Source organism: Schistocerca piceifrons, chromosome 6 (assembly GCF_021461385.2).
Source record: "Schistocerca piceifrons isolate TAMUIC-IGC-003096 chromosome 6, iqSchPice1.1, whole genome shotgun sequence".
In the NCBI taxonomy this organism is placed as follows: Eukaryota; Metazoa; Arthropoda; class Insecta; order Orthoptera; family Acrididae; genus Schistocerca; species Schistocerca piceifrons.
Window position 1 is genome coordinate 8,373,971 of NC_060143.1, and position 144,179 is coordinate 8,518,149.

Here is a 144,179-nt window from a genome sequence, read left to right on the forward strand (position 1 = left end):
CAGCGGTGTATGACAATACGGCTGTAAATCGTTTGTCTAGCAGTTTTGTCTCATTTTGCTCCACTCACATTGAGTAAGAGCCGTACGTTGAAATTTATAGATATTCAGGGACCACAGACCACTCTGAGAAATGAAGCTGAGCCTGTAGTCGCATTTCATATTAAAAAATAATACAAAATACATTCTCCGATTTTGCAATGTTGAGCATTTAGATGCTTATGATGTAGCAGTTGGCTCGGTGGGAAGCTGACAGTAGTACATCTACATCTACATCTACATCTATACTCCGCGAGCCACCTTACGGTGTGTGGCGGAGGGTACTTATTGTACCACTATCTGATCCCCCCCTTCTCTGTTCCATTCACGAATTGTGCGTGGGAAGAACGACTGCTTGTAAGTCTCCGTATTTGCTCTAATTTCTCGGATCTTTTCGTTGTGATCATTACGCGAGATATATGTGGGCGGTAGTAATATGTTGCCCATCTCTTCCCGGAATGTGCTCTCTCGTAATTTCGATAATAAACGTCTCCGTATTGCGTAACGCCTTTCTTGAAGTGTCCGCCACTGGAGCTTGTTCAGCATCTCCATAACGCTCTCGCGCTGACTAAATGCCCCCATGACGAATCGCACTGCTTTTCGCTGGATCATGTCTATCTCTTCTATTAATCCAACCTGGTAAGGGTCCCATACTGATGAGCAATACTCAAGAATCGGACGAACAAGCGTTTTGTAAGCTACTTCTTTCGTCGATGAGTCACATTTTCTTAGAATTCTTCCTATGAATCTCAACCTGGCGCCTGCTTTTCCCACTATTTGTTTTATGTGATCATTCCATTTCAGATCGCTCCGGATAGTAACTCCTAAGTATTTTACGGTCGTTACCGCTTCCAATGATTTACCACCGATGGCATAATCGTACTGGAATGGATTTCTGCCCCTATGTATGCGCATTATATTACATTTATCTACGTTTAGGGAAAGCTGCCAGCTGTCGCACCATGCATTAATCCTCTGCAGGTCCTCCTGGAGTACGTACGAGTCTTCTGATGTTGCTACTTTCTTGTAGACAACCGTGTCATCTGCAAATAGCCTCACGGAGCTACCGATGTTGTCAACTAAGTCATTTATGTATATTGTAAACAATAAAGGTCCTATCACGCTTCCCTGTGGTACTCCCGAAATTACCTCTACATCTGCAGATTTTGAACCGTTAAGAATGACATGTTGTGTTCTTTCTTCTAGGAAATCCTGAATCCAATCACAAACCTGGTCCGATATTCCGTAAGCTCGTATTTTTTTCACTAAACGTAAGTGCGGAACCGTATCAAATGCCTTCCTGAAGTCCAGGAATACGGCATCAATCTGCTCGCCAGTGTCTACGGCACTGTGAAATTCTTGGGCAAATAGGGCGAGCTGAGTTTCACATGATCTGTGCTTGCGGAATCCATGTTGGTTATGATGAAGGAGATTTGTATTATCTAAGAACGTCATAATACGAGAACACAAAACATGTTCCATTATTCTACAACAGATTGACGTAAGCGAAATAGGCCTATAATTATTCGCATCTGATTTATGACCCTTCTTGAAAATGGGAACGACCTGCGCTTTCTTCCAGTCGCTAGGTACTTTACGTTCTTCCAGCGATCTACGATAAATTGCTGATAGAAAGGGGGCAAGTTCTTTAGCATAATCACTGTAGAATCTTAAGGGTATCTCGTCTGGTCCGGATGCTTTTCCGCTACTAAGTGATAGCAGTTGTTTTTCAATTCCGATATCGTTTATTTCAATATTTTCCATTTTGGCGTCCGTGCGACGGCTGAAGTCAGGGACCGTGTTACGATTTTCCGCAGTGAAACAGTTTCGGAACACTGAATTCAGTATTTCTGCCTTTCTTCGGTCGTCCTCTGTTTCGGTGCCATCGTGGTCAAGTACAGTACACTGCGCTCCATCCCATGATTTTGAGTTATTTATGAAACAGTTACAGTTTTTAACTTCTAAAAAATTATTAAATGGGCATTTTAATTTAGGTGTTCAGGGAAAAACTAACACAGGTATATTCCAGTCCCTTGTCATTTCATATAATCTAACTCTCTCCCCCATACAATTTATAATAAGAGTTATGCTAATCAGCAGAGCTGCTACTGACGAAATTTCTAGTCACATCGACATTGCAAAGAAATTGTGTAAATGCTATGAGACTGATGAACGAATGAAAAGGGAACTGAGGATTAAGAAACGAAAGACGAATAGTGGTAATACAGTGTAGAGACATATACACACCACTTGGCATCAGTGAAAAACTAATGAATGAAAAAGGAATTGAGGATTAATAAACGAAAGACGAACTGTATTGGCATACTGACAAATTTAAACAACACACTTGGTGTCAGCGAAACATGTAGCATATTCTGTGAAGTAACCTACAGTGTTTTAAAACAAATGTAATAAATTACAGTCCCCGTTTTTGAAATTTAGATTAACTGCTTCCTAAACATAGCAATTAGTTTTCCATAGCAAAGGTTTTCAACACAGTGGTGTTCATAATATTGGTTGAAGTTGCTTGACAAATCGCTTGTGAGTGGGGTCTTTAAGACGAATGAAGTGTTACTGATAGTGCCCTATGATCTTATTCCATAGATTATAGAAGGACTTGCAATTTAATCAGAGACATGGCATTCTTCTTTTTCTTTGCTGACATATCTGTTTTCTGAATAGAGATATGGCGAAATTATTTGGCGAGTTCGATGACTGCATATGTGTACCGAACTTTTAAGTTCACAAGTCAGTTCTCCTGGGACAGAAAAAATGAAACCTTTGAGTGGCACTGGTGGAACTTAATTCTCTGACAATGAAATTTTCTGCCATTGTGAGGAAGATTTTAGTTTCATCTTTGAAATATGCGTTCAGTCTCATTTCACTCCACCACAGTCTTGTAACCATGTGTCTTCGCCAAAATTACTCAGCATACTGGAAGATAGCAATGAAAACAATGGAAATATAACCACCTTGTCAACACTGCAGGCATGGTTTTCAGAGACCACTGCAGTTGCACCTGAAGTAAATGTATTGTGATTGGCAAAGTATCACTTCAAAACAAGAATACATTTAATAACGACATTTTTCTCCTTTATACCAAGTTTCCATTCGTACAGAAAGGTGTTCAATATGAACCAACAAAAAAAAATTGTTCAAATGGCTCTGAGCACTATGTGACTTAACTTCTGAGGTTATCAGTCGCCTAGAACTTAGAACTAATTAAACCTAACTAACCTAAGAACATCACACACATCCATGCCCGAGGCAGGACTCGAACCTGCGACCATAGCGGTCGCTCAGTGCCAGACTGTAGCGCCTAGAACCGCATGGCCACTCCGGCCGACAACCAACAAAAACTTTTGATAATTTGCCCAATAATGTAAAATGTCTGAAGGTAGCAAAGCAAGTTTTAATTTCTGCTGGACAATTCCTTCTGTTCCATGGACAAATTTCTATTTAAAAATGGCAGCAAGTGGTTTTCAAGTGCAGATGCATTGCATGAGTAGAACTAAAAAAATAATGTGTTCATTGATGTTGACACTAATGACGTTTATACATTGTTTACATGGACTCATTCCACATATTTTCGATAAAAGAATCATTCAAATTAGCTACCGAACATGTAACTAACTGACTAACTAAGAGGAACGACAACATTAGATTTGCAAGTTCATCAACTGATGTGTTTTTGGAAGCGACTGATTGAATGTGAGTGAATGAGTTTAGTTTTTTTTTCAGTTTCTCTTTTTGGTCAGAAATCAGCACTCTTATCTGCATAACCTACAGCTATTATGTGTGCTCAATTGAAAGTCAAATGTTGTTAATAGGGCTTAGTATTGTATACAATTTTGGATCATTTAAATTTCATATGGTGGGAGAATTCTGAACTTTATTCATTCTGTCATGAACTATTCTGTGATTTCACATGGACGTGACCTGACCTGTCTAGTCTGATTGTCTTCTATAATATGAATGAGATCCACTATCATCGATCATATTGCTCTAGCATATGATGCCAGAAAACATTATCTGCACAGGTAGTGTTCATATAAAGGGTGACCCTGTAGTCCAATGTAGAAATTTGAATTATTTTAGAATTTTAGAGCGGATTGGCATCCCACTACACACCCGTTCTGTGGAGATTCTTTTCCAGTCACTATGTCAGGTATCAGTTTTAATTTTATTGTTACCTGTTAAAACTTCCTATGTTCATTTCTTTCCCCTTCTATTTTGGCTGACTAGGGACCATGTGTCAATATCAATTTCTGCTTTTTTGCTCTTTTCTCTTCCTTCAAAATCCTTTCATCTTTTCACTACGTTTATTTTTTAATTTAATGACTATTTATGTTATGCATCATATAATAACTTCCACTATGCTGACAACTTTCGTTCCATAACAAAATTCAGAAGATCTTTACAAAGCAGAGGCTGTCGCACTCTCAGTTCGAAAGAGAACACACAAATGATGACAAGCAAAGGTTAGTAGAGACTCATACATCTGTGAAATGATCAGTGTGTGAAGCACACAACAACTACCACCATCACACCTTAACAAAAGATCTGGCAGAGAACCTGAGAACACTCTGATCCTATGTAAAAGAGCGAAGCAGGTGTAAAGTTTGCATTCAGTCCCTTGTTTACCAGTCTTGTGTGGCAGTTGTAGATACCAAAACGAAAGTTTTAAATTTCACATTCAAGAAATCGTTCCCATAGGAGAATCGTACAAACACACTGACAATTTATGGATGTCCATCTCAATGCGTGGATAAGGCACTTCAGCTGATGATATACATGAAAAATGTACCAGTTGTGTACCACCACATCTGTATCTTGCCTAGTTTCAGAGGCATGTTACCGCCACCCTCAGGCCCCACTTCTGCCAAAAGAGTATTTGATTTCTTTGGCAGATTTACTCTGGGACAATTATTACTAGCACCAATGGGCTGGCTTTCATCAGGAGTCTGTACTTGACTCGGTGTTGTGTCCAGTATAGACTGATGAAGCCTACCACTTGTGTGCTAGTAATAAGGATCCCACAGTAAATGTGTCAAGGAAATCAAATACTCTTTTGGCAGAAGTGGGGCCTGAGGATGGCGAAAATGTGCTGCCGATACTAGTCGTGTGATGGAATAAAGACATTCTCAAGATACTGCTGTGGTAGTACTTTTTCTCATAAACATACTGTCATTTGATCATCGGACAGACTTCCATTTGGGCAACATCATAATAAGCTACCCTGGCTTAGAGGAACAACTTAAAGATTTGAAAGCAACTAAATCACTGGTCCCGATGGAATCCCAATTCAGTTTTACAAAGACTACTCTACGGCATTGGCCCCTTACCTAGCTTGCATTTATCATGAATCTTTCGCCTAGAACAGAGTCCCAAGCGACTGGGAAAAAGCATGGGTGACCCACAAAATTATAGACCAATATCCCTAACTTCGGTTTGCTGCAAAATCCTTGAATATATTCTCAGTCTGGATGTAATAAACTTCCTTGAGACTGAAAAGCTTACATCCATGAATCAGTATGGTTTTAGAAAGCATCGCTCGTGCAAAACTCAGATTGCTCTTTTCTCACATGATATACTGCAAACTATAGATGAAGGGCAATAGGCAGATTCCATATTTCTAGATGTCTGGAAAGCATTTGAAATAGTGCCCCTTTGCAGGCTGTTAATGAACTTACAGTTCACAGATATGTGAGTGGCTCAATGACTTCTTAAGTAACAGGACCCAGTAGTCATCTTGGAGTTGAAGCTCTTTTGTCCATGTTTGCATTAACAATACATATGTTTCTGGATGGAGTCCACCGGTAGCAGAACACAATTCTTTTTATCACAAACGTGTTTCACTGCAGTTGCAGCATCCACAGTGGGCTTTTTATTTTATGGCTGTTAAATATAAAGAATGTTCTTTACTGTTTGTGTACATGTAAATATTAGTTTTTAAACCGTAATTACAGATTTTCGAAGAAACACATAAAATTATTGTTGCATTCAGACCAGTTACTGTTCAGTTCAAATTACATTCTCTTTAGTCAGTAGTTACCATACAAGTTTAAGTTGGATAAAAGGTTGTGGGTACATAGTCTTGGTAATATGTAGATTGTGTATAGAGTGGGAGGTAAAGTTGGGCTAAATTTCAGATAGTAACAAAATGAAGTGGGGAGGTTACATATGGAAACCCTGCCAGGATAGTTAGTTGGTTCTCTTAGTAATAGTAAGACTGTGGTGGATTTCTTGAAAGCATTAATACCACTGCACTAGTTTTACTAATGTTGTACTTCTCTTTCAGGCAATTCATTTACAATTTTGTATTTAATTTGTGAAATTGTGTGCTGTGTGACGATTATCGATCGCTTTATTGCATAACAGTTGCCATAACAGCACAGGTTTTGTGTGGATTCATTTCATTGTTGAGTATTTGCGTTCATGATTGTATAGTTTTTATTTTTGTTCATTTGCTGATTATAGCAATTTTGTATTTCAAAGAAATAGTATTTCATCATATTTGGTACAACAGGAAATGACATGAAAGTTCATTGTAGCACAAGACAGCAGAGGGTGTTACAAAATAACGATTCAGTACAGGATGAGGTAAACCACCTTGAGGTATTTACACGAAATTACGGGAAACTGCAAAATCCACAATTATACAATTATTAAACAATATAGTGAACAATAATCAAACAGAAGAAATGATGGGTAATGAATGTGCAAATTCTGAAGTTGAGTCAGTCAGCGATAAATCACCAGAGTTCAGTGGAAGCTTACAAAAGCCACTGCAGTCATGCAAAATTTTACAACTGGTATAGCCACATCAGAACCAGGTTTTGTATCAATGCATTTTAAATGAACACAACACTCATCACCTTTTGTGAACAATTATAAATATCAACACTACCCAAATCTGACAAATTTTCCAGAATCACTTCGTCAGATGCTTTAAAAGGACGTGATGAAATGAGGAAGGAAATGGACGAAACACAGGGAAGAGAATAGAGAAATGCAAGATGAAATCAACAAATTACAGAAAGAAAATAGTAAATCACTTAGGGAAGAAATATGAAAATACAGGAAGAGAATAGAAAATCACAGAAAGAAAATAAATTGAAAATACAAAATTTATCAGTTGAGATTAGGGAAGAAATTAAAAATAATTAGCAGTTTTGCAACTAGATTACTTGACCTTGAAACAGACCACAATAACGCGGAAACAAACCAGCGTAATGACAAGGACGAATTAGCTAAAGTAAACACTGTAGTTCTGAGTGCAATAGTGACACATGTAAAAGAACAAAACTAACTACTTAACACAAGGGTTAAAGAAATTGGCGAACAAATGGAAACTTTGAAATTAAATTCTGAAGAAGAAAAAGAATAGTTAAGCACTATTAAAGAAAAAGTTGATGATTTGACAACGAAAATGGCAAATCTGTCAACAGTAGAATACCACTCTTTAATAAATTTTAAAGACAACCAGGAGAAAATTAATTCGAAAAACAAGTGTTGTAGGAAAACTATAAATAAGAAAACTGAGCATCTTGAAAGAAAGCTTAACTATGACAATGAAAAGCACGAATTTGATCATTTACGTCCATACTAAGAAAACTTTGGTTACCATACACATTTATGGCAGTTAGATGTTTCTCCACGAGAACACTACACATATCTAAATACGACAATGAATCGCCAATGTGGTGCAATAGAGAACAATCTGTTTCGCACAGGAATGGTAACTTCGATTACAAACACTTTTTGACAATCCATAAATTCCAAGTTTTCAGGAATTACGGTAAGGAAATTCACCCCCAAGCTTGGACTGATCAGGTCCTATACCCTTCAGCACCAAATTTGCCACTTGAACACAAATTAGATTTTCTCTGCGGTTATTTGGAAAATGAACTTGCAGCAAGAATGCTCTCGATTGTGAGACATTGCCGAAGTATAAATAATTTCTACCGAGCATTTTTCCAGCCTGCTGGTTGCAGGTGACACAAGATCTGGTAAAATATAACATTGTAATGCTACAAAGCTTTGAACAGTCTGACTTCTGTAGCCTAGTAAAATATTTTGAAGACACAGTATGCAGAAATCAGTACTTACCAAATCCACACAGTCCATCAGAGCTAATTTGCATTTGTTTGTCAAAGTTACCTACACATTCACATTTGAGACATGTAATTTTGGCCAGCAGACTTAAAGATGATTTAGAAGCATTCCAAGTATTTGTTCTGTAATTGGTGTTGGACAGTGACAACGGTTTAACGAAAAAACACAATAACAGTCACTAGAGAAAGTATGACAGGCATGATGGTTTTGTACTGTGTGAAAACAAAAACTATGGGAACCTGCATAAAAACCATAAACACACAAACAATTACAGATGGGATAACCGACATCACCCATATGATGTACAATTCTTGCAGCTGAGTAATGATTATTGTAATAGAAGTAATTTATGGAGTTCCGACTATCAACACACAATAATAATAACAGACAACACAGAAATTGTGGTAATCAGAACAGGCATAATCACGTTTATCATAACAGTCAAAAGAATCACAGACTATACTCTAACTCAAATGGAAATCTGCACATTTTCATGGGCACAATTCAGGTAGATCACATCTTCGAAATGCATGGCGCAACAACAACTACGCAAATAGCAACCAAAGCAGTCAAAACCAAAACAGTTGCGGTAATCAGCATCATAATTCACTGTGGAAAAATTGTGGAAAGGCAAGCCCAGACAGAGAAGTAATTGAAGTCTGATCAAATCCATGAGATACTCAACAATGAGGGAGCAATATAGGACGAAATTGAAACTATTCACACAAGAGCTAGGGACTTCACCATATTTTGATATCGAAACATAAATAGAATAAGTCTATTAACAAAAGTTGTATTCAGATGGTACAACTACATGTCACCTGTTTCTACAATATTTCTTGCACTACAGCGCACAGCAAGTTAGCTATAAACAACGCTTTTGCACTGCACGCCAGAGCCACTCCCATCACACGGCAGGCAACTTATGACAAGAATCAGGTGACTATCATCGTGCAACAAACTTTATTTATCACAAAACAAATGGAGCTATTTGCTGCCACAATGTGTATGCTAAACAAACTGCTACAAACTTCGACATTTTATCTATAATCCGAATACGAATAAATAATTTGTAATAAAGCAAACATTGAAAGTATATTTAAACCAAGTCTGAGTAGATACACAGCAACATGTTCTTCACTTGAGAAATATTGTTGGCTATATACAATGATGATAATACAGACTCATATATTACATTTCGTACTATTTTTAATTATATATACAGGCTGTTAAGATGGTAATTGTGTTGTCTGCAAGGAAGAGTAATAGGTATTTTCATGTAAGAAGTTTTTCAGGATCTATTGTGAGGTAGTGAAGTTGCATTTACTAAAGTGAAATAGTTACAATTATAGCTATTAGGTGTTGTTTACATGGAAATAAGTGGATGAAAACAGAGCAGGGAATTGTTATATAAAGTGTATATTGAGATGAAGACACCGAATATGATTACTGTTGTAACAGCATACCATAATGAGATTTAGGCGCATGAGATGATAATTGTGAGATTTATGATGCATTCTTTAATAGAATGAGGCAATGATTATGATGATTAATGTAAAGAGAGTGTAAATGAGTAATAGTTAGGGCATGGGGACCTTTTTCTTGTTATAGTCAACTTTTAGGCCAGGTGGTTGCATTTCGCATTTATAAGTGTAAAAGGTAAGCTCTGGAAAAGATGTGGGTGGATAACAATAGTGACTGAACATAATGTCACTTGAGACAATATAGTTATTTCTTTGATGTGGAGTTTATAATCATCTGTTGCAAATTATTCAACCTTTTATTGAAATAGAGTGTCAATTTTTTTATCAGAACAACACAGCATGTAACAGTTTTGGAAACTAGAATAATTTGAAAAGTGTATGTTTTTGTGTGCATTTCTGCATGAAAAATATTTTGCAAGGACTTGGCTCAGCATTGATTGCTTTACACTGTCACTCATTCTTTTAGCATATGGTACCTTTTAGAACTTTTGGTGACTCGTCTTCATGGCAATGACTATTTTCACGTTTATATTTGATGAATCACATATTTTCTGATTTTTATGTACCACCATGCATGCAATATTTAACATCTACTGAATTTGTTAGAACTAATCTGCCTTTTCTTTGTCTAACAGATGAACTTTACATATTTATGAAACAATGTCATAACAATATTGTCCAGCAGTCTACTTGTTTGGTAAATTTTAAATTTTTGGAAGTGAAATTGAAATTCATCACTCACGAGATGTGTCATGGACAGACAATAAGCGGAATGTATAAGAAGTATTAATGATGATTTTTGTTTTGTTTTCAGCCTTAGTCTTTTGGAATGTCATGGGATGAAATTCTTTTACATAAATATTTTTCTACTAACATATTTGACATTGCAGACTAATTGTCTTCTTATATTTACATTGCTTTACTTTAAGGAGTTTTCAGGTTGAATTTGCCTCTTACACTTATGTCATTTGTTGAGTTGCTCTATAAAGCGCATTCCCTGCATATATTGCTATTACAGGATGTGGCCTCACTATATAATAATTATATTAAATGTATTATTGTAGTGAGCTCTCATAAGCCATGAAAGACGTATAAGGAGATATGAAATATGTGTAAGGAGGAAACAAAGAGAAAAAGGTAAAAAAGGAAGTTGTGCAACACATGCATGCGCAAATAAATGGTTACAAAGATCGATTTGGGATGAAAAATGGTTAGGTATGGCAAATATGACAAATTGTTAAGTAGAGCAAAGATGACAAATGGTTAGGTGGGGCAATTGAGCTAAATAATATGAAATTATGAGAACATATGAAATATATGAAAGAAACAAGAAAAGAGATAAAGAAATAGTTGTTATTTATTGGAAGTTTGATGCAATTACGGACAAAACGATTAAAATGAGCATGAACTAAAGGATCAAATGTAACAAGATAGCATGCTAATTACTGACCATATTAGGTATAATAACAAACTGTCGTTTGACTGACTGCATAAAGTGTCCTTTGATGTGAACCTCGGTTACTCCCTGATCCATGTTTTCTCTAATTATTTATAGGGTGATTTTTTCCAATGTGTGCAAATTCTAGGGATTGATCACTGAGAGCATGTGGAACAAAAAAGCTCTAATGAACTTATGACTGAAAACGCATGGTTTCCATGCTAGAGACCATTTATTCAATCATTCTTTGTTACTGAGACTGCAGTCTGATACACGCTGAACCATACAGCCACAGTTACACTATGCATGGTTTCCTCCTAGAGGGTGGTACTGTTCCTCATACATCATGCCATAGCACTCTCTCCTGCCATAGTAATTAGTGATCTTGTGTCTGATTTACTTCTCTTGCTGACTCACCTTGTAGTGGAAGTGGTGCAGCATTGTGCACAATGGTTCCATTTTCAAACCGAGAGCTTGACAACATGGTGTCTACTTATGGAAAAGTAAATGGGAATGGATGGTGGACAACAAGGTTATATCAGGAGACCTGTCCCTCCTGACAACAACCACAGCATTCAATGTCTGCAACAGTGTTCTGATTTTTGTCTGAGACAGGCTCGTTTTAGAAAGTAGGAAAGCATGAAGGACATACCCGAAATGTTTGGACATCAGACTTGGAGGAAAATGTGATTAACATTGTGGAAGGCAACCGCCATGTCTGTACCAGGCAGCTGGGTCCACCAGGGCAGGATAAGCCAGCCAGCCATTTTGAATTCTATGATGGTTGTCATTAACCTTATTATTTACAGCGTGTGCAGGGCTTACTAGTGATGGACTTCCCACATTGGGAGCAGTTTCCTCACTGGCTTCTTCACCAGCTAACCACGAGTCCAGGAATGTGTCATACAACCTATTCACATTTGAGGCCACATTTACGAGAGTTGGATCTTCAACTTTCTTAACATTCATCTATGGGACAGTATGCAGAACCCCCATGGTATGGTGACAGTGAATCATCAGCATCAGTGAAGCCAGAATGTGTGGGCTGGAATAATTGGCGACTGTATTTTGGGATCAGATTTCCTTCCATGTCTCCTAACAGGCCAGAACTGTCAGTGTTTCTTGCCAGTGACTTTGCCTCCCTTTCTGGAAGAAGTGCCATTGATGATTCGAAGGGTTATGTGGCTGCTCCATGATGGTGCTGCAGCCCACTTCACCGTTACTGTCTGAACACATCTCAGTCGTGTCTTTCTTGGTTGATGGATCAGTTGAGGGCATCCTGTTGCATGACCTGCTCATTTATTGGATCTCAACCTGTGCGATTTCCCATTGTGGGGCCATCTCAAAAGTATTGTGTATGCAGAGCCAATTCCAGTAGTGGAGACACTGGAGTAGCACATTCATGCTGCCTTTGACACTGTTCGGATGCAGCCTGACTGATGTGAACGTGTGAGATAGAATATACTATGATTTTTTGCTTATTGTTCTGTTACTCATATTCTTGTAAGGCTATGTTTCTCTTTGTATTTGTAACATGTTTTGTATGTTCCTATCCTTAACATACAGAATTTCGTCCTCATCCCACTCCTATCTGAAATGACCCTGATACAAAATTCTACTCGGGGAAGGTAGAGGATATGTAAGGCAGATATGACTTTTTGATTTTTGTGTACTATCAATGTGCATGTCAGAGAGACTGGAAGTTACGATTACTTTAAAACAATATTTGCCTCTGTGCAGTCTGATACATTCTTTGTAGAAGCTTGGTAGGTGGTGGATATATTTCAGTGGTGCTGTGTTGACTTGTTATGGTATATGTTAGATGAACAAAGATTTATGGCAAAGGACAGCAAGGATGAATATGATTTATATATTGAAAGGTATATAGGTTTTCAATAATGTTATTTCTTGAAGAGAAGAAATTTGAGGTAAGACTGCAGCACTGCGCACTTAATTTGCTGAAATTATTATTGGCAGTTAGTTAACTCTGTTCACTTGCTCAGAGCTGAGAGAAAGAACACCCCACTTCCCTGAATCATACATTAAGATGTCAACTGAGAAAGATATTTGGTTTTTATAGAAATTCTCTGTTAACTTTGTGCCCTTTGAAAATCATTGTTCACTTTGTTAAGCATGTTAACCTAATTTATTAGGTTGCCTTTTCTTCAGGATCTACTGTAGAGTTCTGTAGCACATGTCATAGTCCATTTGTCTTAGTAGTGAAGTTTTCCACGGTCTTTAGTAAGGATACAGACTGTGATTATTGTTAGTGGATGATAGCCGAGTTAGTGACACTTCGCTCTCAGCTCCAGGCTGTGATGGCTTCGGTTATATGGCTTGACACTGCAGTGGATGGACATCACTGCTGTTGGCTGGCCGTGGGGATCCAATGGATGTTCAGCACGTCCGAGTCCTCCAATCAGTCCTCACCAATGGCCAGTCCAGTTACTGCTCCCACTGACCTTGACCCCTCACCCATGGTCAAGTGGAAGGTCGCCTCGGGGCGTGGCAGGCGGCGAAAGTCTTCCCAGGGGCCACATATAAGGCCTCCCTGGTTAGTCTGACAAGCAGGTTTCAGGTGCTGTCTGTGGCTGACATAGTTGCTCAGCCAGATGCAGTCGCCTGTCCTGTTTCAGAAGCAACCTCTCAGCCTGCAATATCCAGGCAATCACAGGGATGCGATTGTTGGTAGTTGGGAGCTCCAATGTTAGGCACGTTATGGGGCCCCTTGCGGACAAGGCTGCCAAGAAGGAAAAGAAAGCCAATGTGTGTGCCATGTAGAGTCATTCCAGACATGGAACGGGTCATTCCGGATGCCATGAAGAGCATAGGATGCAGCCAACTATAGGCGGTAGCTCACATCAGTGTCACTAACGTGTGTCGCTTTGGATCAGAAGAGATTCTCTCTGGTTTCGAGTGACTAACAGAAGTGGAAAGGGCTGCCAGTCTTGCTTGCAAGATGAAAGCAGAGCTCACATTTGCAACATTGTCGACAGGACCGATTGCGGACGTCTGGTATAGAGCAGAGTGGAGGGTCTGAATCAGAGGCTCAAACGGTTCTGCAACCGTGTAGGCTGCAGATTCCTCGACTTGTGCCATAGGATGGCTGTGTTTCGGGTTCGCCAAATAGGTCAGGAGTCCGCTGCATGCAGGAGGCGGCTAAAGGGGGGCTGTGCGGCGTGGACTGGGTGGCTTTTTTAGGTTAGAGCGTCTCGGGAAAACACAAAAAGGGCTTCATTCTCAAAGGATGCAGGCCGAACACAGGAAGAATGTAGATACAGGAACTATTGGTATAAAAGTTGTAAATAGTCGTAGCTGTGTTGGGAAAGTACCAGAGCTCCAAGCGCTAATAGAAAGCACTGATGCTCAAATCGTTACAGGCATGGAAAGCTGGCTAAAGCCGGAGATTAGTTCAACCGAAATTTTTGCGAAAAACCTATCAGCGGTCCGAAAGAATAGGCTAAACACAGTTGGTAGTGGCGTGTTTGTTGCAGTTAGAAGCAGTTTATCTTGTCGCAAAATTGTAGTAGATAGTTCCTGTGAGTTAGTATGAGCAAAGGTCATTCTTGCTAACCGGAATAAAATAATAATTGGATCCTTTTACTCACCTCCCAGTTCAGATGATACAATTGCTGAAAGCTTGAGTTTAATCTCAAATATGTACCCAACTCATACAATTAATTTACCACCAAATATGTTGGCGAAAATGCATGTTTAGTCTGGAGATACGCATAGAACATCGTCCGAAATTGTGCTAAATGCATTCTCTGATAATTGTTTCGATCAGTTAGTTTATGAGCCCACACGAATAGTACAAGATTGTGGAAACACACTTGAACTCTTAGCAACAAACAATCCTGAGCAAATAACAAGCATCAAAACGGGTACAGGGATTAGTGAACACGGGGTTGTCGTAGCGAGATTGAATATTGTGACGGCCAAATCTTCCAAAAAAAAAAAAAAAAAAAAAAAAAAAACGAAAAATATACGTATTCAAAAAAGCAGATAAAAGTTCACTTGACGCCTTCCTGAGAAACAATCTTCACTCCTTCCAAATTAACAACATAAGTGTAGACCAGATGTGGCTTGAATTCAAAGAAATAGTATTGGCAGCAACTGAGAGATTTATACCCAATAAACTAACAATCGTCGGAGCTGATTCTCATGGTACACAAAAAGGATCAGAACACAGTTGCAGAAACAACGAAAAAGCATGCCAAATTTAAAAGGACGCAAAATCTCCTGGCGATCTTTTACAGAAGCTCGAAATTAAGCGCGGATTTCAGTGCGAAATGGTTGTAACACTTTCCGCAACGAAACTTTGTCTTGAAACCTGGCAGAAAATCCAAAGATATTCTGGTCGTATGTGAAGTATGCTAGCAGCAAGACAATTCATGCCTTCTGTGCGCGACAGCAATGGAAATACAATTGATGACAGTGGTTCCAAAGCAGAGTTATTAAACACAGCCATCCAAAATTCCTTCACCAGTATTCGAATCAAGAACAGCTGCAAACGTAACGTAGAAACAGATATCCTCGGAGTAGTGGAGCAACTCAAAACACAACAAAAGCAGGTCTTCCGGTCCGGACTGAATACCAGTTATGTTCCTTTCAGAGTATGCTGATACAATAGCTCCATACATAACAGTCATATACAACCGTTCGCTTGACGATGGATCCGTTGTCAAAGACCAGAATGTTGCACAGTTCACACCAATATTAGAGAAAGGTATAGGAGTAATCCACTAAATTACAGGCCCACATCATTAACGTCGATATTCAGCAAGTTCTGGAACGCATATGGTATTCGCACATTATACGTTATCTAGAAAAGAGCGTTCTATTGGCACACAGTCTTTTGACATGTCGTTCTTGAGATACACAACTAGCTCTTCACTGACACGAATTGTTGAGTAATATTGACACGGGATTTCAAATTGATACCGTATTTCTAGATTTCCAGAAGGCTTTTGCCACTGTACCACACAAGCGGTTTCGATTTAGTTCACTTACGTCACGAAGACGTAGCGTTACGTCACTTACACGGGGTTCTCCTCACCTAGCGTGAGATGAATGCTACCCATAGAATATCGTCTCAGTTATGTGACTGGATTCGTTATTTCCTGTCAGCGAAGTTCGTAGTAACTCACGGAATGTCATTGAGTAAAACAAGTGATTTCTGGCATTCCCCGAGATAATGTTACAGGCCTTTTGCTGCTCCTTATCTACACTGCTGGCCATTAAAATTGCTACATCACGAAGATGACGTGCTACAGACGCGAAATTTAACCGTCAGGAAGAAGATGCTGTGATATGCAAATGATTAGCTTTCCAGAGCATTCACACACGGTTGGCGCCGGTGGCGACACCTACAACGTGCTGACATGAGGAAAGTTTCCAACCGATTTCTCACACACGAACAGCAGTTGACCGGCGTCATCTGGTGAAACGTTGTTGTGATGCCTCGTGTAAGGAGGATAAATGCGTACCATCACGTTTCCGTCTTTGATAATGGTTGGATTGTAGCCTATCGCGATTGCGGTTTATCGTATCGTGACATTGCTGCTCGCGTTGGTCGAGATCCAATGACTGTTAGAAGAATATGGAATCGGTGGGTTCAGGAGGGTAATAGGGAACCCCGTGCTGGATCCCATCGGCCTCGTATCACTAGCAGTGGAAATAACAGGCATCTTATCCGCATGGCTGTAACGGAACGTGCAGCCACGTCTCGATCCCTGAGTCAACAGATGGGGACTTTTGCAAGACAACAACCATCTGCACGAACAGTTCGAAGACGTTTGCACCAGCATGGACTATCAGCTCGGAGAGCATGGCTGCGGTTACGCTTGACGCTGCATCGCAGACAGGAGCACCTGCGATGGTGTACTCAACGACGAACCTGTGTGCACGAATGGCAAAACGTAATTTTTTTCGGATGAATTCAGGTTCTGCTTACAGCATCATGATGGTCGCATCCGTGTTTGGCGACATTGTGGTGAACGCACACTGGAAGCGCGTATTCGTCATCGCCATACTGGCGTATCACCCAGCCTGATGGTATGGGGTGCCATTGGTTACACGTCTCGGTCACCTCTTGTTTGCATTGACGGCACTTTGAACAGTGGACGTTACATTTCAGATGTGTTATGACCCATGGCTCTATCCTTCAAAAAAATGTGTGATATCTTATGGGACTTAACTGCTAAGGTCTTCAGTCACCAATCTTACACACTGCATAACCTAAATTATCCTAAGGACAAACACACACACCCATGCCCGAGGGTGGACTCGAACCTCCGCTGGGACCAGCCGCACAGTCCATGACTGCAGCGCCCCAGACCGCTCGTCTAATCCTGTGCGGCCTACCCTTCATTCGATCCCTGTGAAACCCTACATTTCAGCATGATAATGGACGACCGCATGTTGCAGGTCCTGTACGGGCCTTTCTGGATACAGAAAATGTTCGACTGCTGCCCTGGCCAGTACATTCTCCAGATCTCTCACCAATTGAAAACGTCTAGTCAATGGTGGCCGAGCAACTGGCTCGTCACAATACGTCAGTCACTACTCTTGATGAACTGTGGTATCATGTTGAAGCTGCATGGGCAGCTGTACCTGTACACACCATCCAAGCTCTGTTTGACTCAATGCCCAGGCGTTGTTACGGCTAGAGGTGGTTGTTCGGGGTACTGATTTCTCAGGATCTATGCACCCAATATGTGTGAAAATGTAATCACATGTCAGTTCTAGTATAATATATGTGCCCAATGAATACCCGTTTATCATCTGCATTTCTTCTTGGTGTAGCAATCTTAATGGCCAGTAGTGTATATGAACAATTTAGGAGACAATCTGAGCAGCCGTCTTACGTTGTTTGCAGACTAGTAAAGTCGTCAGAAGATCAAAACAAACTGCAAAACGATTTAGGAAAGATATCTGCGTGGTGCAAAAACTGGCACTCGACCATAAATAAAGAATAGTGTGAGGTCATCGACATGAGCACTGAAAGGAATCCGTCAAACTTCGGTTACACAATAAATCAGTCAAATCTAAAGGTCGTAAATTCAACTAAATACCTAGGAATTGCAATTACGAACAACTTAAATTGGAAAGAACACATAGAAAATGTTGTGGGGAAGGCTAACCAAAGACTGCGCTTTATTGGCAGAACACTTAGAAAATGTAACATATCTACTAAAGAGACTGCATACATTACACTTGTCCATCCTCTTTTAAAATACCGTTGCGCAGTGTGGGATCCTTAACGGATAGGATTGACGGAGTATATAAAGAAAGTTCAAATAAGGGCAGCAAGTTTTGTATTATCGCGATATAGGCGAGAGAGTGCCACTGACATAATGCAGGATTGGGGTGGATATCATTAAAACAAAGGCATTTCTCGTTGCGACCGAATCTTCTCATGAAATTTCAATCACCCATTTTCTCCTCAGAATACGAAAATATTTTGTTGACGCCGATCTACATAGAGAGAAACGATCATCATCATAAAATTAGGGAAATCATAGCTCGTATAGAAAGATATAGCCGTTCGTTTTTTCCGCGCGCTGTACGAGATTGGAATAATAGAGAGTTATTGTGAAGGTGGTTGGATCAACCATTTACCAGGCACTTAAATGTGATTTGCAGAGTATCCATGTAGATATAGATGTAGACATAGTATTATTCAGATCAATGTTGTGTGTGAAGATCACGTGAAGCTTTACTTTGCCTTTTTGAATATATTCTTCACTTTTAAGATCGTTGTTTTGGAATATCATTTCTTGGGAATAGTTGCTTTCCCCATCCCACTGTTTATCATTATGCACTACCACAGTGCACAATGTGGTATGCAACAGTTTGAATATTTATTTAAAAACTTAAATCTCATTTAGCCACTACCTGTTTGTTGTTTGCTGCTACGATTTTGAGAAATCTGCCAAAATGTTGTCAAGATTTGAGGTACATGGAAATTTTGGTTAGGGCCAGATAATTGTTTTCTTTCAGTTGCAGCTCTAATATAGAGGCAAGTTACATTCAGACCAGTTACAGTTTAGTCCAAATTAAGTCTCCGTTTAGTCAGAGGTTAGCACTCGAGTTTAAGTTGGATATGAGTTTGTGCATATATAGTTTTTGTAATATGTAGATTTTTATAGAGTGGGAGGTACGGTTGGGATAAATTCCAGACAGAAACACGTATGGTGGGGAGGTTACAGGGTTTGCTGAATGAACCATTCAGCTGTACATCAGGATAACGGTACCTGCAGTGAGAGGTCATCCAGTGGTTAAGAACTTGCTTTGTATTAAGGAGAACTGGGATTCAAATCCTTCTCTGGCCATCCTGCTTTAAATATTCTCATTTCCTGAAATTGTTTAAGAGGCTAGGCTGATTCGTAGCTGTGGTCTCTCCAATCCTCATTCCTTTTAAGTTTGAGCTCAGTTTCTGATCCTAAGTGTAACCTGGATCTCAGGATCTGTGTTAGGGTAGGAGCAGGGGGTGCGGTAGAGATATTTGTGTTAATTTTGTGTTAAATGACGAAATATTTGTGAGTTTTCCCAAGTAGCTCTTGGTACATTTCTTAGTATTCAGTACTCATTTTATGGTCTGACTTTTTTTCAGACATAATGAACTGATATGTCTGTCTATTTGACACAGTAGGATGCAAGTTCAATTTGTAAGTGCTTTCTTCTTGAGGTAGTAGGCAGCTCCCCTGCCTTGCTACCCACTGAGTACATCCCTTTTTCTGATGACGCTAAACTGCAATCGTCCTTAATTCGTTAGCTTTTGGTTTTTGTTGATATCCAATATGGTTTTCTTATTTGTTCATGTTCTTGTTTCAGAATTATAATTTTTTGTGTTATCCCTAACGTATTGTGTGAATATGATGCCCACATTTTCTAAGTACTTAAAAACGTGATAGTTTATATCCTGAATCAGTGCAACCAGTTTCAATCCTTAGACCATAATCAGACATCCTGTATGCCAAGGGGGGAGAACATGTGGAAAGCAATTCATGTTGAACCCATGATAAAAAAATTTATGTCATCAGCAATAGACAGTTAATCTATGGTATCTCACTGAAATATAAAAGGAATAGATGAGATCAGATCTTAAGGAGATGTGTTTAGCTCCATTCCTAAGGTACAATCTTTTAAGTTTATAAACTCTTTCATCCACTACATAGATAAGGCCCTATGTGAGGCATTGCAGGGTTTGCCAGAATAGCATAAGAAATATACAAGAGAGAAAAATGTTCAAGTTTTCTTACATTTATTTAGTTTAATTACATTTACTTTTAGTATCTGTCTATAATTTTTATATAGAATATTTAGATATAAGAAAACATCAACAGAGCATAACATTTTTCTAGCACACATAATCTTACACTTCACAGAAGATCAGAATCACAACATTGAAACTAAAGTATCTTTGGACATTTAGAAAGACATTAATCTGGTGGAGTACACTTTATTTCAGCATATCAACATGAATAATTTAATATTCATACATACCAAGCGCACCTAGATCTCATACTTCACTTATAAAACTCATTCTTTTTTATAATAGTACTGTAATACACACAGTGCAGGAAACAATGCGAATGTAGTAAATTATGATATAATCTCTTGGCAATGAGGCCAATTCCCTTAATTGTCATGTAATGAAACACCTTCAGGCATATAACTTAAGAGGTAGAAAAAACAGGAATTTCATTACAGCAACCACATCTAACAATAAGACACCAAACTCCAGTTCTTGTTAGCACTCCAGCCAAGTTGTGCAATATGTTGATGAGTTCCTGCACGTGAAACAAGTTAGCATCTTTCAAAGCTGCAAATGTGTCGGAAGTAGTGAAGAACATAAACTGAATCCAACCTAAAATGTCATCCATGACACTTCAACAAATGATTCTCCTTAGTCATATCTATACTTATTTTACCTTAACATGATAAATACGTAATTACTTATTTTATAGTTTTTCTTTCTCAAATTACAGTAATGGATTCTATAACATTACCAAAATGTGCAGCTATGAAAAGTATACAAATGAGATCTGTTTGTTGAAAATAAATCTACTTTAAATTAATTTTTTTTGTTTCATTTTAATGCAACATAATTTATCAAATTTTATAATTTCAACAATGTTTCATTTTTATTTGTTGGAATACATATTTGTGATCTTAGACAAGAGGCAAGTTTGAGTAATTCACTTTCATTAATACAATAAAATCAACTGACACTTTGAGTGTACACCTTTCAATTTTGACTTTAGTGAAAACACTTTATTTTTAACCAAATGTGGTACTGTCAGAATTTACAATAATTAGTTAAGTTAAAATTGTATTTTGATTGATTAGATATAATTGGTTGTTACTTAAAGGGCTTCCATTACCATTTAAATATATGTGGTGAAAATATTATGATACAAAAGGTATGTAGTGGCAAGGTAATACTGTGATCCTTTTCACAGGATGACTCAAGTGAAGGACTTGGCTAAACATACACATTTTAAATATGAATGAAAGACACTGTCTATTCCCTCTCTTCTTCATTAAAGTTGAAGATATTCTCATCAATGGAGGGTGTCCACTAAACTAGGCTATAACTCTGGTAAGCAGTGACAACTTTTTTCACAATTTTTTATGATTATTGCTAATGTTAACCAGAAAATGTTTCTATGCACATTTTAATACATAGTTAACTGGAAAGTTCTTTTGATCTTGGTCCAGTACTTAGGTGACAAAAGAGATTTTCAAGCTGATGCCACCACTGAACAGCTGTTATGAGCAACATCGAAAATCTGCATTTCACTGAGTCAGCATACTAAACTGAATAACTACAACCATTTACTGGGCATCTGGCATAAGCAGATGTGGTCTCCTCCAACAAACAGTCGATGCTGCTGCCTTCACATTTCATTGTAAAACAATACTAAGGACTGCATCACACTCAGTCAAATTTGCAGTCCCTTCCATGTGTGATACTCACACAGTAGGTGCCCGTCACTCTGAAAAGAGAATTGAGAAACTGTAGTTTTTATAATCATATTGGAAACATCCATATATCAATTTACATATACTAGAATTTTTAATTCCCAGATTTGCAAGAGTTACAGACAAGTAAATTTTCTGCATGTTTAACTGCTATGCATTTCATTCATGAGTTTAGGGATCCATTTTGTAACATAACATTACTCTAACATGTGATATATGTTGTTCCTGTTCTCTCATTCTTGTCAGTTGCAAATTAGTGGACAATGTTTGCCTGGTCTGCTAACATGTTTTGGATCACTTGGTGGGAGACATTGATGTAATCTGTCCATTGGCAGCTAAGTTGGCACTTTCCTGGAGGAGGAGGATGTATTCCAAGAAGAAGATTTCTCTTTCTTCATTATCATCGCCCCATAAACGTCTCAAACAATGCAAACACTTCATTAAATTTGTCAAGTAGGTTCTGCAGGCATCCATAGATTTACATCTGTGACTGCAGCACATAAAGTTTGAAGACAGACCAACACAAATCACCTACATTAAGATATTGTCCAGATGGCAATGTAGAAACACTGTACTGTTCTTAATTTTCAGTCAAAAAGACACTGACTTAGATTTATATTTATTACTTACTTTAATAACATAATGGTGAGCCTCAAACTAAATAGTTTCATGGTTGATTTGGCATTACAGAACTAATGTTAAATGTCAGTGTAATAGTATTATATTCCATACTAGTAATTTGAAAGGTTGTGCTCCCACTCTCAGAAGAATACACTTACTCTGGTAACGTAAAGATTATCTCTGCAATGCATATGTCAAGACCAAGGTTTCCTTGTAGCAAATCTCTTCATTTTTCAAATAATTCTGATCTACTTCTGAAATTTTTGTTGCTAAGCCAACATAAGGTTTTGTCTACAGTATTTTATATGATGTGAAATGTGAAGAGAACTAATTTTTGCAAGTGTCTATAGCTATGTCACAATAGCTTTTAATGTAAAAATATTATTTATAAATACTTAAAGTTCATATACTGTAAAGTTTCAGTTCTTATGTTTGTGAATTTAAAAAAAAATAGCCAAATGCTGTTGAGAGTGTATACAACAACTGATACCCTCCTTGTTTCTGTCTCACTTCCTCCTTCCCCCTCCCCTCCCCTCTCTCTTTCTGCCTCTGCAGACACACACCTTCCTATGAGATGTACACTATAGCCTGGTGACATGTAAGGTCCAGACAATGAGGAAAGTGTGCCAGTTTTTTTGCACTTTATACTTTACTTTGTGAAATAACTCTTCTATACTGTTGAACTTAACAAGGAAAGAGGCACATCACAGAAAGCGAGCTCCGCTAATGAAGCTATAAATATCTGTATGTCTAATTTTATAATTTTCACAAGGATTTAGCCTGCCTTGAACCTGGAGGAATCGTACAGTGCCTAGGTTGCCATTACAGCCTCTGAGAAACCAAGAATTCAGAACCAATTTGTATATAACAGTTCACACTTCAGCAATTAAATGACTGGAGCAAACAGGATTTCTTCTGATGCCTGCTCCAGAAATATACGATTCCAGTAACAAGGAGGAGCAACATGGTACCTTGAAACTCAAATTAAGGCAGTAAAACAAAATGTGGGGTACATTATATTGGTGATGTCAGCTCAATGTTAGCAGAGAAATCAGAGCTATGTTTAAAGGACTATTCTCAGAAAGACATTACTGCATTGAAGTTCTTCTCTGTTGTATCATGTGAAATGGAGAGAAAATTTTAAGTTAAAAAAATACTATTGCAAACAAAAGAGAGGCTTTTATTTTGGTTAATTTGAAAAATATTTACTTGCATATTGTAATGGACAGATAGCCATTAAAATTGCTGGAACAAAATGAAACAGTGGCACCATGGTACATTATATGCACACTGAGGGTTTATAACGTTAGAGATCTGTTTTTCAGTCATTGGAGATCAGATGGCGCTAGAGGCCTGTCTGCATGTCTTTTGTTTGACTCAGCAGGCAGTAACTGTGCTGGGTTTAGAGGTGAGCAGTGTTTCCAACATTCATTATAGATTACGACCATGCCCTCCAGAAGAATATACATTCCAGCTGAACAACTTTAGCCAGTTGAATGGGGATGCATTGTGGACCTGTGGTAAGCTGGATGGAGGTATCGACAGATTGCTGCACATGAAGGATATAATGGTCTGGTGGCGCACTGCTGCTTTCAACAGTGGTCTATGGAAAATATCCACATCCGTAGACCACATTCTGGAAGTCTTATGTTGTATATACACACATCAAGAGCTACTCATCCTGCAAGCAGCAGTGGCCATCTGAACATCAGCCAGGTACGAAATCCAGGCACGCATTGCAGATGCTGCGTCATCAGGGACCATTGGGAACTGTCTGCTTGCAGCAGCAGCAGCAAGGTACTGCCTAGCATGGCTACCCTATTGTGTGAAAGAATTGGCTGAATAATGGAAAAGAATTGGCTGAATAATGGAATGGCGCTCTGTTGTCTTCTGTGGTGAGAGTAGTTTCTGTCTGTCTGTGAGAGATGGATGCACATGTGTATGGCGTAGACCAGGTGAGCTCCATCTTCAGGAATACATTCACCCACAACCGTGACGACACACAGTCCCACTCCAGGCTTCATGGCGTGTGGGCGGCAGTCATTTAGAACTCGTGGTCACATTTGGTGTTTCAGCAGAATACAATAACCAGCGCCTACTACATTGCACAGGTTGTTATCCTCATGTTACTGCCATTTTTCGACTGGATGGCGATGTGCTCTTTCAGGACGACAACGCACTCCACATATGGCTGCTGCAACGCAATGTGCTCTTTGCACCGTATGGCAAATGCCCTGGCTTATAGGATCACCAGGTCTGCCACCAATTGAATATGTATGGGACATGGTGAAGCGGGAATTTACTCGTTGTCCAGAGACTACAAGAACCATTCTCGAATTGCAACAAAAGATGCAAGACACTTGGAGCAGTCTACCACAGGACATATTTCTGCATCTTTATGATCTTTTTTGTGTGAGAGTACAAGCCTGTGTTGTCCCCAGAGAGAGGTACAATGTGTACTCATGTGACTGGTTTGGCACCGTTAACTGTGGTATATTAGTTTCATTTGGTCTGAATTTTCAATTGTGATGTAGGCAACGGCCTTGCTGTAGTGTTAACACTGGTTCTTGTCAGACCACCGAAGTTTAAGTGTTATTGGGCTTTGTTAGCACTTGGATGGGTAACCATCTAGGTCTGCCAAGCCCTGTTGGAAAGCAGATTGCATTCACCCCTTTTGAGGCCAACTGAGAAGATACTTGTATTTGAAGTAGCAGCTCCGTCATGAAAAGTGACAACAATCATGAGAGCAATGCGCTGGCCACATGCCCTTTCATATCTGCATCCAGTAACACCTATTGGCTGAGGACGACACAGAATTGGTCAGAACCTTTGGACATTCTGAGGTCTGCTTGGGCAGAGTACTATATTGAAGAACCTGCACCTCACTTGTCAATAATATGACCTCATCATTGAGGGTGTTGCATTTTTTTCAGCAGTATATAAGTGACATACAACAAATGCCAAACTGGCATGAAGGCCATGTCAGTATATGCTTGGATATGCAGGGGCTATTTGGAAAGTAAGGTCCAATCGAGTGTTAAATGGAAACCACAATGAGAACCTGATGAAACTTTGCACATATCTGTCGCACAATGTCTCTAGTATGCTCTTTACATTTCTGAGCGCACAGGGAGCAGTTAAAGATGTCTAGAAAATAATGTATTCTGCTACATATGAGGGCCTGGTGAGAAATTTCACCTGATGTCATGGAGCCTACATAACATAACTGTCATGCATTTCTCTCTTCATGACAGCTCTCAGCTGGACTCTACTGAGGCAATGAAGATGTTCTGAGTATTCTCAATGGGAAGTGTTTCTTCACCCACAATACAGCCCATAATCGAGTAGCCCTTAGTTTCACCTGTGCTCACATGAACCGCTGGCTATGAAGACAACAGTTGGCTGTAGACCAGAGTAGAGAATTGGTGGACAGCACAGGCAGCTGTCTTGTATGACGAGGGGATTGGAAAGTTGGTACAACGCTATGACCAGTTGCTAAGTCGGAGTGGCGACTATGTAAAGAGGTAGCTGTAAGGTGTAGCTAACTGTTGCAAATAAAATATTTTTGATTTTCACAGTGGCTTCCATTTCGCGACCAATTGGACCCTACTTTCCGAATAACTCTCGTACAAACGATTAGCATTTCACTGTAACCGCACAAAGGAAGTAGAACTAACGCATCTACACCCTTCACAAGGAAAGATTTCGTAGCAGTTCTCTCGTTTAGAAATGGTGTTTGAGTGTTGTCCGCTTGTGAGAAGGTCGTGCTATACTTGATGTAAGATGGAACAATGTCCACAAACAGGGTCAGGGTCAGGGTCGCAGCCTATCGAGATGGCGTTTTCTTGCTCTAAAGTATTGCTGCTTGCATTTGTCGGGAACCCTAGACTGTCATGTGAATATAAATAATTCAGGAAGGCCATATTCAACGCCATGCTGGATCTCAACGTCCCCAAGCGACTGGTACCTTTAAGACAGACTGTTGACTTAACCGGGCGGGATTGTACAGCCATGTCACGTATCTCGTGTGAGCAAATGGGTTTGTTTGCAAACAAGACAAGTATCCCACCAAAACTATGATGGCCTCTGAAGCATCACAGGCAGTCACTTGGTGCACTTCTCTTGAGACGGCATTAGAGAGGGCGCACCGACAGCGGCGCGACCAAGGCAATGCTGCTTACAGGAGTGGCACCACATCGTATTCTCATACAAGTCCCAGATCTGCATACAGTATCACTATGGATGTGTTCACAGAAGACTCCGGCGTGAATGAACGTTATCAGAGCACTTTCATCATTATCATAGGGTCCCGCACATGGAGTGATGGTATGGGGAGTCACTGGGTACACAACAGTGCCTCCGGTTCGTATAGCCGATAATATGAACAGCAGGCATTATATGTATAGAGTTTAAGGCTAGCAGTTGTGCACTATTCGTTTTGTGCTGACCTACTTCGATACAGAGGGTGTTCAGCTGTTGCGCTGACCATCACTTTCCTTAGAACTTTCACCCATCGAAAACTTCTGTTCATTGATTGCTGTGGCATTCGATGGCCACTACTTCCAAAACATTTCGATTTATGAACTGTGAAATAGAGTTGAAATTGCATGGAATGATCTACCCTTATCTGTCAACCAAACTCAGATCAATTCGATTTTCATTCAGGTTAGAGATAGCTGTTTCCAAATGTGGCAGCTCTGTGCTTTAAATATCGCTCCCTATACACCCCCATCTCACCAACAAATTTAATTGTGCATTCTTCCTCTTGTACCATGTACATTGTATTAAGTAAAGTTCTGATATTTGGTATACTTCTCTGGTGTTGTAATTTTAATAGTCACTGGTGAAAATACAACAAATACTTGTTAGTAAGGTGAAATTAGCACCATCTGTATAGCAAACTTAGCAAGGTGAAATTCGCACCGGCTACACTCGTAGAAAACTGTTAAAATGTCTGTAAGGAATTTCTTTTTAGTACTGGTTCAGTCCTTTTAAGATCATGGCTGGCCTATTTCTAATACCAATTTTCTACATTGTAGTGCTCATTTCCGGAATTTGTCCATGTTCCTAGACTTTTTAATGCATACATACATGTAAAAATTTTGGTTATTTTTAATGTATGTTGAACCACCCTTTAGGCATGAACTACGTATATAGGCACCAAGTACAGGGGGTGTCTCTCCAAAGAGTAGCCAGGCGCATTTTTCCTGTGTTTCCGCAGATATTTGCAATTTCGTTTTCGCAAAGTGTATCTGAAGTCAGCCCAAAAACATACTCCTCACTACGTCTTCAACGTGCCGCCATTTGTCGACAGAAAGCATCCGTTTGTTGTCCATTACAAACAAAATGACTTTTAAAGCGGAATTTTTATGTGGCTATTAGATATAGTGGCCCCAGATTAGTCCAGCGATATTTGTTTTACTGTTATGTACTAACAGGGACACTATTTTTTTTTACTGAAACAAGGCGATGCTTTCTATGAACGTGGGCGTCGCGTTAAAGACGTGATGAACAGTATTTGTCTGGGCTGGCTCTAGCTACACATTTCAAAAATGAAATTGCAAATACCTGCCAAAAGATCAGAGAAAATGCGCTTGACGACTCTTAGGAAGGACACCCGGTATAAGAGGTTTAATTTAGAAATATCTACGTACCGTAAAGTGCACGTCACCCTCAAACCGGAGTTGTCATGTGACTCCTGTTTAAACGTTGATTGTTTAAATTTTGAGCTAAAGACCAGAACCTTTAATATTACGCTGTTTTGATCTGTCCTTGCACATTTCATGATTAGCAATAGCAGTAGTGAATAATAGTTGCTGCTCTGGATGTTACTCGAAATACGCCAAAAAAATTGTTTCATGGATAAGTATGTACCACAAAGATCTAACCACAGTTATCACTCTAGTAACAGGCGCTTTATGTTTTGAAAAACATTTAGATGAAGTGAAACAGAGTTAGTAGGGCTATTTTTTGTGTCTTTATGACCAATAAAAATGAGACATGTGCTAGATAAATTCGTAGCGTGGGGCTACGCTGCCATTAATGTGGCGAATGTATACACATCTTGGGCAATTCACATTTGCAGACAAGATTTATAAATGGCATTCTGAGCCATTACCTCCGGTTTAGACAGATCTCCAAACCATTGGGCTTATTTTGAAGACATAATAATCGAAAATTGTAACGTGGAGAACGGATGTGTGATTAATACTTTCGTTTTCTTAAGGATGCTCGAAGATTATACATGTGCCACAGACATTAAAATCATAATAATTTCCTAAAATTTTCTATAGAGTCCTCGTTGTTGTTGTTGTGGTCTTCAGTCCTGAGACTGGTTTGATGCAGCTCTCCATGCTACTCTATCCTGTGCAAGCTTCTTCATCTCCCAGTACCTACTGCAGCCTACATCCTTCTGAATCTGCTTAGTGTACTCATCTCTTGGTCTCCCTCTACGATTTTTACCCTCCACGCTGCCCTCCAATACTAAATTAGTGATCCCTCGATGTCTCAGAACATGTCCTACCAACCGATCCCTTCTTCTAGTCAAGTTGTGCCACAAGCTCCTCTTCTCCCCAATTCTATTCAATACCTCCTCATTAGTTATGTGATCTGCCCATCTAATCTTCAGCATTCTTCTGTAGCACCACATTTCGAAAACTTCTATTCTCTTCTTGTCTAAACTATTTATCGTCCACGTTTCACTTCCATACATGGCTACACTCCATACAAATACTTTCAGAAACGACTTCCTGACACTTAAACCTACACTCGATGTTAACAAATTTTTCTTCTTCAGAAACGCTTTCCTTGCCATTGCCAGTCTACATTTCATATCCTCTCTACTTCGACCATCATCAGTTATTTTGCTCCCCAAACAGCAAAACTCCTTTACTACTTTAAGTGTCTTATTTCCTAATCTAATTCCCTCAGCATCACCCGACTTAATTAGACTACATTCCATTATCCTAGTTTTGCTTTTGTTGATGTTCATCTTATATCCTCCTTTCAAGACACTGTCCATTCCGTTCAACTGCTCTTCCAAGTCCTTTGCTGTCTCTGACAGAATTAAAATGTCATCGGCGAACCTCAAAGTTTTTATTTCTTCTCCATGGATTTTAATTCCTACTCCGAACTTTTCTTTTGTTTCCTTTATCGCTTGCTCAATATACAGATTGAATAACATCGGGGAGAGGCTACAACTCTGTCTCACTCCCTTCCCAACCACTGCTTCCCTTTCATGCCCCTCGTTATAACTGCCATCTGGTTTCTGTACAAATTGTAAATAGCCTTTCGCTCCCTGTATTTTACCCCTGCCACCTTTAGAATTTGGAAGAGAGTATTCCAATCAATGTTGTCAAAAGCTTTCTCTAAGTCTACAGATGCTAGAAACGTAGGTTTGCCTTTCCTTAATCTTTTTTCTAAGATAAGTCGTAGGGTCAGTATTGCCTCACGTGTTCCAACATTTCTACGGAATCCAAACTGATCTTCCCCGAGGTCGGCTTCTATCAGTTTTTCCATTCGTCTGTAAAGAATTCGCGTCAGTATTTTGCGGCTGTGGCTTATTAAACTGATAGTTCGGGAATTTTCACATCTGTCAACACCTGCTTTCTTTGGGATTGGAGTCCTCACTCGCTAATTTTCTGCATGTTTAGCTCCAAATTTTGATGCCGGGACCCTTTCATTTTGGCTTACTCGTAAGCCATTTCTTAACGTACAATTTCTTAAAACAGATACTCTACAATACAGGCGGAGTAAAAAACGAAAAAATTTGCAGTAGCTACTCTTCTTTTCGTATACCAAATTAATAAGCTAGAAGTAAACTGTGACACATGTCTCAAACACGTGAAATGACGTTGCATTTATCACTTCATAGTTTTAAGCCAAGTTCATTCTATATATCAAATGCAGGTTATTAAGACGCCTACGTATTTCACGTACAAAATCCACTGAACATGTGAATGGGATCTGTCTGTACCAGTGATGTAATGACATTCATATTCCGCAGTGCACTTACAGGCAAACCTTACGCCGTAACCACAGTCATTTGACGATGGAACCAATGTACGTAGGCGACAAAAATTCTGTTTTGTGCATATAAATGCTCACGCCAAAGATATTCGTACTCTATGCTGAGATGAGGTGATGTGGTTTGCACTGTAAGTAATTGCAATATAAGATATGGTAATAATACACTGATGGAACTGAAACTCTGCATCGCGGTGTAGCTTGCTCGCCAGGTTTCGAGAGGGTGCGTTTCTGGATGAGGTATCGAATATATTGCTTCCCCCTACTTATACCTCCCGAGGAGATCACGAACGTAAAATTAGAGAGATTCGAGCGCGCACGGAGGCTTTCAGACAGTCGTTCTTCCCGCGAACCATACACGACTGGAACAGAAAAGGGAGGTAATGACAGTGGCACGTAAAATGCCCTCCGCCATACGCCGTTGAGTGACTTGCGGAGTATAAATGTAGATGTAGAAAGTGTTGCAGCGTGAACACACTGACTAAATGCTACCAAATTAACACTCTAGTATTTCGGTATCAGTAGGGTACATTGATTAAAATTTCATCCTTATTGGAGATATTCCTACAGCAGAAGAATGATGTGAGTACATGATTGCTGATTGGTCTGTCTAATGTTTCCATGTCCGTGCACTTATCGCCATGTTTCGGCCTTTGAGAGAGGTCGAATAATTGGCGTGAGTGTCATGGGAGCATCATAACGACAGATCACACATTTTTCTTGTGTAGTGCAAAGACAGCAGAACAAGTGGTGACGAGGTGTACTCAGCTCAACAGTGTGACACGAACGGTAGGCATGGGACGTTTCAACAGGACCACATCACGTGAAGACCGAAGGACTGCTCGACTGGTGTTATGCGACCGTTTCTGTCGAAACTGTCACGTGCCATAATTACATTCCAATAAATTAGTAATCCCATTGAAACACGTATGCAGCGATGGCGAGCCATGACAATCTCTGACCAGAGAGTAGTAGCGCGTGCGAGATGATTCAGTTGCGAGCAGCAGTCTGTCGGCAGTAGTAGTCTTGTACAGTTGTGTGAAGAGTCGCGAGTGCGACGCTGTCCGCGGGCGTCGACATGGGTCTCTGGTCAAGATGCTAAATGAGGTATATTGTTAAATAAGGTAACGAAGCTGCATTGCGCACATCAGGTAATGTAATGTATATTTATTGTAATTAATTTTCAAGAAGTGCCCCAATAATAATTTTGTTTTCAAAGCATTTTTAACAAAATAGCTATTTAATTGAAAAAAAAATATTTCCCTTCCATTTCCTTAACCAAAAGTTTCAGTTAAATTCAAAGAATATGTGCGATGCATTTCCTCCAAGCTATGGCGAAAAATAAGAGCGGATGCAGTTTTAGTGAAGTAAGAAATTAATTCTGATTTTTTTGCACAGGGCCAAAAGATCGACATTTCGGTCAATTTGCGTTTTCATTGTCACTGAGATTTCATTATCATTGAATTATCTTTCATTTTGTGGGGAACTGACTTTGCAACATTTTGTATGTCTTTCATTATTTTTGTGGGGAGCTCACATTTGGATCAGATTGCGATTCTCACATTTAATTGTCATTGTCATTAGAATTCATTGTGGGGAGGTTACACTTGGCTCCCATTTATTATTTTTTTTATTTAAATATTTCTGTGGGGACGATATTGCTTCATGGCTCCATTTTTATTAACTTTGTTAGTCATACATAATTTTCTGTGGGGAGGTTACACCATCCAATATGGATTAAACGCAAGTTAGAATAAGAATACATGATTAAAGTTAATGTCAGTGATTGGCACATCTAGTCGCTATAATTCCATATTAAATTCTTCTGGAAATCTGTCTAAATATAATTGGGAATCTTACTGAGTACAAGTTGAGCAGAAGCCGGCTGAGCAGGGAGACATCCTGCGTCCCGTCTGTAAGAATCTTTTCCAAAGCAGGAATGGCGACAAGGGAATGAGGGGCGCAGGTAGAAAATTCCCTCCTTATGCCTCCATGGAAAATTCAGAGCAAGCAAAGATGCACCATCTTTGTTGCGTCCTAAACGACGAAGTCCATTGTATTGTGCTTTAGCGTGGGTAGTCCGATGGCGCCGAAGAGATGCGCCGCGAACAGACATTAAGGGATTGCAGCATCGCGGCGCTCTGCCCTTTGCAGGAAACCAGTATTCTGGGAAACTCTAGATCCAAAGAAATAAGAAGATAAAAATCTCTGAAGTAATGTGAGACAGTAGGCCATCCGGGGCCTCATTGCCTTGTTGTTGATTCTGTTAAGAAATAGTAAGAATGACTGCAGTTAGACAATACCAACAAAACCTAGAGTGGGAGAAGAGAGTTCGCTGCATCGGTCGCCCAGGATATGGTGGGTGACCAGTTTTCGTCCTAAGATCGGGCGAATTCATTCGTTTGTTCAGAAGGGGAGGCTGACAAGTGTTTGCCACCTTTCGGCGGGTCAGCGATGACAGAATCGACGCGCAAGCCTTACAATCCTTCGCAAACGATTTTACCAGAACTATTCGGTAAGAAATTCCACTTTTGCTTTACTTGTAGCTTTGTAAGGTTCATTATGATGTGCCCATCGTTTCGTTAATGGTCTTAGTTATTGTGATATTTACGTGGAAGTTAGACACTGAGCGGTATTGGAAAAAGTTTGTAATGAAAAATAGCGGTCGCTATGATTTTGCTTTTGAGGCATATTACATAATAGTAATTTAGCTAACATATTTAATTTTGCTTTATACTTGGTTGGTCGTCTCTATCTGTCGCCAGCCTCGAGAAAACTGATCTGACGTAGCGCGCTCATTTGCGATCGCACTGCGCAAGCGACAGAGCCAGAGTGAAACATCCACAACATTCCTCATATTTCGTAAACAGTTTGAGATGTCGAAATGAGATTTTGGAAAATGATAGCCCACAAAGAGGAGAGTATTTTACCGTATGGTTATTATGCAAAACTTCATTATCTCCTGTGTTATTCCACTAACTACAGACTTTTCCAATGGAAGAGTATAATTTTTGAGGGTCATTGATAGCCAGTGAAACGAGAAATGCTGTGGGTTTTAAGATGCTGACCTTATATTTTGTCAATTCCCCACTTAATAAAAACGTAATAAACCACTGATGCAGAATTTTCTACCAACTGAGTCCGCACAGCGTGTTAGTGAGGTGAGACTGTGTAAACCCCGTTGAGTTGTGGCGAGAGAAGCAAATTTCAACATGGCAACAAGAGAAATGTGTAGCGTTTATTCAATATTCCCTTCTCGTGACTCTTCCCTGATAGTTACAAATGGTTAAAAAATTTTAAAAAAATAAAAAAAACAGGCGGAAATAAATCGCTGCATTCTCGGCGTAACTCTATTTAGATACTAACCAAAGAAGAGGTGACAGATCTTTTTGAATGGTCACCATGCAAGTGCGGACATGGAGGGGCCCTGCTTCGTATTTACCAAAACTGTGAATGTAGGTTTCAGTTTAGAACGGCATTTCGCCTACAGCGCTCTGCGCGACTCCCCACCACTGGCGCTCTCCCCACGCTTCCCCACACGACTGCGCATCTAGCGGTCACGGCAATTTGCACACACTGTACTTATGTGGAGAAGGTCTGGTTGGCTAAAACACAGAATAGGACAACCGGCGGGAGTCAGGAGCTTCTTGTTTCTGAAGTGCAGCACTAAAAACTCTTATGATAGGCTAATCATGTTTAACTGGAGTATGGAAGGGTGACTGTTGCATTATTACAACGAACCTGATCAGTCGACACTTGGAAACAATCACTGTCACTGGTGCACAAAATCATGCACAAATAAACACTGTTTTCGGACTGGCAGCGCTCAATAGACCTTCTTCAGCCAAGAATCGCTAGGAGATGCTTCAGCTGAGAGAGAGAGACTTCGATTCTGAGAGTGATACGTTTGGCACAAGCCAGATGACGTGGAATCTTCGGACACCATAACTGCCACTTGCAGGCAACGGTACCGCTAAGCGTGTTGCGCCTCAACAGAATTCACAAACCATGGGACAGGATGATTCACAAACCATGTGACAGGATGTACGCAGAGCTTTCACATTGACGTTAGGGTATTTACATTTCTAAAGCAAGTAGATTTATTAGAAATCTCGAATTCAATATATGCATGTCCAATTCTTTCTGTAGCTCTTTCTGTCCAGCTCTGATTAACGTTTAACAATCACTGCCGCCCGGTCTCGGGCGTCTTGTCACGGTCCACGCGGCTGCCCCCGTCGGAGGTTCGAGTCCTCCCTCGGGCGTGGGTGTGTGTGTCGGCCTTAGCGTAAGGTAGATTAAGTAGTGTGTAAGCTTAGGGACCGATGACCTCAGCAGTTTCGTCCCATAAGACCTTACCACAAATTTCCAAATTTAACCATCATTGTGCGATTTCCGCGAAATTAATCGGTCTCCCAGATGTTTTGTGACTTTTAATGCACTCACCTCAATCTCATTACCCAGTCTCCATGACGAGATGCTGTTATTTTAATTCCGTTCTAACTTGTATCCATATTCAGTGAATATGATGATATCACGTCCTTATGTACTCGTGTTTAACTTGAAGTCCAAAGCAAATTGTAATAAACAGGGTTTTATAGTGAACATTGTTCCATTCAGTAGTTCGATGAAATCCCTATTTTATCATCTTGTGAGTTACAGACTCACGTTCGGCTTATCTTTGGGCCTCTCCTGTTTAACAAAGTAAATTCATTAAGTTCTCCACTGCGCTACAGCTGCAGTTAAATTCACGAGATTCTATGGGGAGCGAGTTGATTATCGGTAACAACTCTTTCGGACGTCCAAGGAGTATGCTAGTGCCTCACACTGGCTTTGACAAACAGACGGATGACAACAGCTCAAATCCGGCCAGAGGTTATAGACAGAGTGTCACTACAGACCCTCAGGAACAGATCACTGCAAGCTGTGTTGTCATCTCGAGTTGCCACGAGTCGTTTACTGCAACACCATGCAGCAGAGAACAGAGGCATGCATGGTGTAGGCAAAGTCAACTCAGTGGCACTCTGTGCAGTTGAGCAGTAAGTCTCGCTTCTGTTTGTAGTGGTCAGATTGACGCCAAAGCGTCCGTAGAAGAACTGAAGAGACATCACAGGAAGCAGAATGAGATTTTCACTCTGCAGCGGAGTGTGCGCTGATATGAAACTTCCTGGCAGATTAAAACTGTGTGCCCGACCGAGACTCGAACTCGGGACTTTTGCCTTTCGCGGGCAAGTGCTCTACCAACTGAGCTACCGAAGCACGACTCACGCCCGGTACTCACAGCTTTACTTCTGCCAGTACCTCGTCTCCTACCTTCCAAACTTTACAGAAGCTCTCCTGGAAGGTAGGAGACGAGGTACTGGCAGAAGTAAAGCTGTGAGTACCGGGCGTGAGTCGTGCTTCGGTAGCTCAGTTGGTAGAGCACTTGCCCGCGAAAGGCAAAAGTCCCGAGTTCGAGTCTCGGTCGGGCACACAGTTTTAATCTGCCAGGAAGTTTCATATCAGCGCACACTCCGCTGCAGAGTGAAAATCTCATTCTGGAAACATCCCCCAGGCTGTGGCTAAGCCATGTCTCCGCAATATCCTTTCTTTCAGGAGTGCTAGTTCTGCAAGGTCCGCAGGAGAGCTTCTGTAAAGTTTGGAAGGTAGGAGACGAGGTACTGGCAGAAGTAAAGCTGTGAGTACCGGGCGTGAGTCGTGCTTCGGTAGCTCAGTTGGTAGAGCACTTGCCCGCGAAAGGCAAAAGTCCCGAGTTCGAGTCTCGGTCGGGCACACAGTTTTAATCTGCCAGGAAGTTTCATCACAGGAAGCAGGTATTCTCGAGATCGAGTCTTTTCCAACTGCTGGTCCATAGTACGGGGAGCTAATGGAAATGACAAGAGAATTGATTTGATCCTTGTTGAAAGGAGGAAAATGTTCGCCTTTGTGTGGCACGAAGGGAAAACCCAGTTATACTGTTCAAGACCAAGTGTATGGGTACCATTATAAATGTCCTTTCTAATAATTGATAACAATGCACCTACCTACTATGACTGCTATATCGTTTGCTTCCTAGAAACTTCCCGACAGAGCACTTTCGCGCCAAAATTCGAGATTTCCCCTATTAAACCGTAGGCGCTTGGGAGACGCTACACTCCGCTCATCATAAGAATAAACCTGACGTAAACAAACACAAACGCGATAATTGGTCAGAAGCCGTAACACACGTACACTGGTGTTGTTACGTTCTCAGAAGTAGGTCCTACTTAGGTGTTACATATATAATTACTAAGTTACGTTAAATGAAACTTCAAGATATTCAAATGTATTAACAGCCATCAATGTTTTTCTTAAATACGCTTCGTTTATGTAGTTTTTATTTAAAAAATCGCGTGTAGTCACAGCCTCTGCATTGTGCTCTGATTGTCGCGCTGTTAATAAGCAGTATGAAAATGGTGAGGCTGCTTCCTGTCCCGCAGTGAAACATACGTGTGCAACACGTGCTGAGATATGGGTTTTTGTGTAATGTTTGTCATACGTTTACAGAGAAAATCGATTTCAAAGTTTCCCGAGGGACTATATTGGATACAGTTGTAACAAACGTGCACGTTAGAGTACAGCGGAATCGGTACTGTAATAGCTCAATGACTCACTGCAGCTCATGGTTTCCTGGTTTAAGTCTCGCCTCAGTCCATTTTTTTCCCGTTCACTTTGAATTACCTACATCTCGTAATTGTAAAATTCATCATCATTTTTTTTATGAATAATGTACGGCTTCTTGTTTTTAATTACATATTGCAAGCAAAATACATATTGCAAGCGACTCGGATAAGGAAGGAGGTAAGAGATTACCAGATGACTGACTGTAATTAATACCTTCAGTGGCTTCAGTATTCAACAATACGGTGAAATTCCTGCAGTATGCTTTTGCATCACACATAGCTCACTCAGAAAAATTGTCCTGCGTATAATTTAGGAATTTTCATCATTCTTGTTTGTAATTAGAATACAATGTTAGGTGGGAAAGAAAGCATTTTATGCTTCCAGTCTGGTCTCCTAAGAAGCGTGCGGTAGTGCCGGAGTTGTGACGTATCTGTCGCAGAGCGCCCTATCTTTGGCACCTTCCTTCTTTAGACTAGTTGTTCTTGTGTGAACTTTCAGTGCGCAGATGTGTAACAGCCATTCTTTGTTGTGTGTGCGAGTGAGCAATAAATGTGTTTACAATATTGTCTCTTAACTAATCCTCCGTGATAACCACAGTGATAACCAGAGTGACTGTCGTCGCCTCATCCAGCGTTATTTGTGCTTGTTTTCGTCATTCACCCACATCAAGTGCCAGACAGCATTGTTTCCGCCACAATTTATCTACTAGCGTCTGTAGGTGTAAGTGCAACGAGTCCCATCAACTCGGCCACTTGCGGCCATGAGTGGACAAGTGTACCTGCTTCGAACTTGGTTAAAAGCGAACAGCCGCGCCAGCAGCCACCTAACCTTACCTGGTTCAACATGACCGCCACCTAGCATGGCAGCACAACAGCCGCAACATGGATAGTGCACATCACCTAACCACAACATAGAGGACCTTCCACTTAAAGACATTGTGGTTTATCCTTTATGTACATCATTACCTTCGGGATGGCTTGACGTACCGGCAAAGTACCATGACTCTGAAGCGAACATTACTATGCACGGGGTAGCACATCCTCATTTTCATAGTGTCACAGCAACACTGCCCCCCTGTCCCCCCACACGCCTTTCGGCGATGCTCGTCGCCTCGACCATGCCGGTTTCCACGCCACACTGTGGTTGCACCACGACCGCCTTATGCTCACTTTCGTAACGGTGCTGGCCATTCCACCCATGCCGGTTACCAGGTCCGCCACCCCACGGCTCCACCACGGCTGCCCCTCCGCCCACTGTTGCAACGGCACTGGCCTTTACACCCGCTCTACATTCCTCATCAGACTTGCCGATTAGACACACCTTGCCAGCTTATACGCCTGCCCAATCCGTATTGTGTGCCGCACGCAGCCACCGCCCCAACCACACCTCGGGCGATGCACCATTCACCGCTACTGCACTTCTGGCGTCAGAGGCGTTGTGCTCTGCCCGCACATATCTCCATCTGCCAGTGCTGCCTTAACATGTGTTACCAGGCAGGCTCCCTAAGCTACCTGCATTGCAAAAACACAACTCAAAAACTTGGTTCGCCTTACTGGACCACCTCATGAACATCCACGGCATTTCCGACGATGGCGCCTGTTTTGTCTTTCTGGTGAGCCATCTCCACACACATACACACCTCATCAGCAACTTGCTCCTCTCACCACCTACCTCGCACAAATATTCGACAGCCAAATCATTGCTTATCAAGCACCTTTCCTGCCCTCTGGCAGAGGCTACACAACACATTATTCACGAGGAGCATCTTGATGACCACACCCCTTTGCAACTTTGGCGGCACCTACGTGCATTAATCGATGACCGAGCATTGCCTGACGACGCCCTTTGGACATTGTGGATAGTCAAAATACCTTCACATCTGCAGCTTCGTCTACTGTCTCATGTTGCTGACCCACTCGAGGTTTGGTCACACACAGTGGATCACGCTTACGCCATCATCCATCACTGAGACCACCTGTCACAAACGATATCTCCACCATCCTCAGTTGGCACACCTGCGCCTCTGGTTCCACTCCCTGCCAGCAGAGGCCGGCACACTCACCTTGGCGCCTCAGCTGCCTGTCAGCAACTGCCATCTAGCTGCCCACAGGATGTACTGCCAGCAGGCTCCCGACAGCCACTGACTTCGCCCGAGCAGTGTCCCTATCAGCAACCGGCCCTGCCGCAGTAAGCTGCAACCCCCGCCCGCACCACACTGGGCTGCCAAAAGGCCTACCTGCTGTGCTGGTTCCACTCTACTTATGGGGTGCTGCCCACATCTGCCACACTCCCTGCGCCTACCCAAATGAGACTGGTGGGTACATTTAGCCGCCACGTCCCAGCACGTACCTCCACAGCACCTATCTTCTGATGCTGCACCACCCGCTTCAGTGATGAGACACCTCTATGCCACAGATATCTCGACTGGCATCCGCTTTCTATTTGACACTGGGGTGACATTAGCATCATCCCGGCCTAGCACACTGTCGACACGCTATCCCCCTGTACCCTCGTCTTGATCGCCACCAACCATTCTCCCAGTGTGGTCCATGGCTCCATAAAAATGTTGCTTCACCTCTCACCAGTTCACACCTTCCCTTGGACCTTTCACACTGACGATGTGGATGAACCTATGATCAGGTTGGGTTTTCTGCACCATTCCAAACTTTCACCAGACATGCAGGCCATTGCGCTCCGCCATGTGCCTGGCTCTACAGTTGCATGCACAACTGAGTTCAGAACCACTTTGATATCCACCTCCTTGGCTATGCTTTCCATGTGTGCTTCCCTGGTCGAGTGCACAACCACACTGATCTGTCGTACATACGCTCCCAGATCGACAAACTCCGCACCCAGAATGATGACTTATGCGCCCACATCGACTCTGTCTCAGCTGAATTGTCATATGCACAGTGTACCATACATTGCCTATGGTTTACCATACATCACCCATCTGCAGCTCCGCAGTGAGGCAGCCCAGCACACGCCTCTACAGCATCTTCTCGCCAAACTGCTCCAGTATCAAGCATTCCACCGCCTGATGGTTTTTTCCCCATCATTGTGGTCGAATCTCCATGACACATCTGCATGCACCTCTCCAGATTTTTCGCACCACTTCACTCCTGCATCGTGCCTTCCGTCACTGACTGCAGCTGACACCCTGCCTACACTGCCTGAGTTCATAAAGGTCAGTGAACCGACATTGCCTGTGGATACCTTCTTGGCCCCTCATGCTGACTTCCCTAAGCAATTACCAGCCATCAGTAATGGCACTTGCCATTGGATTCGCACCACCATCGGCCCACCTTAATAGTCCCAAACTTCTGTACACTAAGGAGATTGTTCAGGATGTGTTGGCTTCGGGCATCCTCTGCCCCTCCGATAGCAACTATTCACCTTGTTCCCAAAAAAGTATGGCTCCTTCTGTATGTGCGGGGACTACAAGTACCTTAATGCACGCACCATTATCGATAACTACCCCATACCACACATCCAAGATTTCATGCAGTTGCTTCATGGTTCTATCTTTTTCTCGATATTAGGTTGTTCCAAAGTGTATCACCAGATTCCTATGCTTCCACCAGATATTCCAAAGACGACCATCATCACTCCTTTCGGCCTATTTGAATACTGTTACACGCCTTATGAATTGAAAAATGCTGCATAGACATGGCAGCAGTTCATTGATTCCATTTTGCTCCCTCTGTGTTTTGCTTAGTGACCAATTCTCAACTATGTTTCACATCCGTTACCTTCCTCGGCCATTCCGTCTCTGCCAATGGCCTCCGACTGACGAGTTCTCGAGTCGAATTCATACTTAAACTTCCTCTCCCCAAGGATTCTGCTCAGCTCCATTGTTTTCTGCGTATGACAAACTTTTATCGCCGCCATATTCCTCAAACTGCCTCCATCCAAATGGCCCTAACTGACACTCTCTCCGGCAAGAACACCACTGGAAAACAGAAATCAGAGTGGACCCAACCTATGCTCGACACTCTTAGTAACCTTAAAACTGCCCTAGTCAAAGCCGCCACACTCGCCCACCCTGACCCTGAGGTCCGTGTCTCGATCATGACTGATGCCAGTGACTCAGCTGTAGGCGCTGTTTTACGTCTACACACCACTGGCTCCACCCAGCCCCTCCACTTCTTTTCCAAGAAACTGACTAAGAGCCAGTGCAAGTGATAGGCATTTGACCGTGAGCTGCTTGCAATGTATGAGGCAATTCAACATTTACATAGTGACCTCGAGGGGCGACCCTTCACGATCTATAATGATCACAAGACACTCATGGACGCTATCCGTAATCCTGCTAAAGACCTTCTGCCCAGGTGTTTGGCAATCCCTGTCCTTTGTGACATCTCTACAGACACACTTCGCCCACAGATCCCTGCCGCCCTTCATCATAAGGTCTTTACCGCCTTGCATGGCTTAGCTCGCCCTGGGACATGGGCCACAATGTGGCTAGTTGTGGAGCACTTTGTCTGGCCTGGTGTGAAGCACGACTGCCACACTTCAAGCAGGGCGTGTGTTCCATGCCAGCAAAGCCAGGTCGGCAGTCATGCCCAACCTCCTCTGGGCAAGTTTGACATCCCAAAGGGGAGTTTCCAGCACGTCCATATCGATGTTGTTGGTCCCCTTCCTCTGTCCGAGGGCTACAGATATATCTTATCAGTCATCAATTGTACAACCCTCTTACTGACATCAAGGCCGAGACCGCCGCCTGTTCCTTCGTCCTGGCGTGGGTTGCTCACTTCAGCTGTCCCCTATTTCTCACCACCTACCAGGGACGCCAATTTGAGTCTGCCCTCTTTGCACGACTCTGTGAACTCTGCACGTTGCCAAGTTTCATACCACAGCTTGCCACCCACAGGCAAATGGCCTCGCCGACCGGTGACAGCTCACACTCGAGGCCATGGAGGCCTCTGGTTGGAAACCCTCCTGTGGGTCCTGCAGGGTATTCGCTCAGCTCATAAAGAAGATCTTAATGCCTTGCTCGCCAAGGTTCTGTACAGCAAGCCTCTCCTTCTCCCCGCCAAGTTCATCAAGAATTCACCTTCCGCTGCATCCGACAATCTCTCCACCCTGATCGAGCGTGTCCTCATGCATATTGCACACCTCTGCACCTCCCTGCCCCACCTCCACCCCCTCCCCCCTTATGTCCATCCACAAGCACATAGCTATGTACGACTTTGTTATGCTGTGGGATGATGCTGTGCGGGCAGCCTTTCGGCCGCCCTATTCGGGCCCTCACCATGTTCCACGTTGCGGTACCAACACATTCGCCACCCACCTCCATGGACGGCTACAGACAGTCTCAGTTAATAGACTTAAACTGGTATGGTTACTCAATGACGATCTTCCTCCCGACACAGTGGTCTTGCATTCGATTGATTTGTCTCCACGTGCCGTCACCTCTGATGTGCAGCCGTTGGAACCACCACGCTGCAGCACCACAGACACTGCTGACCCCACTTCCCGCGCCGGTCGCCGCCTACACCCGCCACATTGACACCAAGATCACAACTTCATCTCGTGAGCCTTCTCTCTGCCGTGCTTTGCACTATCGGGGGCGGGGGGGGGGGGGTGGTCTCTGTGGCGTCTCTGCAGAGTGCCCTATCTTTGGCACCTTCCTTCTTTGAACTAGTTGTTCTTGTGTGAACTTTCGGCGCGCAGTTGTGTAACGGCCATTCTTTGTTATATGTACGAGTGACCATTAAATGTGTATTGAATATTAAGTGTGATATCTCTCAACTAATCTTCCGTGATAACCATAGAGTTTTGCCAAATACTATTTCATTCTCTTTAAATATTCGAAACCATATTGTTTCTTTGCTTGCCTGTTTTTACGTTTGAACCGCAACTGCGCACATTATTGCAGGCTAGTTGGACCGCTGGCTGGCCAGTGCTGTCCCAGTATAATGCGCCGGTAAAGCTGTTGTCCCACACATTATCGCTCATTCTATGTGCGTGTAACACAGCATAAAACGTATTCTTGTGATCGTACTTGAGTGTGCTGGTCACAACTTGGCTTCCTCCCCACATGAAACGAAATCCAATGAGGTTCAAGCAAACGCAGAAAAATACCTGCCGTAATGTTTACATCACGATTATTCTTATGATGAAAAGAGCATAGATATGCAGTTCAGTGGGTTGGGAGCGGCCGAAGGCGACGGTCAGGATGCGGTCTAGACGTGCAAAGAATTAATATCTTTGAGGAAATGTTAGCTCACTTGAAATTACGAGGATACAGGATATGCATATTTTTGTGAATTTATAAGTGAAGCATCGAAAGTTATAAGCAGTAAAATATGATCGTGAAGTAAAACACTATTGGCAGCAGTTGGTTGGGTTGGGTTGTTTGGGGAAGGAGACCAGACAGCGAGGTCATCGGTCTCATCGGATTAGGGAAGGAAAGGGAAGGAAGTCAGCTGTGCCCTTTCAAAGGGACCATCCCGGAATTTGCCTGGAGCGATCTAGGGAAATCACGGAAAACCTAAATCAGGACGGCCGGACGCGGGATTGAACCGTCGTCCTCCCGAATACGAGTCCAGTGTCTAACCACTCCGCCACCTCGCTCGGTTTTCAGAACATAAATAACTTGGTGAATCTTTCGCTGTCGCTAGACAGAATGAGTGATGTGGGACAGTTCAAGAATGACTAAGGACCACCTACTTGTTTCACAAATAAATAAACAGTGTTAAAATTTTAATAACTTTTCTCATTCTAGCACCGTCGTTAAGCTTGGGTCCCTACTGCTGATGAAGCAGTGCATAGGTCGGTTTACCCACACGGTAAAGTTCAGTAGCAACCTAAGTATCTGATGTAAGCGCCACCCCTTTCACTCATTCAACTGCAGCCAAAAACTAAGTGAAATGCGATTAGTACAATAAATGTAAGAATAAGTATAGGATATTCACGCAGGGTAGCAAATGGCATATTCCAGCACCACTGCAGTGCACACCACAAATGTCTTGAATAACGTAGGGATCCTTCAATGGTCTGTCCGGTTTCCTGGGTTATCACCCATAAAGCTTGTCTGGGATGCAATGGGAACATGTATGATTTCATATCAGCCTCCAGTAAGAAATCTTCATGTGTATCAGGTGTGGCAAAAAATTCCTCCAGATGACATTCTGCTTTGCTTCCATTCCACAAACAATACGAGAGTGTATTCGAGCCAGTGGGAGTCACAGATGAACCTGATGTTGGCGATGCACATTAGTTCCAAATGGAATGTGAGTTTGATGATCTAGCGCTCGCAACATGACGAACATCTGCAGCAAATTTGATAAATTTCTGACCGGTGTTTAGTCATCCATTCCCGCCAGTGTTGTGTTGTTGTTGTGGTCTTCAGTCCTGAGACTGATTTGATGCAGCTCTCCATGCTACTCTATCCTGTGCAGGCTTCTTCATCTCCCAGTACCTACTGCAACCTACGTCCTTCTGAATCTGCTTAGTGTATTCATCTCTTGGTCTCCCTCTACGATTTTTACCCTCCACACTGCCCTCCAATGCTAAATTTGTGATCCCTTGATGCCTCAGAACATGTCCTACCAACCGGTCCCTTCTTCTTGTCAAGTTGTGCCACAAACTCCTCTTCTCTCCAATTCTATTCAATACCTCCTCATTAGTTATGTGATCTACCCATCTAATCTTCAGCATTCATCTGTAGCACCACATTTCAAAAGCTTCTATTCTCTTCTTGTCTAAGCTATTTATCGTCCACGTTTGACTTCCATACATTGATACATTGCTACACTCCATACAAATACTTTCAGAAACGATTTCCTGACACTTAAATCTATACTCGATGTTAACAAATTTCTCTTCTACAGAAACGCTTTCCTTGCCATTGCCAGTCTACATTTTATATCCTCTCTACTTCGACCATCATCAGTTATTTTGCTCCCCAAATAGCAAAACTCATTTACTACTTTAAGCGTCTCATTTCCTAATCTAATTCCCTCAGCATCACCCGACTTGATTCGGCTACATTCCATTATCCTCGTTTTTCTTTTGTCGATGTTCATCTTATATTCTCCTTTCAAGACACTGTACATTCCATTCAACTGCTCTTCCAAGTTCTTTGCTGTCTCTGACAGAATTACAATGTCATCGGCGAACCTCAAAGTTTTTAGTTCTTCTCCGTGGATTTTAATACCTACTCCGAATTTTTCTTTTGTTTCCTTTACTGCTTGCTCAATATACAGATTGAATAACATCGGGGAGAGGCTACAACCCTGTCTCACTCCATTCCCAACCACTGCTTCCCTTTCGTTACCCTTGAGTCTTATAACTGCCATCTGGTTTCTGTACAAATTGTAAATAGTCTTTCGCTCCTTGTATTTTACCCCTGCCATCTTTAGAATTTGAAAGAGAGTATTCCAGTCAACATTGTCAAAAGCTTTCTCTAAGTCTACAAATGCTAGAAACGTATGTTTGCCTTTCCTTATCTTTCTTCTAAGGTAAGTCCTGAGGTCAGTATTGCCAGTGTAATAATACGAAATGGCCGAATAAGAAATACCTGCTTACATACCCGTCAGGAGTGTCGGCGCCCATGGAGACGGGTGGTCCCGGCAGCAGGCCGAGGGCGCGACCGCGCTTTGGGCAGGAGGCCGAGCAGGGGTAGCCGAGGATCGGCTCCCTGGCGGCCACCGCCTCCGCGAAGTAGCACGCGCTCTGGAAGTGGCTGCAGCGCGCCCGCCCTGCCAACACACGCACCCCACACGTCAGCGCCACAGAGTGCCCCAGACATGTTGTGTTTGTTTCTGTGGTTGCTTCGAGCAAACTATACGAAGAAATTTATAACCTTATCACAATGATCTGGAAAACTGAAACGCTGCCTCAGGATTGGGAAACTGCAATAATTTGTCCCTCACGCAAGAAAGGAAACAGAATGGAATGTGGAAATTACAGAGGACTCAGTTTGCTGAACATAATATACAAAATCCTGTCAATGACCATTCTGGAAAAACTTAAACCTTACGCGGAAAACATTATTCGAGATTACCAGGCTGGATTTCGAACAAACCGCTCCACAATTGATAATTCGTTTACTATACGACAGATCTTTAAGAAATACTGGGAATTTAACAGAAACATCCACTGTCTCTTCATTGACTTCCAGCGAGCCCACGACAGCATCCACAGAAGTAGCCTCTACAACACCTTACGAGAATTTAGTACACCCAGTAAAATCATTAGGATGGCACAACTGTGCATGGATGGCTCCCAGGCAGCAGTGAAGTTCAGAGGATCCATATCCCCCACCTTTCCAATTAAAACAGGCTTACGACAGGGAGACACTCTTTCATGTGTCCTCTTCAACCCTGCATTAGAGAAAGTGGTTCGGGAGAGTAATTTACATCTATACAATGGTCTCCTATTCGAACACACTCTTGGCTTATGCAGATGATATAGTGTTGCTGGGTGAAACTGAAGAAGAACTGAAAGACATGTCCAGATCTCTCAGGCACAATGCCAGCAAAATCGGGCTTTTTATTAACCAAGAGAAAACCGAATATATGGAAATAGCTCGAGTCATAAACCCAAATCCTTACTTTGAAATTGACCAACATTCTAAATTCAGAAAAGTTCTCCAATTTAAATACCTTGCATCACGTTTCAACAGTAAAAATATCATAACAATGGATATAAATGAAAGAATAGCCTCAGGGTCAAGATGTCTGTACTCACTAATCAACCCACTCAAAAGTAAAGCTTTGCCAGTCACCACAAAGATGAAGATATACAACACTATTATCTGCCCCATAGTTCACAAAGCTGGACGCTTACAAAGAATGAAAGAGAAAAATTGAATGTTTTTGAAAGAAAAGTAATAAGAAAAATCTGGGGACCTGTGTTGGAGAATGGCGTATGGATAACTCGAAAGGACAATGAAATTTATCAGTTAATGAAGCAACCCACTATCATCCAGAAATTAAAAAGTAGGAGACTGCAAAGGGCTGGACATGTGGCCAGAATGGAAAACAACAGAATCACCAAGAAAGCATTTGAAGGAAATCTCCAGGCAACAAGACCATTGGGCCGACCACGTACAAGGTGGAAAGATGACATAGAGAAGGACACCACAGCATTAGGGATTTCCGCAGGGTGGAGAGAGGCTGCGAGAGACAGAAGGCGGTGGAAGCAGATCCTTGATGCAGCGCCTGGTCTACAGGGCCTGTGACCGCTGAGAAGAGAGAGAGAGAGAGAGAGAGAGAGAGAGAGAGAGAGAGAGAGTTGCTTCAAGACTCTCTCGCGCTATTCTACGAGGGTGGTTGAAAAGTTCTCGGAATCTCCACGAGAGGACAGCGCTAGCGCAACGAATTGTTCACGTGATATTCATTGGAATGTTGCCTGTAAACACGTGCCACGTCAATGCTCTTGGAAGAGAGCTGTGGCGGTAACGTGGCTCTATTGTGTTTCCCGCGTAGTGGTTAGCGAAGATGGAACAATCGAGATTCGAGCAGTGATTAAGTACTTCGTAAAGAAAGGTATGAAAGCAAAAAACACACAGGGGGGACTCTGCTCCTTCATATTCAACTGTTGCCAAGTGGACGAATGAATTTAAATTTGGTGGGAGAGCTTAGATGATGATCCGCGCAGTGGTCGGCCAAGATGTGTCACAACTTCAGAAATCATTGCAAAAGTGCAGAAAATGGTAACGGAGCATCACCGACTGAAAGTGCGTGAAATTGTTCACGCTTGCGAGTTGTCACCTGAAAGAGTATAACACATTTTGACTGAAGAATTAGAAATGAAAAAATTATCTGCAAGATGTATGCCGCGACTCTTGAAGCTGGATCAAAAACGCGTGGGAATGGACATATTGGAACAATGTTTCGTCTGTTTTAGCAGAAACGAACAAGATTTTTTGCGCCAGTTTGTGACCACAGATGGAACTCGGGTGCACTATTATACCTCAGAGACTAATAACAGTCAAAGCAGAGGAAACATGCTGATTCTCCTACCCCAAAGAAAGCAAAAACAATTCCTTCGGCGGGAAAGGTCATGGCATCAATGTTCTGGGATGTGAAGGGGATCCTGTATGTGAATTATCTCCCCACTGGGCAAAGAATACTGGAGAATACTATCCTAACCTCCAGGGCAAATTCCAACAAAATATACGCGAAAAAAGGCCAGGTTTAGCAAGGGAGAAAGTCATCTTCCATCAAGACAATGCGCGCCCGCACACATGTACCGTCGCCATGGCAGAATTACACGAACTAAGGTATGAACTGAGGCAACGCTCGCCTTATTCACCTGATATGGTTCCGTCAGGCTTCCACCTCTTCCCAAAACTGAAAATTTTTCTTGGTGGGCGAAGATTTACTTCAAGCGAAGAATTGATAGCCGGAGGTGACAACTATTTTGCATGTCTGGAGGAAACTCATTTACGAGATGGGATCAAGGCACTGGAGCATTGTTGCACCAAGTGCTTTAATCTGTAAGGAGACTACATCGAAAAATAAAAAAAAGTTTCACTGATGTAAGTACTTTTTTCTATTCTGTTCTGGGAACTTTTCAAACCACCGTCGTATACTATATGGTCAAGAGTACCCGGACACTCATATATAATGTAGAATTGGCCACTAGATGTCACGAGAGGCGGACCCGCCAGTATAAAAGCATGCGGGAAGTGTTGTGTTGTCAGTAGAGGAGGAGTGACAGCAGAAACGGTCAGTCAGTAGAGCTCAGTGACTTCGAACGTAGGCTAGTCGTTGGATGTCACCCGAGTAAAAAATCCATCAGGGACATTTCAACCCTTCTAAAACACCTCACGTCGGCTGTTGGTGATGTGATTAAGGAGTGGAAAAGCGGAGGAACAACCATGGCTAAACAGAGACCAGGCAGATATCATGTAGTGACGGACAGGGCTATCACGCATTACAAAGGGTAGTTGTAAAAAATCACTTGAAAATATGGAAAAAAATCACCAATGAGTTCAAAAGTGCTATCAGCAATCCAGGTAGCACACTGACTATGCGTAGGGAGTTACAAATAATGGGGTACAGTGGTCCAGCAGCTCCTCTTAAGCCACACATTTCTGTAGTCATTGCTTGAGGTGGTGAAAAGAGGGGCGCTACCGGACACTGGATGACTTGGAACTAGTGTTTGAAGTGACGAATCGCGCTATACCCTGTGGCAATCAACAAAATGTTAGTGGTTTCACATTTTTCCATCTGTGTCTTACGCAAGAAGAGGTTAAGAAGAAAATCAATTTTCTATGCATAACATACACACGGGAGGGCAATGAAAGAAAAAAAAATCTACGTTATCCGGTTCTTCCACGCACGATATGGGCTATGTGCGTCCACACTGTGGTATTTTAATGAGCTGCCATTACAGGACCAAGTAGAAGAGAATAAATTATCGCATACTTGTGTCTTCTTTTCTAGTGTATTGCACGGTGAATACCAGAAGTGGTGTTACGATATGTAAGGTGGTATTTTCGTTATTAGGGTGTGGTCCCTTTATTTCGTTTAAGAAAACGTCAAATTAGGAAGGACATGAACACTTTTTACAGCATTCTGTACTGTGTACAGTGAAGGAACAGTTCGGAGACGATGACTTATTAGTATCACAATGCACTCTATCTTTGGTACGTATACCTTGCAATGAACATCAGACTCAATGTAGAAGTGTCGAAACCTAGGTCAATATATTAAAAAATCATCTGTGAAGGAATGGTTTCTGAACAACAACATTCCTGAAGTGGACTAGCCTGCCCAGAGTCCCAACCTGAACACCATGGATGAGGTAGAAGGTCGACCTGCGAGGAGAACATGGCAAATTCCGTAATCTGATTTCCAAGAAACTTCGCTTGGTGGAAGAGGGATCAAAATAAGCGAACACGAGTGTCGGCTTATCCGAGAACACTTGAATCTTTCTGAGAAAATGATGGTCAAAGTTATCGAGATATGTGTCTTTTATCGAATAAATAGTTCGACTTAAGCAGTGAAGCAATGACAAGCGTTGCACCTTCACACTTTTGCGCCCCGTGTTCGAAATATGATTATAGTTTTTTTTCTTTTTTACAGTTTTGAACATGGCTGTCTTTCAGCAACCGTGTATAACTTTCACCGGAGAAATTGCATAGCCAAACGGTTGTAAATGATTTTTTTATACAGTGATCTAGGTTTCGACATCTCTAAGGATGTCTTCATCAGAATGAAATTTTAACAAACGTTAAGTTACATTGCGAGAAAGCAATAGTCAAAGCTTCGAGCAGACATGCTCAGGTCAAAAATTAAAAGAGTTCCAGTCTTTGGTGCGTATACCTTGCAATGAACATCAGACTCAACGTAGAAGTGTCGAAACCTACGTCAATATATTAAAAAATCATTTGCAACCGGTTGGCTGTGTAATTTCTCCGTTGAAACCCGATTATTACTTTTATTTTTCATTTATCTACCTATGTCTGCGTAAGATTACTACACGAATGTTTTCCACTGTATATTGAAATAAAGTTGTCTTATCCGTCTACTAACTGTAAGTCTGGCGAATGAATTAAAAGAAATAAAAAGAATAAATGGATGGAAAAATGATTTGAAATCGTTTTCGATGAAATTCCTGTAGTGTATCTCCATTCATAGTCACGTGGTGTTCGGAATTTCTGTGTTTCGGATGTTTCTACAATCGGTATCTTCCAAGGGAAAGCATTTAATCTTCCCGAAGAATAAACATAAGAATAAAATATCAGAACACAGAATTGAAATATAAGAATATGAGAATTAAAAAGAATGTAACCCCTGAAAATACCAAACACACATATATCATACACTCCTGGAAATGGAAAAAAGAACACATTGACACCGGTGTGTCAGACCAACCATACTTGCTCCGGACACTGCGAGAGGGCTGTACAAGCAATGATCACACGCACGGCACAGCGGACACACCAGGAACCGCGGTGTTGGCCGTCGAATGGCGCTAGCTGCGCAGCATTTGTGCACCGCCGCCGTCAGTGTCAGCCAGTTTGCCGTGGCATACGGAGCTCCATCGCAGTCTTTAACACTGGTAGCATGCCGCGACAGCGTGGACGTGAACCGTATGTGCAGTTGACGGACTTTGAGCGAGGGCGTATAGTGGGCATGCGGGAGGCCGGGTGGACGTACCGCCGAATTGCTCAACACGTGGGGCGTGAGGTCTCCACAGTACATCGATGTTGTCGCCAGTGGTCGGCGGAAGGTGCACGTGCCCGTCGACCTGGGACCGGACCGCAGCGACGCACGGATGCACGCCAAGACCGTAGGATCCTACGCAGTGCCGTAGGGGACCGCACCGCCACTTCCCAGCAAATTAGGGACACTGTTGCTCCTGGGGTATCGGCGAGGACCATTCGCAACCGTCTCCATGAAGCTGGGCTACGGTCCCGCACACCGTTAGGCCGTCTTCCGCTCACGCCCCAACATCGTGCAGCCCGCTTCCAGTGGTGTCGCGACAGGCGTGAATGGAGGGACGAATGGAGACGTGTCGTCTTCAGCGATGAGTGTCGCTTCTGCCTTGGTGCCAATGATGGTCGTATGCGTGTTTGGCGCCGTGCAGGTGAGCGCCACAATCAGGACTGCATACGACCGAGGCACACAGGGCCAACACCCGGCATCATGGTGTTGGGAGCGATCTCCTACACTGGCCGTACACCACTGGTGATCGTCGAGGGGACACTGAATAGTGCACGGTACATCCAAACCGTCATCGAACCCATCGTTCTACCATTCCTAGACCGGCAAGGGAACTTGCTATTCCAACAGGACAATGCACGTCCGCATGTATCCCGTGCCACCCAACGTGCTCTAGAAGGTGTACGTCAACTACCCTTGCCAGCAAGATCTCCGGATCTGTCCCCCATTGAGCATGTTTGGGACTGGATGAAGCATCGTCTCACGCGGTCTGCACGTCCAGCACGAACGCTGGTCCAACTGAGGCGCCAGGTGGAAATGGCATGGCAAGCCGTTCCACAGGACTACATCCAGCATCTCTACGATCGTCTCCATGGGAGAATAGCAGCCTGCATTGCTGCGAAAGGTGGATATACACTGTACTAGTGCCGACATTGTGCATGCTCTGTTGCCTGTGTCTATGTGCCTGTGGTTCTGTCAGTGTGATCATGTGATGTATCTGACCCCAGGAATGTGTCAATAAAGTTTCCCCTTCCTGGGACAATGAATTCACGGTGTTCTTATTTCAATTTCCAGGAGTGTATAATAAATGTATCAGAGTTATTGTGAAACCCATTTGTAATTTTACATTTAATATAACGCACTCGTATATCCTAACTTGATACGAAACGTTCGTGTAGTAATGTTCTATGGGAATGAGTTAACAGATGAAAAAATAAAATAAAATGAAAACAATAATCGGGTTTCGAACACGGGACGCAAAAGTGAAACGCCGCGATGTCATCAGTTCCGTTGAGCTCAGTACATGCTAAAAGACATCCAAAGTACGTCAAAAACTTTGGTGGTCGTTTTCTCAGGAATGGTCGAATGTCTACGGATAAGCTAGGTCAGGTGTTCGCTTATTTTGGTTCCGCTTCCACTCAGCAAAATTTCTGGGAAATAGGGTTTTGGCACTTGCTGTGTCCTCCCCTTTAGCTCCAGACCCAAGCGTCCAACATCACTGTGTTCTGGTTTCGACCCTTGTCCTCCACAGACGTTCAGACCCCTGATTGAAAGCGTCCACAGGAAGGTTCAAGCCGTCACAAGGGCTAGGGTGGACACACCCACATCAGTGTCCACTAATAGGTGTCGGAATACCTTTGATCAGACAGTGTACAGGGTCCCTTTAATTCCAAAGCGACGCCAAGTGGCGGCTTCCGGCACCAAGCTGTGAGGGGCGCTAAAGGCACTCATGTGCTAAGTTTCTTTTCTTTTTTTCTTTTTTTTCAGGGAGTATCGTGATTTGTAACGAAAGCTGACACGGGTGACAATCTACAACAATACTACACTGAAGAGTCGAAGAAAGTGGTACACCTGCCTAATATCGTGCAGGTTCCTCGCGAGCACGCACAAGTGCCCCAACAAACCGTGGCATGGACTCGACTAATGTCTGAAGTAGTGCTGGAGGGAACTGACACCATGAATCCTGCAGGACTGTCGATAAATCAGTAGGAGTGTGAGGGAGTGGAGATCTCTTCTGAACAGCACGTTGCAAGGCGTCACAGATATGCTCAATAATGTTCATGTCTGGGGAGTTTGGTGGCCAGCGGAAGTATTTAAACTCAGAAGAGTGTTCCTGGAACCTCTCTGTGGCAGTTCTGGACGTTTTGGGGTGGCGCACTGTCCTGCTGGAATTGCCCAAGTCCGTCGGAATGTACAATGGGCATGAATGGATGCAGGTGATCACACAGGATTCTTATGTACGTGTCACCTGCCAGAGTCGTATCTAGACGTATCAGGGATCCAAACCACTCCAGCTGCACACGCCCCACATCATTACTCTGCCTCCACCAGCTTGAAGGGTCCCTAGTTCTAAAAAGCTTTACACATAATTTCACATCTGTATAAAACTTCTTCTCACCGACATCCCTCAGAAAACGATAAAAGGAAAATGATTATCGCTCAGTACATTTTCGATGATCATGTAGAAAAACTTCAGCATCAGGGGTAACATTTTATTACTTCTTTACAACTAACTCTATTCGCAACTCGTTTTGCGAGCAGTCTGCATGTATCACTGAATGTACATGCAAAATAGCATCATTCTACGACATGTGGTTGAGAAGATATGACGTTTCCAGAATAAAATTTTCACTCTGCAGCGAAGTGTGCGGTTGTTTCGAAACTTCCTGGCAGATTAAAAGTGTGTGCCGGACCGAGACTCGAACTCGGTCCCGAGTTCGAGTCTCGGTCCGGCACACAATTTTAATCAACCAGGAAGTTTCAAAGTATGACGTCATAAACATCGAGAAGCGACAAAAACTATCTTTTGCTTGTAATGATGTGCAATTCATCTGGACTATAGTCATCCATTGTTTCATAATGGGGACACACAGTGACTTCCAACAAAGCTTATACATAATTAGTTAAGAGCCAAAGCTTGCACAACCCTCAGGGGAACTGCACAGCCACTGAAAGCCTCCATCACGATTTGGCAGCAGAACGTGGTTCAGAGCTGCGTGGTGTGGTACTAGTGGTAGTACAGTGGTTCGAAAAATATTTGGAAACGCCGCGAAAAACGCATGCTTTTACATGATAGCGGATGCTTAAGGACAAATATGTAACACATTAACTTACTTGTAAAGTAACCAGACGTTTGAAGCTGTATTATACGTGGGCGTTTGATTCTTTAAATAATGGGAGGTTTACTGCTTGATGTACACTTGGTTACTATGTCACTGTAGATTGTTTGTGTTGTCCATATTTTCTATCCATGTTTGCTTAAGATGCTGTTCGTAGTGGGGTGTCCTTGTGCTACTTTGTTGAGTGGTGTGTTGTTGCAGGTCATGTTGAGTGCGCATTTCTTAAGTTAATTTCAATGGGACAAAGTATTTCTACTGGATGATATATGTATATTAGATTACGATTTTCTGATTGGTGTCGCCCTGAGGCTTTATTATTACTGTTGGGCGAGAGCTTATTTTCTATTTTTCTGAATTTTATGTTATTGTGTGTGTGAGGTGTTAAATCATTTAGAAAACAGAACGTGAACACGTGGTATGCTTTGTCTTATGCATGTGCATTTGCTATTGTATAGTCCATACTGGTAATAAAATTACAGTTGGTTCAGAGCCCACGCTTGCATGATGCCCAGCGAAAATACACAAAATACACAACCACTCAAAACCTGTACCACGGTTTGGCAGCATGACGTGTTTGAGAGTCGTATTGGTGTGGTACTAATGGTTGTGCAGGGGTTGTACGAAAATGTGCTAACACCACGGGAAATGCATGCTTTTACATGGCTACAGATGTTGGTCGCGCCTCGCCTGCAGGTTGCACTCTTGTGTCTGACCACGAACGACACCTGTGCCATGTCCTCAACATGTTGCGAGAGTCACTCGTGGTCAGGACAGTGATCTGTGTAGCTGTGAGTGCGTTATGTAGCAGCTGAGTGAACCGAACGTGTGCAAATTGTTGGTGGTCGTATGGTGGGTGCTTCCATAACCAAGGGAGCCGAAGCGTTTTGCGTTTCAGGAGGCACCGAATCGAAGACCTATAAAGCAACAAGGGAAACAACATCCGCTAAATCACAATGCGGATGAAGATGTGTGTTAATGATCACGATGGACGGTCAACGAAGAGGACGGCAGCTGTAAACGTCACTGCAGAACGCAATCTCGCACTCGCGAACCTTGTCAGTGCCAAAACAACACAAAGAGAACTCCACAAGTAGAGAATTGTAGCATTCCATAGCCACTTATCAGTGATGCAAATGCCTGTAACAGGAGAACGTGTCCAAAACGCGAACTATGAAGCAATGGAAGAAAGTCATTCGGTCGGATGAGTCTTGTTGCACACTGTTTCCAGCCTCTGGCCGAGTTTACATCCCAGAAGTGGAACATAGTGGGGGTTCAGTGAAGATTTGGGCATCCGTATCGTGGCATGGAGACTCTGCGAGATCGCATTACCGTCGAGGATCATGTAACCACTTTGCCTGCTCAGATCCATCCCATAGTACAATGCTTGTTCCCCAATATTGATTCTGTGTTAAAAGGCGACAGGGCCCCTGTTCACACAGCTCGCATTGTCCTCAGTATCCTTTGAACGTCAACAGTTTTCCTGTACCGTATTACGAACAGTAACGTGTGTAATATTGTGTCCTGCCCGCGACGTAATATGTACTGTTTTCCTTTCCTATAGAAATATCAAAAGTTAAAGATATAATTTAATCTTTGTGCCAATTACCTGCGCTGCAAGTCAGCGAATATGTACGCCCAGGATAATGAGAACGGCGTAGCATTATCATCTGTATTTTGTCCTATATAGGAATGCGCGCTCGTCTTTTCTTGCTCTCTCTTTAGTCGCGCGCCTTTCCGACAGCATCTTACGCTATCAGACTCCTATATTCTTCCATTTTGTTTCAAACGAACTGAAATTGTGTTCCTCTTAGGAATTCGTTTAGTTGTGCCATTATTATCGGCAATTGCGATTACCGAAATGACTTTACTATGAATATTTTTCTTTCGCTCCATAATCCACCTGAGATTACTGTAATTTCTACGTGTTTCGCCGAAATACGGCACATTTCTTTATTTTGTTCAAAACTTTGAGATTAGTGTTCGAGATGTCAGATATATGTATAAAAAACTTACTTTGTGAAATAATAATTGCTTAATTTGGCATTTCCGCTTTCATTTCATAGTAACGGTTATCAGTCCCCAATTTATAAAATGTTATATATTTTGCTTTACTACATTTATTCTTACGCTGTCAACGCAATACCCACGAAATTAATTTAGAGCTGATCTGAACTTTCTCGCGAGGCGAGAAGACAATTTTCCATTCCCCTGAGATTTTAAGATCGCAAACTAAACGTTTTTCCAGCACGTTAAGAGTCTACCGATCTTCACTTCAAACAATAAAAAAAGGTAAAAAAGATTAAGAAAGTGATTTGTGTATGTGAATGAGATATTTAAATGCATTTTACTTTTCATTTATTACCGTTCCTCCTGACTAATCAATTATTGATTACACATTCCAAAAACAAAAATAGCTAATTCATTAGTTATATATTATTATTATTTATTATTATTATTATACGTGCTGTGTTTTTTTGTTTGAGGTTTCTGTCTACCCATTCTATTAGGGTAGTGTTATTGTAGTTCATTGTACTTGCGCTCTTGTTTCTGAAAGGCAAAGGTCCCAGATTCGGTTCCTGATCTGATACATAGTTTTAATCTGCCCGGAATTTTCAAATGTCTACTCTTTGCTGCAGAATGAAAATCCATTCTGAGAACAATCGCCTAGGCTGTAGCTAAGCCATGTCCCCTCAGTATCCGTTCTTCCAGAAGTGCCAGTCCCGCAAGGCATAGAGGAGAGCTTCTGTGAAGTCTGGGAGATAGGAGGCGACGTACTGTCGGAAGTAAAGTACTATGGGCTGGACGTGAATCGTGCTTGGGTAGCTCAGTCAGTGTAGTACTTACCCGTTACAGGCGAAGATCCCAGGTTCGAATCCCGGTCCGGAACACAGTTGTAATCTGGTAGAACGTTTAAAAGCGGCGGACACTCCGATGCAGAGTGAAACCGCATTGTGGAATACTATATCACGTGGGAATGAGATAGTGGTCCCACTGTCTCCAGATATTCAAATCCCAAAATTAGTACACAAATTAGCAGTCTGAATAGTCTTGTTATTTGCTCTAACCAAGTCGTCTAAGGTGCACGGTTCACCCAACTTTCGGCATATTAGCAAGTGGGATGGACCTTGTAGTTCGTCGTATTCACAGTGTTCATCAGTGGTGATGTGGCACCACTGTTTCAAGCAACGGGATGCGACAGTCCTTAGGCGACTGAGGGCAGACACGCGAAATTCGGAAAAGTTTCCAATGAAAAGTAGAGCTCGCTACGATTTTGCGTTTGGTGCATGTTGCTTAATATGTTGTTGCGTATGAAATTTAGCTAACATATTGAATATTTCTTTAAACTGTCACCAACATAAAGAAAACTGATCTGATGTAGCGCACTCATTTGCAATGGCACCGCGCCAGCGATAAAGCCAGAGTGAAATATCCACAATACTCGTCATATTTCATAAACGGTTTCTGATATCCAAATGAGATTTTGGCAAATGATAGCAAAGAGGAGAGTGTTTTACCATATCGTTAATATCTAAAACTTCATTATCTACCGTGTTATTCCAATAACTACAGGCTTTTTTGGTGAAAGAATGTAATTTTTAAGGGCCATCGATAGCTGGTGAAACGAGAAATCCTATGGACTTTGGACCACGATATGTGAAGACCTTACTTTTTTTTGTACTGAGGATATGCTTTTTCATGAGCTACTGACTTTACTTTTCCTCAGTTCTTCATTTAATAAACTACTGTTTCAGAATTCTGTCGCAATTGTGTCTTCACAACATGCTAGTGAGGTGAGACTGTCTAAACTCCACTCTGTTTCGGCAAAAGTAGCAAATTTTGACGTGAAAACCAGAAAAATTCTAGGTTTTGCCCAAAATTCGCCACTCATGACGGTTCTCTGGAAGTTACAAATGGTCAGGCGAAAATAAATCGCTGCATTTTCGGCGGAATTCTTTTTAGACACTAGAGGTGACAGCAGACCTTTCTGAGTGGTCACCGTGCAAGTATGGGCGCGGAGGGGCCTCACTCAATATCTACAGTAAATGGGAGCGTAGGCTTCAGTTTAGAATGGCACTTCCCCTACAGCGCTCTGAGCGACCACCCACCGCGGCATTTTGCGCGCACTGTTAACACTATAATAGGCCGTCCGGCGACACCGCTGTAGCGTCTTCTGCAGAGTATCGCTCACTGGCCGGCGACAGCACGTTAGATTAGATTAGATTAGATTTACTTTCATTCCAATTGATCCGTAGTGAGGAGGTCCTCCAGGATGTGGAACATGTCAGAAAAACAACAATACATGACAAATATTTAAACTAAAACAAATAAGCTAATGTACCATTCCACAGGTCCCAAGTGGAATGATCGTCATTTTTTAATGAACACTAAGAGTCATTTTACAAATACTATTGCACTGAATTTAAAATAAAAAAGTTTTATATTTATTTATAAGGTAAGAAACATGTAATACAACTACTGTAATACTTATTTACAATGAACACATTACTGCACTGAAATGGTGCAGAAGTTAGATTATACTTACACACACACACACACACACACACACACACACACACACACACAAATTTTCAGTGAACACATTACTGCACTGAAATTGTGCAGAAGTTATGTTGTACTTATATACAAATCAGTTGGTTCTCCTCAGAAATTCATCAATGGAGTAGAAGGAGTTGGCCACCAATAAATCCTTTAGGCTTCTCTTAAACTGAATTTCATTGGTTGTTAAGCTTTTTATGGCTGCTGGCAAGTTATTGAAAATGTGTGTTCCTGAATAATGCACACCTTTTTGTACAAGACTAAGTGACTTTAAATTCTTGTGAAGATTATTCTTATTTCTAGTATTGATTCCATGAATTGAGCTGTTGGTTTGAAAAAGTGATATATTTTTAATGACAAATTTCATTAAGGAATAAATATATTGGGAAGCTGTAGTTAGTATCCCTAGTTCCTTAAACAGGCTTCTGCAGGATGTTCTTGAGTTCACACCACATATAATTCTTACTGCACGTTTTTGTGCCCGGAAAACTTTAGCTTGGCTTGATGAATTACCCCAGAAAATAATCCCATATGACATTATGGAATGAAAGTAAGCATAGTATGCCAGCTTTTTCATTTTTATATCCCCTATGTCTGACAAAATTCGCATTGCAAACAGAGATTTGTTAAGACGCTTCAGCAGTTCTGTGGTGTGCTCCTCCCAGTTGAATTTATTATCAAGCTGTAATCCCAAGAATTTAACACCGTCCACTTCTTCTATCTTCTTGTCATCATATGTTAGACATATACCCTTGGGACACCCCTTACAAGGTCTGAACTGCATGTAGTGTGTTTTTTCAAAGTTTAGTGACAAAGAATTGGCTAGGAACCAGTGATTAATGTCTACAAATATTTTATTGGCTGATCTTTCTAAGACTACACTTGATTTGCTATTTATTGCAATGTTTGTATCATCAGCAAACAAAACAAACTTGGCATCTGGTAATGTTACTGATGAAAGGTCATTGATATACACAAGAAAAAGTAAGGGCCCCAAAATGGAACCTTGTGGGACCCCACATGTAATTAGTTCCCAGTTGGATGATGCCTGATAGCTTGATACATGTCTCTTTCCTAATAACACCCTTTGTTTCCTGCCAGAGATATAAGATTTGAACCATTTTGCAGCATTTCCTGTTACACTATAATATTCTAGTTTACTTAAAAGGATATTGTGATTTACACAGTCAAATGCCTTTGACAGATCACAAAATATACCAGTTGCCTGCAATTTTTTGTCTAATGAATTAAGTACATTTTCACTGTAAGTGTAGATAGCCTTCTCAATATCAGAACCTTTTAGAAATCCAAACTGTGACTTTGACAGTATGTTATTTGAGATAAGATGGTTATAAAGACGACTGTACATTACTTTTTCGAAAATTTTTGAGAATGCTGGCAACAGTGAAATTGGACGGAAATTTGATGCTATTTCTTTATCTCCCTTCTTAAACAGTGGCTTAACTTCAGCATATTTCAGCCATTCGGGAAATATTCCACTGATAAACGACTGGTTACACAGATAGCTTAATATGTTACTTAGCTCAGAATCACATTCTTTAATTAACTTTGTTGATATTTCATCATACCCACTAGATGTTTTTGATTTTAAAGATTTTATGATGGACATTATTTCTGTTGGGGTAGTGAGGGTCAAATTCATATTATGGAAGTTACTTGAAATGTCTGGTCTAAGGTAATCCATAGCAGCATCTACTGAACCTGACAACCCCATCTTTTCAGTAACAGTTATAAAATGTTTGTTAAAAAGTTCTGCAACACTATACACATCTGTCACCAATGCATCATTTACTCTTAATGCTATTTGTTCCTCTTCATGTCTGGTTGTACCGGTCTCCTCCTTCACTATATCCCATATTGTCTTTATTTTGTTATCTGATATGACTATCTTTTCCTTGTAATATATTTGCTTTGACATCCGTATTACAGTCTTTAATATTTTGCAGTATTTCTTATAATGTGCTATAGCATCAACATTGGAAATGTTTCGGATTGACAGATACAGTTTTCTTTTTGTTTTACAAGATACCCCTATTCCTCGAGTAATCCATGGCTTCTTTGTAGACTTTGCTCTAACCTTGGTAAGTTTTGGGGGAAAGCAGTGTTCAAATAAGGTAAGCACTTTATTAGCAAAAATGTTATATTTTTCATTCATGCCATGAGCACTGTAAACATCAGTCCAGTGAATGTCTCTGAGGAGTATCCTAAAATAATCAATTTTTGGCTTACTGATTACCCTCTTGAGCTCAGATTTAACAGATTTTATATCCTGTTCAGTATTAACATTTAACAGAAGGAACTGCATGTCATGGTCTGAGAGGCCATTGACTATTGGTTTTGTAATATAATTTTGTTCATTTGACTTTTCTATAAAGATATTATCAATGGCTGTTTGTGAGCAAGTGGTTATCCTAGTGGGGAACTTTACTGTGGGAATGAAGTTGAATGATAGTGTTACTAACTCAAATAGGTTCTTATTGGGAGAGTCTTTAAGGAAATCTACATTGAAATCACCAGCAACCACTATTTCTTTGTTTTTGGTTGTTAAATGGGCCAGTACAGCTTCAAGGTGGTTTACAAACAGATTAAAGTTACCTGCAGGTGCTCGATATACACTTAATATTATGAAAGATTTTTTGTGAAAATCTAATTCTGTTGCACATGCTTCCATATGCTGTTCTAGGCAAAATTTATGAATGTCTATGTTCTTAAATTTATGACAGTTCCTGATGAATGTGGCAACTCCTCCTTTCTCCATTTCTGATCTACAATAGTGAGATGCTAACCTAAACCCTGTAACACTTAAAAGTTCTATACCAGTGGTCACATGATGTTCAGAGAGGCAGATTATGTCAGCTGGGTTTGAAGACTCTAATTCATCTATGCAGATAGTTAATTCATTAATTTTATTTCTCAGTCCTCGAATATTTTGATGCAATAAAGATAGCTGACATTTCACATTGACTGACTTAAAATTGGATGGAGTTAAAATATCTGCTGACAGTTGAAAATTCTTAACCAATGGCTGTTTATGTTGATGTAATAAGCTGGAATTATGTTTTTTGATTTCTTTCTCAAACTGAAGGTTTGTCTCAGTTCTAACCTCTCTTAAAATTTGTTTTCTTTCTGTCCTCCCTACCCTAAAAAAGGGTCTTTTCTGAATCCTATAACCACTGGTATTTTACCACTCATGACAGTGCCTCCCCCCTTTAACTTTCCTGCTATTTCCCCAGCCAATTTACCCTTCCCCTTCCTGTTGAGGTGAAGGCCATGCCTAGTATAATCCCACCTACTGACAGAATCAACATGAACCACACCAATGTGTGACCCCGCACCCGACATGAGCAGCCGTTCCAGCTCCAAATTAACTCTCTTGACAGAAGAGTTCAAATGAGGTCGGTCATGGCGCCCAAGAACAGATACAAACTCAACACTGGTATGCCTCGATGCTGATGCAATCTTCGCCAGGTCACACTCTATGCTGTACCCAGGATCTCTGTCAATACTGTTACCTGCCCCACCCACTATAACCACGGTGTCTTCCTTAGTGAAATCTTTGCAAAGTGATCCTAAATCCTCTGTCACCTGCTCCAGACCAGCACTAGGTTTAAAAAAATTGGTGACCTGGTATTCTGATCCTAGTTCATCCTGCAAGAGTTGGCCAACACCTCTTCCATGGGAACTACCTAACAACAACACTTTCTTTCTCTTTACTGATTTCCCTACATTCTTACTTTTCAATTTGCTGCTGAAAGTTTGTTGTGCCCTGTCTACACCTGTAACTGCTTGAGGCTCACCAGCTTCTAACTGAAGCAACAGGTCAAATCTATTTTCCACATTCACCATAAAGCTGTCAGACAAAGTTCTAGGCCTGTTCCTCCTGTTGCCTGTTGCCACTTCCCACCTCTCTTTACCCTTCTCCCTCCTTAACCTGTCAAGATCTCCCCTGGCCTTGTCTAACTCAGCCTGAAGGGCAGCAATTTTCCCCTCCTGTTCCAGTATCTTCCTATCTCTACTACAAATCCTACAAAACCACTGATGAGTCTCATTTACTTCCCCTATTCCCACGCCACTACAGTCACCCACATGGAAAAAACTACAGCACCCATCACACCAAAGCCCCGACCTAACAATTCTACGGCAAGTCAAGCACTTTTCACTCATGATAAACGTAATAATTTATTAAGAATAAGTCAGTTAAATTACAGATAAACACGAAAATATGGTTACACAAATTTGGCCTATACGCAACTGTGTGTAAACAAAAACAAAAGTGCAAAGTTTCTGAAACAACAAGTTAAACTTTACGCTACTTTCCGGAAATGCTAGTTAAATAATGAAGAGGTACGCTAAGTTAAATTGCTGGAGAGAGCAAGGAACAACTAAACGAAATTCTATAGATTTGCTGCAGCAGAACGTAAACAGAAAATACGACTGTACGGTCTTTTCGCGTTTTCTGCTATATTACGTAATGAGAAATGAAACCTTTAATGGTACACTTAAACGGCACACTAATACACTTATTTACCACGTAATCAGTACTAATCTATGTGTTTTATAATCTAAAATAACTTATCTTTACGAGAACACCAAACCTCGCGCTAGTCGCTTGGCTGCAGGGCTGCAATGCTAGTTAGTATCTTCTGCATTGTATTGGTGTTTTCTTTAGGTAACAATAAGTTACACGCGTCAACAAGTGCTTTGTTTTTATAAGTACTTGTGCCCTTTCATAATGGCGGACGAAACAGACAATAGGATTATTTATGATGAATGCACGGACGTCTTGTGTGGCGTTCCGGACGACTTGGCCGATTGGGAAGAAGACAATGGATATGAAAAAAATGAAAGTGAAGCAGAATCGTAGGAAGAATTCGGCGAACGCTACGATTGCCAACTGATTCGGCTGAATCAGAAGAAGAAGACAGTGCACATGGTCAGACTTTGATATACAGAGGACCAATAATAAATTTGAAGGATCCCCAGGTTCCAAACATACGTCCCAAATATACACAGAGCGTCGTGCATATCGTACAATTATACACTCCTGGAAATGGAAAAAAGAACACATTGACAACGGTGTGTCAGACCCACCATACTTGCTCCGGACACTGCGAGAGGGCTGTACAAGCAATGATCACACGCACGGCACAGCGGACACACCAGGAACCGCGGTGTTGGCCGTCGAATGGCGCTAGCTGCGCAGCATTTGTGCACCGCCGCCGTCAGCGTCAGCCAGTTTGCCGTGGCATACGGAGCTCCATCGCAGTCTTTAACACTGGTAGCATGCCGCGACAGCGTGGACGTGAACCGTATGTGCAGTTGACGGGCTTTGAGCGAGGGCGTATAGTGGGCATGCGGGAGGCCGGGTGGACGTACCGCCGAATTGCTCAACACGTGGGGCGTGAGGTCTCCACAGTACATCGATGTTGTCGCCAGTGGTCGGCGGAAGGTGCACGTGCCCGTCGACCTGGGACCGGACCGCAGCGACGCACGGATGCACGCCAAGACCGTAGGATCCTACGCAGTGCCGTAGGGGACCGCACCGCCACTTCCCAGCAAATTAGGGACACTGTTGCTCCTGGGGTATCGGCGAGGACCATTCGCAACCGTCTCCATGAAGCTGGGCTACGGTCCCGCACACCGTTAGGCCGTCTTCCGCTCACGCCCCAACATCGTGCAGCCCGCCTCCAGTGGTGTCGCGACAGGCGTGAATGGAGGGACGAATGGAGACGTGTCGTCTTCAGCGATGAGAGTCGCTTCTGCCTTGGTGCCAATCATGGTCGTATGCGTGTTTGGCGCCGTGCAGGTGAGCGCCACAATCAGGACTGCATACGACCGAGGCACACAAGGCCAACACCCGGCATCATGTTGTGGGGAGCGATCTCCTACACTGGCCGTACACCACTGGTGATCGTCGAGGGGACACTGAATAGTGCACGGTACATCCAAACCGTCATCGAACCCATCGTTCTACCATTCCTAGACCGGCAAGGGAATTTGCTGTTCCAACAGGACAATGCACGTCCGCATGTATCCCGTGCCACCCAACGTGCTCTAGAAGGTGTAAGTCAACTACCCTGGCCAGCAAGATCTCCGGATCTGTCCCCCATTGAGCATGTTTGGGACTGGATGAAGCGTCGTCTCACGCGGTCTGCACGTCCAGCACGAACGCTGGTCCAACTGAGGCGCCAGGTGGAAATGGCATGGCAAGCCGTTCCACAGGACTACATCCAGCATCTCTACGATCGTCTCCATGGGAGAATAGCAGCCTGCATTGCTGCGAAAGGTGGATATACACTGTACTAGTGCCGACATTGTGCATGCTCTGTTGCCTGTGTCTATGTGCCTGTGGTTCTGTCAGTGTGATCATGTGATGTATCTGACCCCAGGAATGTGTCAATAAAGTTTCCCCTTCCTGGGACAATGAATTCACGGTGTTCTTATTTCAATTTCCAGGAGTGTATATTGGGAACGATCTATTTGAATATATTAGCAACGAAACCAAAAAATACTACAGTCAACATTACAATAGAAAGAAACTGGATTTAAAAAATGCCAAATTTGTCGACGTTACGGGACCCGAACTTAGAAAGTGGTTTGGGCTTGCTATTCTTATGGGAACTGTAAGAAAATTAAGGATCAATGATTACTGCTCAACGAACCCGTTGATAGACACTGCGATATTTCGTAAAACGATGTCCCGCACCCGATGTAGACAAATAATATCATTTTTACATTTTTCCGACAGCAACAATAAACTCGATAATGGCTTCAAATCGCTCTGAGCAGTATGCGACTTCTGAGGCCATCAGTCGCTTAGAACTTAGAACTAAGTAAACCTAACTAACCTAAGGACATCATACACACACCCATGCCCGAGGCAGGATTCGAACCTGTGACCGTAGCGGTCGCTCGGCTCTAGACTGTAGCGCCTAGAACCGCATTTTTCCAAATCGTTTAAAGAAACGTTTAATGCAAGTCAAAACATCTCAATTGATGAAGGAATGATACCGTGGCGTGGACGGTTAAATTTTAAAGTTCACAATCCGTCGAAAATTGCGAAATACGGCATACTCATTCGGATGCTGTGTGATTGGAGTACGGGATACATTTCCTCATTCAAGATATATTCCGGCGCTGGACAGCTTTTAGCAGAAGCAGTGACGGAACTATTGACACCTTCTGATGGAAAGTGGCATGACCTTTGCATGGATAACTATTATAGCAGTGTACGAGGGGGGACCGAAAGGAAAACGGATTCAGAGGGCGCTGTCACTCGTAGACGTAGTGCAGGGTTCTGACGCTAGATGGTGTAAGTAGAGACATTCATGAAACAGCTGTGCAGACGGCGTCAGTGTAGAGCTGAACGTGCAACTGTGGTGTTGTGTTTCTCTGATTGTTGGCGGGTTACCTCTGCGAAGTCGTTATGACAACTTTAGAAGAACAAAGAGCGTGTGTGAAATTTTGTTTCCCGCGTAAAAACCTGCAACGGAGACACACCAAATGCTTCAGGAAGCTTTCCAGGAGGACGCTATGAGCCGCACACAGGTTTTGGAGTGGTTTGGGCGTTTTAAACGTGGTGAGATGTGTGTTGAAGACCAAGCTCGTTCTGGACGCCCTTCAACACCACGAAATGAGGCGGACATTGAAAAGATCGGCCAAAAGATCAACGAGGATCGTCGCTAAACGATCGACCAAATTTCAGCAGAGACAGGAATCGGTTGGAGCTCGTGCCAGTGGAATTTTGAGTGAGGATTTGCACATGAGGCGTGTTGCTGCTAAATTTGTTCCGCGCCTTCTCACACAGGAGCAAAAAGCCATCCGCATGAGTGTGTGTCAGGACTTGAAAACAGAGATTGCACGTGATCCAAACACCTTGAACAAAGTCATTACAGGGGATGAGAGGTGGTGTTACGGGTATGGCCCAGAAAGCAAGCAAGCGTCAAGCCAGTGGAGGACTCCCAGACCAAAAAAGCAAGTGAGGTCAAATGTGAAGACGATGATCATTGTCTTTTTTTATGTTCGTGGAATTGTGCATCGGAAATTCGTACCCCCTGGCCGGACTGTTAACCAGCACTTTTACTTGGATGTTTTAAGGCGTCTGCGAGAGGATGTGAGGAGGACACGCCGGGAACTTTGGCGATCGGGTGACTGGTTTCTGCACCCCGACAACGCCCCAGCACACACGGCCTTACGAGTGACCCATTATTTGGTATCTCAGAGGTGGTCTGTCGTTCCCCACGCTCCGTATTCGCCGGACCTAGCCCCGTGCGACTTTTTCCTATTTCCACGAATGAAAAAAACGCTAAAAGGGGAGCGTTGTGACGATGTGGAGGCGGTAAAAAAAGCTTCGCAAAGGGCACTGGACAATATCAAACTTGAAGAGTTCCAAACATGCTTCCAACAGTGGGAAAAGAGACTTGACAAGTGCATCGTATGTAATAGAGAGTATTTTGAAGGTGACTGAAGTAATTTTGTAAAAAGGTTCATCAATAAATTTTTTATGACAACAATCCGGTTCCTTTGGGTCCCCCCTCGTACAACTTGCAGAGAAGTTACTCGAAAAGAAAATTCGAGTTTGTGGAACGATATGGCAAAATAGAGGATTTCCGGAAAATTAAAGTGCGCAAAAGTCAATGTGTTTGAAGCTTGTCATCAATGGAAAGGTGACAAGCGGCTGGCGACAAGCCAAGTAATCCGACTTAGCACTGCCGGCGCCAAGCGAATAAATTTGTACGAGACGTGCGGACGGCAAAAAGTGTTCATCTGACTCGATGTTGTAATAAGTCAAATAACGTCAGATACCCTCTCTACCTGTGAATTTCCATTTCGTTTCGTCCTCCTTTCCTGGGTGCTTCACGTTGTTTTTCCTGTATGTGTATATTGGGGCGGGAGCACTTCCTCGGACGCAGGGCTGCGTACTCACGGAGGCGGTGCCCCTTGCAGCCGGGCTGCTCGGCGCCGCCGTTGACGCAGAAGTCGAGGTGCCCCGTCTGCGCCGCCTCGCCCAGCGCCCCCGCGTTCGTGTGGACCACCTGCACGACGCGGGCGTCGTCCCTCGTCAGCCGGAACGCCGCGTCCCCGAACCGGTCCAGCAGCGGCCGCGCCGGGTCCAGCCCTGCGCACACGCCGGCCGCACCCCGCTCTCACACAGAGGCACAACAGCACGCGCAAACACTACGAGGACTGACTTCAGTACTAAACTAGGCTACAATGTCTCGACTCGTCTCCCATTCCGTAGCGTGTGTACCCTGTCGGAAAAAGGTGCAACAGCCTCAAGTACTGTGTTCAGTGGCACCAGAGTACGTACCTATTGAGGGGTTGTAGTAGTAGTGATTCAGCTGCCACGCTCATCGACGACAAAATAGCAGTCCGGGGACCGGTCTGTGCGCAGTGAGTTTAGATGTGATCATATTCTGGTGTTCAATGAAAGCCTTCACGACCGGATGTTTCAGCTGCCGAGAATTCTTCCGCGTATGACCGTGGTCCATGGAACTCTTCTATCCCTGACGTTTCGTCCAAGGCTATGTTGGACTTCTTCGGAGGTGCTCCTGGTTGTGCTGAGTATTTTCGAAGAACGGCCTAAATACCGTGGAAAGTGGGCGTGGTCAGGATTTCAGGTGATAGCAGAGATAAACCCTGTCAAGGATAAAATATAACTCTCTGTCATACTACGTCAAAGATAAAAACTTCTCATCGATTCTGTAGCGCCACTGTCCATATATCGCTGACTTTCATAGCTTCTTCTTTTCTGTTAAAATTATCCCCATGTTTCTATATTTCGATGGCTTCTCTATATAGCCGTGAATAATAGTTCGTCACAGTACATAAAACTTCAGTTTCCGAAAATTTCACTAAGTGATCACCCGACTGAACAGCATGTTCTGCCATGGCTGACTTGCCTGTTTTCCCTAGTCGGCAAAGAATTTTATGTTCCTCCAACCGTGTATTCACACTTCTCTTTGTAGTTCCAGTGTAGACCCTACCACATGTACACGGAATCTTGTATACACCACTTGCAGACAGAGGGGGACCTTTATCCTTAACAGAACGAAGTGCTTGGCCTATTTTATTAGTTGCTCTGAAAGTCCGTCGAACGTTGTATTTCCTTGAAATCTTGCCGATTTGATCCGTTGATGAACGGCAGAGAAACCATGTTCTTCCATCGCTGTTTCCTATCGTTGTCCTTGGGCCTCCTGTTATTCGGTCGCAAAACTCAATTTATTTCCTTACTAGAGTACCCATTCTTCTCAAAAGCCTCCTTTAGATGTTTTAACTCGGCGTTCCAGGTCTTCCGGCGCACAAATCCTTTTAGCTTCGTCTACTAGGCTTTTAATAACACCTCTTTTCTGTTGTGGATGATGATTGGAATCCTTATGCAAGTATCTGTCGGTGTGTGTAACCTTCCGAAAGACTTTATGTATCAAGTTGCCATCAGTCTGTCTCATAACAAAGACATCCAAGAAAGATATTGCATTTTCTTTCTCCATTTCCATTTTAAACTGGATTTTAGGATTTATACTATTTAAATAACAAAAGAATTTCTCTAAGGCTTTCTTGCAATGTGACCAGAGCACAAATGTACCTTCCATGTATCGATAACATAAAATTCTTTGCCGACTAGGGAAAACAGGCAAGTCAGCCGTGGCGGAACATGCTCTTCAGTCGGGTGATATGTAGTGAAATTTTCGGAAACTGAAGTTTTATGTACTGCGACGAACTATTATTCACGGCTATGTACAGAAGCCATCGAAATATAGAAACATGGGGATAATTTTAACAGAAAAGAAGAAGCTATGAAAGTCAGCGATATATGGACAGTGGCGCTACAGAATCGATGAGAAGTTTTTATCTTTGACGTACTATGATCTACAGTTAAATTTTATCCTTGACAAGCTTCATCTCTGCTATCACCTGAAATCCAGACCACGCCCACTTCCCACGGTATTTAGGCCGTTCTTCGACGTCCGACTCGTCAATTGGCAAAACTCAGCACAACCAGGAGCACCTCCGAAGATGTCCAACGTAGCTTTGGACGAAATGTCAGCGATAGAAGAGTTCCATGGACCACGGCCATACAACCCGGAAGAATTCTCGGCAGTATTCTGGCGTACAACCATGCCTCACCGACGAGTACATACTCCTGTTGAACGACTTCAGCCATTTGAAGGGGGTAGATTTTGACCCTGAGCGATGCCGGATGGATCTACTGGCGGACTGCTGCACATGTTGGGCACAAGGTGTCGGTGGCGTGCCGCAGCTCGCGGTATTGGGCTGTAGAACATTCCCACTTCCGCAGGCCAGACATCCAAGAAGTATACGCACGCGTAAAGATCGATACGAGTAGTGGTGGCTGACCGAATATCATTCAGGGAAAAATAGGAACACACCACTGAGAACCGTCTGCTCGCAGCAGGACTACATTCAAGGACTGGCCAGGCTACCACTGACGCTACTTCGGTACCATGACAGGGTCGACTGGAGGCTGGAACGGCGCCCTGTTATCTCCTGTGACGCTCTAGTAGGTTCTGTCTCTCTGCGAGCGATGGATGTACCCGTGTACGTTCATGGGAGAGGGGGAGGGGAGGCGGGAGTTACGCATCAGTTACAAGTGGCAGTCACATCTGGCGCTTCTGCAGGGCAAAGTAACCAGTGCCCGTTACACTGCACAGGTTGTTATCCCCGTGCTAAAGCCATTTCTTCGACAGAAAGGTGATGTACTTTTTCTGCAGGTCAGTGCACGTCCACATACGGCTGCTGCGACGCAATGAGTTGTTCGTGGTGAACAACAACTGCTCTGGGCAGCACGATCATCATATTTCTCGCTGATTAAAAACGTATAGGACATGGTGGAGCAGGAATTTCCTCGTTCTGCAGTGCCTCCAAGAACCAACCATTGCTCAGCTGCATCAAAAGCTGTACGAGCCTTGCCACAACCTATCGCAGGAGGCCATTCGGCATATTTATGATCGTTTGCGAGCGAGAATACACGCCAGAGGAGAGCGTACTGTGCACTGGTGCGACTGGACACCATTTATCGTGATATGTGAGCTTCATTTGTTATTACATATCCCTAAAATGATGAACTACCCGTTACATCATTGGTCAATAAAATAACATCGTCCTTAAGCTTTCATTTCCTGGCACTGTATAAACGGAAGAATCGCTCTTCATTCATTGTGCATTCCAAATCTAAGAAAACTGCTGATGATTGTAAAGTTCGCAATTGGGTGGATTTAGAGACACTACGCTAAGCATTAAATACTGCTTTTTAAGGCAGCACCCCTTTATGCTGTAGTATATTATTTTCTGGGCTCAAGCCTAAGTCATATATATATCATTTATGATTAGAAGTAAGGTTTACATGACATTTTGTAAGAAAAGAACCAGTGGTACATTCTGAATAAAGATTTGCTCATTACAGTTACTTCACGTTGGGGTAATTTTATACCAACTGGAAGCATCACCGGTACTTCCCTGCAACATTGACGGAAGCATTCCTCACACAAATACAGAATGCTGAAGTGACACTTTATGGGAATATGATAAAAGCTATTCAGCGGCTATTTTAGTGTTGTAAGAACTGTAGTATTATAAAACAAATTGTGAGGAATTCCTGAGAGTCTCTGGAGAGCGCTACAAGTACTTTACATTAATTGCGAAAGAACGTAGGTGTCACCACAGATATTTTGATATCTACATCTACGTGGATACGACGCAAATCACATTTAAGTGCCTGGCAGAGAGTTCATCGAACCATCTTCACAATTCTCTGTTATTCCAATTTCGTATAGCGCGCGGAAAGAATGAACACCTATATCTTTCCGTACGAGCTCTGATTTCCCTTATTTTATCGTGGTGATTGTTCCTCCCTATGTAAGTCGGTGTCAACAACATATTTTCGCATTCGGAGGAGAAAGTTGGTGATTGGAATTTCGTGAGAAGCTTCTGTCGCAACGAAAAACGCCGTTCTTTTAATGACGTACAGCCCAAATCCCGTATAATTTCTGTGACCTCTCTCCCATATTTCGTGATAATACAAAACGTGCTGCCTTTCTTTGAACTTTTTCGATGTACTTCGTCAGTCCTATCAGGTAAGGATCCCACACCGCGCAGCAGTATTCTAAAAGAGGACGGACAAGCGTAGTGTAGGCAATCTCCTTGGCTTAGTAGGTCTGTTACGTTTTCCAATTGTCTCGCCAATAAAACGCAGTCTTTGGTTAGCGTCCCCCACAACATTTTCTATGTGTTCCTTTCAATTTCAGTTGTTTGTAATTGTAATACCTAGGTATTTAGTTGCATTTACGGCTTTTAGATTAGACTGATTTATCGTGTAACCGAAGCTTAACGAGTTCCTTTTAGCTTTTCGCTATTTAGTGACACTTTTCGCACCATTCAGATATCTTTTCTAAATCGTTTTGCAGTTTGTTTTGATCTTCTGATGACTTTATTAGTCGATAAAGGACAGTGTCATCTGAAAACAACCGTACACGGCTGAGCAGATTGTCTCCCAAATCGCTTATATTGATGAGGAACAACAAAGAGCAGACGATATTCCATAAGCACGCAATTTCACTACGAGCCGCTTGTGTGGTACAGAGTCAAAAGGCTTCCGGAAATCCAGAAATACGGAATCGATCTGAAATCCCTTGTCAATAGCACTCAACACTTCATGTGAATAAAGAGCTAGTTGTGTTTCAGAGGAACGATGTTTTCTAAACCCATGTTGACTGTGTGCCAATAGACCCTTTTCTCCGTGGTAATTCATAATGTTCGAACACAAAATACGTTCCAAAGCCCTGCTGCATATCGACGTTAACGATATGGGCCTGTAATTTAGTGGATTACTCCTACTACCTTTCTTGAATACTGGTGTGACCTGTGCAACTTTGCAGTCTTTGGGTACGGATCTTTCGTCTAGCGAACGGTTGTATATGATGTATATGAGTATGAAGCTAATGAATCAGCATAGTCTGAAAGGAACCTAATGGGTACACAGTCTGGACCAGAAGACTTGCTGTTATTAAGTAATTCAAATTGCTTCACTACTCAGAGGATACTTACTTCTACGTTACTCATGTTCGAATTCTGGAATATTTGCTTCGTCTTCTTTTGTGAAGGCATTTTTGAAGGCTGTGTTTAGTAACTCTGCTTTGGCAACACTATCTTCGATAGTATCTCCACTGCTACCGCGCAGAAAAGGCATTGATTGTTTCTAGCCGCTAAGATACTTCGCATACGATCAGAATCTCTTTGGATTTTCTGGCAGGTTTCGAGACAAAGTTTCGTTGTGGAAGCTATTATAGCATCTCGTATTGAAGTCTGCCCTAAATTTCGAACTTCTGTAAAAGATGGCCATTCTTGGGGATTTTGGTCTGTTTAAATTTGGCATGTTTGTTTCGTTGTTTCTGCAACAGTGTTCTAACCCGTTTTGTGTACCAAGGAGGATCAGCTCCGTCGTTCGTTAATTTATTTGGTATAAATCTCTCAATTGCTGCCGATACTATTTCTTTGAATTTAAGCCACATCTGGTCTGTTGTTGTTGTGGTCTTCAGTCCTGAGACTGGTTTGATGCAGCTCTCCATGCTACTCTATCCTGTGCAAGCTTCTTCATCTCCCAGTACCTACTGCAACCTACATCCTTCTGAATCTGCTTAGTGTATTCATCTCTTGGTCTCCCTCTACGATTTTTACCCTCCACGCTGCCCTCCAATGCTAAATTTGTGATCCCTTGATGCCTCAAAACATGTCCTACCAACCGATCCCTTCTTCTAGTCAAGTTGTGCCACAAACTTCTCTTCTCCCCAATCCTATTCAATACCTCCTCATTAGTTACGTGATCTACCCACCTTATCTTCAGCATTCTTCTGTAGCACCACATTTCGAAAGCTTCTATTCTCTTCTTGTCCAAACCGGTTATCGTCCATGTTTCACTTCCATACATGGCTACACTCCATACAAATACTTTCAGAAACGACTTCCTGACACTTAAATCTATACTCGATGTTAACAAATTTCTCTTATTCATAAACGATTTCCTTGCCATTGCCAGTCTACATTTTATATCCTCTCTACTTCGACCATCATCAGTTATTTTACTCCCTAAATAGCAAAACTCCTTTACCACTTGAAGTGTCTCGTTTCCTAATATAATTCCCTCAGCATCACCCGACTTGATTCGACTACATTCCATTATCCTCGTTTTGCTTTTGTTGATGTTCATCTTATATCCTCCTTTCAAGACACTGTCCATTCCGTTCAACTGCTCTTCCAAGTCCTTTGCTGTCTCTGACAGAATTACGATGTCATCGGCGAACCTCAAAGTTTTTACTTCTTCTCCATGAATTTTAATACCTACTCCGAATTTTTCTTTTGTTTCCTTTACTGCTTGCTCAATATACAGATTGAATAACATCGGAGAGAGGCTACAACCCTGTCTCACTCCTTTCCCAACCACTGCTTCCCTTTCATGCCCCTCGACTCTTATAAACGCCATCTGGTTTCTGTACAAATTGTAAATAGCCTTTCGCTCCCTGTATTTTACCCCTGCCACCTTCAGAATGTGAAAGAGAGTATTCCAGTTAACGTTCTCAAAAGCTTTCTCTAAGTCTACAAATGCTACAAACGTAGGTTTGCCTTTTCTTAATCTTTCTTCTAGGATAAGTCGTAAGGTTAGTATTGCCTCACGTGTTTCAACATTTCTACGGAATCCAAACTGATCTTCCCCGAGGACCGCTTCTACCAGTTTTTCCATTCGTCTATAAAGAATTCGCGTTAGTATTTTGCAGCTGTGACTTATTAAACTGATAGTTCGGTAATTTTCATATCTGTCAACACCTGCTTTCTTTGGGATTGGAATTATTATATTCTTCTTCACATCTGGTCTACACTTATATTATTAACTTGGAATGAGTGGAGATTGTCTCTCAGGAAGGCGTCAAGTGAATTTTTAGCTGCTTTTTTGAATAGGTGCATTTTTCGCTTATTTTTAGGGTTTGAGGATTGCAATATTCAATCTCGCTATGACAATCCTGTGTTCACTAATCCCTGAATTATATAAATTCCTCGATGGTCTTCATATTAAAGCGTCAACAGAATAATGAATTCCTTAAGAAAGGCACAGCCAAGCCACAGAAGATAAAGGCCTCACTGTTAGTGAGGTCTCCCAATGACGGTGAGAAATAGTGGCGCGCATTTGATTTGAGAGACAAACAAAAGAACTGGGCCTGCAAACGTAAGAAAGAAACGTGCGTACCGACACATCTAATTCGAAGCGACTAGACATATAAGTTCCTTTCTGGTCTGTTGGTACAGTCTTCCAGAGGTTGGCCAGCGGCAGTGTGATGGGAATTCGTGGACCCTGAAGGTGTAAAACATGTGAGTCATATTGTAACATATCATTTTCCGACTGCGCCCGTTTGCTCCTCCTGTAGTCATTGGCTAGAACCGGGTCAGTTTCTGGGGAAAGAAGGCTTTTTTCAGCCTGGAATTGATGGACCGGTCTATCCTAAACTGGTAGTGGTCTGAGAATATGAATGGTTCAATTGGCTCTGAGCACTATGGAACTTAACATCTGAGGTCATCAGTCCCCTAGAACTTAGAACTACTTAAACCTAACTAACCTAAGGACATCACACACATCCATGCCCGAGGCAGGATTCTAACCTGCGACCGCAGCGGTCGCGTGAGAATAGGAGATATGGAACATATCTACTAAAGAGACTGCCTACACTACGCTTGTCTGTCTTCTTTTGGAGTACTGCTGCGTGATGTGGGATCCTTACCAGAAATGATTAACAAATTACATCGCCAAAGTTCAAAGAAGAGCTGCACGGTTTGTATTATCGCGAAACAGGGAAGAGAGTGTCACTGACATGATACGGGATTCGGGGTGGACGCCATTAAAATAAATGTGTATTTCGTTGCGGCGGAATCTTCTCACGAAATTTCAATCATCAATTTTCTCCTCCGAATGTGAAAATATTTTGCTGACACCGACTTGCATACGGAGAAACGATCTACACAATAAAATAATGGAAATCACAGCTCGCACGGAAAGATATAGGGATTCGTTTTTTCCGCGCGCTGTTCGAGTTTGGAATAATCGAAAATTATTGTGAAGTTGGTTCGATGAACGCTCTGCAGGCACTTAAGTGTGATTTGCAGAATATCTATGCAGATGTAGATGTAGACCATCTGAAGGTCGAGTGACTTCTAACTGATGGCCAGTGTGTTCCACTGCAGACAAACTCCTAAAGCTGCTGGCAGAAAGCAGCACCTTACAGAAGCCCTTTGAGTGGGATTACGAATAGGCCAATGTGAATACCTGCACTCTGCTCCTGATTCTCAATGGCTGAAAGGCCAAATAATTCGTGCGAGTTTAGGAGTTCGAGACATCGTGGAGTCGGCCGACAGCCTTTGTACGCCGTGAAGTCGTGTGCTCTCTAGGGCCGAGGTGGTGTTTTGTAGTGTGTTCCGGAAGACGAAATACGATGATCCTTGGGGATCGACCAGGTTATTTCTCGGAGTGTGGAAAACTGAGTCTTCGGGTTGAACTGTCCGCTGTTCCAGGCAGGTGTTGCCTCTAAATAGGCATGCAGGTGCTCGATAGGCACAGCGCTTACGTCAAATAACGGAGCCAGTAACTACACTACTGGACATTAAAATTGCTACACCAAACAAAAATGCAGATGATAAACGGGTATTCATTTGACAAATATATTATACTAGAACTGAGATGTTTTTACATTTTCAAGCAATTTGGGTGCATAGATCCTGAGAAATCAGTAACCATAACAACCACCTCTGGCCGTAATAACGATCTTGATACGCCTGGCCATTGAGCCAAACAGAGCTTGGATGGCGTGTACAGGTACAGCTGCCCATGCAGCTTCAACACGATACCACAGTTCATCAACAGTAGTGACTGGCGTATTGTGACGAGCCAGTTGCTCGGCTACCATTGACCAGACATTTTCAGTTGGTGAGAGATCTGGAGAATATGCTGGCCAGGGCAGCAGTCGAACGTTTTCTGTATCCAGAAAGGCCCGTACAGGACCTGCAACATGCGGTCATGCATTATCCTGCTGAAATGTTGGGTTTCGCAGTGATCGAATGAAGGGTCGAGCCACGGGTCGTAATACATCTGAAATGTAACGTCCACGGTTCAAAGTGCCGTCAATGCGAACAAGAGCTGACCGAGACGTGTAACCAATGGTACCCCATACCATCACGCCGGGTGATACGCCAATATGGCGATGACGAATACACGCTTCCAAAGTGCGTTCAGCGCGATGTCGACAAAACACGGATGCGACCATCATGATGCTGTAAACAGAACCTGGATTCATCCGAAAAAATGATGTTTTGTCATTCGTGCACCCAGGTTCGTCGTTGAGTACACCATCGCAGGCGCTCCTGCGTTGCACCACAGCCATAGTCTCCGAGCTGATAGTCCATGCTGCTGCAAACGTCGTCGAACTGTTCGTGCAGATGGTTGTTGTCTTGCAAACGTCCCCATCTGTTGACTCAGGGATCGAGACGTGGCTGCACGGTCCGTTACAGCCATGCGGATAAGATGCCTGTCATCTCGACTGCTGGTGATTCGAGGGCGTTGGGATCCAGCACGGCGTCCGTATTACCCTCCTGAACCCACCGATTTCATATTCTGCTAACAGTCATTGGATCTCGACCAACGCGGGCAGCAATGTCGCGATACGATAAACCGCAATCGCGATAGGCTACAATCCGTCCGTTATTAAGTCGGAAACATGATGGTACGCATTTCTCCTCCTTACACGAGGCATCACAACAACGTTTCACCAGGCAACGCCTGTCAACTGCTGTTTGTGTATGAGAAATCGGTTGGAAACTTTCCTCATGTCAGCACGTTGTATGTGTAGCCACCGGCGCCAACCTTGTGTGAATACTCTGAAAAGCTAATCATTTGCATATCACAGCATCTTCTTCCTGTCGGTTAAATTTCGCGTCTGTAGCACGTCATCTTCGTGGTGTAGCAATTTTAATAGCCAGTAGTGTAGTTGGACGGTTGTGTCTAGTAAACAAGATGGACTTGGCGACGTTTAGTAAAAGCAAATAAATTATGTTTGTTTCTGTGGTAATTTTAGGGTAATGTTTACGTGTGACTTCTAGTGAAGGAACCACCACAGCTAAACCAAAACCAGGAATACCTCATGTACTGATAGTGAGGGACCATTGAACACTGCGGAGGATGGTTGTAAAAAATCAATAGCGTTTTCCAAAGTGCTACTGGAAGTGTTATATTAAAGGAGGAAAAAAATTTTTTTTCAGTCCAGAACACTGTTCTCCACAACACTGCCCATATAGATATGGCCAAATTAGGATTAGTTCCATAATTACTGTTATTCCATAGATCTTTGAAAGGAGTAAATGTAATGCACGGAATCGAACCATTCCGTATTAATGAAATTAGTACTGTAACTGCGTACTCAAAATAAATCTGTAAATGGAACAGATCGAAGACAAAAAACGAAACTGAAGTACATGGCGAAAAGAACTGCCATAACGGAATAATATAAACTGCAATTGGAAAAGAAAGAGACCATTGCAAGTGAGCAAGGAAGTCTTACATATTAATTTAAACACAATATATGGAGAAATCTGGCCATGACGGGGAATACAAGATATAAGCATCTACTGCAAATAGCAGTGGAAATTTATCACTTGTTGGACTACTCACAGAAATTAATGGACCGAAGGACGTTCACTGTGTTAAACGACACATGAGCAATCTGTTTGTAAAGATCGATTCACATTTGGATCAGCTTAAAAAGGATGATTACTAACAACCGAATGCCCATTCTTGGAATTTAAAACTGACAAAATAACTAAATTTAATGGGCAATTTTTTTTAAAAAATTGGAAACTTTCAACTCTGTACAGAAATTCCGTAATAATTTGAAGGAAAGACTTGGTGGCGTACACCCAGGAAAATACGGTATCCTTTAGCGATAGTGTAATGCAGGAAACGAACGGAAAAATTGAAATCCTCGAATGCTTTCCACTAGAAGAATTGCAGGAAAGAACAGAGCTAACTGTTAAAGCAATAAAAGATATTTTTACAGAAAAAAATTAGAATATTAGAATTCGAGAACATAACTTCTTTGTATTTAACAAAATTACTGGTTGGAAAAAGAAGTAGATGATTCGGATGTAGGTTTAAATTATAAGTTAAAAATTAAGCTAAATATTATTAAAGCAACACGAAACAAAAATAAAGAGAGGGTTGTTTACTGCGTGTAAAGGTATAAGCAAAAATTAATAAAAGTTTTTGCACGAGACAATTTGTCTTATTTGCTACCCTACAAAAAATCCTAAGAAATCTCTTATTTACGATTACCTTCATGTGTGCGTTTTGCATGGGACAAGTGGGTTGCTGGGTGATCTCGAAAAGTATATAAAACTAGGTAGCTGGAAGAGTAGGAATCCTTGTTTCGTACCTACATGAAAATTCCTAAATAAATAGGCCATGTTCTGTCACTTGGATTTTTTTTTTCAATTTCACACAGTTTAATCACGTCTAGTGTAATAACATAGTGTTAGACTTACCTCGGGCAGGCAAGTTTGATAGTGACATCATACTTTGCCGATCATATTGAGCTATAAAATATTTTCATTAAGATAAGGTTGGCACACATATAGAGAAGTCCATCTTGGTAGTGATAAAGATAATTAATTGGGCAATAAAATAAATTCTAAACAAAAACTAACATTTCCTAGGATAACAACAGAAGGTCACAAATTTGATCGTAAACAAACATAGAATAACAGCCCAAGTGGCGCACTGGGAGGGGTGAGGGAGGAGTGGCAGGTGCAGTTGGTTTACATGATGGTCATAAATCATTGCGCCCATATTCCCTTTGCTGCAGTAATATCAATGTGTTTAACCCTTTCAGACCCTCTGGTTACAATTGTCTACATTAACTTTTACTGCGTCTTAGCTGCAGTAGAAATATTTTTTCCCGATGGAAACCTGAGGTACACGTTTTTGAATGTTCAACATTTACATCATGCGCAAGTGCTACCAACTGTTCGGTATCACTACGAAACTAGCATAAAATCAACGTAGAAGTGCGCAGCAGCTCGTGATCACCAGAATACATGGACGTGACTGGTTCGCTATATTCCACTGTACAATTGAATATTGTTTTTGCTATTTTGCATGGTAACTATTGAATGAACATTTTACTATTTATTGCAATAGAAAGTATTTCGTAATTAGTTATTTTAGTCCATAAAATGAAACCAAGTGTACAAAGTCTGTTTTCAAGAAAGGTATATACCGGGTGATCAAAAAGTCAGTATACATTTGAAAACTTAATAAACCACGGAATAATGTAGATAGAGAGTTACAAATTGACACACATGCTTGGGATGAGATTAGGTTTTATTAGAACCAAAAAAAAGAAAGTATTGCTCGACTCGTGAAATATCTCTTGCGCGCGTCGTTTGGTGATGATCGTGTGCTCAGCCGCCACTTTCGTCATGCTTGGCCTCCCAGGTCCCCAGACCTCAGTCCGTGCGATTATTGGATTTGGGGTTACCTGAAGTCGCAAGTGTATCGTGATCGACCGACATCTCTAGGGATGCTGAAAGACAACATCCGACGCCAATGCCTCACCATAACTCCGGACATGCTTTACAGTGCTGTTTACAACATTATTCCTCGACTGCAGCTATTGTTGAGGAATGATGGTGGACATATTGAGCATTTCCTGTAAAGAACATCATCTTTGCTTTGTCTTACTTTGTTATGCTAATTATTGCTATTCTGATCAGATGAAGCGCCATCTGTCGGACAGTTTTTGAACTTTTGTATTTTTTTTTTTTTTTTTTTTTTTTCTAATAAAACCCCATGTCATTCCAAGCATGTGTGTCAATTTGTAGCTCTCTATCTACATTATTCCGTGATTTATTCAGTTTTCAAATTTATACTGACTTTTTGATCACCCGGTACTTTTGTATGAATCTTGCGTGTAAAATCATTAAAAAAAATCACCTAAGAGCATTATCACATAAAGAAGAGTTTTCCATTTTCCAGAAAAAAATGAATTCTGAAAGTTTTAATATACTTCTTATGAGAATACTACATCCCTTCGTTGTCACTCGGTAATTGTGTGACCACATCTGAAGTGTACCTACACTGTTACACAGACATAAATGTGCCTGGTGTTGGTTATGCAGATCCTGAAGCCAAATAAATGCCTTAGGTGAATAACTGGGAAGTCACACATCTATCATATCTTCCGCCCATTGGTAAAGGAGTCCGGTGCTGAAGATGCGGAAATGGGAGTTGGCAGAGGTTGCAAGACGGGATTACACGGCACGTACCTATGATCTTGTCCATCCTGCGGGACAGGTGGTTGCTCATCATGCCGCAGATGTGGGCGCCCAGGGAGTGGCCGACGCAGGTGATGCGCGAGGCGGCGGCGCCGTGGTAGGTGAGGTGGGCGTACAGCTGCGCCGAGCACTGCGCCACCAGCCGCGTGTTGCTGATGGCCGACAGGTAGCACGGGAAGTACGTCAGCGGCTCCCAGTCCACCGTGAACACGTTGTGGTCGCCGCGGCTCAAGTAGGCTGCACAAGGGCGAGGCGCTGCGGTCAGCGAACGGTTAAATCTAAATCTTCATCCTTACACTGAGGTGACAAGAGTCGTGGGATACCTCCCAATATCGTGTCGGACCTCCTTATAGTGCAACAGGTCGACGTGGCGTGGGCTCAACGAGTTGTTAGTTAGGGGTCCCATGCAGGAATATTGAGCCGTGCTGCCTCTACAGCCAACAACAACTGCGGAAGTGTTGCCAGTGCAGGATTTTGTGCACGAACTGACCTCTCGATCACGTCACATGAATGTGCTGTGGGACTCGTGTCGGGCGATCTGGGTGGCCAAATCATTTGCTCGAATCGTCCGGAATGATCAAACCAATCGCGAACAGTTGCGGCCTGGTGATATGGCACATTGTCATCCATAAAAATTCCATCGTTATTTGGAAACATGAAGTCCAAATAGCTGGACATTGCTATTTCCAGTCAGTGATCCAAGAAACAACATTATGGAGCCACCACAAGTTTCCACAGTCCCTTGTTGACAACTTGGGCCCGTGAGGTCTGTGGCACCCCTGAACCCTACCATCAGCTCTTAGCAACTGAAATTGCGACTCATCTGGTCAGGCCACGGTTTCTCAAGGTGCAACCGTTATTGTTGAGGTGCTGCAGGCGATGTGGCGCCGTTAGCAAAGAGACTGTCGTCGCTCGTCTGCTGCCATACTATATTAACGCCAAATTTCGCCGCATTGTCCTAACGGATGGGTTCGTGGTTCGTTCCACATTGATTTCTAAGGTCATTTCATGCAGTGTTGCTTGTCTCTTAGCACTGACAATTCTATGGAAATGCTGCTGCTCCAGGTCGTTAAATGAAGGCCGTCGACCAATGCGTTGTCCATGGTGAAAGGTATTGCCTGAAATTTTGCATCCACGGCACGCTCTTGAGATTGTGAGTCTCGGAAGATTAAATTCCCTAATTTCCGAAATGGAATGTTCCATGCGTCTAACTCGAACTACCATTCCGCGTTGAAAGTCGTTTAATTTCCGTCGTGTGGCCACAATCACCTCCGAAACCTTTTCACATGAACCAGCTGAGTACAAGCAACAGCTCCGCTAATGCACTGGCCTTTTATAAACTGTGTACACGATACTACCGCCGTACATGTTTACAGATCGCAATCCCACGACTTTTGTCACCTCAGTGTACACCGTTAGCCAGCTTGTGGTATGTGGCGGATGGTGCCTTATAATACACAAGCTGAAGGACGAAAGTAATTTTCTCATGGTGTTTCACCGTCAAGTAATATTGTTCGATGAAACGTGGACTGTACATCAAAGAACTTACAAAATGTAACTAAAAAAAATATGCAATGAGATGAACATAAATGACACATACAATGAAATTTTCACTCTGCAACGGCGTGTGCCCTGATATGAAACTTCCTGGCAGATTAAAACTGTGTGCCGGGCCGAGACTCGAAGTCGGGACCTTTGCCTTTCGCGGGCAAGTGCTCTACCAACTGAGCTACCCATGCACCACTCACGCCCCGTCTTCACAGCCTTAATTGCGCCAGTACCTCGTCTCGTACCTTCCAAACTTCGCAGAAGCTCGCCTGAGAACCGTGCAGAACTAGCAGACCTGGAAGAAAAGATATTGTGGAGACATGACTTAGCCATAGCCTGGGGGATGTTTCTAGAATGAAATTTTCACTCTGCAGCGGAATGTGCGCTGGTATGAAACTTCGTGGCAGATTAAAACTGTGAGCCGGACTGAGACTCGAACTCGGGACCTTAGAAGCATCCCCCAGGCTTTGGCTAAGCCATGTCTCCGCAATATGCTTTCTTCCAGGAGTGCTAGTTCTGCAAGGTTCTCAGGAGAGCTTCTGTGAAGTTTGGAAGGTGCGAGACGAGGTACTGGCGCAATTAAGGCTGTGAGGACGGGGCGTGAGTCGTGCATGGGTAGCTCAGTTGGTAGAGCACTTGCCCGCGAAAGGCAAAGGTCCCGAGTTCGAGTCTCAGTCCGGCACACAGTTTTAATCTGCCAGGAAGTTTCAGAAATGACACCTTTATTCAAAGACGATAACTACACTGAAGTCATTGGGATTGGTATTAATACGGCGTGCAATCACCACGGACGGCAATGTGTGGTCTCGAACATGCTCCCATTCTAGACACAAGGCTGGTAAGGAGTTTTGGCGGTTGGGCGTTCAAAATGGTTCAAATGAGTCTAAGCACTATGGGACTTAACATGTGAGGTCATCAGTCCCCTAGACTTAGAACTACTTAAACGTAACTAACCTAAGGACATCACACACATTCATGCCCGAGGCAGGATTAGAACCTGCGCCCGTAGCAGCCGCGTGGTTCTGGACTGAAGCCCCTAGAACAGCTCGGCCACCGCGGCAGGCGGTTGGGTGTTCCGTTCCTCCACCAGCGCAGTTGACTGCTGGTGCATGTCCACTTGCTGCAGTACATCTCCCCAGGGGATTACAGAGACGGTCAGTGGGATTTGAAGTCGGAGAAACGGGCAGGCCAGTCTATTCGGCGAATATCCTCTCGTTTCAAGAGCTCCTCCACCCGCGCTGTTCGATCCTGTCTCTCGTTGTCATCCATAAAAATGAAGTCAGGGCCGAATGCCCCCCTCCCCCCCCCCCCCCCCCCAGGAAATGACACGCATGGGGAAGGAGCACAGCGTTGCAATAACGCTGACTGGTGAGTGTGGTATGTTCAAAGATTTTGAGCTCAGTCGGTGCATTAAACATAACACCTCCCCACACCATGACAACAGGACCATCGAAACGATGATGTTCGACAATGTTCCTGAGTGCTTTTCGTATCCCGACGTCTCAAATGGTTCAAATGGCTCTGAGCACTATGGGACGTAATATCTGAGGTCATCAGTCCCCTAGAACTTAGAACTACTTAAACCTAACTAACCTAAGAACATCACATACATCAATGCCCGAGGCAGGATTCGAACCTGCGACCGTAACGGTCGCGCGGTTCCAGTCTGAAGCGCCTAGAACCGCTCGGCCACAACGGCCGGCCCCGACGTTTCGCTGTATGGGGGTACGTCCAGCAGTGTCGAACATGATCGGTTTGGAGGTTCAGGTGTTTTAGTGTGGGGGCGTAGAGACCTCCAATTATTTTAACACGAAGAGCTCACCGGTAAACGTGTAAGTAGGCTGTTTAGGTTTTTATGTTGGTAACGCCACGTAGCGCTCTGTGTGAAAATCACTGACTGTGCTGTGTGCAGTCTATGGCTGGTTGGCATTGTTGGAATATTCGCTATTGTAGTGCTGGGCAGTTGGATGTGAACAGCGTGTAGCGTTGTGCAGTTGGAGGTGAGCAGCTAGCAGTGGTGGATGTGGGGAGAGAGATGGCAGAATTTTGAGAGCTGACGATCTGGACGTGTGTCCATCAGAAAGCGTAAATCTGTAATACTGGATATCATGAACTGATATAATAACTTTTGAATATTATTAGGGTAAATACATTGTTTGTTCTCTATCAAAATCTTTCATTTAAATCTTTCACTTTCCAACTGTGCCTATCAGTAGTTAGCGCCTTCAGTAGTTAGAATCTTTTATTTATCTGGCAGTAGTGGCGCTCGCTGTATTGTAGTAGTTCGAGTAACGAAGATTTTTGTGAGGTAAGTGATTCATGAAAGGTATAGGTTATTGTTAGTCAGGGCCATTCTTTTGGGGGGATTTTTGAAAGTCAGATTGCGTTGCGCTAAAAATATTGTGTGTCAGTTTAGTGTTGATCAGAATAGGTAAAGAGCGAAATGTCTGAGTACGTTCAGTTTTACTCAGCTGTTTGAAAATCAAATAAAGTGAGAGGTTTATCAGCAAAGTCATTTATAATTTTTCTAATATGACGTTTCAAACGTTATTGTAGTACAGTACTCGTTCCCCATGTGCGTCTTTCGAGAGATTCATTCGGCCCTAGCTTCATGGCTGACAGTGCGCGACCCGGCCGCACCGAGCAGTGGAGGTGGACTAGCTCTTGGAACGAGAGGATATTCGCCGAATAGGCTGGCCTACCCACTTCCTCGACTTAAATCTCATCGACATCGTGTAGGGTATGTTGTATAGCTGCATTGCAGCACGTCCTCTTGCACCAAAGGCGATCCACCAGTTGTCAGCCGCCCTGCTGGAGGAATCTAAGTTCATACCACAAGAACATCTTACCAACCTTCACCCTAGCATCGGCGTGCATTGCCGTCTGTGGTGAACACACACCCTACTACGAACCGTGTTCCGCCATTTGTAATGTCCTTCAATGTAATTATTGTCTTTGAATAAAAGTGTCATTTCTGTTCGCCTCATTATGCATTTCTTTCAATTACCTTCTGTAGTATGCTGTAGCGGTTGCTTCTTTGTGCCGGCTGTTGTGTCTGAGCGGTTCTAGGCACTTCAGCCCGGAACCGCGCTGCTGCTACGGTCGCAGGTTCGAATCCTGCCTCGGGCATGGATGTGTGTGATGTCCTGAGGTTAGTTCGGTTTAAGTAGTTCTAAGATCTACGGGACTGATGACCTCAGACGGTAGGTCCCATAGTGCTTAGAGCCATTTGAACTTTTTTGCTTCTTTGTACGGTTCAAGTTCATCGAGCTATGTTACTTGGCAGTGAGACATCACGCAAAAGTTACTTTCATTCAAGTTTTGCACACACTGCATAAAACAAAAATCTTTTGCCTCATTCTCTCGAATCTGAAATCTCCAACCTTCCAGTCTGTTTCCCACAGTTCGTGCCCGCTTTGTAGATAAGCTTGTAACATACACTGAACAGCCAATACATAATGACCACCTACCGTTAGTCCATCATCAGAATGACCACCTACCGTTAGTCCATCATCAGAATGACCACCTACCGTTAGTCCATCATCAGAATGCAGCACACGACGATTCTCCATGGTGTGCATTCGAAAGGTATTTTTCCGGAGGTATGTTGTAGCAGTTGTGGTATCTGTGTCCTAAGACGACGAGGTCGATAGTCTGCGATATACGCTGCCAAAGACATCACCTGCCGTCGGCAACGGCCACCCACGAACGATCACATGGATTTGTCCTCTCGCACCATGCATAACGTAAAACGGGCCGCCTAGCCAGCATGTACTCACTTTGTATTCTGCTGTTTTCTATTGTCTACCTCGTTGACACTGTGCATTCGTGACTGGGATGCTTAATGGATCCCACTTTCTCGATCGTTGTTGTTGTTTGTTGTGGTCTTCAGTCCTGAGACTGGTTTGATGCAGCTCTCCATGCTACTCTATCCTGTGCAAGCTTCTTCATCTCCCAGCACCTACTGCAGCCTACATCCTTCTCAATCTGCTTTGTGTATTCATCTCTTGGTCTCCGTCTACGATTTTTACCCTCCACGCTGCCCTCCAATACTAAATTGGTCATCCCTTGATGCCTCAGAACATGTCCTACCAACCGTTCCCTTCTTCTAATCAAGTTGTGCCACAAACTCCTCTTCTCCCCAATTCTATTCAATACCTCCTCATTAGTTATGTGATCTACCCATCTAATCTTCAGCATTCTTCTGTAGCACCACATTTCGAAAGCTTCTATTCTATTCTTGTCTAAACTATTTATCGTCTATGTTTCACTTCCATACATGGCTACACTCCATACAAATACTTTCAGAAACGACATCCTGACACTTAAATCTATACTCGATGTTAACAAAATTCTCTTCTTCAGAAATGCTTTCCTTGCCATTGCCAGTCTACATTTCATATCCTCTCTACTTCGACCATCATCACTTATTTTGCCTCCCAAATGGCAAAACTCCTTTACTACTTTAAGTGTCGAAAAATGGTTCAAATGGCTCTGAGCACTATGGGACTTAACATCTCTGGTCATCAGTCCCCTACAACTTAGAACTACTTAAACCTAACTAACCTAAGGACATCACACACATCCACGCCCGAGGCAGGATTCGAACCTGCGACCGTAGCAGTCGCGCGGTTCGGGACTGAGCGCCTGAACCGCTAGACCACCGCGGCCGGCCTTTAAGTGTCTCACTTCCTAATCTAATTCCCTCAGCATCACCCGACTTAATTCGACTTCATTCCATTATCCTCATTTTGAATTTCTTGGTGTTCATCTTATATCCTCCTTTCAAGACACTGTCCATTCCGTTCAACTGCCCTTCCAAGTCCTTTGCTGTCTCTGACAGAATTACAATCACTCCCTTCCCAACCACTGCTTCCCTTTCGTGCCCCTCGACTCTTATAACTGCCATCTGATTTCTGTACAAATTGTAAATAGCCTTTCGCTCCCTGTATTTTACCCTGCTACCTTCATTATTTGAAAGAGAGCATTCCAGTCAACATTGTCAAAAGCTTTCTCTAAGTCTACAAATGCTACAAACGTAGGTTTGCCTTTCCTTAATCTTTCTTCTAAGAAAAGTCGTAGGGTCAGTATTGCCTCACGTGTTCCAACATTTCTACGGAATCCAAACTGATCTTCCCCGAGGTCCGCTTCTACCAGTTTTTCCATTCGTCTGTAAAGAATTCGTGTTAGTATTTTGCAGCTGTGACTTATTAAACTGATAGTTTGGTAATTTTCACATCTGTCAACACCTGCTTTCTTTGGGATTGGAATTATTATATTCTTCTTGAAGTTTGAGGGTATTTCACCCGTCTCATACATCTTGCTCACCAGCTGGTAGAGTTTTGTCAGGACTGGCTCACCCAAGGCCGTCAGTAGTTCTAATCGAATGATGTCTACTCCAGGGGCCTTGTTTCGACTCAGGTCTTTCAGTGCTTTGTCAAACTCTTCACGGAGTATCGAATCTCCCATTTCATCTTCATCTACATCCTCTTCGATTTCCATAATATTGTCCTCAAGTAGATCGCCCTTGTATAGACCCTCTATATACTCCTTCCACCTTTCTGCTTTCCCTTCTTTGCTTAGAACTGGGTTTCCATCTGAGCTCTTGATATTCATACAAGTCGTTCTCTTATCCCCAAAGGTCTCTTTAATTTTCCTGTAGGCAGTATCTATCTTACCCCTCGTGAGATAAACCTCTACATCCTTACATTTGTCCTCTAGCGATCCCTGCTTAGCCATTTTGCACTTCTTGTCGATCTCATTTTTGCGACGTTTGTATTCCTTTTTCCCTGCTTCACTTACTGCATTTTTGTATTTTCTCCTTTCATCAATTATATTCAGTATCTCTTCAGTTACCCAAGGATTTCTACTAGCCCTCGTCTTTTTACCTACTTGATCCTCTGCTGCCTTCACTATTTCATTCCTCAAAGCTACCCATTCTTCTTCTACTGTATTTCTTTCCCCCATTCCTGTCAATTGTTCCCTTATGCTTCCCCTGAAACTCTGTAAAACCTCTGGTTCTTTCAGTTTATCCAGGTCCCACCTCCTTAAATTCCCACCTTTTTGCAGTTTCTTCAGTTTTAATCTACATTTCATAACCAATAAATTGTGGCCAGAGTCCACATCTGCCCTAGGAAATGTCTTACAATTTAAAAGCTGGTTCCTAAATCTCTGTCTTACCATTACATAATCTATCTGAAACCCTCTAGTATCGTTATAACTTTACAATGACCCAACAAGGATCGGTTTACTGAACTGTCAAGTGATAATAATTGTGTAACCATCCTTACTGTATAGTAACAAATGTTTGTTGCAGTTTAACATGAGTAATACTAGATGTCTACGCAGAGGTCACGTAAAAAGAATCTGTCGGCTGTGAGAGTGGAGTTGGCGCCGGGTAGCGTCCCAGATGCGTTCCTTGTGACACACACAGTCATATTGCTGGAATATGCCATCTGTATTAGAGAAGACATGAAGCATGAAGGGTTGTCCGCAGTAATGTTCGCACAGGAAATATCTGTCATGATGAGAGTCGTAAAACTGCCGTAGGCTACGGTAGACTACCGTAAGTAAAACGTTGTTTATGTCAATTTTCCTAGAAGTTTTGTTCAGTTCCGATCGCAACGCGTTGTCCGTCCGTTAACTGTGTTGCACATGTAACGGGCCGGCCGAAGTGGCCGTGCGGTTAAAGGCGCTGCAGTCTGGAACCGCAAGACCGCTACGGTCGCAGGTTCGAATCCTGCCTCGGGCATGGATGTTTGTGATGTCCTTAGGTTAGTTAGGTTTAACTAGTTGTAAGTTCTAGGGGACTAATGACCTCAGCAGTTGAGTCCCATAGTGCTCAGAGCCATTTGAACCACATGTAACGGGCGTTACCTCATTTCGATCACTTTCTCTGTGTATGCGATCAGTTTCTTACTAGAATACCCTAGAAACTGGATGTGGTGAACTGTCTAGAAGCTGAGTGAAGATATATAAAGGGCCATGTAACCTACAGAACATTTTTGTTCTACATAGTTATTCCGCTGTCTGTCTCTTAAAAATAAATAATATTTATAGTAAAATTGATGTTCCTTAAAAATAAACAGTATTTATAGGAAGATTGAAACTGTCAACGTTTTGTTCGAAAACTGTTGATTTGTAACATGAAACATAGATACGTCGCAAAATTATTATACAGCAGCAAAAAATGCAATTTCCTCAAAGAGGGGTAAAATTTTAAAAAAAAAATAAAACTTAAACATTGCTTCAATGCTTCGTCGAGCTTATGTAAAGCATGTGTGTTTCATCACTAAACAACTTTTCCACTTATGAATAATAATAGGAAATTCTTGCCTTTTTTCATGATGAAGAACGTTCTATTGATTACACAATAACAAAAATAATTACATTAACTTTTTTCTGTTTGTGTATGTAAACTGTACATTCATCAGGAGTAATGGCTTTAGTTACATAAAAGCGCGGACGTTTCCTCGGCCACTAATTTTTATCACTTCTGAAATGTAATTCATGTTTTGTAAGGATATAAAATATGCAATGGACTATCGCCGAACGATGTGGCGTTCCAATTATGTGGAAAATAAACAAACAAAAAACAAAGAAAAGTCGTCGACTCTCCTCGCTCTCTCTCATTCATTTATGTTTTTTTCCATACCAATGCTAACAGTGCTATCCGTAATCCTGCCGTTTTCTGGGTCATTTATGAACTGTACCAAAAATACCGAACCGTAGTTTCGACAGAGCGCAGTTCCAGTCATGAAGCATTCGATTAATACCGTAGGTCACACAGATGCGAAAGTGAAAGTCCCTTACAGCATAATATTGCACCTGCCGGCCTGTGTGAATGAATGTTTCGCGTAGCACATGATTCATCCGACCACGCGACACGCTTCCACTCGTCCACTGTCCGATCTCGATGATCCCGTGACCACTGCAATCGCAATTTACTTTATCTTTAGGTCAGTATGGCAACATGTAAGGGTCATCTGCTGTGGAACCCCATCTTTAACAAATGAAAAAACTGTGTCCTCCACATTGAACGTCTCCAGTCAGTTACTGTCCAGTATCTGTGTTGTTTGGCGCAGCTTTATGTGCAGCTGTGAGCTATGGCCCTTTATAAGGTACCCACGATTCCCAATGTCCATTGCTTACTGTTCCCTGGGGGGAAACTGACTTGAGATCGTCGTGCATTCACTTACAGCAGTACTTTCTGTCGGGTTTTAAGCTGCTTGTTGTTGACAAGGGGCGAAATTCGTCTCGCGTGCTTGTCGGCTAGGATCTTTTCCCGACTACCGTTCGTATGCCACGTTACTTATCTCTGAGAGGTACACCACTCCTGTTAGAGAGTCCGCGTTGATAGAGCAAATCGAGAAACTTCCAACACATGCACTCCCGATAGCTCCTTTCTGCTATTCTGTCACGTCTCTACGTTTACCCCACTTACTGCGCTGATTCCATACTACCGATTGGGACATACACAACCACTTCACTGCAATGACTTACGTCAGCTGTCACAGTTCACGTACCATCTAGCACCAGTTCTGCGGAATGTACAGCGCTCCAAAGCGAGGAATGTACTCTTTTAAGAGGTCGACCAACATTCTGTGCGGTGTGCTTATGCGTATAAATACGAGGGTGAGTCAAATGAAAACCTCAAATTTGTAATAACAAATCGAAATTTCGCGCCGTTATCCTGTAAGTTGGTAAGTGTGCTACAAACAGCGTGCAGAATGGCCTGTAGGTGGCAGCATAGTGCAGATGCACACATACGGTCGCAGTATCAGTATAAAGATGGCCGCCCCAATTGCGACTGCACCAGGGAAGAACAGCGTTCTGTTATTCGGTTTTTGTGTAGTGAAGGTGTGAAACCTATTGAAATTCATCGACGAATGAAGGTTCAGAACGGTGATGCATGTTTGTCACAGCAGGAAGTCTACGAATGGAGTAGGAAGTTTGCAAATGGTGTGACTTCAGTGGAAGATGCTCCTCGTCCAGGTCAGGCACAACGAGTTGTGACTCCACAGAACATTGCAGCAGTTGAAGGCATAGTGAAGGAAAACTGCCGAGTGACACTGAATGACATTGCAGCATGTTTACAGATTAGTCATGGGTCAGCACACCACGCTGTGCATGATATGCTCCAGTTTCACAAAGTGTCTGCAAGATGGGTGCCACGGCAGCTGACTCCTGAAATGAGAGAACGACGTGTTGATGCTTGTGAAGAACTTATTCGGCGCTCTGAACGAGGTGATGGCTTCCTTGCAAGAATCGTTACTGGGGACGAAACCTAGGTTCACTTCCACCAACCGGAAACGAAGAGAGCGAGCAAGGAATGGCGCCATTCCTCATCACCAAAACCAAAGAAATTTCGAACAGAACCATCAGCGGGGAAGGTTATGCTGACTCTCTTTTGGGACGAAAATTTTGGAGCATTACATGCGTAGAGGGACCACTGTCACCTGTGCATCATACACAGATCTCCTAAAATATCATCTGCGGCGTGCAATCAAATCAAAGCGGCGTGGATTGTTGTCAGCAGGTGTCCTTTTGAAACATGACAATGCAAGGCCCCACACTGCCCGTACAACAGTTGCAACAATCACAGACCTGCTTTTTGAGTGTCTTCCCATCCACCACACTCACCAGACCTTGCCCCAAGTGATTTCCATATGCTTGGACCACTCAAAACCGCGATGGGAGGAAAGAAGTTCCGCTCTGATGAAGAGGTACGCCAAGCGGTGCATGAGTGGTTGCGCGGACTACCAAAAGAATTTTTTTGTAAAGGAATTTATGCACTTTGTAAGCGCTGGAGGACTTGCATTGAGCGTGGGGGAGATTATGTCGAAAAGCGACACACCCTTGTACCACTTCTGCACAATAATTAATATTTTAAAAAATATTTAAGGTTTTCATTTGACTCGCCCTCGTACATTATCACAAGATGTTATCTGACCACGAGCCGGCCGCGGTGGTCTAGCGGTTCTGGCGCTGCAGTCTGGAACCGCGGGACTGCTACGGTCGCAGGTTCGAATCCTGCCTCGGGCATGGGTGTGTGTGATGTCCTTAGGTTTAAGTAGTTCTAAGTTCTAGGGGACTTATGACCTAAGATGTTGAGTCCCATAGTGCTCAGAGCCATTTGAACCATTTATCTGACCACGGCCTCGTTTTCTGAACAGAAAAATGATAACGTGTTGTGAACAGCAGGTCGTCTGTGAATTGTGTAATTCATTCTATTGGTTATGATCAACTGAGTTCACTGTTCCTGTATTTGGCTTTAACAGATACTACATAAAATAGGTCATAAGCATAATAAATTCTACAGTTCAGGTTTCTGTAGAATCGATGGTAACGACAGCTACAGTTTCTATCAGGGAAGGGCAGCCAAAACAGGCCACCGCATATGTACTGACGGAGAAAAAATCGCTCACCAAAAAGGAGTTGTGCGACATAAACGAAAGTTGATAGGCGTGTTTCTACACATGAAGGATGATGTCTATTACAATTTCGTGCTACACGCATAAGAGTGCTGCTAGTATCACCACTTAATGGATGCAAATCAGGTTTACTTTAAATATTCGCTGTAACGGAGTGAGCGTTAATTACCTTTGAGATTGGATGTTGTGACTTGATGTTAGTCAAGAATGTCTTTAAGGCGACAAAGATGCCATAATCAAAAACTCGCTGAATTTGAACGCGGACGTTAGTATGCCTACGAAAAGCTGGATGTTCCTTCCGCGATGCTGCAGAAAGACTTGACAGGACTGTAGTCACTGTGCGTGATTGCTGGCAGCGGTGGTCACGAGTATGTACGGTCTGCGGACGGCGACGTGATACCATCGAGAGTGAAGACCGTTGTGTCCGGCGTAAGACTCTGGCACATCATTCTGCATCTGCTGCAGCAAACTGAGCGGCGGTTGGTGCCACAGTGACACATCGAACTGTTACAAATCGGTTACTTCAAAGATAGCTCCGAGTCAGGCAACCTGCAGTGTGAAGTCCAGTGACCACCGCCATTTGCGAATTCAGTTGAGTCAAGCGAGAGCTCATTGGAGGGTGAAGTGTAGGTCTGTTGTGTTTTCTGGTGAAAAGCCGGTTCTGCCTCGGTGCGTGATGGCCGTGTGTTGGTTAGGAGAAGATCATATGAGTACTTGCAACCAGCCTCTCAGCGCTAGACGCACTGAAACTACAGCTGCACTTATGGTCTACAGTGCGATCTCGTATGACAGCTGGAGTACTATCACGCGCTCTGACTGTAGATTTGTACGTCAATCTGTTATTCGACCTGTTGCCTGCCATTCACGACCAGCATTCTAGGGGGAGCTTTCCAAAAGCATAACGCTTGCCTACAGACGGCTGTTGTAACCCAACAAGTTCTACAAAGTGTCGGCTTATTTCCTTGGTCTGCTCGATCACCACATCTGTCTTCAATCGAGCACGTATTTGAAATCAACGGACGACAACTCCAGCGTCATCCACAAAGAGCATTAACAGACCCTACATCGACCGTCCAAGTGTGAAAGCCATGGAACTCTATACCACAAACTGACACCCGGTACCTGTACAACATAACGCACGCAAGTTTGCATGCTTGCTTTGAACATTCTGCCGCTTACACCGGCTATTAATGTACCAGCGTTTCACATTTGCAATGGTTTACATCGCGTTTATATTAACCGATGATCTTGTGATGTTAAGCACTTACATATGAAGGGCTTCTTTCAATAGTGGTACAAGTCCATTTTTGTTCATATTGAGATACAGAGTCCTAAAGTTAAATGAGCGCTGAAGAATCTGCAGTTGAGATGCCAGAAATAATCAAGCATATGCCTTCTAGCTAGAGATGAACCTTTCGTTCTGTTTGTTTGGCTCATTAATTTCAGAAGCATTACAGACAGAAAAGTGGAGGCAATGGACTAGTACCACTATTGAAATAAGCCCTTCATATGTTACGTAGACAAACGTATAATTAGTTTTCGGTGTTGCTGTTTTTTGCCGTCAGTGTTTATCCAGACAGAATAAATACGAGTATATGGAAATGCGGTTATCGCCAAGCTATAGCAGAAAATATGGCGAATTTCCTGACGTCCGCAAGTAATTTTTGTCGTATATAGTCACCGAATAACGACATCGTCTTTACTTTTTTCTAAAGGAATGATATACTTTTTTCTGTGGCAGTTGAAAGACGCTTCTAAGAGAATGTCAGCGACATAATATGTATGGGACTTGATCAAATAGGTTCAAGATGACAGCGTCACAAAGCACTGTCCAACCATTACGGGAAGAGGTTCTATACACGTCTGTCCTGTTATGCCAAATGAAAGCAAACACGTAACTCAGGTACGGTTCGTGTGTTTATTATCACGGCTGTCATACCATGTGCGCAAATGTTGAAGTGGAGCATTGCTACACGTTAGAAAGTGATTCTGGAGAAACAATACTGCACTTTGAATCTAATCTGCAGTTAACGGCAGCACAAGCCCGTGTTGTAAGGTATTTCATGCCTTCGGGAGTCGTCGGTGTTCCCTAACAAACCTCTTGTTTTAATTTTCGCCGCAGTTAAAAGTGTATGAGTGTTAAGTTTGGTGAGTGTGCAGGCCATTTTATGCTTCCTGAACAACCGTTCCAATGCACTCGAAATGTTATCTTAAGAGGGTCTGTCATTACATGTGAGCTCTGAGAGGGACATCCGCCAAGTTGGTATCACACTGCTTCTCATATGTCCAGTGTATTTAGATGCCCATTAATAAAACAAAGTCCAATGATATGGATCTTCAAAAACACGCACCAAACGTTAATAGACCAAGAGCATTGCTTTTCTCCACATGTGTGAGTCAATGTGGATCTCCAAATGACAATTAACGGGATGTTGGCAAGACTGGAATATCAAAGATGATTCTTCCTTAAGCAAAATTTTTCAAGGATACGTCGCATCACTTTGCACTTTTCGTAGGTACCAACCAGACAATTGTAACAAATTCTGTAAGTCATTACCTTGAAGCTGTAGAGACAGAGAAATGCGAAAACGATGAATTGCAATGGAGTGTTTGGCACGATGTGGATGCTCTTCAGCATAATAGGTAGCTCTTCAGCTGTAATAGGTAGACGAAATTCTCCATAAACGATTTTCACTGTCGTATACTTTGCTGTCTTTACGAGCAAGTTAGCCGATTGCTACTGCAGCAGAACACACACTGATGGGTTTCATGTGCACAGGTAAACACAAGAATCATACCTGAGTTACGTGTTTGCATATTTTTGGTATAATGGTGCAGACGTTTATGGAAACTCCTCTCCTGACTGCGAGGCAGTGGTTTGCGGCCCTGTTATTTGATATGTTTGATCAAATGGCTTCAAATGGCTCTGAGCACTATGGGACTAAACATCTGAGGTCATCAGTCCCCTAGAACTTAGAACTACTCAAACCTAACTAACCTAAGGACATCACACACATCCATACTCGAGGCAGGATTCGAACCTGCGACCGTAGCAGTCGCGCGGTCCCGGACTGAAGCGCCTAGAACCGCTCGGTCATATGTTTGATCAAGCCCATATGTCATTGAAGTCCTGTTAGAAGATTCTTTCGAATGCCACAGAAAAAAGTATATAGTACCATTAGAAAAAAGCAAAGTCGGTGTCGTAGTTCGGCGACAATAAACGATAAAAATTACTTGTTAACATCGAATTCTACATATTTTCCGCTATAACGGTGCGAAAACTGCAAGTCAATATTTTTATTCAGTTGTATATATTTTGGATGGACTGTGTTAGCTGCCTCACCCCGTACAGAAGAAACTAGACGCATTTTCGAAGCTCGATACATGGAACACACGAGTTCGCGTTTGACGAACACGTGATTTTACAAAATCACTTAATGACGACCATGGCTCGAAAAACGCAAATTTTGCACACTGCACCAAAACAAAGAGTTCTCAAGGTTCTGGAGGGACCGGAGATATTCAATAGTGAATTTAACAAAAACTTTCATTTGTTTGAAGACACCAGGATACTCATCATACATTCCTAATCTTTATTTATGGTCTTTCGCTGGCAAAATTATTGTGGCGTTGTCATTCATGTTTTTACTTATGCTTAGTTGTTTTCTTTTTATACGTATTTATTTATATGCTCCGTAATTACAGAAGAGAATACAAAATTTCATTTGCTATTTTTGGAAGAGTGGTCCGGATGACTCAATACTAATTTATGTTAATTGCTTCAATACCCAAAACTGTGGTTGATTATATAATGGAAGAATGAAAAATATGGTTGTAGCATACAAAATTGTTGAAGCTTTCGTAGCCACTGGCTGACCGTATTGTCCGTTGTCTTTCGTCCAGGCATCTTCGACGACGTTTGTTTAGTAATTTTTCTGACGTTCTGCCAAACCCAGCACAAATGGCTGACATCGTCAAAGATTCACTCTACAATGCTGACGGTGGACTTGACTATTATCATCAGCATTGTTGGGTGAACCTTCGACGATGTCAGCCTCTCGTGCAGGTAAAAGGTCAGAAAAATCGTTAAATAAAAGACGGACGATATCTTGAGAAAAAATTCAACAAAAATTATTTTACAGTGTTTTTGAAACAGAACCTTTTAACTTTCGACACGTGTATGCCATCATGCTTATGCGACCTCTACCGACCTACATGATCCATTTTGTAAGTACGACGCGCGAGCAGGTAAGGCAGCTAATGTCCCTGAACTGACCATTACAGACGGAACAGTTTCGTTACAAGATAGCTGTGTATGTTTTATTTTTATTTTGCATTTAAATTTTTTTATGTTTCACAGCAATGTTGGATATTGTCTTTTCTCTGTTTTTAGTTCCAATGATGACTCATAAGAGTTGAAAGCAGTAATTGTAACGATCACGACAATTGTGATTAAAGAAATGGAATAAGGCGGCTGGTGGCCGAATACGCAGTGGCACTCTGCTGTGATGACTAACTAAAGGACGGCTCTATTTTCTGTACACATAAATGACCTGACGCACTGACTGGGCAGCAAGTTGCGGATGTTTGCTGACGATGCTATGGTGTACGGGGAGGTGTCGTCATTTTGTAGCTGTAGGGGGATGCAAGATGACTTAAACAAAATATCTTTTTCTGTGATGTATGGGAACTTGGTCTAAATATACAAAAATGTAAGTTAATGTGGAGCATGAGAAAAACAACCATGTAATCTTCCAATACAGTATTCGCGGTGTGCCGATGACACAGCAGAATCGATTAAACATCTTAGGCGTAACGTTGCAAAGTGATATGAAATGGAACAAGTATATTACGATGGTAGTAAGGAAGACGAATTGTCGACTTCGATTTACTGGAAGATTTCGGAAAAGTGTGGTTCATCTATAAAAGAGACCACATATAGAACACTAGTGTAACCCATTCTTGAGCACTGCTCGAGTGTTTGTAATCCATACTAGATCAGATTAAAGGAAGACGTTGAAGCAATTCATAGGCGAGCTGCTAGATTTGTAATCGGTTGGTTCGGTCAACATGCAAATATTACGGAGATGCTTCATGAACTCAAATGGGAATCCCTGGAGGGCAGAAGACTTCCTTTTTGCAGAACACAACTGGGAAAATTTTAGAGAACCGGCGTTTGAAGCTACTTCCACCAACCTACATTTCGTGTAAGGACCACGAATATAAGAGACATTACGGCTCATAGGAAGTCAGTAGGTAAGCCTTTTACCCTCGGCCTGTTTGCGAGTAGGGCAATTGGTACTAGGTGGCCTCCGCAGGCTCTATGTGGTGGCTTGCGCAGTATGTATGTAGATGTAGGTAGATGCAGCACTGCAGGTATTTATACACTCGCACGCATGCGTAAAGTACGAACAAAATAACTTGGCCCCTACCTGCGGAGACACGTTGGTAGGGAAGGGTAGAACGGTAGTAGTGGGGAGAGGTGGAGAAGCTACAACTAGCGAGTCTGCAAACGATCATAGTAACATGTTATGGCAGTACGATCAACAATTCGACAAGTCAGTAGTGTCTTGACTAGAGTACTGATTGTAAGAAAATCGGTGCCTGAGCAATTGAAATAACCACTTCTAGTGGACAAAGCACACAACTAATCAGCCAACAACAAATCAATGCGGCTGCCCCTTTAGAACAGAGGGATGAACTCGCCATCCAGCTCTGAGAAGGATAATTCCTGCTTCTGGGCCAAGCTATTTTGTACAAGCTCTACATGAAAATTGAACGTAATGTGCAAATTTCTACGTTATCTGACGCTGTGGCGCAATCAGCTCCAATGTGTAAGTAGTGTATACATTGGTATGTTAATTATAGCCAAATAAAAACACCATCGGTTAAGTTAATAACTTTGTACAGATTGTAGACCCCTCCTCGAAAAATATAACAGACTGTTAATCAGTTGACGATTTAGAGACACAAAGGAATTGCAGACACTGGCTGCAGGTGGGCATTGATTTAAATCAATGGGGAGAGTTGAAAATTTGTGCTGGACTGGAAGTTGACCCTGGGTGTCCTGTTTACTAGGCACATGCATTGAACACTGCAACTTCCGGACACGGTGGTCGTCGGAACAGCACAGACTACCCTAGCACGCCTCCTGTCGGATCCAAATTCTCAACTTATCCATAACTATGAATGTAGTGATCCTTGCCCATATCCGCATTACTCGTATCATTTCGCCGATTCTCGTAAGAGTTCGAGCCTGATCAGTAGTGTCTGGTGTGCATCTGCACAGAAGAAATCATTACATATGCACGTTATTCAGAAGTATGTGCCTTGATTGCATATCGCTATCGTATATAATTCACAATGGCGTTTCAGTTTACTGCCATCGTTGGATATGTTAAAAAATAGAAAGAAAGTAATATATTGAGCAAGCAGTAAAAGAAACAAAAGAAAAATTCGGAGTAGGTATTAAAATCCATCGAGAAGAAGTAAAAACTTTGAGATTCGCCGATGACATTGTAATTCTGTCAGAGACAGCAAAGGACTTGGAAGAGCAGTTGAACGGAGTGGACAGTGTCTTGAAAGGAGGATATAAGATGAACATCAACCACGGCAAAACGAGAATAATGGAATGTAGTCGAATTAAGTCGGGTGATGCTGACGGAATTAGATTAGGAAATGAGGCACTTAAAGTAGTAAAGGAGTTTTGCTATTTGGGGACCAAAATAACTGATGATGGTCGAAGCAGAGAGGATATAAAATGTAGACTGGCAATGGCAAGGGAAGCGTTTGTGAAGAAGAGAAATTTGTTAACATCGAGTATAGATTTAAATGTCAGGTAGTCGTTTCTGAAAGTATTTGTATGGAGTGTAGTCATGTATGGAAGTGAAACATGGACGATAAATAGTTTGGACAAGAAGAGAATAGAAGCTTTCGAAATGTGGTGCTACAGAAGAATGCTGGAGATTAGGTGGGTAGATCACATAACTAATGAGGAAGTATTGAATAGAATTGGGGAGAAGAGGAGTTTGTGGCACAACTTGACTAGAAGAAGGGATCGGTTGGTAGGACATGTTTTGAGGCATCAAGGGATCACAAATTTAGCATTGGAGGGCAGCGTGGAGGGTAAAAATCGTAGAGGGAGACCAAGAGATGAATACAGCAAGCAGATTCAGAAGGATGTAGTTTGCAGTAGGTACTGGGAGATGAAGAAGCTTGCACAGGATAGGGTAGCATGGAGAGCTGCATCAAACCAGTCTCAGGACTGAAGACCACAACAACAACAGTGCTACAATAGTATGTTCAGTTGGCTGAAGGCCAGATATACAGAAAATCTAGGAATAAATAAAAAATATAACATGACTGACAGCCGTAACAATTCTGATAGAATTGTCAGCATCAAGTTATATGTACATGGAGGAACATAATACCTGCTAGTTACGGCCTGAGGCCACCCTACACTTATGCGTACACAAACTGTAGCTGTTAGAAGGCGCTAGTGCTGAGGCACATAAATAAAGAGCGTCATATATTCAATAACTTAAATAGAATCTTCATAATCATTAACTGAAATGGTTTCACATGGCTGAAGTGTATGTCTGACAATAAAGCACAAAATAAAATACAGTCTGTAGAAACAAAAACTACTCTTAAAGTCACACTGAAATATGTAAAACGTGGTATAATACCTATATCAAAACCATTTTAGCATTACAAAGTAAATGTAACACAACACTGTATGAAAAGAGAATACACGAAACATAATTATTTTAATTACTAGTCTTGATGGCTGGTAGCGCATTCAGAGTGTCCGCTCAGCAGCTCGACATTTTTTCCTTCTTTCTTTCTATCTGTTTCTTTGTCGTCTTTTTGTCAATCGTTCTGGGTGGATGTCGCACGACATCTTCCAGATTTCATCGATGAGAACGTCACTCAGTTTCTTTTTATTACACAGAGTGGCCAGTCGTCTGATCAGAAACAATGAGCCACATATGCTGGCCACCGGCGGAAGGAAAAATTGGTCCCCGCCCCCGAATCACCACCACATGAAAGCAAAACATTCCACAGAGAGACCATGCGGTGGAGTCGCCTGGACACACCGAACGCGCTGTCAACCATCGAGACCTTCATTTAGTTATTTGCTGTTTAATTTATTCACCTTTCACACAATGTCATGTTTCATTTACTTTGTCTGCTAAGAGGTTTTCTATTAGTAGATATTATACCATTTTACTCTGATTTTAAGTATGGGTTTTATTTATACACATTGTTTTTCATTGTTAGACACGCACTTGAAAGTATTTTAATTAATTAGGATTAATACATGGTATTTCATTGTTAGACACATTCGTGAAACCATTTTAATTAATTAGCGTTAATATTCTGTTTTAAGCTGTGGAACATACGAAGCTGATTACTTACATATCTCAGCGCTAGCGTCCTCCACCGACTAAGGCTTGTGTATGAATAAATGCAGGACGCCCTTAGAACTTTACTAGCATTTATTTTGTATCTGGGATTAAATATTACTTGACACTGACTTTTACATCAGCATACGTTTAATGGTATGTTATGGCTGTCAGCGTTGTTATATTTGTCATGTATTTTTGGATTTCCGGTGTACTGATCGTGTTATTGTCACATTAGGCGAAATTGTGAATTACGACAAGCGTAACACTTTTTTTTCTGTGTCAATTTCAGTTGGAAAAAATGTGGAATTTACTGTGGGCCACCGTGGAATATTCCCGCTTTTGCCGCTATAGTTTCATGAAGTTTCGATAGGTGGCGGCGCAACGTTATACATAACCTTCAAAATGCCGTCTCTACCGGAGGTGCGTTCTCAGCAGAGAGCTGTCATTGAGTTTCTTCCGTCGGAAAACCAAAGGATCGCAGATATTCATAGGCGCTTATAGCATGTATATGGAAACCTGGCTGTGAACAAAAGCTCGCTGAGTCGTTAGGCGAGGCGCCTGTAATCATGGCAACAAGGTCGCGCAAACCGTGTGCCGACTGACTGCACAGAGCTGTGACTCCTGCAATTTCGGAACCTGTGGACACTCTCACTCGAGTTGATCGGCGGATGAACTGGACGTCTCTGAGGGTGCTGCTGACCCATTCGTCCACCAGTTCGGGTACTTAAGAGTGTGTGGCTGCACAGTTCCTCGCCGCCTAACAGAAGACCATGAACATCAACGAAGGACCAAAGATGCGGAATTGCTTACAAGGCTGATCGTGACAATGTTTTGTCGAACACCGTTCCAGACGATGCAACGTGATTTCATCACTTGGAACCAAAAACAAAACGACAATCCACGGAGATCCCCCGTACCGTCTCTTCTCCGAAGAAAAAATCCAAAGCCGCACCCTCAGGCAGTAATGTCATGGCGACGGCCTTCTGGGACTCCGATGCGGTTATACTGCTTGACGTCTTCCCTCATGGTGCAACGATCAGCTCTGAAGTGTGTTGTGCTACGCTCGGGAAATGTGCAAGTTAACTTCTCCTCCTGCATGACAAAGCAAGGCATCACAAAATTCTGCGTATCCAAGTGGAGCTGGACTTTTCTTACTCATCCATCCTATAGCCCGGATCTGGCACCGGACTTCCACATGGTTGGCCCAATGAAGGACGCACTCCAAGGGAAGCAGTACGTGGATGGTGGGGAGGTTATTGATGCAGCAAGACTTTGGCTGCGACGTTATCCAGTAGAGTCGTATCATGCGGGCATACCGGCCCTCCAGGAAGGTGGTGTAGGGCCGTCGCTATGATTATGTTGAAAAATGGGGTTTTGTAGCTTAAAGAGTGGAGAATAATATGGTGTACTGGAATCCAGAATAAAACCAACCTGCTTTAAGAAAAAAATGTGATGCATTACTTACTGGGCGCCCCTCTTATGTTGTTACATGCGATCAAGAGGAACATTTATGAATAGAGATACTCTCTTAATAAAATTTTCTCGGGCTTCCAGCCGCGTCAGGTGGTTAAAATCCCACGAGCTTTCGACCGTGCTCTCCTCAGTCATTGTCAAGTGCTAAGATTGACTGCTGTGTCGCCGTGGCCGCGTCGTTATATAGCCGCACTGCTGGCTGTGACGTCACTGGTGCTCTCTTACTCGCCATATATGGTGATGTTTTCATTCCGCTTCCGTCGCTCCCGTTTTAACATCGCGATAGCCGGGTCCCAGGCTGTACTGAGCTGCAGACCTCCGTCCTTGTTGATGGTGTTATCAGAGGTTTTTATTTCAATATATATATATATATATATATATATATATGAAGACAGTAACTGTTCTCGAAAGAACAGATTACTGTTGTTGACCGTGCAGCTTTTCCCTGGTATAAATGATGACTAACTGAAACCCTCAGCTGCCGACAGGTGTTGTTGATATATCTCGATGTGGACAGCTGAGAATGTGTGCCCCGACCAGGACTCGAACCCAGGATCTCCTGCTCATTTATTCCAGGGAAAAGCTGCACGGTCAACAACAGTAATCTGTTCTTTCGAGAACAGTTACTGTCTTCATATATATATAGAGTTAAGGCTTCCCAGCCATTGACCTTCGTCTGTGCGAATGCGCACAGGTTGCCCAAACTCTTCCGGGAATCGCCAAAGCGTGCGCGAGTAATGAGTGAATGGGCAAATGTCTGTAAGGTACATTACATATGTAGAATTGTGGACAGTTGGGAATGAGTGTCTCACGGGAAGCGTGCAAGGGATAAATCCGTGCAGTCGCGCTATTCATCTGTGTACTCGGTGGCTCAGATGGATAGAGCGTCTGCCATGTAAGCAGGAGCTCCCGGGTTCGAGTCCCGGTCGGAGCACTCATTTTCAGCTGTCCACATCGAGATATATCAACAACACCTGTCGGTAGCTGAGGGTTTCAGTTAGTCATCATTTATTTCAATAGCTTCTTTTATGACGCTATCCCAAAATCCCTTCGCCCTCACAACGACAGATGTTACGTCGAATATAATTCGGTGTGCATTTTCTAAGGTGTGTTCTGCCACGGCTGATTTTTCTGGATAGCGTAGGCGTAAGCACCTCTCGTGTTCCGAGCGGCTTTGCTCCACCGTGCGTACTGTTTGGCCGACGTAGTAACAGCCACACGGCACTGACATGGTATCTTGTACACTCCAGTGTCGGGAAAGATAAGCCGGCTTCTAAAGAGGTATAACATTTCATGGGTGTTGAGGCCCCCAGAAAAAATTCGACAGGTCATGAGGCCTGTGAAGGACGGTCTAGGGTTCAATGGCTCTGAGCACTATGGGACTCAACTGCTGAGGTCATTAGTCCCGTAGAACTTAGAACTAGTTAAACCTAACTAACCTAAGGACATCACAAACATCCATGCCCGAGGCAGGATTCGAACCTGCGACCGTAGCGGACGGTCTAGGGCTTAGAACGCCTAGTGTGTACAGGAAACCATATCATTGTGGCTGTTACTACGTCGGCCAAACAGTACGCACGGTGGAACAACGCCGGACGGAACACGAGAGGTGCTTACGCCTACGCTATCCAGAAAAGTCAGCCGTGGCAGAACATACCTTAGAAAATGGACACCGAATTCTATTCGAAGAAACATCTGTCGTTATGAGGACGAAGGAACTTTGGGATAGCGTCATAAAAGAAGCTATTGAAATAAAAACCTCTGAAAACAGCATAAAAAAGGACGGAGGTTTGCATCTCACCACAGCCTGGGACCCAGCTATCGCGATGTTAAAACGGGCGCGACGGACGCGGAATGACAACATTACCATATACGGCGAGGAAGAGAGCACCAGTGACGTCACAGCCAGCAGTGCTGCTATATAACGACGCGGCCACGGCGACACAGCAGTCAGTCTTAGCACTTGACACTGACCGGGAAGAGCACGATCGAAAGCTCGTGGGATTTGAACCACCTGACGCGGCTGGAAGCCCGAGGAAATTTTATTAAGTCATATCGCCGGGAAACCATGCATTCATACAAGGGACACTCCCTGTCCCTAACTGGGACTCCTTTAGTAAGATCCCTCGGGAGTGCAGGTGTTTCGCCTGCCCCGGACCGCGACCGCGGCCGCTGCGCGCGAGGCCGGAGCGCTCACCGCGGCGCAGCAGCGTCATGGGCGTCTTGCTCTCGGTGCCGTTGAAGCCGTGCACGATGATGACGTTGCGGCGGCGCGGGTCCCAGCCGGCGCGGCGCAGCGAGCCCGCCGAGCGCACGTCCACCTGCCGGCGCGCCGCCCAGCCGGCCTCCGGCGTGTACAGGAAGAACCGTATCTCGGGGTCCGGGCAGCTGTTGCTGCGCTTCAGCACGCAGCGCCAGTAGCGGGCGTCCACCATGTTCCACAGCAGCGACTCCGCCGCGCCGGGGCCTGCCAACACACAGGCGTACAGGGCCGTACAGAACTGGAACACACGATCTGGTCAAAAGTATCCGCACTCCCCTAAGTACCGTCCAACTTATATCTAGATGTCGTGAGAGGCGGACAGACAGCGAGTGTTGCGTAGTCATAGACTGGCAGTAACAGCAGGGTGGGTCGGTCAGCACAGCCCAGTGACTTCGAATGTTAACAAATCGTAGGACGTCACGAGAGTAACAAATCCATCAGAGCTATTTCAATCCTTCCAAAGCTACCCAAGTCGACTGTTGGTAAGGCGATTATGTAGAGGACACGCGAAGAAACAACCGCAGCTAAACTAGAAACAACCGCAGCTAAATCAAGACCGGACTGGCCTCAAGTATTGGCTGAGAGGGTTTCTCGAGCATTGCATGAAATCACTCGTGAGTTATAGAGTGCTACGAGCTGTCCAGCTCGCACAAAGGGCTGCAACGGTCGAGCAGCTCCTTATAAGGAACACACTTCTGTACTCAGTACCACGTGGAGTCTGAGGTCGTGTAAACAGCGACGCCCGTCGATGACTGGAAACGGCGGCCGGAGTGGCCGTACAGTTCCAGGCGCTACAGTCTGGAACCGAGCGACCGCTACGGTCGCAGGTTCGAATCCTGCCTCGGGCACGGATGTGTGTGATGTCCTTAGGTTAGTTAGGTTTAATTAGTTCTAAGTTCTAGGCGACTGATGACCTCAGAAGTTAAGTCGCATAGTGCTCAGAGCCATTTGAACCATTTGACTGGAAACGAGTGATTTGCAGTGACGAATCACGCTATACTCTGCGGTAGTCCGATGGAAGTGTTTGAATTTGGCGAATGCGTGAAGAACGTTATGTGCCGTCATGAATACGACCAACAGTCAAGTACACAGGGAGTAGTGTTACGGTATGGAAGTGTTTTTCATGGTTATACTCTCGTTCCATCATTGCACTTAAGAAAACACTAAATGCGGATAATAAAGTAATAAATGTCGTGTGACCAGGGCCTCCAGTCTGGTAGACCGTTCGCTGGGTGCAAGTCTTTCGATTTGACGTCACTTACGCGACTTGCACGTCGATGGGGATGAAATGATGATGAAGATGATGACAACACAACACCCAATCCCTGTGCGGAGAAAATCTCCGACCTAGCCGGGAATCGAACCCGGACCCTTAAGATTGACATTCTTCTGTAGCGCTGACCACTTTTATTTTATTCCACAAAAACAGTAACAAAAATGGCTAGCTTACAATGAAATGACATAAATAAGGTGACAGATAACTGCAGTCACAAATTACAGCATTCGAAGAATGAGGAATGATGTGCAGTCTTTAGCAGTAGCACCTCCACTGTCACCTTCAACTGGTGGCTGTTCAGCATGCACATTTTCTTCTTCTGCAGCCTGAGGTTCCTCATCGTCATTTCCCAGACCCAAATTAAGCATTCAGTAAATCCTTGATGTGTGTTCCTTCCAGGGTAAATTACGTGGACAGAAGAGCAGTCCCGAACAGAGACATCGCAAAATCTTTCACTGCCTGGTTATTTTTGTCAGTTCCAGCCTTCTGAACGCATCCATAGCGAGTTCAAGATCTTCCTTTTTAACAGACACCAGATGTTTGCCGTGATATTGTTGTATTCTGCTGCAGTACTGATTTATTTTTCATGTATGACTTGCAGGTGAGGTTAGGATCGGGAACGTGACACAACCCATCGCCTCTCCACGAGGAATCCGGTTCCTAACCTATACCCATTCTGTTGAAGACGATTCGGAGCATGTTACCATATTTCGTATTGTGATTCTGATGCTTAAGTGTTTCCTCGAATTCATCAGGGCGGGTTGCAACAATCAGCATCTGAAATGTTTAGTTCGCTAAGAACGTGTTTAATCGTTTTATTTCGTGCTTCTGTGTGGAAGAGGTCAGTCTGTACCGGAAATCCGCTACCAATGTGTTGGAATGAACATTATGTTATTTTCAACTCTAGGATCAGTTATAAGGGAAGCTGCAGTCGTGCTTGTAATCTGTACATGTACGTAATTATATGTAAAGTCTATGATGCAATGCAGTGTAAATGAAACGACTGTAAATTTCACTCTGACATAGTAAAATCAAACTATTGTACGTTAAACAGTTTTTTTGTAAAATGAACTTCGCAAATGTTTGTCTGGAAATATGAATTGTTAACTACAGGCATTGCCCAAGGAGAATCTGCAACTAAATGAGTAAAATAAATGAAGTTTGGATTAGCAGCAGCCTTCTGTTGTTCCAGCTGCGGACGATTGAGGAGTGACAACTGATTGTGAGAGCTGTATTAAAAATTGTTTGTGAAAGCTGCGTTAAATTGTTCTGAGGAATACCCAGCAGTATTTAGAAAAGTGTTGGTTGATGCAAGGAAGCCAACGGAAAGAAAATTAACATCTACATACAAAATTGTGTGCTGGTTGAAAGATTTAAAATGGAAAGTAATTACAGTGTGAATTTCATCTCAAGATTTCATACGTTATCGAGGCTTGTTATACAACTCAATATTCAGTGTGACGGCGAGAGCTATCCTAAGTAAGTAAAAGTAGCATTCTTAAAAAGCAGGTCTCTCTGTAAGATTCAAATGGTTCAAATGGCTCTGAGCACTATGGGACTCAGCTGCTGAGGTCATTAGTCCCCTAGAACTTAGAACTAGTTAAACCTAACTAACCTAAGGACATCACAAACATCCATGCCCGAGGCAGGATTCGAACCTGCGACCGTAGCGGTCTTGCGGTTCCAGACTGAAGCGCCTAGAACCGCACGGCCACTTCGGCCGGCTTCTCTGTAAGAGCATGCTGTATTTTGTGTGGTGATTTTTAACATAAATATAATTCATAGCCGTGCTCCAAATTAGACGATTTTGGCTAATGAAGCTTCACCATTTATAAACTCTGTGACCTATTCCACATTCTATATTCCACCTCCCGTAATAGTATTCTTGCGCAAACCGTTCTACTTGCAGGAACGCTTTTACTCCAGAAAAGCGTCAACAAGCTGAAACTGTAATCCGTGGGTAAAATATCTAAATAATTGGTGGCTTTGCTTCGCCATTAAATTCAAGATGGATGCCGTGTCCTGCTATTATAAGTAAAACATGGCACTCTGTGGTCTCGAAGGGGACTGCCACTCGCCATCTTAGATCAACACTCGAGGTAGGCACATTCGAATGACATCGCAGACTAGACAGTGACCTAATTTCTCTATCGTAATAAGACAAAAATCAAAGAGTAAAGTGCATAAAGTAAAAAACACGTTTCTCTAAAAGAAAATAATCAAAGGTAAAGTTCTTCTGTCGACATTCACAAGCGTGCCACGTGAAGTCAGAGTCAACGCGCTACTTTTCTTGCTCTCGTAGTTGAAACTACGAACAATATACAGGGCTATTACAAATGATTGAAGCGATTTCATAAATTCACTGTAGCTCCATTCATTGACATATGGTCACGACACACTACAGATACGTAGAAAAACTCATAAAGTTTTGTTCGGCTGAAGCCGCACTTCAGGTTTCTGCCGCCAGAGCGCTCGAGAGCGCAGTGAGACAAAATGGCGACAGGAGCAGAGAAAGCGTATGTCGTGCTTGAAATGCACTCACATCAGTCAGTCATAACAGTGCAACGACACTTCAGGACGAAGTTCAACAAAGATCCACCAACTGCTAACTCCATTCGGCGATGGTATGCGCAGTTTAACGCTTCTGCATGCCTCTGTAAGGGGAAATCAACGGGTCGGCCTGCAGTGAGCGAAGAAACAGTTGAACGCGTGCGGGCAAGTTTCGCGCGTAGCCCGCGGAAGTCGACGAATAAAGCAAGCAGGGAGCTAAACGTACCACAGCCGACGGTTTGGAAAATCTTACGGAAAAGGCTAAAGCAGAAGCCTTACCGTTTACAATTGCTACAAGCCCTGACACCCGATGACAAAGTCAAACGCTTTGAATTTTCGGAGCGGTTGCAACAGCTCATGGAAGAGGATGCGTTCAGTGCGAAACTTGTTTTCAGTGATGAAGCAACATTTTTTCTTAATGGTGAAGTGAACAGACACAATGTGCGAATCTGGGTGGTAGAGAATCCTCACGCATTCGTGCAGCAAATTCGCAATTCACCAAAAGTTAACGTGTTTTGCGCAATCTCACGGTTTAAAGTTTACGGCCCCTTTTTCTTCTGCGAAAAAAACGTTACAGGACACGTGTATCTGGACATGCTGGAAAATTGGCTCATGCCACAACTGGAGACCGACAGCGCCGACTTCATCTTTCAACAGGATGGTGCTCCACCGCACTTCGATCATGATGTTCGGCATTTCTTAAACAGGAGATTGGAAAACCGATGGATCGGTCGTGGTGGAGATCATGATCAGCAATTCATGTCATGGCCTCCACGCTCTCCCGACTTAACTCCATGCGATTTCTTTCTGTGGGGTTATGTGAAAGATTCAGTGTTGAAACCTCCTCTACCAAGAAACGCACCAGAACTGCGAGCTCGCATCAACGATGCTTTCGAACTCATTGATGGGGACATGCTGCGCCGAGTGTGGGAGGAACTTGATTATCGGCTTGATGTCTGCCGAATCACTAAAGGGGCACATGTCGAACATTTGTGAATGCCTAAAAAAACTTTTTGAGTTTTTGTATGTGTGTGCAAAGCACTGTGAAAATATCTCAAATAATAAAGTAATTGTAGAGCTGTGAAATCGCTTCAATCATTTGTAATAACCCTGTAGTTAAATTACTACTTATTTCAGCGTCCCTCGGTTATGTAGATGAAAATTGAACAACAATGCATCATAGGCGATACATATTCACTTGTAGTACACGCTTATTTACACAACGATCAATAAAGCACTGCATCACGCTTTAGTAATAGTGCGCCAGCTGCAGACTGACAGGCAATCATCTTTGCACCCGCCTGAATCATTAGGAATGCTGCCTCACCAAATACCGCATTGCCTTGATGGTACATTTGATACAAGAAGAAATCATAGATTATAAATGTTTGCCTACAGTACACGCTTATTTCACTATGGTCAATAAATCACTGTATCACACACTTAAACAATAATGCGCCAGCTGCAGGGTGTCAGTTAGGTAACTATCTCTGCATTTCCAAGGTCTTTGGTCTCTGCAGCCGCCTGAAATCGTTAGGAATGCTGCGTCACCAAATACCGCATTGTGTTGATGGTACATTTGATTCAGTCTAAGCAGAACTCTGTACCATATAGGGGAGTAAGAGATTTAGTACTTCTGCAGTTATGTCGCAACCGCGATCACGACTTAGTGGAATTTATTAGTGTGTAACGCACCTACGCTGTATTTGCTTTTTGGCATATATCGAATACTACAGAACAGAATTCTGTCAAATAAATAAGATAGCCCTAGAACCTTTTAGACGTCGCGAAGGTGAATAAAAAATATTTGGAGATAGGATGTGAAGCAACTCTCCACCCCTTATCCACTGTACTACAGTGACCTAGTGTATTTACTACTATGTCTTTGATGTTACGGTAGTCTGAAGCCCCTTATTGCCAATATGTCATTAACTGACATTTAATTACAACAAATCATAACAAGAACGATGCGTTTTTAATAAATCTGCAATGCAACGTTGCCCTGAAACGGCATATTTTCGTAACACGCAAGTTATATTACGAAAACCAAATACGAAACGTCTTTAAACACTAGTATCTCATTTCCCGTCAATTTATTAAAAGAAATCGTACCAAAAAATCCTGACGTGCCTTATTCGGTCTTTCACGCTACAGAATGCTGCGGAAAGTGCGATTCCACGTTGTGACATCACAAAACTCGATCAGCTCCTCGGTCACGAATGCTTTAATTCCCTGCGTGAGGATGGGTTACGAAGGATATGTCAACTAAGACAGGCACCCCAAATGAATCTGAAACAAGTAAATAAATCGAGGGGTGGTTTTTGCTACGCTATTGCGGACAAAGCGTCGAATTTTATAATGTACGCATGTAATTTTTAACGTTTATAGCTGTCGAATTATGACGCCGATAACATATTTTTTTGTTGCATTGGAAAACTCCTTCGAAGAGGTCAACTATATAACATGTGTGGAACTTGGTCAAATGTTGACTAGACAACAGCGCCGGATGTCACAGTCCCACGGTCAGGAGAAGAGATTTCCCATTTGTAAGCAAACACATAGTAGCGATCAGACAACTTGCTCCTGAAGCTATTCACACTTACACAATACCCAAAAATGGACTGACGTAGAAGCAACTACAGTTTTAAAGAAGAATTTTTTTTTTGGCATACAGTAAGTAGTTGGAGATAAGAGAATAGTAAGCATTAATAATAATAATAATGAAACTTTTCGCATATGGTGCTCGTAAGTCTCCTCACACAGAGCCGTTCCAGGTCTACTCCCTTTTAGACATAGACCATAGCAGGCCACAAACTGACACATTTTCAGGTTGGTTTTTTTTTTTCCTTCTTATGAAAAGTTTGAGTCATAACAAGAACACAAGATATCCCCGCTGTGAGACAAAGTACCTCTTTCGATTTTGAAATATTTAGTTGCATGTACAGGGTGAATCTGGAAATTGGGGAGCTATACGAAAACATTCCCCGACGATTGCTGCAGGGTATTTGCTTTCAGGCGTTTCACGCCGTACACACCAGCGGCCGTCTGTCCGATGGAGAATAAAAGGTGGTTCTTCTGTAAAGGCCACCTGTCACCACTCGAGGCCCGTGCACGGCAACGTTGCTGAACAGTCGTTTAGGAGACACTGTTGGTAGCTCCTTGGTTCATCTGGCCACGCACTTGTTCAAAAGTTTGCCCATCGTTCACCCCCTTATTTTTTTCTTTATTGCATTTGCTGACCCCCTTCCCCCCGGAGTAGGGGGGGGGGGGGGTCTGGCAGCAGCGTAATATGCCGCTCTACAGCCTACAGAAAAGTTAAAAAACATAATGACAATATAAACAAACAATAAAAACAGGTGATAAAACGGCGACATTGTAAAAAACTGTAAAATGGCTGAAGTTGTGGAAGTTTAAATATAAAAACAGGGCGTTGACTATGTGGATGAAGGCACACAGTAAGCAACAGGCAAATTTAAAAAACACGGAGATAGTCTGGTTTCTGTTCACATGAGATAAAAAAAGTGGCTGTTCGTAACACTGACAGGGGACGCACAACACTGAACATTTACTGAGAACGGCACTATAAAGGCGACAGGGCGGCAGATGGGGGCGGGGGAGGATCCGGACCGATGAGGGGGAAAAATGGAAGGGTGGGGAGGAGAGGTAAAGAAAAAAAGAGGGGAAGCCGATGGAGGGAGAGGACATAGAAAAATAGTGGCAGGGTGGACGCGAGAAGGAGTGGGGAAGGCAGTGGAGGGGAAAACAAAAGGACTCGGGGGAGGGAAGGGAGTCACAGAGAGGCTAGGTGGGAAAAAAAAACAGGATGAGAGGGGGAAGAGGGAGCCGAGGAAAAGGACAGTGGGAGGGAGGGGGAGGTGAGAATCAGAGTTGATAGGAGGGATAAATGGGGGGAGAGAGGGCATCATCCAGGAGGGGAGTTGATGGAAGCCACCTTAAGGAGATGAAGTGTGTAGAGGTGGAGGGTAGGGGGCGCACAACAGCAGAGGGCAGGGGTTGAGAGGAGCAACCAGGGGATGAGGGGGATCAAGTCGGCGGGAGCTGCAGAGGACACGGATATGTTCGAGGAAAAGGAGCAAATGGGGGAAAGGAATCAGGTCATAGAGGATCCGCATGGGGGACAGGAGGCATACAAGGAAGCGATGCAGAATGCATGGCGCTTGAGGATCTGGAGGGACTTATAGAATTTGGGAGGGGGGGGGGGGCGTTCATTCATCCCTGTCGTTTTGGATAGCACCATTATGCCACGCATCATGCCGAAATGAGGAGAGGTTACAAACGTAGCCATTTCGGAAATGCTTCCACTGTTGTCGCAAAAGCCAATGATCGTGTCCTTTCGGAATTCAGATAAATCGCTCTGTTTCCGAATGACGACTACGACTGCGTTGTTCTTCGGTATTCTGACATGTTTTACGTGTCCTCCACTGCTAGTGCTGCCGCCTACCGTCTGTGAGTGGTTACTACACGCTGACGTCGAACACACGTGGTGGTCACACGAATGCGACTGAAGTCGTGTGTCTGTATATATAGAACAGTACTATGCATATTACTGAAAATCACGTTTAAATATCCCATATCGAAATATTAAGGACGTCACGACTTTAAGTAATTCACACTACTCATATTCTGCAAGTACTAAGCGAGGAGCCATTTCAATTTCAGGCCAGCCATCTGTTTATTTGTAACTTTCTTCTTGGTTTCGAATAAACAGTAAGGCAAATACCTGGGTACTTCGTTTCAGCAGATTCTTCTCCACCCTCTTTCAGTTTGAACTTGCACTCCGGCTCTAATGACGTCCTCGTCGACAGGCCGTTACGTTTTAGTCTTTCTTTACAATAGCAGGCACTTCGATCGTATAGCGCTGTTACTTAAGTACGACATAAACAAAAGCATAGAATTACTAAATATTGTGATAGGATGCAACATTTTAGTATTTTAGATTAATTTTAATGAAAGTTCGTACTGATCAAAACGATAATACGCAGTGTTTTACATCCGTTTAAGCTGAATTAATATCCGTTTCTAACGTGCCATAATTTATTTGGTCACGTAAGACCGATGTTTCATTTCCTCCGCAACGTTAGAATGCTACGAAGCAGGGCGACAGGCTTCGAAAAGCGCTGCGGGCGCGGTACGTATGCGGAACAGCAGCAACGATTTCTTCGCTGCCTGCATAGGCCACTGCCGTGATGCAATAGCTCTAGATCATAGACATTCGGTTGTGCTTGAAGACTTACCGAACACTGAGCAGTGATTTTTAAAGACGTTAGCAGTAAGGGGATTAGTGTGCGCAGCCAACACTAATCACGTTTGCTCAAATACAACATCCGAACAGCAAAAACCACTGTACAAAATAGTGTCGTTCAGTACTGGCGACAAAAGTGAATAAATGCGGTGAAGAAGGGCTGCGAACCTAAAGTTGGGCTGTGGCGTAGTGGTAGCACATTCGACTGGCAAGCAGTGTGTTGCAGGTTCGAGGCTCCTCTAAGCTGTGTATATTCATGTGCCACGAAAAGCATTTTTACGCCGTTTTTAACTAGATATGCCGTTTCTCCATACTTTACAAATAAGTTGGTGTCAGGGTCAATAAAGTCACTGATATTTGCAGGGAAATAGACACTGTCGGACGGAATACTTGTCCACAGTGTATATGTAATAGTTTGAGCTCCAGTATACTGACAAATGCAGTCAAATGACATCGCATTTGATGTCAGCAGAGCAGTATATAACGTCATTGATTCATGTGGTAGAGGGTGGAACTCAGAACAAAGGTAGTCAGCTTTATATGGTGTTAGCGAGTGTGTATGTACCTTTACTGTAGATAGGAAACAGACATCACTAGTGCGTGTTGTGTACGTAAAACACGATTATGACATTGCCATGCACAAAACACTTACCATGAGATGAAAAAATAAAAAAAAAAATGGTGCGTACAATGTAACGGGACTCTCTAATCGTCAAACTGACATGAACTTGAACCGTTCATGTACAGTGATTGATAATTTCGTTAGATTGGATGCACGATACGGACGGAACGTAAAATATGGGGTAAGTAGAAAATTATTTAAGGCATCGAAACTGTTCCTTCTGAGCAAATCAAAGGCCACAAAGCGTTATTCTTCTCAAGTTGTGCTCATTTACAGTTGTAAGTAACTGCCAGAGGTGTACGGGCCGGCCAGTGTAGCCGAGCGGTTCTAGGCGCTTCAGTCTGGAACCGCGCGACCGCTACGGTCGCAGGTTCGAATCCTGCCTCGGGCATGGATGTGTGTGATGTCCTTAGGTTAGTTAGGTTTAAGTAGTTCTAAGTTCTAGGGGACTGATGACCTCAGAAGTTAAGTCCCATAGTGCTCAGAGCCATTTGAACCATTTTGAAGACGTGTACGACACATTTTGTCAAATGATAAACATCCTGCATTCAAGAAACGGCTGCAGAAACCTGTTCTAACACCCAAACACAAAGAGGTTCGATTGGAGTTTGCTGAAAGTCATATGTAATGGGCTTCAGAACAGGATAAAGTGATCTTCTGTGATAAGAAGAAATTTAATTTATATGAGACGGATGGATTTCGATTATTGGCGTGATCCGAGAACAGAGCAGCTGGTAAGAATGAGCAGAGAGTGTTATGATTTGGATAGTTTCACTGCAAGAACTGCAAATCCTAACAAAATCAGTGCCGAAGAGAATTTTTGAGGTAATTAGGAAGAACGGTGATTGGGCAAAGTACTAAGAATGCAGTAACACAACAGGACAGTTTCCAACCAGGGAATGCAAACGCCTTATTTTGTTACTCCTGTTAGGAAAGAATATATCTAAATCCGTCATGATTGTTTATGTCCTATATGTATGTACTGCCTTCATAATAAATTCGATATAGTATGCTACAGACATTGTATTATTATTTTCGTGAGAAGCCTGCCTTTATACTTATAACCACTGCTGCACATACGGGTTGCTTATCCTTTCAAAGGAACCACCCCAGCATTGTAGGGAAATCTTTCCTATTCATCAGGAATCTTGCCTAATCGATCAGATCAGATTAGGAGACCCGTAAATATTTTAATTTTGTGACACAATTTCTAATTAGTATGGAACATCTGAGTGCTTTGTCAAACACGCAAACATGACTGCAACCACTCGGAACAGAGAAGAAACACGTAGGCCAGTCTCATTACATTCAGCAGCGAATACAATCACTTCACCATCTCTTTTCATAGTTGTATTTATTTCTTTCATTTTGTGTGTTTGTGTGCGGGAGGGGGGGGGGGGAGGGAGAGAAAGGGAGAGAAATTCCATGAATAACAGAAAGCGAATAGCTAATGTTCTGTTAGGTTTCTATTAAAATTGTACTGTGTTCATTGTATTCAGAGGATCGCCCTTCTCCGCCAAACATGCGTATATTAATATTACTATTTTCGCTACCTTACCCCCCCCCCCCCCCCCACTCCCACCCCTTCCACTTAACGTTCACTAGACTGCATTTCAGTCCCACACTCACATTCTGGTTTTCTGTAATTTCTCTAAATCACTTAAAGCTGATGCTGGCATGGTTCCTTTGAAAAGTATGCGATCGACTTCCTACCCCACCCTCTGTCCGTAGCGGCCTCCTCGTCTGCAGGTTAAATTCTGTAACTTCTTCTTCCTTCCTTTGTCTGCCCCACTATGACAGTTTTAAATTTATATCTGGAAAATACCTCAGTTCGTTCTCTGGCAAATGTCTGTAGTCGTTTCATTAATTTTGTTTCTGAAACAGAAGTGAAGCAGTTGCTGAGAATTAAATTTGACAGTGAAATATTCAGACTGCCAAGGTTTTTGCCGTGGAGAGTAAAAGAAGACTATATGACGCGAGAGCAACTATGTTCTTGAAAAGCTAAGAATTTCGTTCAGTTGACGCTAGTCTCTCCACAGCACTGTTCGCCGTGCAAACGGTATTCAAAAACAACAAGTAACACACAAGTAAACTTCGTGAGTAAGTATCAGACTCGAGAAGTGCTAAACCAGAAGCAGAAATAAGCTGCAAAAATTATCCGGCGATGGTGAAAACTGGAAAGTTCGAATATAATCTGTAACAAACATATATAGATATTTTCCATGGCATGCCGTGAGTCTTTTTGGCCTCTAATCTGTGTTATGCTTCTTGTAGCGGCTGATGGTAGAGTGTGCAATCTGACTGGTCACTAGTTCGAGAACCACCAGAAACACAATGCGTTCTTAACGGTCTGGTATTATGCCGTGGCATTTACTTCTCGAAATACAGAAAATAGTTATCACATTCGTAAATGGAAAAGCGTAAAATATGAGTACGAAATATAATTAGACACAAAGGTGTTATACGAACGACGACTGAAGTCTCATCATGTTCCGTCAGCCGCTGGAATTGTTCCGAGAAGTTGCAACTGCACAGACGAGCACCGAAAAATGTGGTGCCTACAGCGAGATTCCAGTCATTGAGTAAGCTGTTCTATTATTCACTGAGTGTTATAAAAGTAATCCCCGGTTAACACCGTGTTGGGTAGTACTGATCAATACAACTTTCTGAGAAGAGGAAGAGAATTTAGTTCCCCCAGAGGCGTCAAATGAGACTACATGTCTTGTTATTAACTCTCCTAATCTTTGCTGGTATTCGATCTGTTCTGCTTTTTGATTAGATGGAAGATTTTATGGCTACACCGCTTTCTGCTTTCCTTGTTGACGATGCAGTGCTAGCAAATACTAAACTGTACGTATACCAATAAATATGGGCAGGAGCTGCAGATAGTCTGAATCTTCTGCAATTTGGCTGACAGTAGCAAAGAGGGGAACAGAGTGTAGATGCTTTTCAACAAAACAGCGTATATTTATCTGTATTGCCGTGCTTCTACCAAACACTGGATAATAGTATTCAGGATTCACATGAAATTGTCAAATCAACGTATTCAAGGCTGAGGCGGGAAGTATGACTGCCTGCTATTGTACCACGTGGGCAGTGTTATTTTCTAAAAATAATATTTCTCAGGATAACAGCAATAGGAGCATGGCAATTTGTTCCGTTTTTATTTATTTACGTCAATTTACCAAATTACTTACCCTCAAAATGTTGCACACGCAATTACAACATGTCAAAATTTCGTCCAGTAAAAGAATAAAAGAAAGAGATAGTAATTTGTACCACCAAAAATAAGAAAATGTGGCACACTAAGTCACAAATACCGGAAATTTTTGTTCCGTAAAAAAAAAAGTTCATTTTTGTTTCATGATGTACCAGTAAGAAAATGATTCGAAAGTTTCTTATATATCCTTAGATTCTTTATTAAGTTGGTTGCGGGAGAACTTCCACGTCTATCTCGTTGAGGCGGGACGTTAAACTCTAATTTTCCTTCCTTGTTCCTTTCGGACCCGCAACAGCCGTGCGGCTCTTGGCCGGATAACGAACAGCTGGCCACCTGGTGGATGTGCAGTGATACGGATTACATGAGATTCATTGGTTGGCTTGGCTTGAAAGGCGTGTTGCACTGTGGGGAGCGCTCGTCGAGAGATCAAGATAAGAGATCGTTCACAAGGTGCCGTGGTAAATGTGCTGATGTCATGGTGCACTGCATTTATTAAATATAAAAATGAGTCCACCTGGTAACTAATTAGACGATGAATCCATAATCAAACGTGCACCAACTAAACGACTTAGAAGAAAGTAGCAGACATATCCTAACTGTACCCCAGTGCATACTGGAAAAGCACTTCCGGATACGAGGCTTAATCGATCACCTCTATCATGAAATGAATCTCTAGAAATATAAACTGAAGCAACCAAACTAAAATAGTTGGACGATGTGTTTATGGCTTGCAAGTGCTGGCTCATAACTATAAACTGAACGTATTTCAGAGTTGATTTATGAAAAAAATAGTGACTGCAAAGAAAACAATAGAGAATTTAAAATGAGAAATAACCAAAAAAGTCAAATAATCAGAAGGAAATTAAAAAAGCAAACAAAAATCGGAACAGTATTCTCATGGATGAGCACAGGATGGCGAAGGTGAAAAACACTTTTTTAAGGAGAGGACAGATATTAATTTGCTGTTCAATACAGTCATTAAAAGCAACAGAGAGGCACGGGTTTGAACTAATACATAATGGAGAGAAGGTCTTAAACTGGATAACCTACTGAAGAGCGGCAACAATCAATACCGTTCTGGACAAATGACACGTGATAGCGACTGGGATCACCTCCGCTTTATGAATGATTTTTTACTTTTGACTTGTTCTGGTGCATCTCCTTAACCTGATTGTGTAATGATTCAACTCATATCAAACTCAGCGCGTTGTATAGAAGGTTTTAAAAATAGTTGTGGAGATGCCGGGGATCGAACCCGGGGCCTTTCACATGCAAAGCGAACGCTCTACCACTGAGCTACATCCCCAGTACGTGCTATGGCCTGTAGGTTGCAAATTGTGTCAGAACTAACGTTATCGGGTTCCGTTCCGTGAATAGCCTTGAGGCGCTGCCTTGACGTCAGCAACCCACGTGGTTGTAAATGGGTAGCCCAACGAAGAATCTCGAGTGGCTGCGTGACACGATGTAGGCCAGTCCCCGCAGTAGTCGTTGGGCGGCACGCGGAAACTGATGCGTCGTGCTGTTTTGTCCTTTTTTTCTACCATTCCGTGTAAACAAACATAAAGAATAAAATGTTCAGAATATAGTTTTAATATACAAGAACTGCTGAAGTCAATGAGAGATGTAAGAGCTTTATCACGTTAATAACAACATTGAGCTTGCATAACTTGAGCAAGATAAAATGCAGCCGCAGGGGAATCACAAGAAAGTTTACATTTATATCTAACACATTCACAGCATTACGTGTTTTCGGCTCCCATATTCCAATTTAATACAACATCTCCGGTATCCATGATACTATGCAAAAAGCTAGAGCCGTTACCAGTGGTTCTCATGTTCCACTAGTCAATCTGTATTGCACCTCTGCCTTAAGATTACACGTAGCTATGTAGTTTCTTGTTTAAACTGTTAGCTTAGCTGTCTCGGAAAGAAAGGGAGGTATCTGAAAGTCTGTTCAGTCTTTCATTAATGACGCAGCTCGTAAGTTCCGTAACTAATGGTTAGTAGATCAACGGATTTGTGGTACTGCAATTAGGATGATGGGAAATTTTAACACTGTACAGAGGTGTGAAAATTATTAGACTCAAAACGAAAATATTGATATTTTCTATTTTCTCTCAATCTAGAATTATTCAGTCATGTAATATTGGTATTTTCACTCACTTACATCCATATGCCAATATTTACATTTTGCTATCGGCAGTACTGTGCTCCTAGTAATGTTGGCAATACTCCCTAAGCAATCAGTTGTTAAAGAGGCAAAGTTGGCACGTTTGTAGCTGTTTTGGAGATAGATCAATTCAGCTGGGACGTTTTTAAGGTTGGTTGTGTGTGTAATGTATCCTTAAATAATAATTAATGAGTGTTTCTACTTGTTATGAATAATTCTTCTGTTTGTCAGATATTTGTTGGTTATGGGTCAGAAAAGTGATATTTCGCCACGAAAAGTTGCGACTATAAAACTGCTACTCGAAGAAAAACAGTACTCACAGAGAGAAATAGCAAACAGGTTACAGATTTCACAAAAATCTGTAAGCCGCATTTGCCACGCAGAGAACGATGGCCTTAATTTCAGACGAGCACCACGAGGAAAGTGTGGACGCAAGAGCAAACTTTCCCGTAGAACTCAACGCAAACTTGTCCAGATGGCGAAAGACAACAGAAGAGCTACAAGTCAAGATTTCAAGAAGGCTTTGGAGAACTATGGAGTCGATGTTTGTACTTCCACAGTCCACAAAAAGCTTAGTAGTGCAAGGCTTCCAGCTCGCTGGCCACGCAAAAAAGCAAAACTTACTCCTGCAATGAGTGCAATGAGGCTTAAATGAGCTATGAAGATAGAAATAAGTTTGAGGAAGACTGGAGCAAGGTAAATAAACTTTATTTAATGCAGTTGAGAATATGTATGTGAAAATTTCTTTTGAAAAATGAATAATTGTTTTCAAGAAAATATACCACAAAGACATGGAGAAATTTTCTTATGTACAGTACGGTTCATATGAGCACATAACATCTGAAATCTTAGACTTTTTAGATTAAAATGTTTTATTCCTTTCAGGGTTGCTTTTCTGACGAGTCAGTATTCTCCATATGTGAAGAAAGTAGCCAGTATGTCCGAAGAACGATTGGCGAAGAGTTTTCTTTGCTTTATATAACGCAAACTGTAAAATTTAGAAATCTGTGGTAAGGTCTTATGGGACCAAACGGCTGAGGTCATCGGCCCCTAAGCTTACACACTACTTAATCTAACTTAAACTAACTTACACTAAGGACAACACACACTCCCATGCCCGAGGGAGGACTCGAACCTCCGACGTGGGAGAAGGGGGGGGGGGGGGGGAGGGGCAACCGTGACAAGACACCAGACTGCGCGGCTGCCCCGCGCGGCAAACTGTAAAAAACATACCACGTCTGTTTTGGTGCAGCATAGGGTACTGGCCGACTTTATAATGTGGAAGGCAATATGAATCAGAATAGGCGTAGGAAAGTTCTGGAGAAGAGGCTTTACCTCAGGGGAAGGAATGGTTTCCTGACGGTGACTTTGTGTTCGTGCACCGTGTCATAAAGCTAAATCAATTGCGCAGTTCTTACCTGAAAATAATGTAGAGACGTTGCTATGGCCCGGAAATAGTCTAGACATGAACCCTGTAGAGAACCTGAGGGCAATTGTTAAGCAGAAGTTGAGGAAGATCAACATAACAACGAAGTTGCAACTCATGGAGAATCTCAAACAAATACTGCACCATGATGAAGATGTCAAAAATTCATGCTCAAGACTGATAGAAACAATGCCAAGACGTGTTGAATTGCTCATTAGGAACAGAGGCATGCACACAAAGTACTAATGTATTTTAATTTGATGAATAAATCCTTCTTAATTGTAAAATGTTTTCATTTTAAGAAAAAATAACCTTGAGTCTCTTAATTTTCAGACCTTTGTAAGTTGTTTCGTTGTGGTGTCGTCCGAAACTAAAATTTGCAAGTGCGTGTTTACCAAAAGGCATTCTACATCGTCACATCAGATCGGTATGAATTCAAATATTTTCGGCATACACTTCTGGAAGAGGCCTTCAGGAAATCAATATCCATAGCTGGATGCAGAAGCTCCGCGGCGTCCGACCACAGCATAACGTTTTTCAGACCCTCCCCTTCCTCCTATAGCCACCGGCAATCACCAACTTCAAGACGGAAGTACCAAGTGGAATGAAATACTGGCTGTGTTGTGAAATAGCAGAAAGTATTGCAGTTGCGTTTTATTACAGTGAGTTTAGGGAAACAGTTATTGCAACCCATATACTCGACACAAAAAAATGTGAGCATAATTGCAATGAATAATTTTGCTGCTTAGTTCTTCTGCACTTTGTAACCCTGCATAATAACAGGGAACAGTACAAATTGAACAATTTATGCATTTTAACTCTACCTTAACTTTTACGATATTTCCCCCTTTTTTCTCATAACAGGAATTTAATGTCTATTCAAATGACTTAGGAGTGATGCGGCAGTAGGAGAAGAATAATCAAATGTGCAAGATTTGCTGAGGACATACCTCGCCAGTCCAAAAAGTTTAGAGATTGTATTAACAAAAAAATAAGAAAAGTTCAGATGGTGGTTTTAATGCTAAAGGTGTTCTATGTACTCTCTCCTCACATGAGAATAGTAAATTGCACAGAATGCTCATCAAACCATGTGAAACTGGTAGAAAAGTTCTTCTTTGGGACGCACTGGCACCTTCTTTGGTCTTGGCGACCCATCACAGACCAGTTTCGCACTGTCGCTCTGTGATAGGTTCGCACTGATAACACGAAGTCTTGTCACCTATGATGAATTTTTCCAGAAAGGAATTGTCCGCGTTTTTTATTTCAATCAGATTACGCAGGCATTCATGCGTCATTGTCTTATGTACAGGAGACAAGGTGTGCTGGATAAACTTTCTAAACACTTTTCTCTTCCTCAAAACATCCTGGAGATTCTCTTGAATGCTTAATTTAGAGACGTACAGTTCGTTGTTCGATTGCAATTTGTGAGACTACAACGTTGACACATTACAGTCGCACGCCCACTACTGAACACTGCCTGCTCACAACTGACTGCTCCAATGCCCATCTGTTGTTTACAGCTGTTAGTCCAAGCTGCCAATGTAGTTACAGCACTAGCGTCGCTTACACGCCAGGAATAAAGTCAGTCTCCGAACGTTTTGGATGGATAGTGTAGTATTACTAAGTCAAAACTAAAAGGCAGTTAAGATTACTTTAGAAGTACTGAACACCAGCTGTGAGGAATATGAACTGAAAATAAATACGAAAAAGACTAGAATTTACAACACAATCAAGGAGGATAAAAGTCAGAATTTGTGATGAGCTAGTGGACCAAGTTGAAAACTTCGGCTGTCTAGAACGTAAAATAAACAGTAACATGACATGAAATCCAGAAATAAAAGCAAAAAACCTGTTACAAAGCAAATGTTTTCCAGGAGGAGTACTTTCTGTGGTCCAGAAAATTAATAATTAAGCAAAAATTAGAGAAATATTTCTTACTGATTGCTGTCATGTACAGTGTCGGAACAGGTACTCTGCCATGCAGACCAGAGAAATGCTTAGTGGCTTTGGAGATGTAATTTTGGAGAATTATGAAAAATTAAAATGGGCAGATCAAATAAAGAATAAGGTTGTCTTACACAAAATGAATGAGAAAAGACAAATACAGGAAACTACTAGAAGGATTAGAAATAGCCTGTCTGGCGAGATGAGAAGATATTGCATAATTAAGGTTCTACTGGATGGAATGGTGAATGGAAGAAGGACTCAAGTAAGAAGGTATCAGCTATTTTAGGACATCAAGATAAATTCTGAACTGCAGTAAGGACCTCTCTTGCAGACAGAAAACATCATCCGCATAGAAAATGCATTTTGCTTGTTTACACCTTTAAATAGACATACTGCATCCTAGACGCTTCAATCGCTTTTACGAGAGAACGTTAATATCTGCTTCACGGCCTTGACCGAGAGACATGGCGTAGGTAAGAAACTGGCAACTGCTTTCGACAGAATAAGAGTTGAAATCCAGCCATTCACATGTAGGCTCTCTGCTGTTTCCCTAAGCCATTTAAAATGAATGTCGTGACGATTTCTGAAACGGATGCGACCAAATTGCTGTTCCTATCAAGCTCAATCCCATATTCTTCTGTTGGGTCTATAATGACCCCTCCTGCACTGTATGCTCACCATATACGTTTTTGCCACATTTCGTGTTTTATTAACTTTTAAAATCATCTCATGAATATTTCTGTGAAGGTCAAAAAGAAAAATGTCTCTCGTAAGTACTCAAAACAAGTAACGAGTACAAAAGGAAACCCCGGCAAGAAAGCAAGGAAATATGGAAAAACCATTTGAAAAAGGATTTGCAATCAATCTAGAACCGATACTGGACTGATTTAAATTAACTTTTTACAGCCATTCTTGTGGCTGATTGTTGTTTTATAAACCATATGCTTTATCTTTATATTATTTTCTTTCGTTATTATGATTTACGAGGGGTTTACGAGGGAGCAAAAGAAAAAAAAAACCGGAATAACACTGCCGTGGGCGAAACTTGTGTAATACGCGTTTCTGCCACTAGGTGTGTGTAGTGCAACTCATTGGTAGTTCAATGTTATGGAGTAGCCGTAGTAGCTCACCGCTACAGTACAGTTGCTAGTCACATAAGAGTAATAGCAGTCGCCGCTGGTGCAACGCAGTTTATTGCCATGTAGTGTGAGGTAAATTTTTTGTCTGATATGTTAATATGAATTTGTTTCAATCCTTCTGTGATTTGTCAGCACTAATTAAGTCAGACTTGTAATATTCAGTTTTTTATGTAATGGTTTGCAGAAATGTTTTCAATAATAACGTTTTTCAGAACATACTTGAATTTAAATATTTTGCAAATTTTCCCAGATCATAGTCATGGGTTGTTTAATAACCAATCAGAGGACGAGCTACACAGCTGTGTCAACAAGCAAAGTCAGTTTTTTTTCTAATGATGCAAATCTCAGTCAAATGTTGTTCAGTAGTAGTAGGCAGGTCAGCATTGCACTAAGCTGTGCCATTTAGGAGCAGATATATAGACAGTGTTATCCGGCGACAGTACCGGAAATTTTTATATACAGGAAGGTTACAAGATGACTGCAATAAATGTTTCGAACAGTGGAAACACCAGTGGGAGAAATGTATTAGCTGTAATGGACAGTATTTTGAAGGGGATAAGGTAATTTTGTACACAATTTGAAAATATATAGCTTTTAAAAAATAACTCCATTTTTTTTGGGTACCCCTCGAATAGCTTTTAAGACACCAAGTACATACGGTGAAAGTTTTCAGAACACAAGTCGGTGATCACGTTTTGTTCATCGGAAGTCATCATGTTTGAACTCTGAATACGTTATATAATTGTGCAAGAGAAAGAAGTCACTGATGTGCTGCAAGTTTCATTTCTAGCCAATGTTTCAGGCGATATCCTCAGTCCTTTCGCCCTGTTTTCTTTGTCAATACTCTTGTTTTTAGAGTCCCGTTAAACACAAAGCTGCCTCGTTTACTTAAGCCTCTTCAAGAGCTTTCAACTTAACGCAGATGGAACTTCCTGTTTTTCCGGCCGTGATTGGGAACGACCGCCACTGCGCCTCCTTAAGCCGCCGGCACACGGACCCTGCATTCCAGCCTTTAGCGTGCCTAGTTCAGCGTGCTGCTGAATGCTCGGAAACGATGCCACTCGTGCGTAGCGTACGTGTGCCTTCAACATGGTACACGCCCATATTTTCCATTTTAACATGTCCTGAAAACTTCAACCGTAGATATGTTGTTTAATTGTAACAAACTGTACCATGTACAATGAGTTTTTTTATGTATTCTCAATGTGCCTTGAAATGACATAGTTTCAAAATACACAAATTACAATAATTCTTTAACCACCAATATGACCTTTCCCGACCTTTTATTACAACAAATCGTAGAATTAACAACAGGTTTTCGAAAGATGCTCAGTTTGCTGGTACTCAAAAAATGGTTCAAATGGCTCTGACCACTAAGGGACTTACCTGCTGAGGTCACCAATCCCCTATAACTTAGAACTACTTAAAATGTCTAGAACGTCAGATATGCTGAACGTGCGTTTAAACGTAGATCAATGAGATGGAACAACGCCGCCTGCATCATATTAGGCCATGTCTCTTCAGAACGGGGCTGCGAGACGCCGTACTGGCTTTCAGTTGAAGTTGTGTATTCACAAATATAAACCGTTTCTGAGAACCAGTAAACTGAGGATCTTTCGAAAACCTGTTCTTAATTCTACGATTTGTTGTAATAAAAGGTCGGGAAACACATTGGTTGTTAAAGAATTATTGTAATTTGTGTATTATGAAAATATGTCATTTCAAGGCACATTGAGAATACATAGAAAACTCATTGTTCATGGTACAGTTTGTTACAATTAAACAACACATCTACGGTTGAAGTTTTCAGGACATGTTGAAATGGAAAATATGAGTGTAACGAGTAGATAGGCAGAATGAACAATGTAGGTGGCGTTCTGTCTCATTGGTATACGTCCAAATGTGCGTTCAGAATGTCTGAAATGGTTGATATTGCTCTGCACGTTCGGGAAGATCACGCAGCGTCCCCTTTCTACGCTTTGACGTCAGAAACTCGACGCACTCATCGCTGACGCTGGAAGCACGGTTCTTGCGGCGACGGCTTTAGAGTCGGCTATATTCTGAATCATGCGACTGTCACTGGTCGTTCGTACTGGACTTTGAGTGATGTTCGCTAAAAGTTGCCGCGAAAACACTGAACATCAGTTTCGTAAAAAGATATTACATCCACTAGTCTGAAACGAGATGACTGACCTTATGGAGTGAATGGTCGCAATACCAGCAAAACACGTGGAGTCTATACAGGGCGGTCAGAGAGAGTGTGAAAATCTTGTAGTGGTGTTGTGGGGTTGGTTGTGCTGAGAAATAACTGTTAAGGAAAAAAATTCGATACGTTGCACCGATTTAATAACCACTGAAATTAACCAGTCAGGTCGGTGGGCACGGAAATTCACGCACGCCACCGGAGACGTCGTTGCTAAACGTGTTCTTCGTTTGGTTTCCTAAAACTGAACACGAGATCGATACAAAATTTGGACATCTGACGGTAGCAAGGACTATACTCGAGACAACGACTGATCAGTCTCGTGCTGTGAGGAAATCTGACACTAGCTGTATCTGGCGGCCCAATGAATTTGCGCTCGTAACGGCCTGACTGACTGTTTTCAGTACTAATTAAATCGGAAACGACGCATCGTATCGAATTTTTTCGCTAACAGTTATTTCTCAGCACAGCCTAACCTACAACACCCTGTATAGATCATTAAGACGACAGTCTACTTACTGCCACTATCTTAGTTAGCACATTTGGAATGCCGTCGGCAGAGATATAGTCTCATGAGGTCCTGCTCCACTCTCTTGGGGAGTTCTCGCCACCTCCAATGCCAAAAGGCGCTACACGCTACCACGTATTAGTAAGTGAATTGTTTGGTTGGAAATCCACAATCCTTTACCAGGAACGGTTACACTGAAGGTGGTCGTCCTTCTCCATTTCGACATACGAATGGATCGCTTAACCACAACAGTACAGCCGCGCGGGATTAGCCGAGCTGTCTCAGGCGCTGCAGCCATGGACTGTGCGGCTGGTCCCGCCGGAGGTTCGAGTCCTCCCTCGGGCATGGGTGTGTGTGTGTGTGTTTGTCCTTAGGATAATTTAGGTTAAGTAGTCTGTAAGCTTAGGGACTGATAACCTTAGCAGTTAAGTCCCATAAGATTTCACACACATTTGAATATTTTTGAACACAACAGTACATCGTGAACATGTTGAGCATTCTCAAAGGTGGGTGTATTACCTGTGATATGCCGCAGCAGGACTGTACTTTTTCCATCAGTTTCCAAGACGAAAGGAACGGTTTAACAAATGGTTCAAATGGCTCTGAGTTCTGGGACTTAACTTCTGAGGTCATCAGTCCCCTAGAACTTAGAACTCCTTAAACCTAACTAACCTAAGGAGTTCACACATACCCATGCCCGACGCAGGATTCGAACCTGCAACCGTAGTGGTCGCGCGGTTCCAGACTGTAGCGCCTAGAACCGGTCGGCCACTCCAGCCAGCGAACGGTTTAACAGCCCGTCGACAACGAGGTCATTAGAGCCAGAGCCCAAGCTCGGCTTGTGGAAGAACGGGAAAAGAAATAGCCTTTGCCGCTTCAAAGGAATGGAATTTGCCATAAGTAAGTTACGAAAATCATGGAAATCCTACTAAACTGGATGGTCGGACGTAGATTTGAACCGTCGTCCACCCGAATGTGCTAACAACGGCGCCTCAGCGATCGATAGTTTCCAGACGAAGTCTCATGAAAATCACAAAAATTCTTATTATAGTAATATCATTTGTCATGTGTTTCCCAGGTACTGATAGGAACTGGCGCCGGCCGCGCTGGTCTAGCGGTTCAGGCGCAGCAGTCCGGAACCGCGCGACTACTACGGTCGCAGGTTCGAATCCTGCCTCGGTCGTGGATGTGTGTGATGTCCTTAGGTTAGTTAGGTTTAAGTAGTTCTAAGTTCTAGGGGACTGATGACCAGAGATGCTAGGTCCCATAGTGCTCAGAGCCATTTGGACCATTTTTTGTAACGAGGTCAACGTTGTAGCGATCATATGGGCACCCGCATGTTGGGTTCACAAAACCAAGCCGGCCTGGGTCCTGCACAAAGCTGTAACGCCGCATCACGACGAGATTTCTGACACTGGTGGCAGCCGACATGAGTTATTCGCGGATCTACTGTGCAAAAATGCGCAAAAATATTTGCACCGTCGCCGCACTGACATTGGTCCACTGAGGGAGTGCACTGGAGTACCAGATATTCGTCACAGTGCTCTTCTAAATTTATCTGTTACGTGTCTGAAGTTATTCGTGAAATTTTGAGAAAATTAACAGAACCCTTGGCAACCTCTGTCTTAAACCAGAGATACGAATAGCCCGCCCCCGTCTCTGTAACGCTGAGCTCCAAAAAAACAACACCACGCTAGGTGTGCTCATTCATTCTTATTTCGATGCATTATTGCTCCTGGGACTGTTTGATGTTATTATTATAGCTGTAACGCACTCAAGATGCCGTTTGCGACTGGAAATGCCTGTGTTTTTTTCATTTTAGAGGTTATGGTGTTGCAGCGGCTTCCGTTAGTATACGAACACCACTGTCAGTGCTGTACTGTCAAACACCTTCCCAGAACCGCTCACACACTAAAGTGCGTGTCATTTACGACGGCGGCCGGGTTTAGGTTCGTTCTGCGTATCTGACGTCACAAAACACAGTCAGCCAATGAACAGAGAACAATGTCGCCAGAGCTCGACTGCAAGAAAATTTGGAAAAAGCATTTTTTATACCAACTGCTTCATGTTCTATTAATTAATTAAACCAAACAAGCAATAAGCCTCCTAATTCAGGCGATAGTAAGGAAATTCATTCTCACTAACCGCTTTTTCGCGATAAAGAACAGCGGTGATTGTTTATTTCCTATTGTACATCGACGAAACGTGAGTAATTCATAGTCATACCAACAGTGTTTGTCGGTATTTAGCGTCGTTCTTTAAACTACTCCAGCAAATGCCGCTAAACGACGAGCTCTGTTAGCGTAATCGTTAAGGTGTTTGGCTGCTAAGCAAAAGGCTTAGACTTCAAATCTTGTTCGGTGCTTAATATTTTCTTTATTTAAAATTAATATCGAAGTGTCTTACTTCATGAATTTTATTCGCTTGAATGTAATTTTTTGAAATTTCTAGTGGCAACTAAAATAGACCATAAGGAAAGTATACGCTGTGGACTTTTACCTCTGCAAAATTTCGTGCAATGGTTTACTACATTTAATGCTGTACAATAACTGCGTTGAACATCGAAACAAAATTAAGTCATTTATGGGGGGGAAGGTATCAGTCAAGAATATGTGTAAAAACCAAAATTTTGAGACAAATAGTTTTTGTGAAATCGAATGATAAGTGTGTCAAAGCAGTCGGAACACCATGTATCTGCACAGGCGAGCAGTGCAGAGATAACAAAATCGCGCACAGCGCGGAATGCAGGGAGCACGTGTCTGCACCAGCGAAAGGGTTAATGCGGCCCTCGTGGCTTTACTTCATAAACTGCGCGTTCCCCCCCCCCCCCCCCCCGCCCAAACGCAAGTTTGTGAACTGTACTATACTATGGCGCTGCATCTCTTGGCGCGTGCAACTGGCAACGCAGCAATCTCCCGCGTCTAGGCGGACATGCGCGAGCCGCCAAGATAAAAGAATTCAACTATAGTTGTTGTTGTTGTGCTCTTCAGTCCTGAGACTGGTTTGATGCAGCTCTCCATACTAATCTATCCTGTGCAAGCTCCTTCATCTCCCAGTACCTACTGCAACCTACATCCTTCTGAATCTGCTTAGAGTATTCATCTCTTGGTCTCCCTCTACGATTTTTACCCTCCACACTGCCCTCCAATGCTAAATTTGTGATCCCTTGATGCCTCAGGACATGTCCTACCAACCGATCCCTTCTTCTAGTCAAGTTGTGCCACAAACTTCTCTTCTCCCCAATCCTATTCAATACCTCCTCATTAGTTACGTGATCTACCCACCTAATCTTCAACATTCTTCTGTAGCTCCACATTTCAAAAGCTTCTATTTTCTTCTTGTCCAAACTATTTATTGTCCATGTTTCACTTCCATACATGGCTACACTCCATACAAATACTTTCAGAAACGACTTCCTGACACTTAAATCTATACTCGATGTTAACAAATTTCTCTTCTTCAGAAACGCCTTCCTTGCCATTGCCAGTCTACATTTTATATCCTCTCTACTTCGACCATCATCAGTTATTTTGCTCCGCAAATAGCAAAACTCCTTTACTACTTTAAGTGCCTCATTTCCTAATCTAATTCCCTCAGCATCACCTGACTTAATTCGACTACATTCCATTATCCTCCTTTTGCTTTTGTTGATGTTCATCTTATATCCTCATTTCAAGACACTGTCCATTCCGTTCAACTGCTCTTCCAAGTCCTTTGCTGTCTATGACAGAATTACAATGTCATCGGTGAACCTCAAAGTTTTTATTTCTTCTCCCTGGATTTTAATACCTATTCCAGTCAACATTGTCAAAAGCTTTCTCTAAGTCTACAAATGCTAGAAACGTAGGTTTGCCTTTCCTTAATCTTCCTTCTAAGAAAAGTCGTAAGGTCAGTATTGCCACACATGTTCCAACATTTCTACGGAATCCAAACTGATCTTCCCCGAGGCCGGCTTCTACCAGTTTTTCCATTCGTCTGTAAATAATTCGCGTTAGTATTTTGCAGCTGTGACTTTAAAACAGATAGTTCGGCAATTTTCACATCTGTCAACACCTGCTTTCTTTGGGATTGGAATTATTATATTCTTCTTGAAGTCTGAGGTTATTTCGCCTGTCTCATACATCTTGTTCACCAGATGGTAGAGTATTGTCAGGACTGGCTCTCCCAAGGCTGTCAGTAGTTCTAATGGAATGTTGTCTACTCCCGGGGCCTTGTTTCGACTCAGGTCCTTCAGTGCTCTGTCAAACTCTTCACGCAGTATCGTATCTCCCATGTCATCTTCATCTGCAACCTCTTCCCTTTCCATAATATTGTCCTCAAGTACATCGCCCTTGTATAGACCCTCTATATACTCCTTCCACCTTTCTGCTTTCCCCTCTTTGCTTAGCACTGGGTTTCCATCTGAGCTCTTGATATTCATACAGGTCACTCTCTTTCCTCCAAAGGTCTCTTTAATATTCCTGTAGGCTGTACGTATCTTACCCCTAGTGAGATATGCCTCTACATCCTTACATTTGTCCTCTAGTCATGCCTGCTTAGCCATTTTGCACTTCCTGTCGATCTCATTTTTGAGACGTTTGTATTCCTTTTTGCCTGCTTCATTTACTGCATTTTTATATTTTCTCCTTTCATCAATTAAATTCAATATTTCTTCTGTTACACAAGGATTTCTACTAGCCCTCGTCTTTTTACCTACTTGATCCTCTGCTGCCTTCACTACTTCATCCCTCAGAGCTACCCATTCGTCTTCTATTGTATTTCTTTCCCCAATTCCTGTCAATTGTTCCCTTATGCTCCCCCTGAAACTCTGTACAACCTCTGGTTTAGTCAGTTTATCCAGGTCTCATCTCCTTAAATTCCCACCTTTTTGCCCTTTCTTCAGTTTTAATCCACAGTTCATAACCAATAGATTATGGTAAGAGTCCACATCTGCCCCTGGAAATGTGCTACAATTTAAAACCTGGTTCCTAAATCTCTCTCTTACCATTATATAATCTATCTGATACCTTTTAGTATCTGCAAGATTCTTCCATGTATACAACCTTCTTTTATGATTCTTGAACCAAGTGTTAGCTATGATTAAGTTATGCTCTGTGCAAAATTCTACCAGACGGCTTCCTCTTTCATTTCTTAGCCCCAATCCATATTCACCTACTATGTTTCCTTCTCTCCCTTTTCCTACTGTGGAATTCCAGTCACCCATGACTACTAAATTTTCCTCTCCCTTCAGTACCTGAATAATTTCTTTTATTTCATCATACATTTCTTCAATTTCTTCGTCATCTGCAGAGCTAGTTGGCATATAAACTTGTACTACTGTAGTAGGCATGGGCTTCGTGTCTATCTTGGCCACTATAATACGTTCACTATGCTGTTTGTAGTAGCTGACCCGCACTCCTATTTTTTTATTCATTATTAAACCTACTCCTGCATTACCCCTATTTGATTTTGTATTTATAATCCTGTATTCACCTGACCAGAAGTCTTGTTCCTCCTGCCACCGAACTTCACTAATTCCCACTATATTTAACTTTAACCTATCCATTTCCCTTTTTAAATTTTCTAAGCTACCTGCCCTATTAAGGGATCTGACATTCCACGCTCCGATCCGTAGAACGCCAGTTTTCTTTCTCCTGATAACGACGTCCTCCTGAGTAGTCCCCGCCCGGAGATCCGAGTGGGGGAGTATTTTACCTCCAGAATATTTTACCCAAGAGGACGCCATCATCATTTAACGATACAGTAAAGCTGCATGCCCTCGGGAAAAATTACGGCTGTAGTTTCCCCTTGCTTTCAGCCGTTCGCAGTACCACAACAGCAAGGCCGTTTTGGTTAGTGTTACAAGGCCAGATCAGTCAATCATCCAGACTGTTGCCCTTGCAACTACTGAAAAGGCTGCTGCCCCTCTTCAGGAACCACACGTTTGTCTGGCCTCTCAACAGATACCCCTCCGTTGTGGTTGCACCTACGGTACGGCTATCTGTATCGTTGAGGCACGCAAGCCTCCCCACCAACGGCAAGGTCCATGGTTCATGGGGGGGGGGGGGGGGGGATGAACTATAGTATGAAATGAAAAAGCTACCAATGTAAAAAAGCTGCAACATTCCTCAAATGCTATTGCTCACTAGGTTTGTAGACAAGAGAGACGACCAGAAAGATGCATTCCAGAATCACGATGGCTTGCCTGGAAAACATTTTAAGTAGAAATTATTTCTCGCTTCAGTAGCAGAATATAAACCGTGATTTACCTTCTTACTCTAACTTCTGTATCTTTAGTCCACAATCTTTTGTGTACCGCCGACACACACACTTCAATAGAAACAATCGTTGATAAGCCAGTGTGTGAGCTCGAATCCCTCTCATTATGCTTTAACGGTTTTATTCACGAGATAGATGTAGGAGGAAGCGACATATTGGTTAACTGCTCTAGGGATGTACGCCCAGGGAATTTTAACAGTAAACCACACTGATGTACAAAACGCCAGCCTTGTAGCCTCTGTCACTGGAGGTGGATGGGCATCGCAGTGACGCCCTCGCGCCTGCTAAATGAACCTGTGGCGGCGCGTTGTAATATTTCTGGCTTTACGGCCATCATATTCGGCTACAAGGAGCTCTTCTTAGAGCAATTCAGAGGGCAGCAGTTGCAAGATGACGTAATGTGGTGTGAGGTACCGATGACGGATGGTTTGTTCGGTACAGGAATCGTCAGAAAGACCGCCTAAATTGTCGTCCTTTCCGCGATTGGTTGCTGCATTCGCAAGTTGCGCGCCAAAATTGTAATCTTCTGTTATAGATATTAGACAAAGTACACAGCGTATTTACTTGCATTCCGTATTCAAAGCACCTCTCAATAGCGTGTTGTCATTCCAGGATAATAAACAACTGCTAAACGAAAAGCCGGGCGAAGCACTTCGGTGATCTTCGGATCGCGACTAACTTGGATGGCGGGCGAAGTGGTTCGGCTGTGAGATCAGAGCTGGTTCGGCAGTGTCGGGAGACAGACTTGTCTGCCGCGGTAAGTGTCAGTTAAGACTTTGTTAGTAATCTACGATTTCAAGAATGAGATTTTCACACTGCAGTGGAGTGTGCGCCGATGTGAAACTTCTTGGCAGATTAAAACTGTATGCCAGACCGAGACTCGAACTCGGAACCTTTGCCTTCCGCGAAAGGCAAAGGTCCCGAGTTCGAGTCTCGGTCCGGCACACAGTTTTAATCTACCAGGAAGTTTCAATCTACGGTTTGTTAAAAGAGCTGGTTCGGCAGTTTCGGAGGACACACATGTTGTCTGCCGCGGTCCGTATCAGGTTAAGACTTTATTAGCAGTGTATGGTTATATGCACATATAGTTGAGAACAGTGTAATGCACAAATACGCAGTTCATTAATTTGTAGAAGAATAGAAATAATTTGTGACTCAAAACTGGAATGTAATAGTGCACTTTCTCGTCTTCTGCTAATAAAAAGACAAGTGGCGTCCCATAGAAACAAACTGATTGGAAATTTAAATATTTCTAAAGTAACAGATCCTCGCTAAGACTTTCTTACAGCCTCAAGATAACAGATTCATGACCAACGTGCTTTTTTTCCGCGCAGGGGACAACTATAGAAGACTGCAGGTTGGTCAACATGTATTAGAACTTCTGCATTCCACTCAGGGCGGTGGAAGCAATTAGGCATCTCCCGTGTACTAAAATAGCACAAATGAGATCAGTGACACATCATCTGTGGTAACACAGAGGGGGTATGAAGGAGAGATATTTTGAGGGAAGGGTTTTATAATACGCACGTATTAATATCACCGTCACTCTCTCTTTTTCAGCTTGCCGTAACGAGCTCATCCTTTTTCTTTTTATGTATGTATTCTCTATTTCGTCTATCAATCTTCTCTTGTACGGATCCCCTACTGAAGAGTAATATTCAAGTATTAGTCGAACGATTTGTAAACTACTTCCTTCCTGGATGCACTGATCTTTCTGAGACTTCTTCCAATGAGTCTCAGGCTGGCATCTACCTCATCTGCGATTACTTTAATGCGGTCGTTCAAATTCGCTCTGTCAGCATACAGACAAGATACTTAATGGGTGTGACAACTTACAGTGATTTTCCCATAGTCGTATGATCATATCATAATGGGTCTTACTGTCTATTTATGCACAAGTGAAACCATTTTGCAAATAGGAGTTTAGTGCTCGGCCTTCTCTCCATTCACTGTTGCATTGCCACTATGGAATTTGATCTGTTTACTGATTTAAGAGGACCTAAACTTTTTACGATTGTCTGGACAAATATTCCTAACATACTATGTTTGTTATCATTCGACAGTATGGTCCTCAGACAACATTATTCAGATCTTGCGACAGCGAGAAAGTTCTCTACAACAGCGCTTAAGAAAACAGCTAACAATGACACTAGATCGACAAACAGAAAGAAGAGTCTGAGTAGAATTAGGAACCACCCTCTTCCTCACTATCCAGTGTACCTTCCCACGATGTGATGCTAAATCTTCATCGATGCAGAAACTTGCGGCCGCTTGTGTGAGCATCGTACAAACTTGCTATTCAATATATCACTGGCGATCGCCCACGATAAAACCGTGAAATGATTAATGAAAAACGCGAAGCCCTAATTAAATGATGAAATATAGCGTCCAACGACGTTGATGCACTTTAATTGTCCGTAGCGCATTTCTGGCTTTCGTTTGTATTGTGACTAAGAGGGTGTCACAGCATTCAGCTCTAGACAGATTCAGGGGTTTTTATTCGTCACGTACCGCTTCTTGTCTGTGGCAATGACTAATACACGGCGAAAAGGCCAAGTTGAACCGTGGTTCGGAGTTTACTTGTAACTTTAGTTCCCTCTATAACTAACTGCGCAAGACAAGACAGTTCAAAGATTCCGGATTATGACAGCTTTACCATTACCTATCCATCTTGTCATGATTTAATGCCGTGACATTGAATATGCAATCTTGCATCTGCACTTAATCCTTCAGGTAATGGTTTTAAAGAGATCACTAACATGCATGAGCTTGAAACAATACAGATCCACAAAGTGCCATACGCCAAATGGTCGCGTTACCACTTTGTTTGACTGCAGATTAAATTTGAAAAAAACAAAAAAAAGCAACTGTTCTGATTAAGCCATCTGGAGACTGGTGAAAGTCTGGACGTAAGGCGAAGTGAAATTTTAAAAAGTCGCTGTTAAGCATACTTCGCAGGTCGAATGCAATAAAACCTGCACCAAGGCGGCCGGTGGCGTTAAACGCTCATTTCCATTTTACCAGTGAACTGAATCAAGAGGGCTAACGTTCATGTATACTAATGATGAGCAACATATGTACTCCAGTCCGATAAAGAGAGACCTAACAACGATGAACACGTTACTATGTAAAACTTGGATATTTTGCTTAGCAAAACTACCACGAAAAACAGAGTGGATTACGGTACATCGAGTTACGAACACATACCTTGTGGCAGGAATGTTACGCCGTCGCTAGTCGCTCATTCGTGTCGCAAGCGAACTCTGAGTGCTTGTACCTCTGTGGGAAGCGAAGTGGAGACCAGTGTATCCGGGGGAACAGGTCTCGGCCCGCTGGCCGGCTCTACAGCCACTGAGGCGCTTGAGAGCCTCGAAGCACGGACATCGGGGAGTGCAAAACGATGCTACTCATTTTGCCAGGCTAATAAGAAAACACTTGTTCGAGTAAGGAAGCTAATTCAGTTTTTGGAAAACGACTGGGGTCACGGAATCACGCACATTCTTTAGTTGATTTTCGTTAGTGCATTGGCATCTGACATTGGCAAAATTAGCGGTACGATGAATCGGCACTCCGAAGGACGTGGCAGCGATGGTAGTGTCAGAATATAGCCCTCCCCCTCCACCGCCTCTAGCTTCTAGCACCAACTTTCCCTAGACGGATGTTTTGCAGAACGGTTAAAGCAGTTTTGGCATATGATTAAACTTTTATTTACTGCTTCCTCACTGTAAGAAATACCAATTCATTTTCCTACTTGCAATCGTTGTCTCTTGGTCATACGATACGATTTATCCATAATAAAAAATGGTTCAAATGACTCTGAGCACTATGAGACTTAACTTCTGAGGTCATCAGTCCCCTAGAACTTAGAACTACTTAAACCTAACTAAGGTAAGGACATCACGCACACCCATGCCCGAGGCAGGATTCGAACCTGCGACCGTAGCGGTCGCGCGGTTCCAGACTGTAGCGCCTACAACCGCTCGGCCATTCCGGCCGGCCCGTAATAAAACTCAGACATTGTGCTTTGGGTGAGCACACAATATAAACGAAAAATTAAACGTGTAAACTCATATACTGCCAGTACAAAGGAACATATAAGGATTCACAAAGCCAGAAATCACATAATCCGTAGTGGGCGCGAAATCACACATAGTATTGTTAAATGACTTCAACTTAAATAAATAAACAAGGAAAACTAATAAATGGAACACATGAAACTAAGGTAATACACACACACATACACACAGGGCTTACTGCGCAAAACTGCACCTTGTGGTCTCAAGACCATGATCGTAGTAAAGCATGGCTTTCAAATCTAAAATCTGCTGAAACCGTTCGGGTGACACGCAAAAGCGAGAATAAGACAGAAATTTGAACCTGAGAACAACCTTCTGTGTCTACCATCTTTGGTAGAACTACTTTAAATACCCTTGCGTGAATTTTTTGTTTTGTTCTTTTACTCAGTGCCTCCTACACAGCGACATGCACTGATCTAATAAAGAAAATTCGTGGCTAAGAGTCCGTTGTGAGTCTCTGAGAAACGCAGTGCGAATGGGCACTGACTGTGTTGACAGACACCATGGAGAAAGGCATCTAGCATCTCGCGAAAACGGGTTCACAAACATCTAATAAACGGCATTCTGAATTATTTAACTCCTTATACAAAAATTTATTTTCAGACAGACATTAAATATACAGCCTTTGTCTTCACACTGAGTTTGTAGACGAATCACAAGTACATTAGCGTATGATAGGAAAAAAGTATCTTCTATTACGCGGAATATCGACGACGTAGATGCAGTACATGTTGGCCAGAATGGAATGTGAAACAGAAACAATCAATTCCCAGCATCCTTCTGTGAGCCCTCCCCCTGCCATTTCGAACACTTAAAAAACTTTAGAAGGAGATAATGGAAAAACTGTTATCAGTATTCCACTCAGCATCTACAGTGGCGGAGTTGTTGTTTCTTGTACTTCGCCTATTTTCTTCAAAATGACCAGATGCTAAACGCTTTGTGAAATCCCACCTCATTGACTAATTGCGAAGACGCCACATGTGATGAGATATACAACATTCCTACAGCCCCTGACGTCGAAGGCGCGATAAACGTGTAAATTGCAACGACGAACTCCGTAATGACCTCCATTTCGGTGGGATCTTAAACATCCCAACCAGTTCCTAGCCCAGCTCTGCTAACTGCACTCAGTGCAACACTTTCACATCTCAGATACCGAATATCACACTGTATTATTGCGCCAGTATCGGATGCGTATTTGGTGTTCATCACAAAGAACCGCTCTTTATATACAGGAATTTAACAATATGTTCGTGGAATTTCGGAAATTTTGGAAATTTGTGGTAAGGTTCTGTGGGAGCAAACAGCTGATGTTATCGGTCCCTAGGATTACACACTAATTAAACTAACTTACGCTAAAGACAACACACACACCCACGCCCGAGGGAGGACTCGAACCTCTGACGGGGGGACCCGCACGAACCGTGACAAGACGCCCCAAACCGTGCGGCTGAAATTTGGGTTATAGACTGTTGTGCAGTTAACATGGGAAATTTTCTACAGGACTAATATGCTCAACTACTTCAGTCTGAGTTTCTGAGACACTGTAATTAAAAATCCATTAACAAAAATAAAGGACAATGTGAAAGTGCTCTCTGTTAGCACAAAATATACCAGAACTAATGATAAGTAGTCTCTACGCTGCACTCGTTTCGCTGGACACTGATGTGACTGACCTTGGCAGAAATACGGGCAGTACACACCAGCAGTTAAACCCCCGATTCTGTATAGCATCGTTCTCCCATGTGCAAAATTGTTCAAACGTCTCAGTACTTTACATATGAGTTAATGTGTTAAATGTTTGACGTTAAAATTGTAAGGGAGAAAAAGGTCAGAAAATATTTGAAATTATGTTTCAAATTTGTTGGAAGTCGCTAAGTGCTCTCATGATCAAACTCTGGATGCGTATAATCCGGAAAATTTGCGCTCTGTTTTAAGCAAAGGCTGGTTTTCACGTATCTTAAGTGTTCATGACAGCACATCTTCTGAAGCGTGTGTCGTACAATGATATGCTTTTTTGGGCACATTTATGGTACATGTGAACGCTGAATGTAAAACGTATTGCGAATAGAGTCAGTACTAAGTAATTAATAAATTAAAAAGCCATATCTGATGCTGCAGTACGAACAGCATAAATGTAAGTTAGAAACGTGTTTTCTCTCATCATTTTGCAGGGAAAGGGGGAAGAGGCAGGGGTGGGGTGTCAGCGAGAAAATGTTTCGTAAAGGACTGAAAGTAGAGTAAAGTTTGTTACAAGTCATTAAGTGCTTTCATTCTCAAATGCTGGGTTAATATAATCTAGAGTCGTCGTGAGTTACAGTGCCTCAAAAGATATATACAGTTTCTGCTTTAATCGCCGGCCGAAGTGGCCGTGCGGTTAAAGGCGCTGCAGTCTGGAACCGCAAGACCGCTACGGTCGCAGGTTCGAATCCTGCCTCGGGCATGGATGTGTGTGACGTCTTTAGGTTAGTTAGGTTTAACTAGTTCTAAGTTCTAGGGGACTAATGACCTCAGCAGTTGAGTCCCATAGTGCTCAGAGCCATTTGAACCATTTTTTGCTGTAATACTTGTGTTACTGTGTTAAACCTTTAACACCAGATTATACCTTTCGATTAGTAGATAACGACAGAATTTTAAATATTTAAATTCGATCAATAACTATATGAAATACTGAACATCAGATGTTTTGTTCCCTCTGGAAGGCATTAGATAGGCAACCTGCAACTGGAATCATGAACATGAATCATGAACTGGGTTAGCCGTTATTTCTTCGTCACTTGCATTTGTGAGAGAGATATTGCATTGCGTGTTCCATTCCAATAACCATAGCCACAGTTTATAAAGTAACGGGGTTGAAGTGAAAGTAAATTATGAACTCACCACCGAACTCAATAATTCTACGTCGCGGTCCATATATTTAAACAGCAGTAGCGAGTAAAACAGGTTGAGCCACAGAAAGGCCGAGAGTTGAAAATAATTCTGCGGTCGTCGTCAACGCTACATTTAACGATTCTTTCTCCGCTACTTTTAGTAGAAAGAAATGATAATACTATCACTTGGCCTATGCTACTCTGTGAATCTATATAATAAGGGAGAGTCAAATGAAAAAGAGACACATGGAAATAAGCAAGTAATTATCTCAAAAGTAATCGCCATAATCGCTAACACGTCTATTCTACTGTGAGACAAGACGGTCAACGCCTTCACGGAAGAATGTTTGCGGTTGCCTACGGAACCATAATTGTATGCATGCGTGCACCTCTTCGTCCAGAGCCAATGACTCGTTGCCAGTGTTGTTTCTAGTACGCTGCAGACGTCTCGCTGCGAAGCGCTACACATTCGTGGCCGTCGATTTGCTTCGCACGATCATAGTTCTGGTCCCTCAGCGACGTAAAGAAAGTGAAGCACCCATGTCAGCGCAGTCAAAAGATACGACCATCTGCGCCACTCGCAAACTCATTCATCAAAATATACAGGGTACTTCTCGTTGACCAAGTATCATGGAATTTACCAAGAAGCAAGAATTCACACTACTAGGACCAAAGGGAACAATTCGATACTGTTAAGTTGTAACTATATCAAATGAAACTTTTTTGTCATTTGTTACCTGATTGAATGCCTGCCGTCTGTCCGTCTGTATAAGAGCCTTTTTTCTCAGGAACGGGTACGGGTACGCGTATCAAGTAGAAATTTACGTCACACACTAAAGTCTTTGATCCCTTGGCGACATAATAAAAGTTTGCTTCTAAGCCAATGCAATCAAAAGACAACGGCCATTTATGTCGTAAATTTTGACATTCGTTAAACTCTATAGGCTACTTCCCGTAGACGTAGAATCATGAAATTTGGCAAGAACAAAAGATTCACTGCACAAATAAAGGAAAAAATCTGAAAATTCTTAACTTACAATTATACCACACGAAAAGATATTTCTTTTGTCTTTTGTTATTCGACTTGAAACTTGAAATGTCTTGGAATCCCTGGAACCGATTTCTTGCCAATATCAATTTTGATAACAGGCAAAAATCGTCGAGGTCCTCGAATCCGGAATGAATGAATTGTTTATATAGGCTACGTAATTAAGTTTGTACCTCAGTGCGGGATTCCTACTCGCACATGGCCAGTTTTTTTCCGTTTGTCTCGTTTTCATTTGACTGCCCCTTATTGCTTTAACGTATGCATGGCAGTAACAAGTATTAATTTTAATAATCAATAGCCTCAGTTGTCCATAGTGGACAAACGGTAGTCACTATTATTCTGAAGAAGGTTGGGTTATCCCGATTGAAACCTAGGTAAATTCTAGGTAAACGGTGCAACTGAGGCTGTTGATTATTAAAATTAAAATTAGTATTTATACAGTTGCTGACAGGGCCGCGAGATGTTGAAGATATTGCAGTAACAAGTCTTTAAAATTGAGAGGTGAACCATTGCCCGCAGGTTTCAATGTAGATGAAAGATTCCAGTTTCGATGTCACAGCATTAAGCCGTAACAAGATGGGTAGGTTAGTTAAAGCTGTCATAAGCCCAAAGCTTGGTTGAAAACGACAGTGCTCTACTAGGCACAGACGTATTGGAGGTGGTTTGCCAGTGCGTACTACATCTACATCAGTACTCCGCAAGCTACCTGACGGTGTGTGGCGGAGAGTACGTTAGGTACCGCTGACTCATCCCCCGTTCCCTGTTGCATTCGCGAACAGCGCGTTGGAAGAATGACTGTTGGTAAGCTTCTGTATCAGTCCTAATTTCTCGATTTGTCACGTTGTTGTCATTTCGCGAGACGTATGTGGAAGGCTCAAAATGGCTCTGAGAACTATGCGACTTAACTTCTGAGGTCATCAGTCGCCTAGAACTTAGAACTAATTAAACCTAACTAACCTAAGGACATCACACACATCCATGCCCGAGGCAGGATTCGAACCTGCGACCGTAGCGGACGCTCGGCTCCAGACTGTAGCGCCTAGAACCGCACGGCCTATGTGGAAGGAAGGAATATGTTGTCCGACTCTTCCCGAAAAGTACTCTCTCGAAATTTCAGTAGTAAACCTCTTCGTCATGCACAGCGCCTCTCTTGCAACGGTTGTCAATGGAATTTGTTGACCTTCTCTGTAAAGCTCTTGTGTCGGCTAGGTGGTGTCAAATCGAAAGACTTGCACCAGGCGAGCGGTCTACCCGACGGGGGGCCTTCGTCACACGCCATTATTATTATCTTTCTCCTGTCTCAGACGTTAGTCTGGTTAAAAATGGAAAGTGACGCGGACCTTGATTAAGCGTGACTTCCTTTTAACTGTACGGTATATGTTATATTGCATTTAGGAACGTTCGGGTAATTGAACATGTACTATTATTATTATTATTTTATTATTATTAACGGTCCCGTGACGAAATGCGCCGCTCTTCGTTGGATCTCCCCCCCCCCCCCCCTCTCTCTCTCTCTCTCTCTCTCTCTCTCTCTCTCTCTCTCTCTCTCTCTTCTATCAGCCATAACTGGTAAGGGTTCCAGACTGATACACAACACTCAAGAATCGATCGTGCAAGCGCCTTGTTAGACATATCTTTAAAGGGTGAATTACAATGTCTTAAGATTCTTAGTCTGGCATGGAATTTTCTTACTATTACTTACTTAGGGCCGCTCAGACAGATACTCTTAGATATTTTACGATGGTTACTGTTTCCAGCAATATGAATCAATATTGTAGTTCTACAGTAGTGGATATCTTTTCCTATGCATGCCAAGTATGTTATATTTATTTAGGTTCGGGGTGAGCTCCTAGTCCCTGCACCATTCATCGAACCTCTGTAGGGTATTCTGCAAATCATTACTGTCTTTTTGCGTT

At 42.7% G+C, this 144,179-nt stretch overlaps 1 protein-coding gene and 1 non-coding gene across 2 annotated transcripts; both read right to left on the reverse strand.

Moving 5' to 3' along the window:
• Positions 1 to 21,381: 21,381 nt before the first annotated feature.
• Positions 21,382 to 110,802, reverse strand: LOC124802793 (lipase member H-B). The gene is made up of 6 exons (XM_047263795.1): positions 110,793 to 110,802; positions 105,622 to 105,891; positions 81,551 to 81,796; positions 68,106 to 68,297; positions 45,893 to 46,061; positions 21,382 to 22,082 (listed from the first exon to the last, which is right to left on the reverse strand). The coding sequence occupies exons 1-6, from the start codon at positions 110,800 to 110,802 to the stop codon at positions 22,025 to 22,027; spliced, it is 945 nt and encodes a 314-aa protein (XP_047119751.1). The 3' UTR covers positions 21,382 to 22,024.
• Positions 110,803 to 119,852: 9,050 nt separating this feature from the next.
• Trnaa-ugc lies at positions 119,853 to 119,924 on the reverse strand. Its single transcript has one exon. It is a non-coding gene; the product is annotated as a tRNA-Ala (tRNA).
• Between the last annotated feature and the right edge of the window lie 24,255 nt (positions 119,925 to 144,179).

Bases quoted from the DNA above. Each gene is read 5' to 3' on its own strand.
- LOC124802793 (XM_047263795.1), bottom strand. The intron at 81,797-105,621 runs GTGAGCGCTCCG...GCCCTTGTGCAG, and splicing joins CATGACGCTGCTGCGCCGCG to CCTACTTGAGCCGCGGCGAC. The intron at 68,298-81,550 runs GTACGTGCCGTG...GCGTGTGCGCAG, and splicing joins CAGGATGGACAAGATCATAG to GGCTGGACCCGGCGCGGCCG.